The sequence below is a fragment of the Dermacentor variabilis genome, chromosome 11 (genome assembly GCF_050947875.1).
Source record: "Dermacentor variabilis isolate Ectoservices chromosome 11, ASM5094787v1, whole genome shotgun sequence".
Lineage (NCBI taxonomy): Eukaryota > Metazoa > Arthropoda > Arachnida > Ixodida > Ixodidae > Dermacentor > Dermacentor variabilis.
In genome coordinates, this window is record NC_134578.1 from 70,679,779 (window position 1) to 70,808,976 (window position 129,198).

At 45.2% G+C, this 129,198-nt stretch overlaps 3 protein-coding genes across 6 annotated transcripts; 2 read left to right on the plus strand and 1 right to left on the minus strand.

The window, feature by feature from the left end:
- Positions 1 to 26,010: 26,010 nt before the first annotated feature.
- Nadsyn (NAD synthetase) lies at positions 26,011 to 62,924 on the plus strand. 4 transcript variants are annotated; one of them, XM_075673679.1, is made up of 19 exons: positions 26,011 to 26,142; positions 35,830 to 35,920; positions 36,018 to 36,078; positions 36,289 to 36,405; positions 38,949 to 39,002; positions 39,137 to 39,278; positions 39,473 to 39,561; positions 41,316 to 41,433; positions 42,139 to 42,270; positions 45,882 to 45,956; positions 48,200 to 48,324; positions 49,460 to 49,611; positions 50,738 to 50,906; positions 52,819 to 53,061; positions 53,992 to 54,123; positions 54,220 to 54,289; positions 55,036 to 55,164; positions 58,728 to 58,904; positions 61,943 to 62,924. In XM_075673679.1, the coding sequence occupies exons 2-19, from the start codon at positions 35,836 to 35,838 to the stop codon at positions 62,249 to 62,251; spliced, it is 2,379 nt and encodes a 792-aa protein (XP_075529794.1). In that variant the 5' UTR covers positions 26,011 to 26,142; positions 35,830 to 35,835; the 3' UTR covers positions 62,252 to 62,924. The 4 variants fall into 4 exon arrangements, with proteins under 4 accessions (XP_075529794.1, XP_075529791.1, XP_075529795.1 ...); XM_075673676.1 differs by lacking the exon at positions 26,011 to 26,142 and adding an exon at positions 35,082 to 35,237; XM_075673680.1 differs by lacking the exon at positions 26,011 to 26,142 and adding an exon at positions 35,359 to 35,393.
- An 11,420-nt stretch (positions 62,925 to 74,344) lies between these two features.
- Positions 74,345 to 100,550, minus strand: LOC142563137 (putative lipid scramblase CLPTM1). The gene is made up of 13 exons (XM_075673683.1): positions 100,325 to 100,550; positions 97,869 to 98,099; positions 94,723 to 94,881; positions 93,843 to 93,960; positions 90,997 to 91,082; positions 90,031 to 90,148; positions 87,489 to 87,591; positions 85,252 to 85,484; positions 83,213 to 83,388; positions 81,931 to 82,041; positions 80,911 to 81,046; positions 78,375 to 78,542; positions 74,345 to 76,103 (listed from the first exon to the last, which is right to left on the minus strand). Exons 1-13 carry the CDS (start codon positions 100,397 to 100,399, stop codon positions 75,907 to 75,909), a joined length of 1,911 nt encoding a protein of 636 aa, XP_075529798.1. The 5' UTR covers positions 100,400 to 100,550; the 3' UTR covers positions 74,345 to 75,906.
- Positions 100,551 to 100,729: 179 nt separating this feature from the next.
- Positions 100,730 to 109,580, plus strand: LOC142563136 (cytochrome c oxidase subunit 7A2-like, mitochondrial). The gene is made up of 3 exons (XM_075673682.1): positions 100,730 to 100,883; positions 101,390 to 101,500; positions 109,362 to 109,580. Exons 1-3 carry the CDS (start codon positions 100,869 to 100,871, stop codon positions 109,500 to 109,502), a joined length of 267 nt encoding a protein of 88 aa, XP_075529797.1. The 5' UTR covers positions 100,730 to 100,868; the 3' UTR covers positions 109,503 to 109,580.
- Positions 109,581 to 129,198: the final 19,618 nt, after the last annotated feature.

A 129,198-nucleotide genomic window follows, 5' to 3' on the forward strand; every position in this document is an offset into this window, starting at 1 on the left:
CATTTTGTGTTGCAACTAGATTACTTTATTCAGTGCGTAGCCTTCAAGATAAATGACGCCAGGGGTCATACCACTACCTCTCGGAGGCCAGTAACTGAGAAGCAGCAACTGATGAGGCTGGTAGGCAAAGTGGAGTAGCGGCCTTGAGTGTTCGTTAGGCAGAAAGCTAAAGAAGTCCCGGGCCAGCGCCTATGTCCAGAAACGTAGAACACCTCCACTGCGAGCTGATAGACCAAAAAGCGGAGGGAAATGCAATGTTTTTAAAGAGGATCTTTCTTTGCCACTTCCTTCGGTTTTCCCGCTGCTGTTGCTGCTGGGTGCTGGCTGCTTCCTTGCCAAGTAGCTGTTGCCGAATGCATGGGTCGCACTAAAAGCAATGTCCAGGTACTAGTCCTGGTGCACCCTACTCCTAGTCCCGGTGCAACCAAATTAGGAAGACCCACTAAACTGCAACAAAGACACTCCCTCACCAGTACAAGAATTGGCCTCCCTAGTGCAGTATTCGACCATTACCTTCCTTGTGACTCTTGCAATTAACCCGTGGCCCTCAGTCCCCAGCGGCTGAGGAGCACCTCACCAAGGTGTTGGTCAGACCTGCGACGTGGCAAAGGGTACTAAGAATCCCTGAATCCCTATAAGCCACGGCTGAAAACTGAGCCTGGCAACGTTTAACACGTGACCCCTCTCGAGTGAGGCTAAACTAGCAGGCCTCTTTGAGGAATTATCAGACATTGGCCTGAATATTAATGATCTTAGTGAGGTTAGAACTCGTAAGGCTTATACAGTGCTTCACGTCCACATCTTGTGCTGCAGAAGCCTTCCAAATATGAGAAAATACGGAATAGGATTTCTAATACATATAGACATAACGGTCAACATTGATTAATTCTACAGCATTAATTAGAGGATAGCAGTCATCGTAATAAAGCTAAATAGGAGATATAGACTAATGTTAGTCCAAGCCTAGGCTCCAAACTCCGGTGATAATGAAGAAAAACAACAGTTTTGAGAAGATCTTGAATTAGCAATGACAAAGTTGCAAATTCAGTATACTGTAGTCACGGGCTACTTCAATGCAAAAGTGAGAAAAAGTGAGTTGCGGAATAAGTTATTGGACACCACGACATCGATTCAAGGAATAATAGAGGAGATATGCTGGCAGATTTCGCGGAAAGAAATAGACTCCACGTAATTAATACCTTCTTCGGGAAGCACTGTCACAGGAAGTGGACCTGTAAGAGCCCTGATAGAGAAGCAAGAAATGGAATAGATTTCATACTTTCTGCCGACGCCAGCCTAGTGCAGGATACAGAAGTGTTAGGTGGGGTAAAGGGCAGTGATCATAGGTTAGTGAGGTCTATAGTTTATCTCAATATGAAGACAGAAAGAGCAAGAATAGTCAAGAAGAAACCGGCCAACCTAGACGCAGTAAGGGAAAAAGCAGAAGAATCCAGACGGGTACATAGAAATATGCAGTCTCAGAATAGCAAGATAGAGATGACATAGGGGTAACGAACGAAACCCTAACTAGGCTGGCTTCAGAAGCAACAATTGAAGTGGAAGTAAACGCATCAAGGCACCCAATAGGTAAGCTCTCCCAATCAACGAAGAACCTAACACAGGAACGTCAAAGAAAGAAAGTGTCCAACTAGAGATCAGAGAGATTTGGCGGAATTGTCAAAAGTGAACAAGGAGAAAATAGGGACTCAAAATTACAACGTAAGAAAGACTGAGGAACCAGTAAAACATGGACGCAGCATGAGATCAGTGAGAAGAAAACTTGGCATAGGAAAAGCCAAGATGTATGCACTGAAAAATAACCAGGGTACTATCATCAGCAATTTCAAAGATATAGTAAAAGCAGCGGAAGAATTCTACACTAACCTGTACAATACCCAGAGCAGTAACGACGTCTTCATTCGAAGTAATGATGAACAGGTTACAGAGGCTCCTTTTATAACTGGTGATTAAATTAGAAGGGCCTTGTAAGTCATGAAACGAGGAAAAGTGGCAGGAGAAGATGGAATAACAGTCAATATATACCAAGATGGAGGAGGTATAGTTGGAAAGCTTGCGGCTATTTGTACGAAATGTCTCAGGGCTTCAAGGGTTCCAGAGAACTGGAAGAATGCCAACATTATATTAATCCACAACATGGAAGACGTTTAATAATTGAAAAATTATAGGCTCATGAGCTTACTTTCAGTAATGTATAAATTATTCTCCAAGATAATTTCCCATATAATATGGGCAACACTTCAGTCAACCAAGAGAACAGGCAAGCTTCAGGAAGAGCTATTCTACGATGTATCACGCCCATGGCATCAATCATGTAATTGAGAAATCAGTGGAACCCAATCGACCTCTATATATGGCTTCAATAGATTATTGAAAGGCATTTGACTCAGTAGAGATACCAGCAGCCATGGAGGCATTGCGTAATTAAGGAGTACAGGGGAAATATGTGAATATTTATTTATTTATTTATTTATTTATTTATTTATTTATTTATTTATTTATTTATTTATTTATTCAAAATTCCTTACAGGCCCGAAGAATGGGCATTGGGTAAGGGAAACGAAAATTTTACACAGTATAAAGAGCTAACAATTATACAAAATTATACAATGCTTTGTTAATAATAATACAACGAAGAGTCAAGTTTACACAAACTCTAAAATTCGAAGATACAAAGAAAAAAAGCATACAGGAAGCAACGCAGGCAAGAAGTTTGTTTTTTTTTTTTTAAATAAGAAATGAATGTTTATGTCGTTTATCTTCCAAACATCTACAAAAATTCCGCAGCTACCTTGCGTCTCCACAAGAAAAGCAGAAAAACCTATCAAGCAAGGTGTCCGGCAAGAAGACAAAATCCCTCCAATGTTATTCGCTGCATACTTAGAAGAAGTATTTAATCTATTAGACTGCGAAGCACTAGGAGGGAGGATCAGCGGTGACTATCTCGACAACCTTCGCTTTGCAGATGACATTTTCCTGATCAGCAACACTGCAGATGAATTGCAACGAAAGATTGAGGACCTCAACCGAGTAAATGTAATACTATGGTAGCAGATAAATGTGCGGGAGTCAAAATAATGTTCACTAGCGTGGGAAGGCAACAAGAATTCATGATCGCCAGTCAGCCACTAGGGACTGTGCTGGAGCACGTTTATCTAGGTCAGTTACTCGCAGGGGACCCTGATCATGAGAATCCTAACTTTCGAGTTCACCTGCCCCCTGGACTCTCCCGTCGCGAAACAACTTTACGGTGTCGCATGTGGTTGGGCGTCGCATTTACAAATTCCTATTCATTCCTGATAGGAATGCCCAACAATGCGGCGTGCAATTTGTGCGGGTGCGATGAGACTCTAGCGCACCTTCTGTGTCATTGCCCATCCTTTGACACTCAACGACGTACTTTACAAGCGAAACCCAACCTGCTAGGCAACAGAGCGCTCTGAGAAGAAAAGATCCTTGGACCATGGCCTACGAGTTCTTGCATGCAAAAGGCCACAAAAGCCCTTCTGCGTCTCTTGCAGGAAGGACCCGGGATTATATGAGCGCTTGCGACAGTGAAGATTCCTCTGCGACTGACTGCGAATGACTGACTATAATTTTTTTTCTCTCCTTATTTGTTGTTTCCTTTTCCCCTCCCCAAGTGTAGGGTAGCCAACCGGGCATGTCCTTGGTTGACCTCCAAAAATTTCTCTCTTCGTTTCTCTCTCTCTCTAACGAAGAATAAAAATGGGTTAGAGTGCATATGGCCAGCATTACCAAATCCTGACTGGGAGCTTAGCGTTGTCGTCGAAAGGAAAAGTACAGAATTATTGCATTCTACCGGTACTAACATGTGTGGCACAGATTTGGAGGCTAACAAAAAAGCTTTAGAGCAAGTTAGGGTTCGCGCAAAGAACGAAGGAACGAAAAGTATCATTCGCAACGTTAGGAAATAGGGAGAGAGCGGTGTGGATCAGGCAGAAAGCGGGGAGAGCCGGTATGCTAGTTGATACTAAGAGAGAAAAAATGGAGCTGAGCAGGCTATGTAACGCGTAGGGCAGATAGCCGGATTGCCATTCGTGTGACACGGCTTTCAAGTTTTACACCACCCTCCAAAGCCAGCTTGGCTCGCGAGCAAAATCTGCTGCGAAAAAGACACGGGCGGAAAAAATCTTATCTGACTTTTCAGAGGCCGAGAGCAGCAGCCAGAGCTTCAGGCAAGCGGTTGCTATGGCAACGTTGAAGTTTGCAGTACCAGTGCCAGTTTTCCTTCGCGAAAAAACAGCACGTGACTTCGGCCACTCTTTCTCCAACACGTCCGTGCTGGCCAGGGCCTCTCCTACGCTTTCGTTCCTCCGTGGAGTACTTAAACTGCAAAGAGACGTCGCCCGATGGAACCGCCATTGCTCCGGTAGAGCTGTTGGAACAGGTGGAATCATTTATGTAAATGTGCATGCGGTCAAAATAGGGCTCGTTTAGCAGAATCGGAGACAACTGCTTCAGGATTATCGGTGACAAGGCCTCGTTCTTAACAATCCCAGAAAGTGAGACGCACATGTTACCTTGTTGGAGACATTTGAATGCCGATGTTGGGCATTTCGCAAGCTTGAAGCTAGATAGAATAATGTCACGGTGTCTTGTCACATTGTCACGGAATGTAGTGTGTGGTTTTCGCGCCTGCAAGCCTGCCAAAAGGTTGGATGGTAGCCGTGAAAAGTTTAGAATGGGTGCTCTTAGCGTATCAACAAAAATATGAGTGGTGATCGGATGCTCCTGTGCAATGACAAACGTTGCAGCTGTCGAAGTACATTTCGGGAGGCCAAGGCATGTTCAAAGTGCTTGGGATTGTACCCTCTATGGGGACAGCAGAATAGTTTTGCATGTGTTGGACAAGACAGGAAGACTATCGCAGAAATCCAAGACAAAGTGTCGTGTATAGCAACAACGTCGAGCGCACAGCTGGTCTGGACAATTTGCCAACTACGAATTTAAACAAATTTTTGATACAAGTGAGCTTTTAATGCGTTAGCATTAGGATTGTCAAAGTAGAAAAAGGTTATGTGCGGGAAGTGCGGGAAGCTGGACACGTGGTAAACGTAGAGCAGGGTAGGGAGAGGTTACAAAAGCGTGTCTATATGTATATGTATATAGTCACAATCATTTTGTTGGCTTATGCTTTCTGCTAATAAAAAACGGCTTCCTAAGCTTGCTTTGTTGTAGTCCATATATATATATATATATATATATATATATATATATTGGCTCCTCGAATAGTCAGGACGTGTGTCGAAGGAGCTCCTGAACAACACTTTGCAACGTGGTGAAAGCGGTTTAAATCCTAAATCCAGGACCTCGAAACGTGTAACGTAATGCTAACGCATTTCTCTCGCATTTACTGGTAAATCACCACAGAATTTTCTTTTCCAAGTAGGATACATGGGAACTCCAGGTGACATCGCGATCTGTAATAAGGCCTAAGAACCTGTGACTCTTCTTATACGCAATTCACAGGCTGTCGATTCACAGCGGATAGAAAGACATCCGTTTCCGCGTAAATGCGACTAGTGATTTTCTTTTTTTTTTTTAATGTGAGACCTTGTCGTCGAATATCTAGGGCTGAATTCGCAATTCCTTTTTGATCGTAAGTTCATTTGACTATCCACTCAACTTAGTTTATCGCCAACATTCTGTCTTTCTTGTCCTGTCTTGACTTCTCTGTTCGGTTGTCGCGTTCTTGCGCTGCGAAATAACTACATGTCATCTCTATGTTTTCACTCCGCTTACAACGGATTTCAGAGGCGGGTCGAATTACTTACAACGTGGCACGCCTAAGCTGCAAACAATCGCGAAGCAGCTATTCTGCGGCGCTCATGTGTACCACGCGATTCGCCGCCACTACGCCACGTCCGTGCTCATCCACGGACCGAATCAGCAATCGCAACACTCCGTCGTACTAATCCAGCTCAAGCCAGCCCTAAAAATTCACTTCCGGCATAACGAAAAGGGTGTAAACACAATATAGAATGGCATTTCGAGGTAACGTCACAGTCTATGGGGCGAAGCTATCGCTACGGAGAGCCGAACGCGGCGGAGAGGTCAACGATCCCACTGGCGTTTGCTTTTCCTCTTCCGGTGAACGGATCGCCATCCGGTGAAGCCATTCGCGCTGCTTTAAAGTGGCTTAATGGGAAAATATATCCGCACAAGGTTTGTTTCATGTTTTTATTTAGGTACATGTAAGGAAATGTTCGCGCCGGCATCTGAGGAGTGGCGTCATGTCTTTACTATTGGGAGTAGGCGTGACGGAGGGGGAGGGGGACAGGAGAAATTATGGGGGTCATTCGAACCCAGCACCGCATTTCTCTTTTATTTTTTTTTTACAGCCGCACCCTCCCTCGGCTATTGCGCTGCTCAGACGTACAACAAAGCGAGAAACACCGTGAAAACAACAGCTTCGTTGAAAAAGACGTTTCTCTTCTAGAGCTGGTTAGAGTACTCGTTAGAGTTAGAGTAACGGTTAGAGTTAGAGTACTCTCTTCTATGTTTATAGCGCTAGCCCTTTAGTGGGAGACCGGCGCGACGAGGGTTGTACGTACAGTCGGCCACAAAAGTTGTCGAGGCACGTGATCTTTGCGATAAAATGTTTATTATTGCGGAGCCCGCGCACACATCCTCGCTTTCAATTCCTCAGTTTTTAGTGGCGTTTGCGGCCAGTGATTCATTGTATTCGAAGCGTCATTGACGTAACAGAGCAGAAATTCACAATTGTCACGGAAACTGTGTCCCGTAAAATTTTGTGAACGACGGTCATTCATGCATGGCGCCCTTGAGTGGTCGCGAAAGATGGGTTAGAGGAAGAATGTTGCTCAGAAGGTCAGGTCGCGAGTGTCATTTCCCATGAAACACCGACCTTACGTACGCACCTATATTCAAAGATCAAGTTACGGGAAGTCTGTTCGCCGATATCTTAACATCGGACGGGCCAACAAAACTCTGACTGCTCTCACAAAAGTTTCTACCGAGCTTTATTAGAAGTTCCATTGTTTCTTTTTCTTCAAATGCTGCATTGTGTGTAAATTGAATTTCTTATGGGATTTTCTTTCAGAGTTTCATAAACAGATTGGTCAACCGTGCCTTAATTGAAAATATATTTTTGTTTGTCGACTGAAAGTTTTTGGAATCAGTCAAAATAACTTGTAGGCTAGCCTCACTCTAAAGAAAAGTGACCTTAGCTCAATTCCGGGAGAAACGGCGATGTCCCGTATGTTCGACATTACTTAGTATAATTTTAATAGCGTCGTTAAAAGCGGAGAAGAAAAAAACTTAGCAGCATTTATTGAGGTTCACATCATGAGTTGACCCCGGGACACAATGGCCCTGGGTTACACAATATAACTTTTAACACACAAGCACATCTTAAACAAAGAACAGGTCAAGCCGTGCGCAAGCTGATACGCATGTCTCGTTAGCATACAAGCATTGATTGCGCTAAAATCTTTCAACCTACTTATTAGTCATGGTGTTCCGGCTTACAATTTAGAGCCAGTGGGGGCTCTCTGTTCTACGCAGTTAAACGGTAAATCTCGGGAACATGCTCGTAAGTTCATAGTAATCTAAGAGGCTAATTCAACCAGCACACAATTCTGTCAAAATAAAATCTGATTATGATAAATACCTTTTGATTATCGACTTGTGATTTTCACACTGTGAGCTGGCTCAATAACTGGTCCCTCAAATGTGTATAGACTGTGAGGCAATTGACATTTCTCCCATAGACAAATAAATGTGTAGCGAGTGTTAGTCACTTGACGCTTTCTTAAGTTTTGACAATCAAATTCGTATCGAGTGTGAGTCTATTTGCTGTTTCTTAACTATGGCCTATGAAATCTCTGCCAAGCTTACTCATTAGGACTTGACGTTGAAATGATTTTATTCAGACTAACATGGAATTGATGCACAGTCTATTGAAACCCAAGGTACACTTTTGTAAGGGTGCTGCGTCCGTCGCACTCCAGAAACAATCGCTCGCGTACTTTGCGTCTGCCCTTATTATGCGACTGAGCTAAAGACACCCAAAGTCACATTAGATCGCCTGGACTCCTGCCCCTTGACGGAGACATTTTGCGCGCACGGATACATGTTGACTTTACCAAACGCTCCATAAAATCACTTTATCTGATTTTATGGTCATGTTTTTTTTTTGTGATGTTATGGTGTTCCAGGGCCCCTTTAAGCTTAGCGCCTACACGGGACTCTTGGGCTTTGGAGGCCGTTCCATGGTGGTTTGTGTGTGTTTGACAGACGGTAAGTCCCTGCAGCGAGGGCAGGTTCGTCAGGCCAAAATCGCTCATCATTCGCGCGCACAGTCGCACGCTCCTCTCGTGCCACCGCCAAGCATAGCTCTCTGAGACGACTGGCGCGTGCATCACGTGTCGCGTAGCACGTGATGAGATCACGTGCGCTACGGGGAGCACGTGCTCTCGACGGACGAATGATAGTCAATATTTGAGCCTCTGCCTTTCGCGTCGCGTTCCTCCCTGAATGCACCTCTCCCCGCGGTCCTTCTCTCGACGAGCATCAAACATCGTCTTCGTCCTCGTGACGTCACTGCATCGACGCTTCACAGCGTGCATTCGCATGAACTTCTGTTTGCATTTTGGCATATTGCTCGTCAATGGCAGGCTGTGTGATTGTCAACGTTACTTGACCATGAAGTTTTGACGTGTGTTGGTGCAAGAACCTAAATATTTCAAGTGTTGCGTGGGACGACTACAAAGGAACTTCTATGCATGACAATTAGTTCTCTAGAACTCGATTACCCGCTTCACGAAATATTCGCTTCACATGGATTCCAACGTGTACGCTGAATCATAATTTTTTTGGCTTCTGTGTTACATCCTACAGATTGTAGGTGGCTTAGCGACTATGGTGTCGCGCTGCTAAGCAAGACGTCGCGGGATCAAATCCCGGTCGCGGCGACCGCATTTCGGTGGGGACGAAATGCAAAAACGCCCGTGTCCCGTATTGGGGGCACGTTAGAAGATCCCCTGGTGGCCAAAATTAATCCGGAGTCCCCCACTACGAGGTGTCTCATAATCAAATTATGGTCTTGGCATATAAAACCCCAGAATTCAAGACTGTAGGCCGCTTCATGCGGGATAGACACAAAAATAAACATTGACATTATTGCAGACACGTTACAATAACGCTTGGCACATTTGTTATACCGATCCATTCTGTTACCATTCTTGGGGGAAAAGGGAGAACGATTGACCTTATCCATTTTCGCAAAGTACGATGACAAGAAATTCGGTCTGCGCGCTCGGGCGAACGTTTCCGGGACGTTTCCCGGAAGTATGGGTGGCGAATCCACCGCCTCGCCGCCGCAGCAGAGGGCTCATAATACCGTCAGCACCCAGCGGAACCGTACACCGGTCGTAAAAATGATCTTGCCCGCCTGCGTAATTGTTGTGGGGCCTGTTTTCAACGTTTTCGTGATCCAACGCGACCCGCACGTAAGTAGTACTTTTTTTTTTTTGCTTAGTTTTGCTATTCATAGAAGTATGCTCATATACGCAGGCTGCGCAATGCCTTCCAAGGTACCAGTAGAATTTATTTAGACAGAAGGTCAAAACATGCCTTTTGCAAAAACCTAGACTATTCAATTTGCAAACATAACTGCACTGTATACAGTGTGCATAACCGACTGGAGCCCGCATTTTGTAACGGTTCATTTCATTTTTCATCATATCCGCTTTCGTCATTGGCTCAAGAGCCCAACCGGTGGTGCTGGTGTAGCAACAAACATTAGCTAACATTGCAGAATCAGAGAGAGCGAAAGAGAAGCGAAATAAAATGGAATAATCTAGAAAGCTGTCATGGTATTACCGCAAATCACTGTACTTATGTTACCTGGCATTACCAAGCATTCCCTTTTATTACCATATGGCCCTGATGGTAATATAGATAGTTTAGCAATCTAATACCTAATGAAAGCATTCACTTTCTCTTTTAGGTAGCAGCTCACAGCGAGTGTGTTCCACAGTCCGGTAAGGTTGTTCATTACTTGCTAGAGTTCATTTCAAGAAGTATAGGCTATTCAGGCATACGCATTTTTGTTTAGCTTTGTACAACACTGATGAAGTTGGATTTATTGGTTAAATTACAGATGCAGTTCGATTCCCCTACAGAGGCACTGCTGGTTTCTTTGTAAGCAGATATCCTGGGCTGTAATTTCTAGTTCGGCGTAAACAAGATCATTTAAAACTCATTCACCCGTCATTAATATCTAAGACACCACATCTTACTGTGTCTTAATTGTAGAGAAAACGAATATTAATCCGAACCATAGCGTCACTTGCCGAGTCACGCGCCATTTTCGCATACGACTAAATGTCCTTATTAAGATTCGGTCCTAACATTTTTCTGTACAAAGTCAGGGGCGCTGTAATGCAAAGCTACTACAAACTGTTTCTATACCATTTGTGCACTAATGATTCAGCACTCCATGATCGGTGAAACGTTTTTCGGGCCATCCCCACTTCGCCTGTCTGTCACGCGACGTTACGAAAACCGCGACAACTCCCCGTCTGCTATGATCTGTAGTACATACTGTTTATGCAGATTAGTTCCAACAAAAGAAAAATAATTATTTTCTATTCTACACTTTTTGCCATAACTCTCCGCTATCTAAAAGTTCATGGACGGCGCCCGTTTCGCCTGTCTGTCAGCCGACCTCACAAAACCGCAAAAACTCACAACGTCAAAGTGACGTGTATGCATTAAGGATTCATTATTGTGCCGAAGAAAACTGGCTTTCTCTTTTCTTGTGAGGCGGGGTTTGGGTAGCCGGAATCTGTCTGGTTCGAAAAGAAATTAAATAGGGCTGCCCGCCGATCGCTCTGGCACTGGCTACTCAGAGCTGCCGGGCAAAGTGGATTTATTTCCGTATAATGAAAAAAAAATCCGGGGGCACCTGAGCACTTCTTACGAGTTGTGAATATTAAACCTATAATGTCCAATTGAAAGCCTCTGAGCAGTTCTTCGAGTTCACTCCTCGCGGGCAAGCGAGCGTGCCGAGACGCTCGGCCAACCAGTGGATCAGACACTCGGCTTCTGAGCGTACGGTGGTAGGATCGAAACTCACTACCACCAACCTGTTTCATTTCGAATTTATTCTGTTTCATACGACCCGCCGTGGTTGCTCAGTGGCTATGGTGTTGGGCTGCTGTGCACGAGGTCGCGGTATCTAATCCCGACCACAGCGGCCGCATTTCGATGGAGGCGAAAACACCCGTGTACTTCGATTTAGGTGCACGTTGAAGAACCCCAGGTGGTCAAAATTTCGGAAGTCCTCCACTACGGCGTGCCTCATAATCAGAAAGTGCTTTTGGCACGTAAAACCCCATAATTTTTTTACACTAATTGCTTTATAGCGATTACCGAGGCGAAGTTGGAACGCAGCCGAGAGCCTGCGCGGACAAGGAGCGTGTGGATAACAGAGGCTTCCGAAACCGAGGATGACGTGGCGTCGCGGCGATGCTCTCTCCCCTCTCGCAACGCCTGGCACGCCAGCGTGGCGGCAGGCGCACCCTTTCGCCCGCTCTGCTGCGTCGAGGCGCGCACGTGACCTGGCGTCACAGCCAATGGGAATTTAGGTGCCGTTTTGCTGGTGCAGACGCCGGCTCTTGCGCTGAAGTGAAGGTGGGCTTTTGCTTATTGCCTCTGCGACAGCAGTGCTTTCAAATTGGGTTTTAAATATCGACATTGCTCGTTGGCTGACGTGGTGCTGGACGTGGTGAAGGCAACGGTGTAGCTTTTGCTTCCTGCTACTAGCAAGCGGCCGCGTCACGCTATTTACCGGAACATTGAGCACCGGCATAGGACAGCGTTAAGAAATATTACTGAAGTCAAGCAAAACAAAGCAAAAGGGAAGCCGCGGCTGCTCGCTAGTATCAGCCAACGGCTACGCCGTGGCTCTGTCACTTTTCCGCGATTGCCAAATCAGCCAACGCGTAGTGTCGATTTTTTTAAGTCCCCCTTTCAGAGCGCTGCGCTCGGGCCACCCGTCATTTCCAAATTTTTTTCTCGCATTTTGCGCTACATCAATGAAACGGGGAAAAAAATGGTAAATTTGGGGAGATGGAAACTGTTTAATGTAATGTTTTCAAATGTGATGCAGGAATTTACGTTCAAGCTTGTGCAACTATACAAGTAATTATACATTTAGGAAGTTGATTTCGACTAATTACCCGATTACTGGTGACAGGAAAATTCACCACCGTGCGCAAGGTGAGTGCTAATAAAACATCGGGGCACCATCGTCGTATCACGTAGCCCATTTCTTTTTTTTTTTCAGAGCTTGATCCGGCGTGTCCACGAAGAGTATTTCGTTAATATTGGTCGGTGCTGTTAGCCTCTATTACCCGCCGTGGTTGCTCAGTGGCTATGGTGTCGGGCTGCTGAGCACGAGGTCGCGGGATCGAATCCCGGCCACGGCGGCCGCATTTCGATGGGGGCGAAATGCGAAAACACCCGTGTGCTTAGATTTAGGTGCACGTTAAGGAACCCCAGGTGGTCAAAATTTCCGGAGTCCTCCACTACGGCGTGCCTCATAATGAGAAAGTGGTTTTGGCACGTAAAACCCCAAATATTATTATTATTAGCCTCTATTTCAGGAGCTCAGTGATGGGCATCCATTCAAATATTACAGTTCAATGTGCCAATATAACCTTGACGTTTGATATCGGAAGAGCCAGCGTAATAGTTTGAGAAACGTACCTGTGGTGAATCTTCACTTGCACATCGCATTGATTGCGCTCTAGGCGTGACACACGCGCGTCAGCAGAACCTGACAAATGTTAGGGTTCATGAAGTAAACTTTGTGAAACTTTAAAGGCGGAACGCGTTCAAATTCTTAACGATTCCTTCTAAAAAAAATGCTATCCGCTGAATTAAAGTGATAACAAGTTTGTACAGCTGTAATGTGAAAATCAAGAATACAAAAATACGCGAGACTGACAGACATACCGCTGTGTTTCTTTAAACTCTGCAATTGTCCGATGTATATAATGCGTGCTACGCCGTTTTGATACCTCCAAACTGATTTAAGCAAAGGATACTTGGCTTAGTTCAGCAAAACAATTGCTACTAAATAATGGCAGTATTATTATAATTAAGAGTCGATCAAATACCATTTTGTTCGTTTTTTTGTACAAAACTGCTCCTTATGGCCAGAAATAAATGTTATCATGTTCTAATTACCCTTAACGTAGAACCATGCTTGGGCGTTGCAAATTTAATTCGCACTTCGTCCTGCCGTTTCGCTCTTTGCACCCTTCCATGTTCAGGTAAGGTACACATCTGCCGATGAACTTTGGGTGTGTTCCTGTAGTCTGTAGCCTATGATGGCTACAGAGAGCGTTATTGGGGGACCAATATCCTGACCCCTCTGAAATCTCGTCACAGCCCTTCCCGAGGTGGCCAACCTGACGCTGATATCGGCACAGAACAGATCCTTCACGGTGGCCTGGGAGCGGCCCGAAGCTAACTTCGACTACTACCGAATCGAGGTAACCGGCAGTAGCAGCGCCAGTAATGCCACCGTCGGACCGGATCTCGTCGGCTCCTGTGCAAATGGATCCATCCTCGACGCAAACCAGACGCGATTCACCTGCGATCACGTTGAGGACTGCACCGAGGTCACCTTCAGAATACGTACCCACACAAGGGAGCCTCCTGAGCGGACATCTTTGGGAGTAGCTCTCGAGGACATCGTCATCCCCTGTGAAGGTGACCTTTATTTTCTTTTTGTCTAATCAACGCTTGTCCTAAATCTTTCATTTAGCAGTAATAGCCACCATTTTACTACCCTTTTTCTTTGCTTTATGGTCGTCTTCGTTATTTTAGAGAAGTGCTCACTGTTCTCAAGGGTTATTTCTTCTTTTTCTATGCAACAGTGACTTTGGTCTTTCTTGCATTTGAATGTGAAGGTGGCTATAGGAAGCCGCTCAAGAAACAAATTATAGAAATATTTGATTTCTGAACCACACTATAGGTTACCGCAAAAGGTTGCGGCTTCTGAATGGTACAATTAGGAAAAATTAAAGTAGTTACCAGTAAATTTGCAAGCATACAAAGGGTCCCGATTATCATGCACCGAGATTTAATAGAACAACGATCATTCTGCGCGAATAAGACTTCGTGCATATTGTTTAGAGCAATGTCGAGAAACCGCCAGCATTGTTTAGTTCGTCACATGCAATTCTTTTAGAGTAATTATCTTGCTTTTTATTTGTTACAACATCAAGACGTTAATTAGGCGGTTGTAGAGAATGGTAAGACTTGTCAAAATGTGGTAATTCAAGCAATGTACAGTGCTCACCCGGAAGCCGTGGCTGCCGGCTCTTTCTTGAGCCACCGCGGTGGCCACTGGGCATACCGAGTTTAGGCATTTTTTTATGATTATTAAATGAAAGCGAGAGACCTGTGATGCATTGTGACTGCGTTTTGACTCCCCCCCCCCCCTCTATCTCCTCAGCCGTCAACACAAAGAGCCAGCCGCCCGCCATGCGGTCCGCTTGTGTCGCGTTCAATCACTGAGCGCTGTATACACATAGCGTACATTTGTTTGTTTTTGGCAAATAGAGAAAGCCCGCAAAATAGGAAACATACCATATGACTGCGCCTCCGTAGGCACGGAATGGCGGAGCAATTAATCTGTCCCAGCGCCGGAAGCTGTCCCAGCGCGAACAGTTCACGGCGATTACTGTGTGTCAAGGTCAAGGAAACGCGCTGTCCTGAACGGCTAGCCTGAGATGAAGAGCATCAGTTACACTTCAGGCTGTTTTATGGTGCTGCTATTCCGCGCGCGCGGAATAGAAGTTACGTTCTACTTTGAGGCGAGAGCCTTAAGTGGCTCGTTTCGCAATGGCCTTGACAAAAATGCGGCGTCTAGTCGAGTGGTAAAAAAAAGAAAAGCCACGTGACCTTCTCCAAGCGATCGACGGGTGGAGATGGGAACGAGCGACGCGCGAAGACATAAAAAACGGTGTCGTGTCGCTGGCGTCATGTGGCGGCGGCGGAGGTTGTGGGGGCGGAATCGGTTGGGAAGCGAGAGAGACGGCAATGGAGGACACTCGCTCGAGCCCTAGTGGATCGCGTGGTTGGCATCGGAAGTACGCTACGGCGGAGAGACGACGTGCGAAGCGGCGGAGGCAAGGCGTTCGACCGCGAGTGCTGCTTTGCGCTGCCGAGAGGATGCAACGTAACTGTGTTCGGCTTGCGTTACACATGTGTAACGCTTACTGGCGACAAGCATGCTTCACCTTTAGATGGTGCATTAAGCGCACGCATGTGTCGTTCGACCTAAAGCTCCGCACATGTACTTCACTCTGCGGCTCGTTATGTCTTGGAAGAAATCTGACTCCTCCTATGGTATAACTTAATGCATTACAAAGGGTGCAGCAGGCTTTTGCCTTCACGTGTTGCAGGAGTGTAGGATGCTGCTGAACTTCTTTCACACTTCACCATAAACGTAAGCACATATTGTGCACCTTGATGGAAAATCTTTATTTCTACCTCTCTCACGAATCACCACAAGCCCCTAATTGGCACGGGAAGTTAAAACACTCCCCCATTCCCCTCCCCATGTGTAGGGTAGCAAACTAGGCTCAGTCTCGTTGGGCGGTTGTGTTGAACATCGCACGTCGATTAACTGCTTGGACTTCGACACAACGGAACAGACACTGTAATGCGTCGTAGTGAAGGCCAGCGTATGGTGCAGCGGTCACGTTCTCACAGGCAGTCCTGCCCAGGCGGAGGTCATGGCGCCCCTTTTTGGTGAGGCTGTGCAGCGTTGTTACTTCCCCGAATTTTTCGCTATTCGTAGGGAACATTAGAGTTGTTTAGCGACCAAAGTGGACTTTTGTTTCATAGCGGATTTCTAGGGAACTACGAACAACCTCCGCAAATTTCAAACAAATTCTAGGAACAGTCCGAAGGATCGTAGCGGATCTTTGGAGCCAGTGTTCAGCAAACTCCCGCTGAGAACGAAATCCAGACTTTCTTTTTAAGTGGCCGCATTTCTAATTGGGGATGCTGCGAATAAACACCTTCTCGCACTACTCATCGGCACATTTTATTCGCTAACTTGCTAAAGTTCTTTCGAAATGTTTTCGGAAAGCACAGGCACTCGACATCCGCAAATCAGCTCCCACAAAAGTGCGTTGGAGCACCGTTGCTTGCTCTATGTCGTCATGGCCATTGAAATCTCGTCGCAGCCCTTCCCGATGTGGCCAACCTGAGACTGATATCGGCACAGAACAAATCCTTCACGGTGGCCTGGGAGTGGCCCGGGGCTGACTTCGACTACTACCGAGTCGAGGTAACTGGCAGCAGCAGAGCCAGTAATGCCAGTGTCGGACCCGATCTCCTCGGCTCCTGTGCAAATGGCTCCATCCTCGATGCAAACCGAACGCGATTCACCTGCAATCACGTTGAGGAGTGCACCGAGGTCACCTTCAGAATACGTGCCCACGCAAGGGGACCTCCTGAACGGGCATCTTCGGGAGTAGCCCTCGAGGACATCGTCATCCCCTGGCAAGGTGACCTTTTTTTTTTTTTTGTCTAATCAAGGCTTGTCCGAAATCTTTCATTTAGCAGTAATAGCCGCCTTATTACTACCCTTTTTCTTTGCTTTATGGTCGTATTCGTTATTTTAGAGAAGACCTCACTGTTGTCAAGGGTTATTTCTTCTATTTCTATGCAGCAGTAACTTTGTTCTTTCTTGTATCTGAATGTGAAGGTGGCTAGAAAGCCGATGAAGAAACAAATTATAGAAACATTTGCTTGCTGGACCACACTATAGGTTACCGCGAAAGGTGCGGCTTCTGAATGGTACAATTAGGAACAATTGAGATAGTCACAAATAAATGTGTAAGCATAGAAAGGGTCACGATTATCATGCACTGAGTTTTAACAGAAAACTGATCCTTCTACACGAAAAAAGACCTAGTGCATATTGTTTAACGCCTTGTTGAGAAACCGCCAGCAATGTTTAGTTCTTGACATCTAATTATTTCAGAGTAAGTATCTAGCTTTTTATTTGTTTCATTGTGAAGATGTCAATCAGGCGGTTGTCGAAAATCGTAAGACATGTCAAAATGTGGTACTTCAAGCAATGCGCAGTACTCAGCAATTGAAATGCGACACCCAGAAGCTGTGGCTGCCGACCCTTTTCTGCGCCGCCGGTGGCCACTGGGCATATACGGAGTTGATGCATCTTTTTTTTTTATCATTATTAAATGAAAGCGAGAGACCTTGTGTTGCACTGCGACTGCACTTTGACTTCCCGCCTCTCCCCAGCCATCGTCACAAAGCGCCGGCCTCCATGCAGTCAGCGGGTGTCGCGTTCAATCACCGTGCGCTGTATACACATAGCGCGTTTGTTTTAGGCAAATAGAGAAAGCCCGCAAAATAGGAAACGTACCATATGACCGCGCACCCGTGGGCACGGAATAGCGGCGCCATTAATCTGTCCCAGTGCCGGAAGAAAGCTGCCCATCGCTTACTGGGCCGAGCGGCGGCGATGAAAGCACGCATGCTCTTTCCACGACGCGCGAACAGTTCACGCCTGTTACTGTGTGTCAAGGTCAAGGAAATGCGCTGCCCTGAACGGCGAGCGTGAGATTAACAGCTTCCTTCCCCGCTCATGCTGTTTGGTGGTGCTGCTATTCCGTGCGCGCGGAATAGCAGTCACATTGTATATTAAGGCGACAGCCTTAAGTGGCTCGTTTGGCGATGGCCTTGACAAAAACGCGGCGTCTAGTCGAGTGGTCCAAAAAAAAAGAAAATCACGTGACCTTCTCCGAGCGAGCGACGGGTGGAGAGGGGAACGAGCGAGGCGCGCAGGCATAAAAACAGGCGTTGCGTCGCTGACGTCATCTGGCGGCGGCGGCGGCGGTTGCGGTGACTGAGTCGATTGCGAAGCGAGAGAGACGGCAGTGGAGGACGCTCACTCGAGGCCTAGCGGATTGCGTGGTTGGCCTCGGAAGTACGCTACGGAGGAGAAACGAGGTGCGACGTGCGAAGCGGCGGTGGCAAGGCGTTCGACCGCGCGTGCTGCTTTGCCCTGCCGAAAGGATGCAACGTAACTGTGTTCGGCTTGCGTTACACATGTGTAACGCTCACTGGCGGCGAGCATGCTGTACCTTTAGATAGTACATTAGGCGCTCGCATGTGTCGTTGAGGAGTTCGACCTAAAGCGCCGCATATGTACTTCATACTGCGGCTCGTTATGTGTTGCAAGAAGTCTGACTCCTCCTATCGTGTAGCTTAATGCATTACAAAGTGGGCAGCAGGCTTTTGCCTTCACGTGTTGCAGGAGTGTAGGATGCTGCCGAACTTCTGTCATACTTCACGATAAACGTAAGCACGTGATGGGCACGTTGATGGAAAATTTTTAATGCTACCTCTCTTACGATTCTCCGCAAGCCCCGAACTGACACTGGAAGTTAATATTGTCACGTGGTCGTGACGTCAAAGAACACAGTAGCAATACTGTGAAAGGCAAAACTAGCTTTTATTGGGCGAACCTGTGCCCACAAAACAGGCTACACTTAAAGCACAACGAGAGCGGCGAACACAGTCGGCGATCGTCGAAAATCTGATCAGCGGGTCAAGTGCGTCGGCTTTTATACAGCAGTCATCGAATCTTCCAGACTAATCGTTGGGACCCGCATGCCTTCCACAAAGTTCTACAACATTCGAGTCACGCGATGAAATCAGATAACACAAGGTTCGGCGACAACAGACAGCGGGTAGAAGCATCGATAACTTTCCAGAAACTTCGGATACATGCAGACGCGTCCCGCGCTGTGCGATAACATTTGTTAGGCGGCGAAGCGTGGTCGCCCGTTAAATATAAGTACACGTGTCAATATACTCCCCCCATCCCCCTACTCACGTGAAGGGCAGCAAACTAGGCTCAGTCTGGTTAAGCTCCGTGCCTTTCTTTCCTCGCTTCTCTCTCTCTAAAACAATTGAAAAGCTGGCTGATTAATTTTATTTGCTGCGTGCACCTGGTCAGGAAAATTTACTGGAGGTTTTTCGACAGGACTAAACACAATGCACTTGGTCGTATTCATGTAGAATAATTCATGTCTTTTCATTGTTTTATTTCTAATCACTACATGATAATTGAGACATCCTGTATATATGCCATTGAAACGTGTATTACTGAAAAAGGTTCTAAAACCCTCCTTCGTACATAACGTATAGAAGGAAGAAGAGTACATTCTGAGAGCATAGACCGGACGTAAAAAGAATTGTGCAGGAATCATACAAGTTGATCGTCAATGTAAGCAAATAGCCGAACGCTTCTAGAAAGCTATTAGTTTTAATAAAGTGATAATTTGATTGAGGGCGTATGTTTGTTGCAGTTTAGGACATTTACTTAGAGCTTCTTGTTGCATTGTGTCATTCCGTAGAAAACACTACTGTTAACTCGTACATAGATAGGGGTGCCGGAGCCCTCTCCCGCCGGCGCTACATGAAGGCGGCGTGGCTGCAGGAGGGGTAATGAATGGCGCAGTACAGTGGTGCAGTATGGGGCAGTTTGTTATAAGTGCAGCCCGCCGCGTACTATAGCATGAACAGTTCAAGATTAGGTGACCATGCACGTCTGTGGCGCCGCAGCAAGCGCAGGATCTACTGACGATCCACCTCTGTCGGTGCAACCATTTGGCCACCATGACAGACCATGTAGCTACATATTATACGTCATTATAACATCCATACACACCGGTGCCATAGGTGTGCTCGCTCATTAGCTGTGCGCGCGCACGCACTCGCGTCCGTTTTGTCAACGCATGTGATTTACGGCGCATGGGCGGAGTCACAGCTATACGCGGACGAGCGCTGGACAAGAGGTCCACCAGCGAGAACGATATCACACTGCGTTAAACAACGCGTTTGCCGCGCCTGTCCCGAGAGGGCGCTAAGACGCATGCCACACTATGGACCTTCATACGCACCTCTACGCACACTTCTTGAGCGTATGTGTGTAGGAAAGCTCCCTAAGTTGCATGTGTCCTGGTGAGCACTCATCGTCCTCGCATATGACGTCCCCATCTACGACGTCCGTGTCCAGGGCACCGACAGGTGTGTGTGCCCGTGTGTGTGTGTGTGTGTGTGTGTGTGTGTGTGTGTGTGTGTGTGTGTGTGTGTGTGTGTGTGTGTGTGTGTGTGTGTGTGTGTGTGTGTGTGTGCGTGCGTGCGTGCGTGCGTGCGTGCGTGCGTGCGTGCGTGCGTGCGTGCGTGCGTGCGTGCGTGCGTGCGTGCGTGCGTGCGTGCGGAACTTCCTTTACAAATGCGGTTGCTCAAGCTTTTTAACCGTAAACACCTAAAACACGCCTGATACTGCAGCGGGATCTTTGTTGTTGTTTTTGTTGCATGCTACAATCCCAGACTCCGCGAACAACCTGACCATACACCCGATAACACCGTCGCTGAGCCGACTACAATGGGAACCGCCTATAAACGTGTCCGACATCCTCCGTGAATACACGGTGAGGATATGTGACTGGTACGGGACGTGTGACGCCGAGCCGGACTTGGACGGCTGTGTTGAGTATGGCACGTTGAATAACTGGCTGGACTTCGAGACAACGGAACAGACACTGTACTGCGTCGTGGTGAAGGCCAGCGCGTGGTGCGGCGGTCACGTGCTCACAGGCAGTCCTGCCCAGGCGGAGGTCATGGCGCCCCTTTTTGGTGAGGCTGAGCAGGGTTGTTATTTCCCCGAATTTTTCGCTGTTCTTAGGGAACTATAGAGTTGTTTAGCGACCAAAGTGGACTTTTATTTGATAGCGGATTTCTAGGGGACTATGAACAACCTCCGCAAATTTCAAACAAATTCTAGGAAGAGTCCGAAGGATCGTAGCGGATCTTTGGAGCCAGTGTTCAGCAATCTCACGCTGAGAACGAAATGCAGACGTTCTTCTTAAGTGGCCGTATCTTTAATTGGGGATGCTGCGAAGAAACACCTTTTCGCAGCACTCAATCTGCACATTATATTCGCTAACTTGCTAAACTTCTTTTGAAACGTTTTCGGTAAGCACAGGCGCTCGGCATCCAAAATCAGCTCCCACAAAGGAGCGTTGCAGGACCGTGGCTTGCTCTATGTCGTCATGGCCATTGAAATCTCGTCACAGCCCTTCCCGATGTGGCCAACCTGAGACTGATATCGGCTCAGAACAGATCCTTCACGGTGGCCTGGAAACGGCCCGAGGTTAACTTCGACTACTACCAAGTCGAGGTCACCGACAGCAGCAGCGCCAGCAATGCCACTGTCGGGCCGGATGTCCTCGGCTCCTGTGTAAATGGCTCCATCGTCGGCGCTAACCGGGCGCGATTCACCTGCGATCACGTTGAGGACTGCACCGAGGTCACCTTCAGAATGCGTACCTACACAAGGGGACCTCCTGAGCGGACATCTTCGGGAGTTGTCCTCGAGGGCATCGTCATCCCCGGGCCAGGTGACCTTCTTTGTCTTATCGCGAGGCTTGTCCTAAATGTTTCATTTAGCAGTAATAGCCACCATTTTTAAAGCCTTCCTTCTCTGCTCTGCGGTCGTCGTTGCTATTTTTTTAGAAGTTTCACTGCTGTCAAGGGTTATTTCTTCTATTTCTATGCAGCCGCAGCAGCTTCGTGAGATTCATCTGTAATAAAAGAAATAATCCTCGTAGACTGTGACGCTTTCTCAAAGCAACTCGTGGCAAACGTCCAATTAGCGCCCCTGGCCATGTTGAGACGTAATAACAGGTGCGAGAGAGCGCACGTGCGAGTGTCAATTTCCTTCATGGCAAAGACGCAGGAGCGAAGTGAGCAAATTTTTTAGCACTTCATTAACCGCTTCGCGATAGCTTCACTTCCCATGGACCCCAAAATGTGCTTTAAATCTGCGTATTCTTCAATGGCATGCTACAGTCCCAGACTCCCCGAACAACCTGACCCTACTCCCGATATCATCGTCGCTGAGCCGACTACAATGGGAACCGCCTACAAACGTTCCCGGCGGCCTCGGTGATTACACGGTGAGGATATGCAACTGGTACTGGCCGTGTGACGCCGAGCCGGACGTGTCTGGTTGTGATGAACATCGCACGTCAGACACCTGGCTGGACTTCGAGACAACGGAAGGGAAACCGTACTGCGTTCTGGTGAGGGCCAGCGCATGGTGCTATGATCACGTGGTCATGGGCAGTCCAGCCCCGGCTGAGGTCATGGCGCCCTTTATCGGTGGGGCTCGGCAGTGAGGTGAGGGTCCGAATTTTTCCCTATTATTAACAAATTCTAGAATCGTCTAACGGCCAAAGCGCGTGTTTATCTGATAGCGGATTTCTAGACGACTGCGAACAAGCTATCCTTCGGTGAATTTCCAGCGAATTATCGGAACAATATCAATGACCCTAGTGGGTCTTTCTAGTCTCGTTTAGCAAACTCTCCGCAACAAAGGAATACCGACGTTGCTTCTGAGTGCCCATATTTTTCTATTTCGGATGTTACGATGAAGCACCGTTTCATACAACTCACCCTGCGCATTTTATTTGTTAAAGCGTTGAATTTCTTTTGCAATGCTTTTGGTAGGCACTCGCGCTCGATGCGCACAAGTCTCACACCGCAAGAACTTTTTGTTGAATTTTTCGGGACAGCCATTGTGGATGCGCAGAAAATATTTACCTGGTTCAGGCGGATTTGGAATGCTGCGTTTGTGGAATCTCTGCAAAAACAAATTAAAAAATTGAGACTCCGTTTTTTTTTTCCTTCGGGGCAATTACCAAGCTCCAAACGAGAAAAATGGCTCCAATATTTCAAAAGTAGCGTATCGGAAAACCTAGACCACGTGTGACAAAGTTGGACGAGTGGCTGAACTACGAGAGCAGACTTACATAAAAACTCTAGAGGCGTCACCAGTTTAAGAGATATACATGATAGGTGCCATGTCTTAGCATAACACCGCCACGGATTATATCTTCTATTATGTAAAATTCAGGTTATATAAAACAAATTTGCAGGAATAGCACAGCTCCTTCTGCAGGTATTGCTAGCAAGTGGTAGCATGTATATATCACATACCTTTGTTCTTTTTTTACATTCTTACCTTTAGTAGGTGCATTACCTATTCGTTAGACAGCTGTATGTCGGTTTCGCAGCGCAAGCGCCAGACCCGCCTAATTCCTTCTTTTTCTTTTCAAACATGAATGAGAACCGCTAAAGCTCATATCAAATCAATAGAAACATCCCTGTTTTAGAACAGAAAAAAAATCTTAAGCGAATGCATTCGCGAAGAATTAAGCAAGCTAAAAAGAAACAGATACTGCAGTCACGCTAGCTCTGACGTGCCTCAACGTGCTCGGATGTTTGAAAGCAACCTCCCTTCTTTTATGCAGGAACGAGGTAGCCAACACAATCACGCGGAACAGCAGCCCTGCCAACTGCGCAGTAAATTCTGCGCTCGCACTGATCTGCAACAGGGCAAGAGCTCCAGCCAATGTGTCCTGCTGCGCTGCATCAGTCGTCGTGGCTGAGATCCACGTCTATTTTTTGACGCCTTACCAGCTCGAACGCCATTCGCAAAAGCATTTTGACTGCACGCATTTAATTTCGCGGACACTACAGCTGACGTCTTTGTACTCGCCATCAAGATTTCTTTTCTTCGGTCATATTTAATAAAACTTAACCATTTCTGCTTTATCACTCGCGCTCAATCCAAGGCCCTATCTCCATAACGATAAGTTAACATTGTCCTCTCTGTTTTGTCTCCGGGCAGGGTTGTGACCATAGCACGCACTCTCATTGTACATACACAGTCGGTGGCGCCACTGAAAAAAATTACGGCAGGAACCCGCGGTGGGACTTGTCGCACGAGGTCGCGGGATCGAATCCCGGCCGCGGCGTCCGCATTCCAATGGGGTCGAAATGCAAAAATGCCCGTGTCCCGTCCATTTGCCGCATCGTAAAGATCCCCTCGCGGTCAAACTTAATCCGGATCCCCCCACTACGACGTTTTTCATAATCATATCGCGGTTTTGATATGCAAAACCCCCGAATTCAGGGCTCTGGAGTGAGGATCAGCGACAGATATCTCAACAACCTTCGACTTGTAGGTGACATTGTCGGGTTCACCAACACTGGGGATTGCAACAAATGATTAAGGACGTTAACCTAGAAAGTGTGAGAGCACAGTTGAACATTAGTATGCACACGACAAAGGTAATGTTCAATAGCCTGGAAAGGGAACAAGTATTCATTATCGCCAGTCAGCTTATTAAATATGTGCAAGAGTAGGTTCATATGTCAATTACCCCCAGGGAACCCTGATCATCAGGAGGAAATTTGCCGGTAAATAACATTTGGCTAGAGCGCATACGGCAGGCACTAACAAATTATGACTGGGCGCTTACCGCTATGTATAGCGTATAGCAATTGCATTCTACGACACTAAATTGTGAGCAGAAAAATGGAGGTTAACAAAGAAGCTTGAGAAGAAGTTAAAACTTTGCAGCGAGCGACGGAACGAGAAATGTTAGGCGTGACTTTAGTAGACAGGAAGACAGCGGTCTGGATGGCAGAACAAACACAGGTATATGACAGTCCAGTTGATAGTAAGAGAGAAAAATGAAGCTGGGACGGCCATGTAAGACGTAGGGCAGATATACCCGGTGGTCTATTAGAGTTACAGAATGAGTGCCGGGGAAAGAAAGCACAGGCTAGGAAGGTAGAAAATTGGGGGGTACGATGAAATTAGAAGTTCGCTGGCACTACTTGGAAAAAGTTGTCCTTGCACTTCGCTTCTTTGTTGTTATCGTTCTTTTTTTTACTGAAGTTACATTTGAGCTGTAATTAAGGGACACCGTATTGAGGGAATGGCTAATTTTGACCACATGTTTAACGCTGGATGAAACCTCAATGCAGGTGCATTTTCGCTTTTCAACCGCAAGGTATTACCACACACAGCGGGTAGTACAGTCATTAAAGTAGTTCTCAAAGCAATAACAAGGTGAATTGCGTTGGACGAGATGTTTGTAAAAATTTCCCATTGCCGAGGCAGTAGAAAAAAAGTATGATAAGGAGACAAAAAAGGGTAATTTGTCTAGCATGTGAAATATTTAGAAAATACATCTAACCGCTGATCATGTTCCTTCAAGCACTACTAGCCCCTGTCATAGCTTTGCTCAACTATACACGCCTTACTTTTGTGCATTCTTCGCGAAGGAACGCGAACAGTCCTCTTCGTAAAGAACCGGTGTTACGATGTACATTACCTTACCTACCAGACTATTCAGTAAGCGTAATGCAACAGTGCCGTAGCCAGGAGAGGGGCGCTAACCGGGCTTCAACCCCCCCCCCCCCCTAAACTTTTTCGGTCGGTGCCCTGCTGCCTTTTATGGCTTGCACATCTCCTATGAACAAAGGCGCATATCCTTTAAACGCCCGCCCCAGACAAGTACAGGATGGTACACGCCTCCAGGCATACCAAGGGCGCAAGGCAATAGTTGCATTATTATGCACCAAGCATAGCAAACTTAACGGAGAATAGTTGGTGCTCGGAATACGCATCGCTTGGCTGTTAGACGGTTATGCCATGCGAGGAAGCACACTTAGGAACACACCGCTTTTACTTGTCGAAAACGTCGATTTTGGTGATTCAAGAGTAGCGCAAAAATGACAACATTTCGAGGAACATTTCGAAAAAAAGGTAAGGTAGACTGGATAGGTGTGCAGGCGGAAAAAGAATCTTGGGGCGATGTTTCCTGTTTTTACGACAAAGGATGTCTATATAGCTGCCTGATAGCACCTTTCTTATCTGGTCTTATCAGCTGTTTCTGTGCAGCTCAAACGGGAGGAAGGCAAGTGGTGGGGCAGGGGGGGCTGCTATTGAGATGAAGCTAAAGAAGTGCCATGGTGCCTTTGATGTAACCTTAACAGTCAAGAGACTCGCGTTTCAACGCTATATACGACCTCGCCGTTCGGTGAAGCGAAAGAGGGCGTTCGACCAAACGTTTAAAAATCGCAACTCTGCCGCGTGTTTTACCGCGCAGAAGTCGGAGCCTACATACTCGACCGCGCCACTTTTTTTAAAAGGTAATGGAAATTTGAACTTTATTTCTTTTTTCTTTTGTGAAATTTCGCAGCAGTCTTTTTCAGCATTGATTTAGCTTTCCAGGAATCGGTGCACTCTGGTTGTCAACACGCGATGTGAAAAATGATTATTATCGTTGATTTCAAGAAACAATCGATTGGAGGCGACTTTTGTAAACTCCTTAAATGAGGGTTAAGGTGAGATCGTGTAAGTGAACTATTACGCTGCATCGCAATGGTTAAGTTGCACGAAAGTCGTCACACGTTTCTACAGCCTCACAAAAGAAGGAAAAGACATTTCTTAGAAAAAACGCCGCCTGACCCTTTGCGGTCCGACATTTAGTGGCTCTGGAAATTGGCGTTTTGCGTTGGCCCTACAGGCCACGTTAATAATCTCAATGGAATAATACCAAGTGAAGCAGTTTATTCGTGTTATTCACGCCCGTAGCAATGCATTCTGGGTGAACCTGCATCTGCTTGAGAAATAGATACGAGCCCAAATCTGCGTGAACTTTAAAAAAGAAAAGTTATGCATATCCCACGCACTGTGGGAATCGATGTGAGCAAAGCTTTCTGCGCCGGTTGCGCTGATTGAGGATAATTAGCGGTGATGTTGATGGCGAAAGCTTAACTTCTTCAACGTACAGTCTAACACGTAAGTGGTGAGTTGATGTTAAACTTTACCTTGCGCGCACCACTGCTGTTTGTCGAGCGCTAAAAACACACGGGACGTAGAAAAAAAAAACACGTCCTGTGTGTTTATAGCGCTCGAAGTTTTCATTATAATGCATTACCAACTAGCCCACCTATCCATCCTTTGTTGTGCGCCATATTTCACAACCTCTGAGAGGGTTCAGCACTTTCGTTACCTCACATGGCACGTCATATAGTGGCGGAACTATTAAACTTGAATTGGATTATGGGGCTGTACGTGCCAAAACCACACTCTGGTTATGAGACACGCCGTAGTGGCGGACTCCGGATTAATTTTGATACCGCGATGTTATTTAACGTGTCCCAAAATCAAAGTGCACGTGCGTTTTCTATTTCGCCTCCGTCGAAATGCGGCTGTCGCGGTCGGAATCAAACCCGCGACCTCTAGCAACACCATAGCCGCAAAGCTACCCCGGCGGGCACAGAAGTGTTGATTTGACGGTCGACCGCTTCTGTACTGCCACCTGGACACTGCGGTGCGCTTTAATTAATGCAGCTCTGCTTATGCACGCCCTGCGTAGTTTGTCCGCTTTATATATTTGCATGGCGTTTATTTTTCATAAATAGCAGGAACGTGCTGTACCGTACCTTGAACTTATATATATATAAGCTTATCCGGTTTCCGCGCAACCGCGGTCGTACAGTAGTAGGGTTTCCTTGCCTTCTCACGTCACCTCCCTCCCCCCCTTGTATGGAGAATTGTCTCTTCTTCTCCCTCCTCTCTGCAGTTCTATCTACGTCCCCTCTGGACTCGCACGTTATAAGAAAGGGAAGTACTGCAGTTTCTGCAATGCTTTTGAGAGGGGTCACGAATAATTACAGCTGTCAAGAGGTTAATGTGGCGATGCCCAGGAAGCTCCAGAGGGCAAGTGCACATACCACGCAGTGGGGTCCCAACGAGTTTCTCGCGTCGCCTTTCCTCTCTGGCTCACTCCTGTTATGTATACACAAGCTCTGAACGACCCCCCGACGCAGTGTGCCAGACAGCAGCAGCAGCAGCACCAGCAGCAGTGGGAAAGTCAAGGAAGAGCCAAAGAAAGTTTCGCTTTAAAAAATTATTCTGGGGTCTTGCGTACCGAAGCCGCAATCTGATTATGAGGCCCGCTGTAGTGGGAGACACTCCGGATTAATTTCGACCATTTGGGGTTCTTGAAGGCTCACCTAAATCCAAGCACACAATGTTTCTTTGCATTTCGCCCTCACTGAAGCATGACCGCCGCGGCCGGGATCGGAATCAGCGATCTGGACCTCAACAGCGCATCGCCATACGTGGCCCTAGCCACTGGGCTATCGCCCCCGGTGCAAGCACTGCCGCTTCTTGCCAAAATTATGCGCACGTGTAGAGGCGGATTTGCAATTTCCATCCGAAAAGCGGGGTAGGTAGAAAGAGTAGGTGTGATAAGCGTGGAGCATTTCCCTCGCCGGTCACTGTCGCCTTTCGCGCCGATACCGCCAGCGGCCCTAGGAGCGCTGCTGCTTGGGACACGGTAGATTTACTGCATATACTCCTTTTAAGGAGCCAGAGGTGCGCCAAGGCATGCTATATCTTGGGCTCCAAAGTTATGCGGGAAAGTCACCCCCCCTTGCGTATAGGAGCCGCGCTCACGGGGAAATGCCAGCAGTGCTTTTTTTTCACTTTCCTTTCAGTTTTTATTAAAGCGAGAGCCTTGAGAGCCTCGTTGCAATGACTCAAAACCGCAAAAAGCAGTATCTAGTCCAGTGAGATAAAACTATCATTATCAGAAATGGCTCACAACCCCCGTAAGCAAGCAAAGATTCAACGTCTCAATATGAATGAAGAAACGAAAGAAAGAAAGAACAAAGCAAGAAAGAAAAATATTACTTAGGTAGTGCATTGGGTGCTCCCATGTGTCGTTGAGGAGGTCGACCAACAGCGCCACACGTGTACTTCACAATGCGGCTCGTTATGTCTTGCAAGAATTCTGAGCCCATTTATGTGCCGCCGTCGGCGGCGAAAGAGGCCCGCGTTTCGACCAGGGAGAGAGAGAAAAAACAGACATGATCGGAGCGGCGAAGCGCCCGCTCGCCGGCCCCGCCCCACCGGGTCTACCACGTGGCCATGACGTTCACGCTACCGGCGCTGTCATTGGCTGCGGTCGTCCGACCGATGCGGCAGTCGCACGGCAATATTCAGCAAGTTGGTCGCGCACGCTGGCTGCGCGTCAGAGCATACGTCATGGCTTTTTGCGAACACGTGACCATTTTGTTTACATTCCCGTTTGTCCCGCCTCGTTGCTCTCTGGAACCGAACCTTCGACTGGTAGCTACAAAAAAGACTGCAAATAATTACCTGTTGCGCTCTGAAGTAAATGAAGTTTCGTGCCGTGATTACTGGGTCATTAACTACTTATTAAAGCAGAAAAAACCACGTGGATTTTTTTGTGTCAGTACTCCTTTAATGCACTACCACTTGTACAGCAGACTTTTGCCTTCATGTGACAGGAGTGTAACATGCTGACGAACATATTTATTTTGCGAGTACAAGTCGATATGTCACCTCATTATTATGAGCCTGGATTTCACACTTGCGCGCTTTATTATGTAATGCGGATGGTGGCCACGTCTCTAAGCCTTTCCAATATTTCTAAGCAAAGCGTCGAATGTAAAGATTATAGTTCTATATAAATCTTACCAGGCGTGCATGTGACCACGGCTCGCGACAGCTGAAAGACGTGAATGCGCTAATTCAAGAAGCAGCACTGTCGCGTCGAACACTCGTAATGTGTAAAGTAGGGAAGCTAAATACGATTAAAGTGAATCACACGAGGAGTTGCACGCATTCATACTTTGTTTGCATTGACCCCTGCAATACTACATGCTGATTCTAACGATGGCAGCATATCCTTGTCATGTTTTACACCGTCGCCGACAAATTTAGCCGTATTATGGGTCTTATATGTAACAGGCACAGGCTGGGTATCGGCGGTCCGAAAATAATTTTTTTTTGTCGAAACGACGTCCGATGCCGTACGCCGGCGTCGGATTTTCTGCGACATGGGGCTACGCGCATGCGCGGCTCCTACGCGCAGGGGGCATGGCTTTCCCGCATAACGTTGGAACCCAAGATGGCATACCTCAGCGCAACTCCCTGAAGGGAGCCTATACAGCAATTCTAGGGCACGGTAGGGTGCCTCGATGTCCTCCTCGCCCACCGCTTCGTGCTGGGTGGCGACAACCACGTCATATAATACAGCGTCCGCCATGTCAGAGCGCACGGTTAAAGCAGGGGAGTAAAAAGATTTTCGAGGGAAATAAAACCATTTGATGCGAAAGGAAAATTCAAGGGGCATCAAGTTATCCCTACCTAAATCGATGCGAATTCGCATTCATTCAGATCGTAGTGCTTTAAGGCATTGTGACCACGCGCTCAGACGTTACGCCACAACGCAAGGTCGTGGGTTCGACTCTAACAAAGGTCGATGGTCCGACTCCCAAAAAAGGTCGCTGGTTCAAGTGCCTTAGTTAACTCTACCTTAATTCACTATGCCTTAATTAACTTCGCCTTAATTAACACCAAATGTCGAGGGTTCGACTCCCACCAAATGTCATGGCCTCGAGCGCCCTAATTACCCACATCTTGATTAAGTGCGTCTTAATTAACTTCATGATCTTGAATTGTAGCGCGAAGTGACACGGACAGAGACTAGAAGCAGGCAGGACGAGCGCTTCACCTAATTACTTCACCTTAATTGACGCCAAAGGTCGTGGGCTCGACTTCCCGCAAAGTTCGTAAGTTCGAGTGCCTTAATTAACTATACCTTAATTAACCGTGCCTTCCTTAACTTCTCCTCAGTTAGCACCAAAGATTGTGGGCTCGACTCCCACCAAAGTTCGTGGGTTCTATAGTGCCTCAATTTGCGGCATCGCGCGCGTATGACGTCTGAAAAATCAAGCCAGATACGGTTCGGCGACGGAAATTTCGGTCGTAATTGCCCACTGGTTCGACAGCAGTCTTAATTCTTATAAGTCGGTTTTATCACAGAAAACGCACATGGTTTTATGAAGTATGTGGAACACGGGCGCCTTTCTTGCAATGAAGCATCTTGCGTGGGATAAACCCCTCCACCTATGTTTCCGTGTATGAAGGAGCTTGTGGGATTGCCCCGGTCAGCTCTAATTTGTCATTTTATGCAATGGACTCCACCCCTGCCGCAAGGCAACGCTAATCGGGTCCTGCAGACACTGAGGTATTTCGCCCGTGAAGCAGGAATCATCGGAAGGATAACTTTACCCCATTTACCATTTACCAAGCCCAAAACCCGACTTCTCTGTGACGTATTTCAGGCTTCCAAAATTGGTTCCGCCGCACACAACCAGCAAAAGCATAGCCTTTAAGATCCGCATTTTAAATTCAGATGGCGTCACCCTATGGGCGTGTGGATTTGGACACTACCTATTCGCCTTTTCCCCAAACAGTTAGGCCAGCGCGCCATCAACTTGCATAATAACCATTTGCGGTAAAAGCGTATGTTAGTTTTAATTGCTTTCCCTTGGAATATGTCCTGATCTTTAGCGAGTCGCGTGTACCTTCTTTCGACTTCGAATATGGAGAGCAAGCTTTGTGGTATCCCGAAATGAGCGGCGACGTCATTTTGCTCTCAGATCGAGACCTCTTGCGAGATATTAGCCTTGGTTTCGTCCTCAAGAGAGAGGCTGTAGTGTTTAATACTATCGCCTCTATCGAAACTCAGGTTTGCAACTTGCCCCACGAGACAGGGAGCGTTGACACTGTAGGCCTTGGCGACAGCACAAAAAGTGCACCCGACAAACCAAATCGGGCGCCGACGCAAGGCGCAGAATACGAAACTCTGGAAAATATCCAATATGCTATACTTTTTCTCCGCATCATTATTGCGATAGCGATTCAGGGCGCACTTCTACCGTTGCCGTCATGTTCCGTGTAAAGTCCAAGCGCGATAATACCGTCGCCGCGCGCCATACGCTGCATGTGCGAGTGATAGCGTACGAGGGTAGCCGACGATGGCGGCCCAATCGGGGAAGGGAGGAGAACGGGGTGAAAGCGCGCCGTCTCCGGTCGCGCGAGGCACCGGGGAGGAGGGTGAGAGCGGCGGGGCGGTGGTGTTCTCCGGCTGCAACTGCTTATGTGGCAGCTGCGCGCGGATGCGCGGCCGTATCTTGAGAGCGATCTGCGTTAGGGGCAGAGTCTAGGTGCGCAGACGGCTCAGCGCTCCGTTTGCGTTCAAGCGATAGACAGCACGAAGGTCGCTTCGCTCGCTGATGCTGTCGCGCTTGCTCACGCCAGCGTTTCGACAGCGAGTGTCCGCGGTCATCGAGTGTGATGTGTTCATGTTTGCCGGTGCTTGCCGACACCATCCTTGTTAATCTAGCTAGCAAGCGAACGCTTAAAGTTTATACTAGGGTTGTTCATATATCGATGAATGATTGTTCGATTAATCGATTAAATTTTTCCCGCAAAGCGATTAGTATTCATCGATGTACACCTTCCATTTAATCGATTAGACCTGTTGGATTAATCATTTTCGAGAGTTTCATAGAAGTGGAAACCGTACTGGAATGGCGGGGCACTAGCGACTGTCCACTGCTTTTCCCAGTCCCGAGTGATGCCAAGCCCAGTGCTTGCCCAATCTTCCCCCACACCGCACACGCCACCACGCCGCCCGAAGCCAGAGGCATACGAGTACCATAACAACGGTGTCGTTGATCCTCGTACCATTCCTAGTCCACTAGAGACGAAGCACAGCGTGCACTCCGGTTTGGAGTATGTATTTGACATAGCGATGGAGTTCTTGTCGATTCCCGCAAATCTATAGCGTCCGATCATATATTCTCGCACGTTGGTTGTGTGGTCATTCAAAGAAGGTGTCGGTTTCACTCAAACATCCCAGCCAATTGACATTCCTTCGCTCTGCAGGAAAGAGCATGTGTATTTAAAATCCTAAACCAGTGATTTCCTTTTCCCCAGTGCATATTGCAATTTCTTGCATATTTCAGTTGGACTTCGCCTTTCAGTTTTTGCCATTTTCTTTTTTCTTGTTTAACTGCGCTGTGCAGGGGTTCACTAGTACCATGTATCTTATTTAATTCCACACGAAGTGCCATTTTATAACATATAATGTTTATCTTTTCAAAAGCCATTATTGCCAAATATATTTAGTGTTTAACAAGTCAAAGGTTATCCTGTATCAAACTTTTATGCACTTGTGTTTCAAACTCGGATCCACCTCTCAAACATTAAAATAGGGTCTTACAAAAGTAGATAACGGTGTTTCAACCTTTTTATAGGTGTCCGGCAAAATTTTCTTTTAGTCAATTAATGGATGAAAAGCCCTGCATCGAAAGCGATTAATCGAAAAAGGGGAAAATGATGAATGAGTAATTATTAATCGATTTAAAAGATAAATCGACCATCCCTAGTTTGTGCAACCAATAAAAGTGCTATCCTTACTCCGTATGGCTGTCTGCTAATTTGCTATCGCAATCAATGCTTCGCCTTCCTGGCGAAGCTGGGACTTTTTCTAAAAGATCTTCGTAAACATCTCTGTACATGCACACATAGGATATATATAATAAGGTGCCTTGGAAACTGCGCATATTAGAAACTTGTGTTCAAAAACATTGCACACTTTATTCAACATATCGGTCGGAGAGCAATATGAGAATTCAAATTCTAATCTGGCACTTTAATTCTAATGTCGGTTCCCGACATACCCTCCGCGTAGACAAAGCTCTAGTATCAACTGACACTGATTGCAGCTTTTGAATGCTTCTGAATAGGTGGCCTTAACAAATATTGATGCAGTAAACTGCGTGTCGGCTTTTGAACAATGAATACTACGTACTTGACCTTGATATCGACCAACTCCATGTTTGGCCCGTAGTACTGAAAATGGTGTGCTGTGGATCGTCAAAGTGATGACCTCTTCAGAGGAAATAGTTACATTATCAATCCTAAAATCCGATGCAACATTGCAAAGATTTCTTTTTTCCCCTTTCGTCCAACATTGCGGCCGAAAATTACCCGAAAAAGGGAAAATTCCCTGCACGGAACGCGTAAGGTCCCTAGATAAAACAAGTGAAAACTTGTGAAGATTTGTTTTATCTAGGGACCGTAAGAACGCGCCCATACGTGTGTCCCCTAGTGCCTCTGATCGGCAGAATTCGCCAACTTAGGGCCTCCGAAAATCTGGCAGCGACCTCCTGCAAAGCGCTAGCTCTAAATCTTACTGCGCGCTCTGAACAGACAACGAAGTCTCGGGCCAATACTCTTGGTTTCAAGCTTATACATATGAAGCAAGAGAAGAGGTTAAATAGTCGACCTAATTCCAGACAGCTGTCCTTGAGAAATTCTAGAAAGGCTACACCAGTTTTTCTTTTTGTTTGTTTGATTTCTTTTGAGAGAAAGCTTCAGCTCGGGTGCTCCTATCTAAATGCATGTAAAAGGAGAATTCGTTTTTCTCGACAACCACTGCACGAAACTTGACGAGGTTTGTTGTATTTAAAAGAAAAACTTAAAATCTAGTGACTGTTGCTTTTGAATTCTTGATTTAGGTCGTCATTTTTTATTAAAAATTGGCTAACATTGAAAATGTTTAGAAAACGAAACTATCACGTTTACAACTCTAACTCTGCAATGAAAAATGATGTCACCTGTCTATGAATTGCATCTAATAGTGCATCTAAAGCGGACAAAACTGATATGTTACACGTGAATCTACAAAAATTAGTAATAAGAAAACACCAGCTTTTGCAGAACCCTTAATTGTTCACAACGTAACAAATTCACGTAAGATATGAAATGACAATCAAATTTGTCTGCTTTCAATGATCTAATGGGTGCCGTTTACAGAACCGCGATATCTATTTTTGATGCGGAGTTATCAATTTGTAAACTTCGTGCTTCTATAAATTTTTCAGCTTTCAAATTTTCGAAAATCTTTCTAACTACCTTCAGGCCATAAATCAAAATTCCGCTTCTAAGAGGCACTAGAATTTAACTTTATCTCTCAAATGCAACAAATATAATTAAAATCTATCCAGGGGTTATCTCAGAAAAACGTTTTTGCCTTTTACATGTATTTGAATAGGCCGCGTCGGAGTTGGGCCCGAGGCCCTAGCTAAAGCTTCCTCACACAGCCAGCCCAACTATAATATATAGACTGATCTAGCCCACCTTTCTGCCATACTAAATCTTAGGTACCGTGGCGCCATCCATAGGAACCAACGCGAAGCAAAGCGGGAACCTTGCTTTAATGGAGGCGTGCCGTCGCCGCGTTACCTGCCGCTTCGTACTACTTTGCGTGCCTCGAAAGTAAACTTTCCCGCTAGCAATACCGGCTTCGCGCCTCGTGCATCGTTGATCAGGGTCCTCTGCTGCGCATTCGGTGAGTCGCGCACGCACTTCATATTCAATTCGTCGCGCTATGAGGCCTTTTATTTTGCATGCGGCGACGCACGAGTTGGCGACAGCTGTTTTCGTTTTGTCAGAAAGAAAGAAGGACGCTTTCGCGGGCGCCGCTACTGTTTGAACAAGTGGCGCGGTACTGGCTTTTTTCTTCCATCCTCTGGCTTCTTCTTGTACAATCGCGAGCGAGCGCGAGCTTTTTGTCCATGTGACGGCCTATGGAAACTCGCAGTTACGGCTGCCCGTGAACAGAGTCATTACGTGCTAGTGAGATACGTTGAAGGCCGCGTCAAGGATTTTTCGAAACCAATGCTGTGCAACCTTGACTTGCGCGGAATGCATGAGCTGACTCAGTGCCCAACGCGTGCCGTCCAAACAGCACGAGCAACAAGTAGTAGTAGTTTCTAAAGGAACTCGTGAACTGCTGATTACTCTAACATTGCGGTAGCATATATCTGTATTTTCGCTTTCTGCCTTTTTAAAAAAGTTCGCGTGGATCGCGAAGTCAAGCTTTGTTGTTTTCTTATAAACGTGTTCTGATCGCCTAAATTTGACGATTGTTTTGTTCGTAGGTCGCAATGGGACGAAAAGTGACTCTCGCTGTGTGCACGCTTAACCAGTGGGCTCTGGATTTTGATGGAAACTACAAGCGAATTCTCAAAAGTGAATACACCTTTCAGTCGCACGCATCATTCACGTCCTTTTGCTAACTCAGCAGTGCCTTTTTCTTAATTCTTTGAACTTTTCTTCTTTAATTAAGGTATCAAAGAGGCAAAAGCAAGGGGTGCATCCTTTCGAGCAGGCCCTGAACTGGAAGTAACGTAGGTATTCTTTTTTTTTTTCTGTCGTTTGTTGCGTAGTGCTCAGGTGCACTTGGCACTGTCACGCCTCTTTAAAGATATTGCAAGCTACCGTGTAATGACTAGAGAAATACAGACAGTTTAAGTTAGATTGTATGTCACAGAAATGTCAGGCATTTACACTTTTACATTTTTTTATGGATGAATTCATTGACATGTTCACCATTTCAGGGGATATGGATGTGCCGACCACTTCTATGAAAGTGACACTCTTCTCCACTCTTGGGAAGTCCTTGCGTCTCTGCTCCGTGATCCGACATGCGAGGGGATTATGGTCGACATTGGCATGTAAGTTGGTCAACTTTTGCCTCCTCCTTCAACCATCTTCTACATCCTGTCCTCCATATTGTCACAATGTAGAGACAGTCAAGAGGTAGAAGTACTACCAGAAATGTTACCAGCGCCGTGAACATGTGGACGCCTGTAGGAAGTTGAAATAGTAGAAGCAGCTTTATACTGCGATATGGGCACAGGGAGAGTCATTCAATTACCTACTATAGAAACCAGTACGGTAACTTATATTTCAAATGCTTCATTGATGTGCATAAAGCCGACTTTGTTATGGTTATTAACTATTTCAGTTATAATTAAGACTATCTAATGTATAGGTTTGCTTTTCACTGCGCCAACTCGGCGTTTTGCCTCTGCCAGGATGTGCTTCAAAAGGTCAGGTGGCTGTTTTACCACTGTTAAGGTCATATTGAGGGTTAGTAAAGGCACCAATTCTAATTAGCCCTCGATTGTAACGAGGACTCATTGTCCAGATCTTTCAAGGTAAAAATCGAAAATACAGTGGTCTCAATTGCAAAATCTCTGCGTCATTTTCACGAGGATGATCTGAACTGTCTGCCCGACGTCAACGGCAAGCTATGGGTTGTGCTGCTCTCTGCACAGTGATCTACAGTGCCCGACGTTGCCTGGTTGTGGCAACACACATAGCTCAATGATTCGCTTCTTCAGCAGTGGTTCGTACCTTGCGAAGAGGCGCCATAAAGTGCACTGAAGAGCAAATACAGCTATTGAGGCTATGCAGTGCACGTGTCGCATCCCTTGACCCATGGCACGATACAATGATGTTAATAATGATGATGACGTATTGGTCTCCCCTTTGATATGAGGTGGTGGCAGTCATCTAGCCTGCTTGGATTAACCAGGTCCAGCTACATGAAACATGCAATTGCTACATGCAACCTCTACATGTCGGAACACCTGGTGGAATACAATGCAACTGCAATGCAATGCTGGCACGTATCGACGCTACGCGACATGCATGTCACATCGCCCGACAAGTGGCGCGATTCGATGCTGCTGCTGATGGTTTATTGGCATCCCCTTTAAAATGTGGCGATGACAAACAGTCACCTACACTGCTTGATGATGATGAAAAACTTTATTTATCCCTCTTTAAATGGAAGGGGCAATGGAATAGAGGGTGGGGGGAGAAACTACTTGAAGTAGGCCTCCTTTATCCTCTCAGCCCACTCCAGGATGGCCTTCTGGAAATCAGGCCTCGAGCTGCGCACGGCAGCCTCCCACTACTCCTCACTAGATATTAATTGCTTGAGGAAAGGGGGAAGGGGGTGCTTAGGGCACCCCCACATGATGTGGTTTAAGTCTGCTTTGGGAGAGACGCACAGTTTGCAAGAGGCAGAAAGGTAAATGGAGGGATGAATGTGGTGGAGGAGGTAAGGGGACGGAAAGGTGCGAATCTGCAGCTGTCGCCACAGAACTTCACACTTGCGCGGGGATTTGCCCATGAGCGACGGAAAGCGAAGTCTCATAAGTGGATACATCTTTCAGTTGCATGCATCATTCACGTCCTTTTGCTAGTTCAAGCAGGGTGCTGTCCCCTTTTCTTTCTACCCTGCTTGATCTAATCAGGTGTGCTATACGTGTTTTTCATTCTAGCATTTGCATACATCTTAATCTTCTCTTTCCTCAAGAGAATCCATCCATTTCTTGGCTGATCCCCCATAGTGGGTAGGAGCCACATGCTTGATAGGAAATGCAAACGACCTTGTACCACTACCTATGTAACTTCTACATGACGTGCCACCTGGTGTAATAATGTGCACCTGCGATGCAAAGTGTGCACGTGTCGACGCTGCGCAGCACACATCTCACATCGCGTGACAAGTGGCACAATACAATGCTAACGAAGATTATGATTATGATGATTTATTGGCATCCCCTTTGAAACGGGCCGGTGACAAACGGTGACCTAGCCTGCTTGATTTAATCAGCTATGCCATGTATGTTTTTAATGTATGTCTGACGGAGGCTTGTCACTTTTTTATTCCTCGAGACAATCCAACCATTTCTTGGTCAAGCCTCCATAGGGGGTTTCGTGATAGCTGCGACGGACACAGGCGGCCACAGCGGACAAAATCACCAACCAAAATGTCTATTGGAATGAGCCCATAACAGCTTACGCTGTAAAAAGAAAAAAGAACCTTAAACTCTGAGGTAACCGGAGGTGCAATTTGAACAACTATAGATCGTGTCCAGTGGGGACAAACTTTCAGCACTCACAAACTTCCAAAACCTGTAGTACAGCAAAGCATGACAATGGAAGGTGGGATGCAAGATCTGAGGAGGGGGCTGAATTTGGACACTGCCTATTGCAGTTTTGGTTTCATACTTGATTCTTGTGCCTGTATTCTTGTGCCTGTGCCTGTGCCTGTGCCTGCGTCTTATTTTAGTGAATTTTGTTGAAAAATATGTGCTCATTAGAATCAAGTAAGTATGGTACTTCTTGCTTTTAGGACAATGCCAAATCATGAACAGGAACTAAAAATATATATTTATCTCTGTCTTCCCTTTCTTTGCAGGCCTGTTATGCACAGAAACGTCACTTACAACTGCAGAGTCATTTTCTTAAACAAGTGAGTTTTCTGAGGCATCATATGTGACGCATTTTGTCATATGAACCTGAAATAATGCGTACGTCGTACTTTGCACTAGCAGGTACTTGTTATTGCTGTGATGCTTTGCTAGCCAAAGTTTCCGAATTCTGCAGGAAAATTCTGCTGATTCGCCCCAAGCTCATGATGTGCGATGACGGCTGCTACCGCGAGTCGCGCTGGTTCACACCGTGGCAGAAGCCTCATCGCGTTGAGGAATTTTTCCTGCCTCGCATGATCTCCGAAATAACTGACCAGGTTTGTTTTCACTCCTCACATGCCTGTTTCTCAAAAAGGAAAAATTTCTTGCTTTTAGTTCTGTTCCTCGCAACATTGCTGAAACATAGTCATGTGTGACCACAAATGGCATTGGTCTCTGAGAAATGCGTTAACACACCAGCTGCAGTGATTGGTGACCTTCATTATGTTGGTTATGTTCTCAAATCTTGCAGAAAGTGGTGCCAATCGGAGACGCCCTCATCTCAACGAAGGATACGTGTATTGGATTTGAAATTTGTGAAGAGCTCTGGAATCCCCTGAGGTACTCAACTACAAACACATCTTAATGTTTAATTCCTATAGACCTCCTTGTCGGCACCATGGCAGCAGTGTGCTTGTGACTTCCAGAAGCTCTTGGTCGTAGGTGTTCGGCACTTAAGTTTTGCTGCGAAAAAGATTGCTTTTAAATGCGTAAGCATTTCTATGGTTACCCAACCAGAAAACTGTCTGTCCGTCCCCCCCTCCTTCGCTTGCGATTGCTTTCAAGGTAGAGCCAGCCAGCTCGGGAAAAAGACGACGACGAACGCACGAGCAACGGCACAGGCATGTTCTCTGTGACCGAGTGACGGATGCAATCAGGCGTGCACTTAGTGAGCCGGAACTGTGGAGCAGCTGTCGCTTTGGATCGGAACTTTATCTGCGCACCTGGAGCTGCCACCTGCAATAGTTTGCTGGCCTCATCAATTCACATTGTGCCGCCTTCCGCAGCAGTTCATGTCGCTGCAGTGCTGAGTGTGAGCACTGAACGCCGCATCGTTACTACGAAATGCTTACACATCGTTCAGATAACTCCCGAGGAGATACTACGTATATTTTTGTCTGGTAGTCGGCAATGAGTATATCTGCTTAATGTGTCCAACTACAGTCAACTCCCGTACCCTTGAACATTTGGTCGAATCAACAAATGCTGGCAAAATGAACATATTCAGATCTTTGTTTATTGTTATAAGAAGTCTGTAATGGCTTTTTGTTTTTTTTGGTTGAAGCATCACTCAATCAGCATGTAGCAGAGAGCACCATCATGTTTAAGAACTGCCAAGAGCATTGGATAGAAAAGAAATTTTCTGAAAGTTCTAAAAATAACAGTAAAAGTAAAGTAAAACAGCTTCATGCCTAGGGAAGCAGCAGCCCCATCTACTAAATTTCGTGTGTTTTCAAGCCTTTAATAACCGTTGCACACACGTTGAGGGTCGGTAGGAATCCAGTTAACCAAAACAGCTTTGCTTTTAAGTTCGAACTAAACAAGTTTTCTTTCCATAGCGATGCATAGTTGCTTTTTGGGACTTTCCCGTGCATTTGCATTAACCGAAAAGACATATTAACTGTGGTCAACATAATGGGAATCGATTGTATTAGAAATACACTTTCTACCTTCAGCTCATGTATGCAGCATTTATTATACATTTTGAAATAATATCTTTTTCTTTACAAAACTAGAATGTAACTGGGAAGCGAAATTGTCAGCAGCGAGTGAGTCCTGCTTATAGGAAAGCTATTGCAACTTGGTATTCTGATCATCACTTGCTAAATGTAGCACCGTGTTCAGGAAATGAAACCGTAACTCTCTTGGAACCCGTGTGTGCAAATATAAGAAGGGTCTGTCATTGGCAGATGTGTAAGCAGTAATATTTGCTGTTGTCATAACATTGTCATAGTTGTCATATTGTTGTCATAGCGCAGAACCCTGACAGGCACCTGCAGCAAGAAAACCTGAAGTCATAGAAACTTGTTGCAAAATTGCCTGCAACGCTGCTAGACTTTCAATACTGTGCAGTGTGCATTTGAGCAAAGCAAATTGATTAAAAGTAACTTCGTTATCAAATTTAACTTGCATTACTACCAAAATGTCCTTTAGGATGTTATCAATACACAAACTCCTGCAGTCGTGTGCAGACGGACAGCATTAAAGCATATGCTATTAAAAGCAGGCAGGCCAATTACTTTGTTGATGCCCATGGTGCTTATCAGTCTCTTAATAAGAAGGAAAACGTGTTTGTTTTGTTCAAATGACATCAGCTCCCACATAATGGCGTCGCTGGATGGTGCTGAGATCATAGTCAATGGAAGTGGATCTTATCATGAGCTGCGAAAGAACTATGTTGCGTGTGACAGAATCAAGTCAGCTACAGCGAAGGTGAGCGTTTTATTCCTTGATTATAGACTCTAGATTATATTCACAACTGTGAATTGTGTTCAAGGGCTGCAACAAACGCTTCTTCAATGCAGTCCACTTACAACACCAATATTTTACTATGATAAACTGTAATAACTTCTTCTGAACAGATAGTCTTGAAAGAAATATATGCCACTAACTACACAATGTAAACAGGCATTAAAGAAACAGTCTACCATTGCCGCTAAAAGTTTCATTTGGCAACTTTTAGCGGCAATTTGGCAAAAGCTCTACTGGCAAAAAAGAATTTTTTATCCCTGTTGTCACAAGGTAAATTTCATACACACTGTGTTACTGGATTACATACATCTCTTGATACTTTGCACCTTGTTATCACATCCTGTATTGCACACCACATATTTTATTTACATGCTAGCCCTTTAGCTATTGTTCTTACTTATTCTATTTATGAACCATTTAATGAAGCTACGATAGTTTTCACATTGTATTGAACATTTCTTTTTTTCTAGGTAACGACAGAATGTGCTGCACCCTCAATCATACTTTTGTACTGAACCCCACACTACTGTAATGACTCCAAACAGTTTATGCATATCTACATTACGATATTTGAATCAAAATTAATTAGAATTTGAAGGTGCCAGCAGCTTTTGCCGTGTTTACTACTAAAGCTACGATTGGGTTGTGTCACCTTTCGTCTGGCAGTGCGGCGGCATCTACATGTTCTCCAACCTGAGAGGCTGCGATGGCGAACGTGTCTACTACCAGGGTTGCTCCAGCATTGCCATCAACGGCGAGTTTGCTGCCATAGCCAAGCAGTTTGCCCTGGAAGAAGTCGTAAGCATTTATCTACGAACCTACTTCGTTTTTGTGAAACTCAATGCCACCATTTGACCGCTAGCTGTCAGTAGCGTGAATAACAGTGTGGGTTTAGGCTTGCTAGCTCTTGAGTGGACAAAAATGAGGCAGTTTGGGGGGCCGACGGGGGGGGGGGGGGGGGCTGGTGATGGCTGACCTTGTCAGTGCTAAGAGTCTCCAGCCTGTATGCACAACTTCCTCGCAATTTCGTTTTTTAGTCCTACCACGTCGCGACTTTCAACAACAGAGTTGCGGTAGTTGCCTGGGCAACACAGCTACCAATACAGATGTATGCACTTAGATCCTAGTTTCCAACTTTTGTAAGTTATACCACAAAAAAATGTATTATGCAGATTTTCTGGCGTGAATATTAGCCATGGTGATGCCCAGGCTATGCGGGAGAACTGTGGCTTTGCAAATGTAAATATGGGTAAGCACCTATGGTGCGGAGAGCATTTGTTTTTACTCCAGTGAAGTGCAAATTTTGGCTGGTTGGCACATGTTGCATAAAGAAACTAGTTACAGTGCAAGACAGAGGGCATAAAAAGGAGACAGACAAAGGGCTGACTATCAACCAACCAGTTGATACTCAGTGCTTGATCCGTTTCCTTATGTCCTGTGTTACTCGTATTTTGTATTTTTACTCATTGCAGCAAGCACGCGTGTATCCTTTTTTACTGCATTCTTTAGGCTCTCAAAGCAATGGTTTCCAGGTTGGGGAGCATGCAATACCTTCCTCATGCTTGATAATTGTGTTCGATCAGTTTTTCTGTGCCCAAGCATGTCTAGTCGTGTGCGCCTGGAACTGGAATTCAAGTCGTCACGTGCTCTGTGCAGTACCTGTACAGTAATGTACAGTGTTGTGCAATATTGTACGGTAATGAATTTGCACAGGCTGGGTTTCAAAAGTGAGAGGGTACAACTGTTAGTAAAGCTTCTGCTGATGTTTGGTCTGAAGTTGAATTTGGTGCTCTTGTGCGAGCGAAAACTCCGGACAACTTGAAGCATCGTTTGTAAAAAGTTGTACATACACTGTTAAAATGCTGATGCATAAAATCACCCTACCGAGAGAAAAAATAGAGATGCACTTATATTAGCCGAATATAATAGTCAACACCACATACACTCCTGAGCGTGTGCCAATATCTGAACCATCGTTAAAATAATGTGAACATTATATTGGAAAATTATACAACCGGACAGAAGCTTCTCTGTCTTCACTGCTGCTGTCATTTAAAAGTTATGTTGCTTAGCCTACCAAAAGACTGTTTTTTTTTTTTTTTGGAAGTGCTAGGACTGCTGGAGGCAAGTTTCAGTGATATTGCTTGACAAAGTTTTATTTTTCCTGACTCCCCAATGTGCAGAAAGGTGTCAGATCTGACCAATAATTAAAATTCAGTCGTCGTTTCATACTGTACACGGTGTTACTCATGGAAGTATTCCAGCGGCAGTGGTTTATAATGTGTCGAAGAGCTGTCAATCAAATTGATCAATTTCTTTGGGCCCAGTAACGAAATAGTTAAACAATAGGTGCGGACAATGCAGAGACAGAATTTTTAACAATTACCTTTGGGTGTGCTAGGTGAATTCAGCACTGCCTTTGTTTGAATTTTCTTTTAGTTCATCAGAATGAAATAAATGTGATATGCATTATCACATTTATGTCATCATTCAAGATGTGTTTATGATATCAGAGTGTCAGCCTATCAGAACGCATGTGTGTGATCTGATTACTGTAGCATGTTCCAGAAGTCGAGCGGTTATCTTACGCTTATCTAAAACGTACGATGACGCACCTGTATTGCAGGACAGCATCATAACCATGAGCACACCTCACACGAATGCATCAATAGGAAAGCATGTATCATGTTTAACCTGACAAAATGTCTGTAGCGATATTTACAGCCAAGAAACACACTGCAACACTTTCATAGGTATGCTCATATTTTCTGCAATCCTTCTATGTGTCTGGTAAGAATGGCTTATTTAGCCGGTGCCTGCCTGGTCTACCATGCTAGACTTTGATGTTGTAGCATTACATGTGACATCACTTCATTGCAATATTCAGGTCACTTCACTTGTACTGCACTGTTCTTTTTTTTTTTTAACTGCACGAAGATGTACTTATGAGTAGTTGCAGTTCTTTGATCTCTTGAGTCACAACACAGTGAGTCAGTTACTAAGACATGCATGCTGCTAGGCGTAAGGTTTTGGGTTCAATTCCCTCCTGTGGTGTCTATATTGTTGTGAGGCGGGAATGCAAAATGCTCGTGTTGGGGTGTGTGCAGGGTAAAGAACCCTAGGTGGCCAAGCTAAATGCAAAGCCCTAAGAGGTTAATTACTAAAGGAGAAAGTGAAGACCCCAGCTTCACTTTCTTGATTTCGTGCCAAAACTCCAGTGTTCATATATCAGTCTGACATATGTTTCAGTATATGTCATTGTAGCACAGTAATTGTTCTTGATTGGGACTCTTGAACTTGTTTTTGTTGAATTATTTTTCTTGTGATTTTCTTCATTCACCTGTAAATGACTGCTGTCCGTATTTGATAGCGTTTATGTATATTACTGGTTTTGTGTGCCATTCTATTGAACTGTCTGTGCTTTGCCCATGTTACTGTGTGTACTTTATTTACTTACTACCCAATCCTTCCCTCAAGAGGGCCTTTGGAGGTACTTTAAATAAAGAAAAACATGTAGGCCCAACGCAGTGTTGGAATCCTAAATGACACAAAACTTGTTTTGGTAGCCAGTGCATGGCACGAGCACAGCCTCATTGCCCGCAGCTGTCAGCCATCAGCTGTCGCGAGAGTGAATGTGATGCATGATCCTTGTCAAGGATAGACTATTGACAAGGGGGTGTATACACAGAGAAGTACAGCATCTGTCTAAGTACATTTAAAGTGCCTTGTGTCCCACTGACACATCCTTTCTGAGGGATTTGCCTACAATGGGAGCACATGTCCAATTGCACATACCCACTTGAAACATGCTAAGTTTCGTCTTCGTCTCTTTTCGAATGCAATGTAGCCCATCCTTGCCGACACAAGAATTTAGAAAAAAATTAACTGTATCCTCCGAGTCTGCAGTTGAGCTGCTGTAATGAAGTGTGCCGTCTCCTATACTTCTTTGTTGTTGTTCTCAGTCCCACTCTTCTCTGAAGTGCCTCCCAGGCCTGAGAATATGTGAATAAATGAGTAAATAAATGAATGAATAAATAAATAAATAAATAAATAAATAAATAAATAAATAAATAAATAAATAAATAAATAAATTGACTTTGCCCAAGCAGACACCACAAAAATTCATGACATTGCAGCGAGCTGGTGCGCAACCTTTAAGGTAGTGTCGCTACCTGTCTGTTGTTCTTGCATCTTTTTTTGGCATTAAGAATGTGTGTGTTGCAGAAGTGTAATTTACTAGTATAGCTTAAGTAATTTTTCTTTTAGTGTTCCTTTGAATGGCAGAATGGCATTACGTTAATTGGAAGCTGAAAGCATTAATTCATTTCAACTAAGGTAGAATTAATTCATTTGTAGTAAAGTAAGATTAAACACAAAGCCTTTTTTTTTTGTGTGTGTTTATTTTACAGGAAGTCACAACTGCTACATTAGACCTGGAGGACGTCAGAGCCTACAAAGTAAAGAACAGAAGTCGAACGTTGAAAGTGAGTGCTTTGTCACGGTTGAAACAATGAATTGTGAAAATTTGTTAACTGCTCCTGTTGCAAGCCTTTTATTTGCAGGTGATTCCAGTGCTAGCAAGCTGATATGTTGAATGTTCCTTACCACTTTTTATTTTAACATAGCCTTTGGCGATCACACCCTTCGTGGCAGAACTTTGCTGTCAGCACTCAAAGGCGAGCTGCAACAAAATTTTTGACCACATAAAGAGCCTAGTTCCAGATAGTGTACTTTACGTTTGAAATGTGAATGGGGGAATGCATTGTGAAAACCTTGCAAAAATGTACATTTTTAATAATATCGAAACGAAAATAAGTTATGCAGATCCCGAGCACTATAGGGATTGGCCTGCGCGAAGCTACTTTTCCTTTATTGTGTGCCTGTGCATGCATGCAATGAACGCCATTGTTTCTCCAGGAACCATTTGCAAATATAGTACACACAACAAAGTTGGACACATTTTCACTGGGAAACAGCTCACTCAACGAAAACTTCTGGTGCTCCAGCACTGCAGACATGTCCGACGAAAAACAATATAACGCACATTGCACTCCCAAGTCAGCCTGCACAGGTTCAATTGTTTTACAGTAATTGCTTTCACCCGCAGAGGCAGAGTCTAGTTTGGGATGGCTTGGAACGTGCGTTCCAAGCCATTCTTCCATTCCACTTTGCCATTCCACTTTGCGTTTTTGAGCGTAAAGCTTGTCACGCACACTGGTGCTTATCGCCGCCACCTGACACTGCTCCACTTCACCCTTAAAGGGTTTATGAGCCAACGTGCACTGGAATTTTGAATCCCACATTGCTGCGGAATGAAGATGTTCCAGTTCCGCTCAATGCTTCTGTCTCTCTCGTGTGCACTCCGTGCACACTTACGCCCCTGGCTCTTTGATTTACCCTTGGCGTGCAATGTGCTTTGTCGCCCCAGGCCACCTCAGTTGGCAATAGCTCTGGGACCAGCTTCTATTATCTCCAGGACTTACCTTTTTTTTTTATTATTGCTGGTGTAATCTACACCCACAAATATATTAGGCAAGATACAGACCCAGCAGAAGCCATGCAATACCTTAGGTGGTCAGGCCAAGAAAGATTTACTTTAAGAATTAGTCAATTACCGGACCTGCATTTTTGCCAAGATTGCTTCTATAGTGTACAATTATCATTCATAACCACTTTAGCCAAAACAAAATTTTGTCACAGTTGACCTTTTAAGGAGCACTCTCTCACTATTGAAGGGTGTGGAATGCGTCTGGTAGGACACCTCCTCCAAAATAGTTTCCAGATAAAAGCTTTTGGATGTGCCTTGTATTGTTTTCAACAACCACCACGGTGCTGCTGTCACAGCCTCTCCTTTTAATATATTTTACTGCGCTTGAATTTGAGCTCTGCAACTGTGCTTAAGTGAACATATAGTCCACCATGCTTCACCAGTCTCACCGCCAACCTTGTTTACTGACATGACGTCAAAATTCTGTGGCGCGACCCTATGTCATACCGTCCATCTCACTGGTATTGTTCTTTGCCACCAGGTAGTGTCACCACCCCATCACTGTTTAGACCGATTTCTCCACATTTTTATTGCCCGAGGGATTGGTTAGCTATTATTGTCAGAGAAATCCATCAAGTTGCCATCTTGTTTGCTCGCATGTAAAAATCAGAAAAAAAGGGGTGAGGGTTTGGAAAAGTTGAAAGAAAGATCGGGGAAAGAAAGTCGAATTGTGGGCTCTCAGCTTCGTATACAGGAATAATATTTGGCTCATTATAGTATTACTTAGCGACTGCACCAGTTTTCTTACCATGTTCAAAAAATGCTGCAGGGCCCTTTAACTCACTGTGTTAGCTCACAATGTTTCTATGGCAATTGGGACTATACCAGTGTTTGTTACGCGTGCAAAAAAACAGCATACATGCTTGGCCCACTAGGTATATAACTGAAAAAATTTGACAACACAAGAAATATTCAAACATCAGAAGTCTCAAAGCAAAAGAAAAATTTTTTTGGTGGAATGAAATTTCTACCCATTCAACTTCGCAACTTTCAGTGTTGTAGCGTGATAAATAAAAAGCAGAATAAACTTGGGTTGCTGCTAAGTTGTGCACTTTCTTTTAGTGCATGACTTATTGTCATTTAATATATCACGCTATTGCCATGATCATTTTAGAAAACACTGCAGGTTTTAGTCTCACGAATCACACTCGGAGTGAGCATCCTTGACAATCATTTCAGGGAGCAGAATCGGAAGGCTACCCACGCGTTGTGGTCGACTACGCACTCTCCAGCACTGCCGACATGTCCGTTCCACCAAGTCCAATAATCAGCTGGGTCTTCCCAACACCAGAGGAAGAGATCGCGTAAGTAACCAAGACATGATTATAACTGCTTACGCTAGAGGTAACTGCTCAAGTCATTTGCCCACTTTCTTGTTGAAAGCAAACCGGGATCTCATGCTGGAATTGAACCTTTAGCAGAAAGAAATAGAGCGGAATACCTCCCACATTTTGCTACTGGAAATTGCTATGTGTAGCCATGTCTTAACCCAGGCATCGAATTCCGTACATTGCTGGCAAAGTTGCCGCTCCTGTCAAGTGAATAGGAGTGAAAACTGGAAGAAAGGCTTACCTGTTGTCCATCGCTGACCCTCCTGTGCATGAAACCAGTTTAATGGAGCGATGACTGAAAAAACAGTGGCCCACACAGCAGGAGCTTTTTTTTCTTTACCGAGACACACAACAAGCGCTCATTCCTGGTTGAGTATCAGTATGCACAGGTTTTACTGCACTGCGTGGAATTGGTGAGATGGAGTGTAAGCTTTGACTGGCGTTGGAAGGTGCACTTAGACAAAGTTTCAAAGTTGTAGCGAGTGGGTCATTCAGCTCATCTGTACATATGGTTGCTGTCCACCAAATAATGATGGCAAATGAGGGTTGGAACACATTTTGGATTCATTTTAAAAATTCATGCCAATAGGTGACATTTAAGCGCAGTACTTTTGCAGCATGTACGCCAATGCAGCATATAAGCATCCCATGACATGTTTTGCACAGCGCTTTCCTTGTGCTTATCATGTAGCCAGGTTGCTGGCATTGCCAATAGAAGTGCAACAGGTTGGGCTAGTTTATGTTTGTGTTCGCTTGTCGTTATCACATCTATCTGTGTCCTGTATCTTCCATTTGCATTGTACCTTATCACCATGGAAATTCACCAGTAGCCCATTCGTCACAACGCTTGTCCTCGTCGTGTCTATCTTTGTCCTGCGTCTTTGCATTTGTATTGTACTCGAGCACTATTGCCAATAGAGGTGACAGTTGGGAGAGTTGGAGTCCATTCATAATTGTGAAACGGCACAACAGACGGCAAATAAAGAGTAAGGAATTGCACAGGACAACAGCTATCCTCTGTAACCCTTAGGCTTTTCTCTTCAGCTGTTGTCAGTTGCGCTGTTTCACCACCATGGCATTGCCAAGCTCACTGTGGCTTGATGTGCAGCTTAGGACCTGCCTGCTGGCTGTGGGACTACCTGCGACGCAGTGGGCAGGGCGGGTTCTTTGTCCCGCTGAGCGGTGGCATCGACAGCGCCAGCGTCGCGACAATCGTGTTTTCCATGTGTCGCCTCGTCTGTGCGGCCGTGAAGAATGGCGGTAAGTTAATCCGAACTCTCGCAAATGGACATACCTCACTGTATTTACCCGATTCTATGGCATGCCTTCTTTCCCAATGAAATGGGCATGAACATTTCCTGCATGTTGCGATCTGATATGAGACATAACCACCCTTCACACGGTTGGCAACCACCTACCGTCGGATCCAGCATTGTCGCCATTATCGTCGCAAGATGGCAACAGCGGAAGTTTTCATGATGGTGACAGCGCTCGACTTTCATTATGAAAAGTCGCATGAAAGAAAAGTTATTTTTTGCACACTGAGCTAATGGAAACAGAGCCACATCGTACCTTTCTAGTGTTCCCGAAGACTTGTGTGTATTGCAGGATTAGCTGGTAAAGTGGTTAATCAAAGCGCAGGCCCCCGTACTGTTTTCAGTTGTGGCATAGTCATTAAAAGATATGCAAAATATCGGACACATGAAGTTGCATAAAGCACAACATGCGTTGGCCCATAGACACCGATAAAGGGCTGTGTGACGGGAACAACTGTGGCGAATAAGCGTAAATAAGTTTCCATTCTGTGAAGGTAAATTCTGTGGGTTTCACACTTTTCTGACAACAAAAATCAATGGCATGCTACTTTTTACATGGTATAAAATTGGCAAATCGGTTCTGTGGAAGTCCACAAGGTGGAGGAAAGTACATGAAAGAGAAATGTTGGGATCCACTCGAAATGTAGCACAAACTTATAAAAAAGGAGACCCATCCTGTACCAGGAAGAATTTTTCTTCAACCGCAAGGCTTTTCTTCTGAGAAAGCCGTATGGTGTTTTTTTTTTTTCTTTTTTTTAACTTCGTGCTACATTTCAGGTTGATGACAATTTTTCCTTTTCACATATAAAACTGAGTGCGCATAATGTATCGGTGCAATTATTTCTCTTAGTTTGAACTCTAAAAGGTAAAAGCTAACCGCAAGTTGTATTCGGGAGTGAATTAGAATCGGGTATATTATGTGGTAATTTGGTGACAATCCCATCATTCACAGTATGTGTTATCCTGTCTATGACGCACTACTTGTTGACAGTTTAGCTAATGTGTATCCGTTACCAGTTTCGTCATTATTCTGGCATCCTCTGCAAACTGCCCTGCTCTCTTTCTCCCAGACCCAGACGTGTTGAGGGACGCCAGGCGCATCGTTGGCGACCCCGAATATGTGCCAAGGGAGCCGCGAGAACTCTGCAACCGAGTCCTTGTCACGTGCTACATGGGCACAGAGAACTCGTCGCGCGAGACGCGAGCACTCTCCAAGGACCTGGCCAACCAGATCGGAAGGTGATGAGATGGTGTATCTACTCCCGAGAAACACGTTTGCGAGGTTACAGTGGCAGAAAAGAACTGCATTGTGTTCGTTCCAAAAAAAAAAATGAACCTTTAAATCAACTCGGAAGGTTGCATTAAGGTGGATAAAGCAACACTTGGATGATTATACAGTACTTGTAGGAGTACTGACCAATCGCAGGTCAGTACTTCTGACCTGCACTACAATAAACAATGTGACACACACATTAAACTTTTTTTTTTTTTTTTCACCACGCCTGCAGCTACAACCAATCATCTTTGAGCTGTTAGAACCCTTAAATTAAGCTGTTCGCACTTCAATGTCCGGACCACCCTTTTTCTATACCTACCAACTCTCCTGAATTTTTCGTAATGTTTACGAACTTGGGCTCGTTCTACTATTTTAATGCTTCGAACTTTATGAAAAATAAATTCAGTACACAAAAAGGTTTTAAAGCTGACAAAAGGCGGGGCAGCACCAGATTGCAAAAAAAATGCATACAATAAAGAAATCGTGATGGCACCTGTGCTGCCCTCCTGTAGCAGTGTAAGACACCATATACCAGAGGGGTACCCACTTCGAGCAAGTTATTTAGTGAAGTCTCTGAACAAGGTGAAATCAGCAGAAGCAGAGTCACTGATAAAGTCACTGATCTGGAAACAATGTTGTCAGTATCTGCTGTTCCAAGTTTGCCATGTGTTACGTACTACAGGCCTAAGCCGGCATGTACAAGATGAACCTCAGACCAATATCGCAGGCAGCAAAAGAGCACCGTTTATTTACAGCTTGGAAATATATGTAAGAGAATGGAGAGGGGAAGGAAGAGAGACAGAGAGACAATGGACGCATGTGCCGAGAGGCGTCATTTGGACCAGACTTGTTAGCTGGAGCACTGTGTCTAAAGTCAAATAATTAAGGTGAAAGCCTTATATGTCTCAATAGTCAGTCGACCCTCAGCGAAAACGCATCGACAACACAAAAGGTGCAAAAATGCTACAAACCCTCAACCTTTGGTGGGAGTCAAAACCACAACCTTTGTTGTTAATGACAGCTACGAACCCTCGACCTTTGGTGGGAGTCGAACCCATGACCTTTGGTGTTATTAAAGGCGGTGTTAATTCAGGCACAGTTAATTAAGATATAGTTAAGGCACTCGAACCCACGACCCTTGGTCAGAGTCGAGCCCTCGGCCTTTGGTGAAAGTCAAAGCCTAGACCTTTGGTGAGAGTCGAACCTACCACTATTGTGGTAATTAAGGTGAAGTTGATGAAGGCATATGCAATTAAGATAGAGTTAAGACATGCAAACGCACGACCTTTGGTGTTAATAAAGGTGAATTAGGGCATAGTTAATTAAGATAGGGCAAATTAATGCACTCAGACCCACGACTTTGAATGGGAGTCGAACCCTGGATCTTTGCAGTTAAGAGGGATTACTAAGCAAATTAAGAGGATAAGTAAGTGAATTAAGAGAATGAGTAAGCAAATTAAGAGGGATGACTAAGCGAATTAAGGGGGATATGTATGTCATGTGTCCCTCTTTAATGTCTTGAATGCATCGGCACTTGGGCTTTCGCCTGAAGTCATCTGAGGGATAACATAAGAGACCCTGTGAATTTTTGTTAATAATGTGTGTATGTATCCAACAACAAGTGTGTGCTCAGAGCAAACCTAAATGCATGTTATCCTCCCCTCCCCAACCCTTCTTGTTGTGCGTGGTGCGATGAATTCTAAAGTTCATTGGTTGGCAGACAATTTTTTTATGGTCCTAACTGCCAAAATATGGTGGCCATTGAAGTCTCTAGAATGCAGTTCAAGCATAGGTCCTGCCATACACTTTGCTGTGAAGTGTTGTTACAACATACCCCACTGAGTTTCATTTTATGTTTCTCCCTTTCTGCTGCAGCTATCACATGACAGTAGCCATCGACGCAGCTGTGACGGCCGTTGTTGCGATCTTTTCTACGCTGACGGGTCGCATTCCCAAATTTCGTGTCATGGGCGGCGGCTCACGAGAAGATCTGGCCCTGCAGAATGTCCAGGCCAGGCTACGAATGGTCCTGGCTTACTTGTTTGCGCAGCTCATTCTTTGGGCTCGAGACCGACCTGGTGGTCTATTGGTTCTTGCGACTGGCAACGTTGACGAAGGGTATGTTGCCTTTGCGGTTTACATGTGCCCACTCGAACATTATGGAAGGAAAAAAAAAATATTTATTCAAAATGCTACAGGGGCTACACAATCATTCGAAGCACAGAAGTGCTGAATTGACATTAAAAATAGAGGGAGAGCTACCTGCTGTATGTTAAAATGTCGCATTTCAATTTGCACATCATGAGAAATTGCTCCTTGAAAATGTATGCGAAGTTCTCGCTCATATTGCTCAAGACTATGTACAAACATGCTGCAATTCAACCTTATAGGGAGCCCTTAGGTTTGTTTTTAAACTGTCGTAAGTTTAATTCGTTCACTACCAAAGCCAACATATCGCCATCTTAGCACAAAGCATTCAAAAAGAAATGTGAAAGGTGGTAAAACGCTGGCCTGTAAAAAGTTATCAGTTTACAAAATCACTTCAGTTTCTCGCCAAGCTGCTTTTACAGAAAAACTGTTGGGGAGAATTCTACAACGGTTCTCGTGCAGCAGGGGCGGTGAAGGCCAGCGGCAGTGGAGGCCAATGGGCGGCTGTCACTCGAAGAACACCCAGAATCACAGCCTGCACCAGAGCACCAAAGTGGACGTATGACCTGGGTGTCGGTGCAAACGTGCAGTCTGGTTAGCAAAGCCTTGGATAGATTTCGTTCAGTGGCAAAGCAGACCTTTAGGACTTCTGAAGGGTGTGAAAACTCTCTTCTGCAGGTTCACTGTTTCTGATTTACGAGCTGCTCGGATTGGCGTACCTCTGCAATGTTCTTTTTTTATATACAGACAAGAAATGAGTATGCACTCCCATTTGTAGACCCGGTTGCCGAGACCACTGCATCCAGTTGATGGCAACATTGGCATAACACAGCAGCTTTGTCCGATCACTTATGCTTACAGATATTCAGCTCGCCAAACCTGTCATGTGCTTTCACGCAGGCTTCGAGGCTACCTGACCAAGTACGATTGTTCAAGCGGGGACATCAACCCAATAGGAGGCATCAGCAAAGTTGACCTGAAGCGGTTCCTGAAATATGCCTGCGAAACTTTTAAGTTGTCTGCGCTCAACGAGTGAGTAGTTTGCTATGTTGCACGCTCACCTGAAGCACTTGGCACGTGATGTACATGCAAATGAGGACATGTTGCCACCGTTTCAAATTGTCTCAGCATACTCAAGGCCACACCGACTGCGGAGTTGACGCCACTGAAAGACGGGCACACCGTACAAAGTGATGAGGTGCGTTTGATCGTTAATTCATTGTCTTGGCCTTGGCTTTGAATACTGATTAACTGAGTTTGGATTCAGCCTGCTGTGGGAATCGCTGTGGTTTACAACCATTAAGTGCTGAATGGAAGGCTGCATGACATGCAATTGGTGTAGGCTGAATGGCCAAGGAGTTGGTGTAGCACAACGTTAATTGCATAAACAAATATGTTACAATGTAGAGGCTGAAATTCCAATGCAACCCACTAAATAGCCAGCATAAATTTCACACAGGTATAGTACAAAATAAGAAAAAGTAAGAAAAGGGGATGTATTATAACTTCTCTGTATAAATAGTGCAAAATTTAATTTGTTAGAAAAATGATTACACATTGTTTTTTTCCATTTCTTTTACCATTCTGCTTATTGTCTGTAGAAATTGCTGATAGATTCTTTATTATTATTGTTTCTCCTGTGTAGTGTCCTTATTTTTTGCTTTTTGTCATAGTTGCTTGAGCAGTAGGCCTAAACATCTCTATCTTTGTAAGTGTGGCATTTTTTCTAATGTGCTTATTCAAATAATATGCGTAACGATACTCTCTTTATGCAGTACTTACTTTCAGAATCAGGAAAGCATTTAGTATTCAATTTGATATTCAAAGCTTGCCTTTTCCTAACATCGTTATTCAGCTCATTTAGAAAATTTTACACTTTGGTACGCCTCTAATTGAGGCAGCATTTTGGGTTCAGTCAATTATTGGCATGTGTGATCTACGCAGGCTGACATGGGGATGACATACGAGGAACTTAGCACGTATGGACGGCTGAGGAAACAGCTGGCCTGCGGGCCATACTCGATGTTCAGCAAATTGGTTCACCAGTGGCAGAACAAGTGGACGCCGTTTCAGGTAAGCAGCGCTTGATTCTTTAAAGGAATTCTGGCATATCATTTTAGACTTTTTTTTTGCCACATTTTTTGCCTCAAGCTCAAAGGTTTGGGAGCAGTTTCCTTCTTGCTTTTGCTACTGTCCCCACGGGTGCTCTCCCTTCCTCGCCGCATACTTCTCTAGAAAATGCAGAGACACTACTTTGGTACCGTATGTCACGTTGACTCTCTTGTTTGAAAACACCATTCGCTTCTGCTTACCGGGACTTCCTACTTTCCGGCTGCATGCTGTTACCACCGCACGCGCAGTACAGAACACACTACACGAGGTGAAATCAGTTGATGGTACCCAGCCTGCAAGTGAGATAATGGGAAAGAACACGATTGCTGGCAGACATATTGGAACTGATCTCCTTCATATATATGGACCAATCAGCAGCTTTTACTTTGGTGGCATCACATGCGTGAGCCTGTTAGGGTCACGACACGGAAAGACCGGAAAAGCCCAGAGATGAGCAACGTGAATGCATTTCGAATTATCAGAAGTGGTTTAAGGGCCCCTTAAATGAAGGTCCTTGACCTTGAAATGCTATGAAAAACACAGACAAGCCTCAGCACTCTGTAATCAAGTTACTGTAATAACTTTTCTACGAAGCAGTTTCGTTATCGTTTCCCAGGATATGTACGTGTCGTGAAGTCATGACACATAAGGTAGTCACATCGGAGAAGGACATCGTGATGTTTTGGCGCTCGCTCTGGTTCACTCGATTGTCTGCTATGCTGATACTCGTGCTGCCTGGTATAGCAGCAAGACAACCAAATGAAATTGGAACATCTACGGAACTAGTGGCAATCAGAGAGGCCGTTCAATATATTTCGCGACAGCCTCCTCAAATATGGACAGTCTTCAGCGACGCAAAATCGGCTCTTCAACTACTTAGAGTGGTGTTGAAAGAAAGCGCTTACAGAGCGTTGGCTCTTCAAACTGCCGAGCTCTACACTTTAGCACAAGAAAACGGCCACCACATCACATTTCAGTGGATTCCCAGTCACTGTGGTATACAGGGCAACGAACTGGCCGACGCCGAAGCGAAGAAAGCGCTCGAAGAACGAGAGTCACTGCTTTCAATTCCTTTTTCAAGAGCGTACGCCAACTGTCTCCTCTCCAGTGTCATCCGAAAATTGACAGCACAGCACTGGGACAATCCGGATAATCGCCACAGACGACTCCAGAGATTGGACCCTGCCATGACTTTTAGGCTACCACCGAAACTTCAACGAAGCTGTGCCAGTCTTCTGCACAGACTAAGGCTGGGGGTAGCGTTTACGCGCGGATACGTGCATCTCATGCGACGCACCGAGTCTCCACACTGTGAGGTGTGCAATGTGACTGAGACTATAGGTCATGTGCTTTGTGACTGCCCTAAGTACGTGGAAGAGCGTGAAAGGTTGGACAACGACCTTACATGTCTCGACGGCGCACCGTTGTCGGAGGACGTTATTTTAGGCCCTTGGCCAGATCCTCAATCGAGTTTCAAGGCCATTCAGGCATTACTGAACTTTTTAAAAACAACGGGCTTGGATTGCAGACTTTGAGCATGCCAAATTGCTTGCGATATGTTCTACTCCTTCCTTCTATCGTCATCTTCACCCATCATGCACCTCTTCCCTCTTTCTTTCCCTCTTCCCCTTCCCCCAATGCCGAGTAGCTGGCTAGAGGAATATACCTCAGGCCGACCTCTCAGCATTTCATATCATTAAACTTCTCTCTCTCTCTGGAGCAACTGTTTTTTTAACGTTATAACTGGAAAACTATAAAAGTAATTAGTAAGTATTCTTAATTAGCCAACTGGACATTGCAATTTGTCGTGCGAATGACATCTGGATCTTCAGGTAATCCACCTCAACTGCTCAATTTGCAGTATTTCTTTTAGGGGATCTCTAAGGAATTTGTTCAGACTAAAACACAAAAACACTATGTAAGTGTTGTGTGTTGCTCCAGCAAACCAGCCTATATGTATTAACACTACACCGACCAACAATGTAGTACTAGTGAGCACACCTCTGTTCTTTGTAATAAAACGATAAATCATGATATAAAATTTGCGCCTATCATGTCAGCTCATAAGTATCTCTAATGCACACAGACCTCAATGGAATACCGCATAATATTCAGCGGCTTGTTTGATTTTGTGAAATTTCCTATATTTGGGCTATTCCAATCTTGGGCCGTCAAGTATGTGCCATTGTGACACAGGAGGCATAGAATCCTCTTAAAGAGGCGCCAAAGCACTTTTTGAACATAGTAACACAACATGCAGGATCTTTCGTAGAGGTTGCTGTGAACATGCGAGCCTAACATTACTGCAGTGCATGCAGCATGGAATTTACAATCTCCTGTCAAACACGGGGGAAAATTGTTTATTCTCGCTTCCGCAAGCTCGCCATGTAGCATCAACGAAAGCAGCTGGACCCACCAACGGTATTGGCTGACTTCGTGATCAGGAGAGCCTTCTCAGTGATATGCACTCGCTAATTTTAAAAAATGAAAAATATATCTGTCTGCATTCTCGAAAAGACGGAGAAATCATTTCATGTATGCACTGCACGTAACTACATCTGCTGCATGTGGCCTCCGTGATAGCAGCAGCGTGGTGTGTAGCGTAGCATCTACCACTGCCGCCACGGAATGCTGCGATATGTCCCTTCACCACCACTACGCTCCACTTTTGGGAGGGGCTTTGCCCTCTTGGCTTCTCCGCTGTACAGCTTCCAGCGTGCTAGTGGAGATTAAAAGAGAGAGAGCCTGATATCGGTGTGATAACTCCACTTATAGTTGAAAAATTCGAAAAATTTTTGCAGCATGTCATCTATGAAGCATCTTTTAACAGCGAGGCCATTCTATGATTAGTTAGAAAAGTGTCTCAGGGCCCCTTTAAATGCATTTATGTGTATGTTGTACTTCTCTGTGCATGAACGTGTCAACACCATTCTCTCAGCAAACATCATACATCGCCTTCATTTTTATGCCATCACTGTGTCACCTCACTCTGTGCATCTGAATAACTTGGTGCTGGTGTTCTGGCATGGCTTGTGAACAGTGTAGTGTATAAACATAAACATTACATGATGTTAAAGTTCTGACCTGTGCTGCGCATAAACATAAACATTGCATGGCGTTAAAGTTGTGGCCCGTGCTGTGCATAAACATAAACGTTAAATATGGCAAAACAGTTCTGTGGAAGCTTGCAGGGTGGAGGAAAGCGCATGAAAGGGAAAAATTGACACGCGCCCAAATTGTAGCGTGAAACTACAAAGGAAACCCTACAGGTTTTTCAGAAAGAGAAATATGGCTTTCTGAGAAACCCGTGTGGGTTTCCTTTGTAGTTTCACGCTAAAATTCGGGTGAATGCCAATTTTTCCCTTTCACCAAACATAAATGTTGCCTAAGATTACATGTTACATGAGATGAAAATAAAGACAACTGTGTATATTGCATTTAGCTGCATAGCATTTAATTAATGACTTTATGTAGACTTCAGCGTGTGCATTGTATCTGCATAATTTTTTGTTCTGACACTGAAGGTTGCAGAAAAAGTGAAGCATTTCTTCAGAACCTACTCCATCAACCGTCACAAGATGACTGTGATCACACCATCATACCATGCTGAGTCATACAGCCCGGACGACAACCGCTTCGACCTTCGGCCATTCCTCTACAACCCTCTGTGGATGTGGCAGTTCACCCAGATTGACGCTCAGGTGAGCGTAGCCATTTTCATTTACAAGTGAGAGAATAATTCCTCCTATGCTTTCCTTGTCTGTTGGCTTCATATGGTCGTTATTCCAACATACCATCAGTTATCTGTTGTACGCTGTCACATTTCTTGCTCATCAGCAGCTGTCCATCTGAATATCAAATGGAACAGCATTGACTCTCTCCTTTCATCCATAAGCAGGGGTCGGCGGGCTCGTTAAACTGCCAATGCAGCATTTGTTCCCCAGCCCTCCTTAAGTAAAAATTATGAAATAAAGTCGATTCAATTCAAGTTTGAGAACTTGTAGGCCTAGAACAGGAACATTTTGTCATAGCTAGTCGAACAAGTCGAAGTGAATCTGCATACAAAACAAAATGTTGCAAACTGGCTGATAAATTATTTACGATTAAACCTCGATATAACGAAGTAGGTAAAATTGGCAATTTGCTTCGTTATATGCAAATTTTGTTGTATTGAAATTCAACCTTTTATGCAAGAAAGTACAGTCGCCGATCAATTTTGCCTACATGGCAAGGTGCCACAAAATTTTCCGAACTATCGGGCAATCAAAGAAAGCAAATTTGAACGAAAAAACTTATTTTGATTAATTTGGGAGTCGGTGACGAATGATACAGTTTCACGCCACGTCGACCATATTTTCACATCGCGATACGAATTAAGCGAAGCCAGCCACGCAGTCGCGTGCACTCCGCCCCCGCGGCTGATAGCGTCGCTATCACTGGAACGATGCTATCATGAAAAGCGCCAGCAGCGGGGAACGAATGCTTCGTCTGCCTCTCTGGTCTGCCTCTCACTCTTAACGGGTCACCGAAATTCGAGGTTACGCAATCTTCAATACTAAACACGCGGGAAGACAGCTTACACGATGCCACGCTGTCTCAGCACGCCCACTCTTTGCGCATGCAGCAGATTACCTCTAAAGGAGGGTGCGCGGCTACATGTGCGCTCAGCCGTGGTTACAGCCAGGTGCATCCACGTTCCAGACGGCTGCCAGAAATCGCAACACAGACCAACTTATCCCCACCCCCCACCCCACCCCTTGTGCATGCTTGATCACGTTACCGCGAGCTCACTCCCTTACTCCTCTTTCCCTTTGCTCGCGTTGGGAGGCGGCACTCACGCGTGAAACCACCATCTTTCTTTCTCACCCTCACACACTTTCACTTGCACCTAAAACACAAAGTGCACAGGGTGCAATAGGATCTTATTGCACTTGGACTTTACATGGAACAGGTCGCTCTTGTCGCGCTGCGCGCCATTTGAGGTGCGTTCTCAAGCAGCACCTTGTAATTCAGTCATTTCACCATCTGCGTCTGCGAAAGTTTGCATTTATTGGCTCGGCATCGCTTTGCTGCCGAAGCGAAATTTCGTTATATTGAAATTGCATACAAATACATTTCATTATATTGAAGTCCTAATTACATGGTGTTTATGGACAAAAGTTTATGAAAAGTAAATGCTTTGTTATACCTAGAATTTAGTTATTTTGAGGTTTAACTGATATTGCTTCTCAAAAGTAATATTAACAACCACACACATATAAGTGCAGCATTGTTTTTGCTGAACAGGAACATTTTGTCATTGCTAGTCGAGAGAACCGACGTGAATCTGCATCCAAAGTAAAATGTTGCGAAAACTGGCTGATAATTTATTAATGTTGCTTCTCAAAAGTAATATTAAGAACAAAACACATATAAGCACAGCATTCCGTATACACTAGAACCTCTTTCATACATTCTTGTAAAGAAATGCGAGAAAGGTATTAACTGGAACTTACGATTTGATGGTGCTAAAATATTTGGTAAACACTACTATATAGCTGACATGTACATAATATGAAACATTGCACATAATCGTTGCAGCACGAGAAGCCGAAGCATGTGGCGCTGACAGCGTTCAAGCGGCCGGAGACACACATTGTCATTTTTGTGGCTTCCTCAAGCTTACAGTTGTGCTCATTGAATTAAAAAAATTTTTTTTTATTTGGTATTAATACAACTACTCACAGCGTCCAAATTGGACCACGAGTCCACAACTCTCTCAGGTAGTGCATTTTTTTCGCTGGATGTTTTGACGCTGCCACTTGGCAAAAATTGTTCCCGCATGAAACACCAACGCACATCGAGCTGGCGGGGGCCTGAGCGACCCGAGACACGCTGTGTTGTTTCCCTATTGCACTGTGTTTTGAGACGGTGGCGGGAAACCAAGATGAAAGTGGGTTGACAGACGACACCGGAATACAATGCCACCAGAGTGAAACATGATGCTTGCTTCGCACTGCCTGCAGCAGGGAACTGTGGCACGTTTGGGTTATCAACTATTAAAAGCGTGCAGTACACTTCCAATGGCACTATGCCACATATTCTGTGAAACAGATAGATGAAGATGCTTACAACAATAGGGCTGTGATCGCTGTGATTGCAATGTGTGAAGACCCCCTAGGAGATTTGCTGGCATCGGAAGAGGAAGCTGAGTACATGCTAAATTTGACACAGGCAGGTGAGCACTGCTAGGAAGCTGCCATGGCGGGCACTTACGCTGTCGATCACACGTGCTTCATGCCTTTCCTTTTTCACATGTCATCTAACGGCCAAAGAAATGTATCATACAATCGCAGTGCGCTGAAGTTCTGGACATTGGTTCCAAAAGATTGCATTCTCTGGGAACGTATTAACTAGTAAAAAAGAAGCCCAACTGTATTGGGTAATTTATTGTCTTCTCAATAATGAACTTTGGCAGCAGGAAATTGTGTGAAACGAGGCCATATCAATGAAGTTCTGCAATACTGTTTTCGTTTCACATTTTGTTGCACAGGTATGCTTTTGAACCACAATGACGCCAGATTGCTCTGGGCACGAAGCACATTAGGCAAAACTCTACTCTTAAAATTTAACTTACCATTCCTTGCATACAGCAATCCTCACATGCAAGAAAGTTATTGGGGCACCATGCAATGGCCCCTGCTTTAAATCCCGCTAACGTTATGCCTTTCATTTTGTCACTGTGTATTTTGCAATATAGGTCAAAAATCTCGAGCTCCTCAAAGATGCCCTCTCTACGGGCACGAGCGGCACCAACATCACCTGGAAGAGCAGCGCTGGCACCTGTCAGGGGTTTGGCGAGAAACCCAGGGACACGAGAGGGGGCCAGCAACGAGCGCCCGAAAACAAGATGGCGGACACACCATCGGGAGACCTCGGTATTTTTGTCTCCGGCGGCGGTTATCGACAGCCAGCCCTCGAAGTGTGCAACACATCGATGAACCTGCCCAAGTGCTTTGCAGAGCCTTTGGACTGTGGTGAAGTCAGGTCTAGGATATGGCTGCTGTGATTTTGATAGGCATAGGCTATGGCTTTGAGCGCTACTTTCTTCTCTGTGCGTGCGACTTCGTTCAGTCGGCGAGTTTTGCACGACTGACGCAGATCAGTGTTAAGAAAGGAAAGGAAAGGGATCTAGCGGAATATGCCGCAGGCCTGAAGCCTTCACCTGAAATTTTATAGATTGTTCCATGTGTAGAGATTGTTCCATGTGTAGACACTGTTTCACAGAAAATGTCAGAGAAGTGGACATTCTGTAGCCCACATGTCAGCACATAGAGACAAGTATAATGACATATCTTGTCGGTCATTCCAGAGAAGCTACCTGGACCCTTGATTGAGGGCTTAAGTCCCGACTGGGTTTCAGACATTTAAATGTGCAAGAGGAAAACATGCTGCTCCTTATTTTCGCCACAGCAAAGTGTACTGCATGGTTGAACTTTTAGTTTTAGTTTTACTGCTACAAATTGTCCTGTGGAATACACATTAAGAAAATATCACCCTTATTAATTTTAACAAGACATCGATCAGGGTGCATGAAAAAGTTGAAAAATGCAACACCGCTGCTGCATTGCTTACCTCTAGCAGAAGCAATGAGTTCTTTGCCAATGCCTGTGTTCTTGTAGTCATGGAATGTGTATGCCTGTAGGCTTAACTGTGTCACTAAAACTTCAGTTGAGAGTTCAGTCCTGTGGTAAGTTTCTATGCTACACTCTTTCTTCCTTCTTTTTTTTTCTTCCTTACTCCCTGCTTTGCATCTTTCACTCATGAAGTAGTATTAGGCACACTCATATTTTCGTAGTGAGTTTTTATTTGCAAGACTGTGAGTGTCTTGTCAAGCCTCTGGTATTGTATTTTGTTTTCCTTTTTACCCCTAGTGTGCAAATGACATGCCTAGTGCAAAAGTGTTTTTTTTGTGTGTGTGTGTGTGATTGGATGTGTGTGTGTGTGTAAAACTCACACTGTTATGTGAAGTGGATGCAGAATTGCAAATGGTTTCAGTGCAGAGTGCCTAAGTAGTTGAGGCTCATTGTAGAGGTGCTGAAGTGTGTAGACAAGACACAAATTATGAAGATGAGGGCATAAAACCAAACACCAGTTGCACTGTGTAATCCACTATGCACCTTTGTCTTCATGTTTCGTGGCTTGCTTGCACTATTTCGCACTTTTAAGATGCTACCAAGGAGCAATAGCTTTAGCCATGATGACATGAATCCCAAGGCACTATGTCACGTGGTGTACAGAGAGATTCCGAAATGACAGCACTTTCTGTTAATTAAATACTTATTGTTCAAGGCAGCAAAGTGTAGGTATTGCTGCCTTTCTCTCTGAAGGAACAAAAGAAATATATATAGCGGGTTCATTTACAAAAAATCACTCAAACAAGAAAGATATTACAGAACCAGACGGGACGGCACGTGCATTACTCTGTGATCTAGTAACCAATTGCTTCCGTAAAAATTTTTATTTTAGCTTTTTTTTTTCTGAGTGAACCCCACCTTGTTTTTCTGGTTGCTGTTCAGGGAGCAATGCTTACACTTGCCTTTAACCATTCGTTTGATCTTTGGTAGTACTGCCTTTTCTCGCCTCCTTTGGGTATGCCAGCTGTACTGACGATTTTGTTCGCATAAGGTTACTCTGCGTCCGTTTCTGAACAAATTGTCCTCACCCTTAGTTCTGGACTATGCCTCAAAGCGCCCGCAAGGTAGATGCTAGTGTTTTGCAAATAGTCGTCGGTTGTTGGTGCCATTTATTCTACTGCAACCTTAGTAAACTCGGGTGACATATTTGTGACATTCTACAACGAAGGATGTAAGGGAGTCGCTGTGTGTTACTCAGATGGAACCCACTTGTAAAAGTCGCAACAGGGTGCGGCAGAGAAGTTGTAATGAAGTTGTCTGGCAAATGTTGCGTTGCTCAGACGGCAAATATAATGGCTCTCCTGGTTAAACCACTGACTTGCCCACATTCACTTTTTCAACGAGGCAGAACCAGGCAAGCGTGTTTCATTTAACATGCACTTGAGTGCAGTACTACTTACCTGTTTAGTGTATACTTTCGTTTCATATACTGTACCTGTTTCATGGATACTACTCCTGCATCCAAAGTAGGGGAAGCAAGTTCCTCTGGTGCCCGATTTATTTGCGCCGGCAGATGGCGCTCGCATCGTAACACGCTCACCATCGCTCGCCGTAGCTGCGCTGCTACCACATCAACTCCCACCACCGCACACATGTCATGTGGGGAAGCGGAATGTCAGGGAATGCAATAGTGACTGTAGCGTTCCCAGAACTCACAAACAGCTTTTTCTGGCTATGCCAAAACTCTGCGGGGGAAGCTTCTACGTATGTATTACTACGCCGAGAGTAGCCTGGGCAAGTTCGCAACAGTTTCATTTTCTCTGACATTGTGTAGTTTGTTTACGAAGGCAGTTAAAATTTAACCAGTGGAACCACTGCACGCCAGTTGCCTTGTCTGTGCCCAACAGACATTTGTTGAGTTTGTTGTGTGTCTTTGAGGCAAGTTGAGTGGTGGCCAAGCACAAGAGAAATGGTCGCTAGAATAAATGGACACTACTTTTGCTTTTGGAACTTGCGTGAAATGTGCAGTGATCTTGCAGGTGCTGAAACTCATAAGAGCAATCTAAAATTTTTTTTAAATGTTAATCTTGGCAGTATTATGTCTATTTTCAGGTTTCAAGCCACTGCAATTAAAGCAATTATGTGTTCTATTTGCGTGTAAGAAATTTCAAGCAAAATTATGGGGCTATTTTCAGCAACATTGTGACGCACTTTCCTAGCTTTGCTGTCATGGCCACATGTAGCTTTCTGCGAGTTTAACAAAATGATGAATATGCATTGCCTGTAGTATTAGCACATCAAACAAAGGTTCTTTTTTTTTCATTGAAATGAGCAGTGGTAGTACCTGTTGCTTGGAGAATGAAACTGCTACTCTGTTGCCTCTGCTTTAGGCGCTTTGCCTTATGAGGATATGTGGTAGCATCTTTCTTCCCAGTGCTTCACATTTGCACATTTTGTCAAAAACAGATTGGGCGCACACATCATATGTGCTGATGCCAGGCAAGGAATTTATTGCAATAGGAATGGCTGTGTCATCTGTCCCAAGAAGGCAAAACGCCTGTTGCGGAGAATACAGAATGCAGACTGGTTTTGCTTTCCCGTCATATCACACATAACCCCACTTTTATTCATCTGGCAATTCCACTCGTGGCATGAATTGTTCATTTCTTCTGTACAAAATGTCGTGGCAAACCATGCACGATGTCCTTAAATAAAATGCTCAGCTGTACGTGTGTGCAAAGCTTGAGTGCAACAAACCGGCACTTTGGCTGGGAGAGCCACTTGTATTTGTGCCCCTCGGCAACGCAACATTAATGACACGAGTTTAAGCTGCCTTCTTGAAACTCCTCTGAGAAGATGCATTTAGCTCCTTACTATGAAACATTAATACTCTTGGTACTGGTAAAGCTTGTGCCATGGTGTTCGTTCTTCCTTTTTTTTTTTTTTTTTTGAAGTTTATGTTTCCTGGGGCCCTTGCACACAGGTGGCTTCAACACTACATATGCAGCTATGTGCGAACAGACGTCAAAAACAACTTGTGCTGCTGTGTACAGGGTGTGCCCTCATTTGAAGGAAGCCTGTTCACTTAGTAGTAACGACAGTGAGTGGACAGCAGAAGTGTTTTAATCCCAGTGCTATTTTAACGAGAACAAGGTAGCCAAAGTGCATTGGTGGTATCCTAAGTTAGCCAAATGCATTAAAGCAATAGTGAAATGCTTTGAAGGAAACGAACGAAAATATAAAAACAGGCCCTGTTTCAGTAGCTTCAGTAGCTTGTCTGGCACTCTCAAGCTCAGGAAAGTGATTTGTTCTCTCTCTACCTATCCATGTGTATTTCACTCACTTACTCCCTTTGTTTTTATTGAAATAGAGTCAGAAAGGCTTAATCACCATGAGCGGCTACTCCTTTTCGCTGAAGGACATGTAGAGTGTGAGGGCCAACAGAAGGAGTCCGTCTCAGTATTCAGAACTTTGGAGCTGCGAAATTTTTACGGAAGTTCTGGTACGCAACCCGACAAGGAGTTCAATGGCTTTGAAGCTTTTTGACGACTGCACGTGACACACTCATAAGATTAGTGTCACCTTCACGATAAGCCTAATGATCTTACACAAGAAGTTAGGGGTTGCCAGATTTGTCCTCAGGCCACGCGTCTTTTTTAAAAGCCTTATTCTTTATTTCGTTTGATTGCTTTGTAGGCAAGAGAGTCACGTTACAGTACCTGGTATAAAAAGATATTGCAAAGCAAATGTGTCGCATAAGTTTATGCATGCCTTGAAAATGCATTATTTTTCACATTTTGTACTTCTTTTTTTAAGCGCCTCATGCTATTCTTAGCCCTCCAGCATTTTGGGTGTTATCATTTTAATGTTGTAAAAATGTCACAAGTTGCATTAGGTTGTACAGTATTAGCAGCAAAACGTTACATTTCGGTTTATAGCTACATAGACATCATCACGCCGTATTTCACAAGCTATCCTACATAAGGAGCCAGTGTGTTCATAAGAACCAATCATGTCGAAATCTCTGGAGGTTTCTGGGTTTATATCTGCTTAGCGAGAACATTTTTGCTAGCTAGTTTTAAGATTTTTGTTGACAATATTGACTGCACAAGTAAACAGAATCCATACAAGGGTTTCACTTGTTCTGTCCACGATTCCTTGTCTTGTTTGCATTTACTTACGCAGTCAGACAATTATTCGCTTAATAAATGCTGCTGGTAAATAACTGCTCTTCTTGAGAAGCAAGTCATTGCTACTTTTTCTGAGGGGAGACAATTTGCCTTGTGGTTCCTGAAAGCACTTCTTGCTAGCAGTGCCCACAAAACCTTCAGGTGTTGAAGAAAATGGATAAACCTTGCAAATCTTCCACTCTTAAACGTGTTAAGTTAAATTTTCAGGGCTCATGGATGACGAGTCCACTTTATTGGTTGCATATTGCACACCCCTGAATATTGTGGAATGGATGCATATGGATCGATTCCTGTTGATATTAGAATAATGCAAAGTTGTATTCAGCAACAGCATAAATCACTGTTCCTGTAAAGGTGACGCTCGAAACATGGTTTCCATGACGTTACTTCTGGCACCTTCAGTGTGGCTTGCTAGGTTGCGTTTCGTTGTTCTGATGGAGCCATTGCAGGAGGGTGCGATGTGGACACCGCCTGTTCACAAAACCTCTCCTATGCTATGTACCCAGTTGTAGACCTAGCAAGTTACACTGCAGAAGCCATGCAGGCAGTGAGGTCGTAGAAACTCTCGCGCCACACTTTTCACAGTGCAATTGTTCTTGATCTGTGACACCTTCTCCATAGTAGTTAATTCATATTCGTTACAGCATGTGAAGGCAAGGTTAGGTCAGAGCACATATTATTTGCCCAGTTTTATGCTTCCCGTGTGCGATGTGCGACGTTTTGGTCACAAGCGCAAGCGGTGATGTGTGGCTGCCGGTCGTCAGAACTTGTCACTGTCCTCGTTCACTGTTAAATAAGTTCAGATCTGCAATGCCTTCCGTATAATAGTGATGTATTGTGCGACATAAAGTTTGAGAACTAACGCTCGATCAAATGGCATGACATATATCTATATCTTTCTTTCATGTCCGACGCACTACCTTTTGATAGCAAATATGTTTCATAATTGTTTGATGTTTCGGTGTCCACACAGGATGAGCACTCATCCTGCCTTCTTCAACTGTGTTCGTCTTAATTTGCACCCCTCGTTTAATAGCCACCAACTAGCCCAACAAGAAGTACACCTACGATTCCTTTTAGTACAGACGCAGATTGCTGACACATTCGCACTTTGCTCCTGGCAGTTTGCTGAGTATCAGCGTCCTCCTTCTCTTCACATTGTAGGAGCTCTTTACTGCTGAATGGATGCTAAATTGTCCACTTTCATAAGAAGAGAAATGTTCTTACAGACGCAAGGCATATGCCACACCATCTGCAAATGCAATGTGTCATGTACCAACAATGATAAACCTCGGCAAAAAAATTTCGCCTAGTGTGTTCTTTGGAAGGTCGCTGACGATTTTGACGAGGTGTGCACTAGAGAGTGTGTAGTCTCACATAGCCTTGTGGTATTGCAGTGTAGTACTTTTACAGTCTTTGCACACTGTCCACCAATCTTGTGTGTCCAAGTTCACTGTTGGCCATGTGAATGGCATTCTCTGTGCTGTCGGATTCGCCGATTCAGCAAGGCTGCCGGCTCGGGCCGCCGATAGGGGCGAGCGTGAAATGCAGAATGTTTTGCAAGTGACAGAGCAAGGTATATGTGACTGTGCTGGTCAAGCTGCTGAGTTGTACATGTTGACGTTTCCCACAATAGTGGTGCTTCATGGTGCGTTTCCTTTTGATACCATGTCTGGATGCAGGGCCTGCCTGTGTTCATGTAGAACAAGTCGGGAATGAGCATCATCTGTGGCAACGTGGGACACAGAAAAATGAACTGCCTCGGTTAACAGAATGGAGGCAGCATCTGTCACACATGTGGTTGTCAACAGTACATGCTGCATTTTACTGTAAAAAAATTGCCAGGGAGTGCCACCTGTTCCTTTCCCCCAAAAAAACCTGAACTTTCTCTACGACACTGACGCACGCAATGGATAGTTTTGACTTATTATGGGTAAAACATGGAAAGGAAGAAGGGGGCAAGTACTTCGTTCAGACGTGGTGTTAAGCAAACTGTGCCTTGAAATGTTGTCAAAGTTTAAGCATGAATGAACAAGCGGCTTGTCTGGAAGAGTCATTTATACCGGGTTTCCTTATTAATGCAACATGTTTTGCATTTGCATTTTCTTTAAAGTGTTATCTCGTGCTATTTGTTATTTGTGTTGAATTCAATCATTGGTGGCAAAGCCAGACACATTACTTAATGCCCATTCAGCAGTGTCGCATACTGCAGGCCCTTTCAAACAGGAGTTTCAGTTGCAAAATGTGCACCCGTGGCAGCAGACTACTGCAAATCGCCATCTACTGCTGTGCTTTGAATTGCTTCCAGAAAGTATAACATTAATTAACATGCTTTCATTGAAAATTAATTTTGCAGCACTCAGCATGATGAAACGTTTATCAGGGACCTGTGCTTAACATGATATGCATGCGAAATGCTGACGTGCAGTGTATTAACGAAGTTGACAAATCCTTGTGGACACGGTTGCCTCAGTGTAACAGCATTGAGACGTGCCCGCCGGTTCGACCGAAATGAAAAATTCAGACAGCATCGAGTATCCCAGAAGAGCTCTTTGTCGAATCGTGCAACTGGGCGACAAAAGAAAAAGAACCTCCAGAGGAAACCGACTCATTTAAAGAGCGTGTGATACTCAATGGTACAACGAACCTCAGTGAATGTCTTCAGCTTTTCAGTGGTAATAAAAGTAAAGTGTTGAAGATGTGGTGAAAGAACATTTCGGCTGCAGGAGTAGTTTGTGTCGACCTGCACATTGCTGCTTCAGCGCAGCAGCTAAGGCACTAAGGGCCTTTTTTGATGTCTTGTTTGTTGTGGCTGAAGCTGAATAAAGCCATTTTCTTGTTGAAAGCAATGTCCTCATGATTTACATGTACTAACCTATGCCTTGGGTGACGCACACCGGTTATAAAGACCAGGCACGATGATGTAGTTCTAGTCTAGGGTAGTTGCTGGAGGAAGCTTTCAATAAATGTTTCGCCCCTATTCCAGCCTAATCTACACCTTTTATCAAAAGTATGTGGGCCAGGGGTTCTTCAAAAAAAAATAAAAAACCAGATTTCTTGGAAACTTGGACTGGCAACTTGAAACTGACGAATCCACTGCTGTGTTTGCAATACCAAGTCTGCACTGTAATGCTCAGATTCAGGTTACAAGCAAGCCACCAATCAAATTGGAATTTTTCATAGAACCTGTGGTCTGCATAATTTTGATCATATGTGTACACCCAGCCACAAAATATTGCGGACCATGAAATCTGAGAAAAAGCTCAATAACTCTGCAGCCTCACAACGCAGCCTGGTATCTGCATTTTGGACCTTGACTAGAATGTGCTAGCAACATTGTCATATACAGTTTTACTGGCTACTGCTACAGGCTGTTCAGGAATTGAACGTTTTCTGAGATTCCGTAGTCCGCAAACTTTTGTGGCTGGGTGTACATGCTTTTAAGGAGGCCCTAAAGGCAAATGTCGAGTCATTCTAGAATGTTGCAGGTTTTGTGCAAAGTTACATAGCTTCATTGACCTTTGGATAATGGCTTGGCACCATTTGATGCTAATGTAAACATGCTGGTAGAGAATACAAACATTGAGTCAGTGTAGAATAATAGAGCACCTTCCTAGAAACTTCACATCTTTCAATTAGTTGCTGAGGAAATTGCACATGGGTAGGCAGAGATTATAATTGTCCACAACAAATGGGGTCGCTTTTGTAGGTACCCTAAACTGCACCCTAAATCTCTAGAGGCCATCAAAGCATGTGGTATCGCCTAGAGGAGTATGGCCTGTAGGTGCTACCACATGCTTTGATGTAAATGGTTGCTCATAGATGGCACCGCACTCAAGTAGTAGGATGCCTTGATGTAGGCACCACGTGGTATCAAGGTACTTTTCAAGTAGTGTTGAAAGCACGTCAAGAGGAAGCATCATTCACCTAGGACACCTTGTTAAGCTTCAGGCAACACCTCTCAACGTAGAATGTACTCTTGCTACTGAAAAAAAAGCCTCCTTGATCAACTTACCAATCGAAGCAAGTTTGTTTTTGTTTTTGCAGACGTTTTTGTGATCATCCAAAATTGCAGTACATTTTGTTTCAGTTGCCGATCTTCTTTTTATGTGCTTTCTTAAGGTATTGTGAAATTTGAGAAAGAATTCTTTAAAAATGCATTAGATCATTTCTGGACTTGTTTGAATGAACACAACAGCCATGCATATGCCTCCAATTTGGTGTACGAAACCATTCATTTTGACCAGCACTCTACGAAGTAAACCGATATATCGAAGACCGCTAAAAAATAATGCCTTACAATGTGGTCAGGAAACTAAGGCATCTCTGCATTCATCAATATTGCTGCAAACAAAATAATTCAGCCCCTCGGTTCCCCTGATTCTTTTTACTAATCTAAAGAGGCTGATATTTCTGTTCCAAGGAGGAAGAGGAGGAATAGGGGTTTGCTGCAGGCGGACCTAGCTTTGCAAAAGTTGTCGGCAACTGCTCTGCCCGAACACCACCCGTCAACCATGATATTGTCTAAAACACTTCGCAGTACAACTAACCCCAGGTTCCAAAAACAAGGTAACTCGGTGCCCAATACGTTGTGCCTTTTCCAAACCACAATGACCCACACAGCTCATCGCTCACCCTGCAATCGCAGAGGAACTTTAGGAGGAACCAAAGCACCTCTCCCTTAAATATCCGATGTCCTTGCGAGAACAAACTATCACTTGAATTTGACTTGGGCTTTACTGCTAAATTTTTAATGGTGCCAGATGTGTTTACAAATTTCGCTTCTCCAAATGGTGAGTGGGGCACCCCATCATTTCAGTTTAGATTGAAGGCATAAAGCTCCTCAAACTTACTCGGAAAGATTGTTTCATCACGCTCGATGTCCAAAAGCAACACTGGCACTATAGGATGGTAGAAGGCTGCAGATTAATTTTGACCACCTGCGTTTTTTTTTTATCAATGTACAGTTAAATCGACGTACACTAACATTTTCGGAATTCCACCTCCATCAAAGTATGGCTGCATTATTCAGGGGAAAATGTGGAACCAGTGTTTATGCAGGTTTTTGCTAAGAAACTTCACCAGAGGAACGATCTGAAGTACAAGCACTGGCTTGTTTTGGCTAATGGATTTGCATAAGTGCCCTTTCCAACTATGCAACTGTCGCATCTCATAGCTCAAGTGTTGCACATCATGTTTTCGGTATAGACGTTGATTGCGTGAAGGCTCACACATGCCATAGACTAACGGCGTATAAGCAAACGCTCACACTCGCTTGCCATTATTTTCTTTCAGGTTTCGCACTCGCATTCATACTCGCATTTACTCACACCTTTCATCACTAACTCACACTCGTGCTTTTGAAACGAGTGTGAAATGAGCACATTTACAAGCATGCCGACCTATGGCGCACACTCCACAGCACCTTGCACAATTGCAAATTTGTCACTGCGAGCTCCGTTCTGTCTGCCCGCACCCGACAGTCGCCACGAATGGCAGCGCCATCACACCATTGCAAAGAGCATTGCACGATGCACCCAGAAAATTGTGCAAATTGGTAGCACCAGCATTAAGCTGTCAAGCTGTGACAAATTTCTCACTGCAGCAAACTGAAGCAACTAGAACTTGCGAAGCCAGCGATCAAAGCCCAATTCATGGTACAAGGCACGATGCAACAGCTAACAATCCCATGTTCCGCATCATTATCCTGGCTGGTATAATGCAAGGATTTGGGGTGTGTGAATATTCGAAACTTTCAAATAACAAATAGAATAATCTCCTATTCAATCCGGTCTTCGAATCAAATAGTCACTATTTATATATGCGAATATGTTTTGACTACTTTTATAATATTTTGAAACGCCAACTGCACCAAATTAAACTAAAATTAAAGCAAAAGTACAGTAAATTTTCACCCCTGCGGGCATAGTATAACAAAATCTTGAGAACTTCCACAGCCACACGCAGGCTATCTGGATTTGGTAGCCACACTTTACAGTCCCCCCTATACAGTGATCATTTTCACTCTCTGAAGAGCTCTTTGCATGCAAAGAAACTACTTGTTTACTCCTAATGCTCCATCTGTGCTTTTCATGAACGCCTCATAACGTACTGTATGACAGAAAATTGCCAACTTTAAAAACATTGGAATGTGAACATCATTTTATAGTAAATGTGATAATGGCTCTTTGTTATTCAAAAAGCCATCCAATTCGATTCACTCCTGGCATTATTCGATTTGACTCGGTCTCAAAAAATCACCATGTGTTCGCACAACCCTAGCAAAGATTCCATTAGCTTCAGTCCATTCCTTTTCTAATCATCCACCACTCGCGATTGGCCAATCATTGTGACGACAAAGGTGTAGTAGCGCTTGAACCACTGACAAAGCATGAAAAGGAAAAGAATTGGAATACAGTTGATGCATTGTTCCTGCCAGAGCTGCAACACGAATTTCCTTTCCAGTAATTACGTATGAAACTACGATTTAAACCATTCTCGTGTGCGGCTGCACAGTGTTTTTTTCACAATCACCTTAACACGTAAAAGTGGTGCTAAGGAGCTTTTGGAAGCTTGAGAATGCTGGGAAATATTGGCCTGAGAACACCTCTTTCGAGGAGCCAGGACACATTAAAAGAAGTGCCCAACTGCCAATGTTCTATCTGTGAAAATTGTTTAGGCTTTATGAAAACGTCGCGCAAGACACCATTTTCGCCATATTGTGTAAGCATTTGTTATTAACACATTTCATCGGATTAGCTGGTGGGACATTTCAAGTTCATGCATTCGCATGTTGCAAATGGATGACGACAGAGGCATCTTATCCTATTCTTGTTTGGCCCTGTCTGTTCATGCTTTATGTGCTTGCATTTGTTATTAAACTGCATGCATTTTCATTGGGTGTACAGTTATGTCCAATGTGAACAATACCAACCGCAAGTTAGTAAATTTGTATGAAAGGCAATGCCTGTCACTTAATGTGTACATCATTTTCTATTTTCTTACTTTTTCCTTATTTACTTGTTACATTACGTGTGGGTAACTGGCGCAAGTGTAAGCATCATTAGCCAGATTTCTCAGGAGTTTAATTAGGTTTACGCATGCAATCATGACCTTGTTTTAGGCTAAGTATTTCTCAAGGCAAGTCAAACTTTCCGTACCCTGGCATTCCCATGGCATTAGGGCACCCTTTAAAGAAAAGCACAAATGGCAGCAACAGACATCCCTCTAGGTATCAATGTAAGAAACTACATGGGTGGCTTCATTTCAGGCACTCGGAGATTTTGCAGCTAACACAGGACAAATGACCAAAGAAAGAAACACTCCACAACGCAGTAACCTGTGGCATGGGGGGCTTGTTTTAATTATGCTGTCGTCGCAACTGTAAACATGGGTATACAAAAGATGCAGCAAAAGCAAAAATAACAAAAAAAGACTCCCAACCAGGTTTAACACAAAAACCAGGTTCTCCAAGTGTACAAAGAGCCAGCGTCTTTTCTTTTTTTGGATTTTCCTTTTTTTTTTTCTCTTTTTTTACACTACATACAATGGATCCTATGTACAGAAGAAAAAAAAAATGTTAAACCTGCACTTCAGAAAGCACAGGGCACGTCCTCGGAACGAAATGCACCGTGCTGACAAGAGAGAACAGCGTGTTAAACATATCTTCACTCTGTGAACATTTATTTTAATACTTTTTTGTTTTCCTTAATAGGGACATTCAAACACGACAAGCAGGCTTCCCCCACAATGCGCCACGTCGTACGAAAAATGCCATTTGCTAACCACCATGACACTCAACATGTCGAACATGCCTGGGGTGTTTAGAACACTAGGGAATCCCGCTTGCAATGTTTTGAATGTCCTCTATTTAGCTGCTTCTTAAGAAAAGCACAAATGACGTTTAAGACATTCGTATGGGTAGCTTCACTGGGCCATACGAGCACTCACAGGTGCCTAGATATCTCTCTGTTCTGCTGTGCGAAAAATTTCACTTTCACACACGCGGTGACCATATGAAAAGAATTTTTTTTTGTGCGTGTGCCAGTTCGCACAAATGCAAATGTTTATGGTGCTCTGCAAATTCACAATAAATGCCACGACCACTGAAAAAAAAAAGTTAAATTTGAGCCAACTAGCACAGAATGTGAGATGACAACATCTTAACGACAGACTGGCAGCAAATAATTTAACGTCATCTATGTGTAACATGCTTTTGTTTCTTTCGTCAAAAAAAGAATGAAAGAATCGGAGAAGGTATTGTTCATCACATGATGCACTCTCAGCCAGAAAAGCGCTCCTACCACATCTCTAGGACGTCTAAACTATGGCCATCAAATGGCTTTAGTGTTCAACTCCAAAATAAGCCCATCAGCAAAAACAAAAAATGAAAAGGTCAACAAAAACAATGAACTAGCTAAAAACAATAAACCTGCTTTCATTTTCATTAAAACAAAAAAAAACTGTACACTCATATAACAAGGCACAAAAGCAAGGGATTAAAAAAAAAAATCTTTACATCACAGTTCTGTGCAGAAAGGTGTTTTTTTTTTTCTGATGACACGAGGCACAGTCTTTAAGTTCACAGTGCACAACTAGCTTTGTTTTATATCACCACTGCACTTCCTGTTCCTCTTTCTCTTTTCAGTCTCTATTTTTTTTTTTTTTGTGTCTGTTACTTAACATTCACAAGATGAGGCTCCTCTGGACCCGTCTGCCACCGCTCTTGCCAAAGAAGCTGTCCTCTCAGCTCACAACTTGTTTTTTTTTTTGGCAAATGAACACACTTTACATAAACAAGGAGTCACGCCCGCAAGGAGAGCGAGAGACATGACCGAGACGCGACCAAACACAGAGACAACTAGGGCACGGTGACAGGTGATTGATGTGGTGGGAGATCACTCGTTCTTCTTGAGGTCGCCTGGCTTTTCTGACGTGGAGGGGTCTCCTCCGTCGGACGACGGAAGTGCCCCGTTGGGCTGCTCCGAACCAGACGCCGCAGAATCGTCGACTGCACTCGTCCCAAACTCGTTGACTCTCGTCGGATCCACACGGTAGATCCAGCGCTGGTACAGGAATATTAGGAAAACAATGTCTGCAACAAGATGAGAAAAAAAGGCACGCAAGAGCGATTAGATTTAGATTAGATAGATAGATACATTAGATAGAACAAGATTTGATTAGATTAGATTAGATTAGCGCAGGTCAGGCTGGGCCGCCTGACCTGTGCTGCTTGAACAGCATGATGTCATGTGATCAAGCGCATTTCCCTTCCTTTTCACGTATGATGCTTCTTTGCCGTCACCACACATTGTGGATGTGCCTTGGTGAAGGTCATTACCATCATCATCATCAGCCTATTTTTATGTCCAGTGCAGCACGAAGGCTTCTCACAGTGATCTCCAATTACCCCTGTTTTGTGCTAGCCAACTCCAACTTTCCGCCTGCAAATTTCCTGATTTCAACGCCCCACCTAATTTTCTGCCATCGTTGACTGCGTTTCCTCTCCCTTGGCACGCATTCTTCAAATCACATCATTTACCATATCATATCGTAACACAAATTAAGTGAATCCAAAGTACAAGGGTCAGGTGTGCACCTAATGTACACTACTATGCCTTTCCCAAGTAATCAACAAACACGCCCAGCAACAAGTAGCTTCGTATCACTACTTGTTGCTGGGCCAGCTGGTTCATGCTTATTATGGTGGAAAATACATGAAAACATGTGAAGAAATGACCAGACAGGAAACATTATGAATAAAATGTATTTTAGAGGGTAATTTCCCCTCGCACCTTTTAATGTTTGTGATGCACTTCGTCTGCCAGCAAAACTTAAATATAATTTTCCAGAGGAGTTTTTGCTCTACATTGCAAGTACAGTAGAACTTTGTTGATAAAATGCAGTTTTGTAAGAATTCCCGGCACCAACGTTTGCAGTAGAGAACACAAAAGCTAAGGCAATACAGTTAGCTTCTTTTTATCAGTGAATGCATTCCCAGAAAACACCACGACCTTACGGCACCAACCCTCACTACCTCGGTAAAGTGCAACTGCACGATTAGTTTTCCAGCCACTAAATCCCATGTTAACAAGAAAAGGCACAAGGCACACTCAACTGAGGCACCCACTACGGCAGCTTCCTCACAATACTCGCACGTCCATGTCACAAGAAAATGCCGGTACACATCATATATATATATATATATATATATATATATATATATATATATATATATATATATATATATATATATATATAGAGAGAGAGAGAGAGAGAGAGAGAGAGAGAGAGAGAGAGAGAGAAACTTTATTAGAGTGGAAAAGATTCAAAGGAAAGGTGGTCGAAGTCCCTCAGTCCAGGGCCCCACTGACCTCTGCCGCCTGCCCGACCTGGCTAATTCAGGACTTTTGTCTTGCCAGGTCGGAGTGGGCAACCTGTGCGTCCCACTGCTCGACTGCGTTACTGTTGTTTGGATTATGAGAATGCTTAGTACGCACCCGATTACATGTATTAGGGTGGGTAGGCCGCTGCACCAAGGGCAGTTGGCCCTATAGCGAGTGGGATACATCGCGTTTAGCAATTTTAGATGGGGGAATTCCCTGGCCTGTATTTTGCATTCCCTTTCGGTACCAGCAAATCTCCTCATGGGTCGTCGCACGCCGGATTCACAGCTAGCGCCGCCAACCCTCTTGAGATAAGCATCCTCGCCTATCTGTTTCATGGCTCGTGCTGTTGCGTGCTGCTGCAAGCGTACTGCATGCATTTAATAGGGGCAAACCAAATACGCCGTCATTCCATTCTGCAGGTGGCGCAAAGTGAGTGTCATGTTTCGCTCTTGTGGCACCGTAATCCAGCTGTCGCCCCCCAGCTCGATTTCGTTTCGCTTTCCCTCTGCCCTCCAAAATGACAAAGCGCCTCTTGGGTCGCTCGAGCCGCACCAGCGCGAGGCACGCTGGCATGTCATGCTGCAACAATTGTTGCCAAGCGAGCAGGTCAAAACTGCCAAAAATGTCCCGCCGGAAGAAGCTGCTGACTCAGGACTAATTGGAGGAGCGCAAACGTAAACTTGCCGAAGCCCCACCAGCTTGGCGCGTGTCGGCGCCTCGCGCGGCAACAACCCACGCAACAGTTTGAATTATGTAGACGTCAGTTACAGTTGCGTCTGCCAAATTTTTTAAAGCGACTTTAGATTGTATGTTATTTTGGTGCATTTATTCCTAAAACGAATGAATGGGGTTCCAATGTAGAAATACTGCAGAAGTGTGCACTGCATTTCGGGTAATAATTCTGTACCACACGTCTCTAATTGCGCACTCCACAATTACGAGTAAATCATGAGCCAAAATAGAAGTCCGAGACTCACCATCTCTGAAGCAGCCAAGCCTATACATGGTGGGCATCTTGATGACAAAAGCGAATATGTCGTCGATGAAGGTGTTGAGAAACTTGTACGTCAGCATACGCCAGGGCAGGTGTGCCACAGACTTGAGCTTGTAGTTGATGAACAACTGTGGTGTCATCATGATGAAGCCTGCACAAACAGAAACAATAAAATCGAGGCAAGTTGGCATTGATGTGACCCTAATTACAGCTATCACGGAGCACGCTAAGAGAGTTTAGGCCCCTTACACGTCAACAAATGCGCCATAAATTGGAGCGAGTTCGGCGACTAGCTGTTAGGTTCATCTTTAATGAATAACCCCACTGTCATTCCACGACTGAACTATGCAGATTCGCAAACCTTCCCTTCCTGCTTTAGAATTATGGACAATGTTTGGCCAATTAAAACTCCTGTTTCTCACTATTCATAATGAAATTAAAATTAACAGGTCAGACTTCTTCCAGCTTTCCGAGAACGAACACTTATATAGCTTTTCTTTCTGCTAGCATAATCAGAGAATGGAACATGCTTCCCAATTATTAGGTTAGTTCCTTTTCAGTAGTAGTTTTCTGAATGAATTAGACTCATTTGCTTACTCAGGTAAGGAGTGCTTTGAGCAAATTATTCTTTACAAGAAGCCGTGCTTTCACAGACTGTTTTTCTTGTTACAATCATTGATGCCAACTGTGTGAGGCATTATGTGTAATCAATGCAACGCTTTGTTAACCATGAAAGATGCACGCGAAATCATTCGCAACTGTTATGACCTGTATTTTCACCCCGGTAAAAGCCCTCAAGTGAGGCTAAAAGTATCAATAAACAAACAAACAAATACATCACAGTATGTCTCAGGCAAAAGCACGGCAAAAGGACACAAAACAGTACTTCACAGTTAACAGATTCAATCAAAAATAAGCGCTGTCACGTGTCCCTTCATCATACCCTCGACTCGGTCACACTGCCGTGACAACTATGCACAGCATAAAGCACGCTAGTTATCGCCATTATTATTGTCTTCGTCCACAGTGAAAAATGTACAGGATTTCGAGAGCGGCTTGATGGTTTAATGCTCAACGTACACGTTGCAAAAGACACACAAGGCAAAGCTATTCTTACACAGGTGAGCACACTGCATAGAACATACCAGACGCTCCATTCCACATGCTGTGTGTGTCCTCTCACTGACAAAGAATGCTAGAACACAATAGAAAACGTACCACCTGTGGAGGACACTAGGAAATTGCTAACATCATGACATCGACATCTGTACACAACTAAGAGGCTATAGCAGACGCGTCAGCCAATGCCCCCGACACGAGTGTCAATTTGTTGCCCTGCGCTTAAAGGATGAAAACAATTTTTTTTGTAAATGCATATGTCAAATGCAAATTTCAACATCCTAGTTGGCAACGAGCACGGCAGCTAATGAGCATCCCAAATTAGTGGGGTTGGTGGTATGTGTGGAGTTGACCCTTATGTAGAGTCTATTTGTCCCAAGACACATGTGGTAACATGCGTCTACATTTCATGCGCATTCAGTAGACAATAAAGGCTGTGCTTTGCACTGAGCAGCTTTTGGCATCTGCAATCTTGCACAGCAGCCGATGGACACAGCAGCAAGGAAGGAAATTGCATGTCTCGTGCCCGCATGCACAACCTAACATTTGCCGTCCCGGTGACACAATTTCATTATTGTTGCGGCAGGCGCATGCTGTAGATCGAAACACATCTAGTGCCGCAGCAACTTGCTCTAGCAGTTTATTGGAGTTGCAATGAGCACTCATTCAACAGCTCACGTGCGCCAATCAGCTGATTGAACACGCTTAAAGGGACCATGACACCAAATTTTCACGCTTGAATTGTGCATTGCATGTTAAATATTATACGTCCCACATCTGGGCGAAATCTGGGCACATTTGATGCAGTAAAAAACTAGCCTTAAATTTTTTTTTTAATATCGCATTTGAACCATAATGGCAACTGTCTGGCAACACTAACGAGGGATCAAATGAAGTTTATTCTGTCGTCATGCTTGCTACATGTAAGCTTGTTGATAATGGCAGTGGCATTCAATAAAGTGTACAGTGAGCAGTTACGTTGTACGCATACCTGAGATGACATTGCACATTGTCGCCAAATGTTACTGAGGACCTGAAGCATGCACAAATTTTTCGTTGCGTTATTTGCAGACTTGTCGACCAATCAAGGGTTTAGGTGGCATCTTAGGCAAAGCCACCTTTTGTTGGCAACTTCTTTCTCAGTCCTTAAAGATTGTCAGAATTGTGAACAATGCAATGGGGGCGTTCTAGCAGTCTTGGTAGTGCTGACTGTGCTGACTTGTGCAGTTTCTATTTCTGCACTGCTGTGGGTGACTGTCATAGGGCTGGCGCATATTTGTAAATCACAGCTGTCCAGGAATATCTGCTGCTGACGGTGGTGTGCCTAATTTTCCACAGCTTTCATCTTAGCCACTGAGCCACAGCACCTCGCAGATGATGGCGCAACGAGCCGCACTCACCGAAGGTAAGCAGGAAGCCGTACATGGCGCCCAGCACCCAGGAGTACCAGCTCTTGTGCTCGAGGTACATGAGGGAGTAGACGCAGTAGGCCGCCAACAGGGGAAACAGCGCCCAAGACAGGTACTTGAACGCCACCTGTGGTGGGCAAGTCACGGGTTCAACGGGTGTAACCCAGGGGGGAGGAATAAACAACGAAATCTCCTATCAAATTAAATTTGAATGTTTGAGAAGCACAACCTCCAAGTATCAAACTGAATACTGAATATTTTCTAATTTCTAAACAAGGTGAAATAAAAAGGCTGCATGGAATCCACCTGGTTAAAAAAAAGAAAAGCTTATTTACATCATTTGGGAAGAAAGCGGACAATTCATGCATCCATGAATGGAGACTTTTCACGGAAATTTGGGCGTTATGCAGTTATTGCCACAGGTTATATGTGCAGTCTTTCTTTTTCTTTACAGGGTGTTGTAATTGGGGGGGCAGCTTAACCTGCGAAAAAATATGTACATTCGTTCATTTCGAATACTGAAATTCGCGCGTAAGCGAATAGCGAATAGCATAATATTCAATCGAACATTCCAAAAAGTTTGAATAATCACACAAGCCTAGCACACAGGCATCCATCTTAAATTTGACCTGTTTTCGCACCATGCAGCGGTTTGACACTTTACAGGCACAATTGTCAGCACAAGGTCTACACATTGCACTTGTCTCTTTGCAATCTTCAAACCTAGTGAGGGGCCCTTTAATAGAAACATCGTACAGAGAAGGGCATGCCCAAGCCGCAGTGTTGCATGAAATCTTCATTAATGTGGATGAAAGAAGAAAACACAGGTAGTGTGCGACGTAAGCAATACTTGCACCAAACTCAGCAGCTACTTTTCTGGCAAGTATCATACAAGATGAATATGTTTGCTTCCACTATTCTACCTCATTACAACAAATTTCAACTGTAAACAACACTGCTGCTTTCAGACTTGGAATGTGCATTTGCAGCACCCACGGTAACAATACTGACCATGTCATACTCTCGTGTTGAGGATTCCACGTAGGTGCACTTGTCGGTCATGCGAATCCGCGGAAACATTCCAAAAAGCTTGTTTTCTCTGTCCACTGTAATGTTCACCACCTGCAAACAAGTTTGTTGCAATGAAAACATTGCAAAGCACATTTTAAAAAGAAAGGGGGACTGGCGCCACCACCTGGATTAATCGCTTTCAGAAATGCCATTTTCAGCTTAAACTTGCCAATGCACATTAATGCTGGGGCAGAAATAGTAAAAGATGCATGCAACAAACACAGCGCTGACTTCCAAATGAAACATTTATTTAAACGTTAACATATTACATAGACAAAAGAACATTGAGCAAGGTTGTTTGATCTATGATTCTGTTTTTTCCACAGTTTGCCTATCTTTTTTTTTTGTCAGTACATACAGTAGACCGCCACTACAACAAAATAGTCTATATAACAACGTACTCCACATGTCCCGAGCAAATTATATCTTTTATATGTATTGTTAACACTCCTACAATGATGCACTATTACAACAAAATCACCTGTACAACGAAGGAACTTAGAAATTTCCAATGGCTGATTTGTTACTTTACAACAGATGGATGTAGTGGTATCAAACCTGCAATCCGCAGCCATCATTGAGCTGCGACGCACATAGGGAATGACAACAATGACTATGTGGAAGGGCTTGTATTCCACACTAGCTAATATAGCCCTCCCCACCCCCAATTTCCCCCATAAACGTACGCACATAATATGCTCAAACCTGGCAACCTTCAACATTGTCGACACCGTCCAGAACTGGAAGGAGGCAAAGGACAAGGAAGGCAGCAGTGATAGTGATCCACACCCCAACTAAGTATTTTCAGAAGGGAGGCGATAAGAGTACTCATTGCTTTCAAGGTGCAGCTTGCATGGCTCCGTAGTGGAGGACTCCAGATTAATTTTGAACACCTCGGGTTACTTAGCGTTTCGCCGCCATTAAAGTGCAGCTGCCACAGGTGGAAACAAACCTGTGACCTCGAACTCAGCAGCGTGACACCATAGTCACCGTATTACTGCGGTGGGTCGTGAAAAGAAAATTAGCAACGTCGTTGGGCTAAGTATCGTGTGAATTCGGGTTTTCTTCTGCTGGACATGCTTAGCTTGCTCTGTTGGTAGCAATACGACGTCCCATGCCCTTTATTACAAAGTCGTTAGACAGTATTTTGTTAATTTTTCAATAAACATCAGTTAGAAGATAGCACTGCGTTTGTTGTGCATGTGGTCAACGTCGTGCCCACCTTGTGTATCTTCCAGATGTCTATGAGCAGGCCGACAAACACCGAGAGCCGCACGAGGGTGTTGGTGTCGTTGTCCAGGATGTAGAGGAGCACCACAGTCGACTGGAACACGTTGAAGAACACCGAACGCACCGACAGGCCTTCCAGGCTCTTGCGGTTGCGCCAGAACTGGATGTCTGCATGAGGAAATGTGCGAGAAAGTCAAGACAATGCGAGTTGCAAAAAACAACCGAAGTGTGAAGTCCTACAGCTCACCAATTCCACTGTGCTATCACCACAGTGGCCAGTTCAGCTCTTTTAGTACTCAGTGTCTAACAAAAGTGATTAAAACTAAAGCGGAAGTGCATGTGCGTCTTGCATGCAAATGATGCAAACGTACTACGGCCAACTAGTAACACACACCTAGCACGCTTTAAGCATGTTCTGAAAAATACAGCATTAATTATTAACATGTAGGGCCACTAGGCAAAACCTTGCTGCCACCATCAGCAGCAGTTGATTCTCCTCCTGGCTTCGACCTAAATATCAGGTTACCTTAACAATAAGGTTACCATAGCAACATGTTAATCACATTCGCGGGTTCGATCCTGGGCATGACGGTCACATCCCGATGAGGATGATATGCAAAAACGCTCGTGCACCGTGCATCGTGTGTACCATAGAGAACCCCGAGGTAGTCGAAATTAATCCAGAGCACCTCACTGCGGTATGCCTCATGACAGATTGCGATTTTGGCACATAAAGCCCCAGAATTAAAAAAGGAAATGCTAGTGACAGTGACATGCTATAACAACAATACATTCGGTGACCCCCATGGCTCTGCTTTGGTTGTGCTTTAGAATTTGTTTCTTGCAGGTTTATTAAGTGCACACACAGCACTTGTCTTGTGCCTACTTCCTTGTCCTATCTAAGGTGTGCGCTTGTTCAACATGCATGTGTAAACTAATTAGCTCAAGAACAAGTTCTATTAGATTTGTTCCTTCTTTTGTTCAATGCTGTAACAGGCACCGAACTACAATTTCCTGATACCTTCTTTGCTCAAACATTTCTCTTACTCTCTCCCAAATTTAGAGAAATTTCTTGCAATCAATCAAACGGTTCCCTTTTCGTCGAAATACAGTTGAAACTCGTTAATAGGTTTTGAAAAAAAAAAAGGCGTGAGAAAGAAAGACATAAAATGCGGAATAATGTATGACCTAAAATCTCAAAAAAATTTTGCAGGTTCAACTACAGTAGACATCAATCCGAAGCATTGAGTGAATCATTGCAGCACGAGACAAGACGCTGAGGCCTGCTGATCTGGCAAGGTTGAAGCGGCGGGTGATGCACTTCCGTCTGTTTTCTATTGTGCAGTGTTTAAGGACAGCGACAGGAAACAAATGAAAGCGAGCTGGTGGGCCACACCGAAATACGATGCCGCCAGAGTGTACCTACATGATGGAACTAGTCTGCATTTTCCGTGCTGGAAGGCGCATCACGTGACGACATGTCATTGATTGCTGTTGACAGCACCTTGTCCATGATGCGCATAGACAGAAAATGCCAAACTATTTCTCACATCCAGTTTCTGGCAGTGAAACAATGTGGATTTAGCCTAAAATGCTTTCCATGTCGGGCAAGAAGTGCTGCATTTTTACCAACAAGACCATTTTTGAGGTAACCAATACTCACGATTGTCCAAGTGGGAAAAAACAACCAAGGCAGCTAACCATCCATTTTTCGCAACCTCCGTCTTGGCGCTAACTCTCAAACCAGTCCATTGCAAGCATTCGCGGAAAGTGTGGAGTAGAGAGTAACAACATCTTTTCGACTTTGTCACCGGCTCGCCTCGTCCGCTGTCTTGATGTTATTCTCAGCTGGACGGACCATGGAATCGCAGTTGTCTGCGGAGCTGTCTGTCTTAGGACACACCATAAAGAACTCGAGGCACTCAAAACTTATGAAGTGCGTTCCACTACAGCGTCTCCCATAGCCCCAGTGCTGCATTCAGGACATTAAAGCCGATGAATCAATTGCAATCAACTTAAGCTGCCACTCACCGCTCTTGAAGGCCAGGAACTCAAACACGCTGTGCAGCAGCGAGACGACGACAGTGACGGCCAGAAGGTAGGGCGAGGTCTCAAGGAAGGCCTCCTTGAGAGAGTCCTTGTCCTCCTCCGACTCCTCCATCAGGTCCTGGCCGAAGAAGGAAAGCGACCGCATGCCCTGCGCCACATAGAGCTGCCACCGGAACATGCTCAGTGGCTGGAAGGTCAGCTGAAGATCAAGCCACCTGCACACAGAGGACAGTGAAGCCTGCAGCGTGAGAGGACAAAGGTGCGGTGTCCTTCGATCCCATATTTTAAAGCATACATGCTGATACCGGCGAAAAAAATTGTGACCGGGTTCATTGCGAAAAGAACGCAAGCCTGATGCCTCAAACCGGCCAGCAAAGGATCTCCTGCCAAATTTGATCACCCGGTGGCAGCTTGTAGTGCCAATACACAGCACAAGAACAAATTACAAATTTACAACTTACAAATTACAAAGCTAAATTACAAACACATGCTTTGCACTGTCGTTAACACACAACTGTGCAATTGGTGTGATCCCATGGGGGTGGCAGATTGACTTGCTGGCTGCAGGTCAGCCATGCCAAGACGCATACTTGCATCCAGAATGTGGCATTTCAAGCAAGTATTTGGCATTTTTACTGCCAAAAGACACAGCAAAAGAAAAGTTAATCTTTAGGCTATATTCTGGGGTTTCATGTGCCAAAACCACAATCTGATTGCGAGGCACACCGTAGTGGGCGACTCTGTATTAATTCTGACCCCCAGAGATTTATCTTAAACATGGACTTTAATCGAAGTACAAAACCATTTTTATATTTCATCCTCATCGAAATATGGCCGCCACAACCGGAGTCGAACCCACGACCTCAAGCTTAGCAGCGCAAAGGCCAAGCCACTAAGCTACTGTGTTAGATCACACGCACACACAAAGAGATACAGCAGAACCTTGTTGATACGGGCTCGTTAGTTATGGTTTCTTGGCGCCAACGCTCGCAATCGAGAACATAAACAATGACCCAATATTGCAAAAATTTTACACTGCTTCTTTACTGGCTCATGCGTTCCTGGAAAACACAATCTTTCACCACCAACGTTCTGTGCACTGCCAAACTGCGATTATATGATATGTTGCCCGGCCTCTAGACACCATGTAAGCAAAAAACGAAAGCGCAAGGCGGGCACAACCGGGAACAGTAGCCACCCGCCGCAGCAGCTTCCCCGCAATACTCATCTGCCCATCTCGCGAAAACGCTGGCAAGCACTCAGTACCACCTACTAGGTCTTCGCAGGTCGCATTCACAGCTAACGCCACCAACCTTCCAGCGGCAAGCATCTTTGCCCATCTGTTAACACAGCGTATGAGGCGTACAGCGCTGTTGGAAGAGTACGGCACAGTTTTATTAGTCAATAACCCAAACACATTGCCATTCCTTGCTGCAGGTGGCGTGATGTGAGCTTCATGCGCCGGTCTGGTGGCATCGTATTCTGGCGTCATCCGCCAGCTCGATCTTGTTTCAGTTTCTTGTCGCCATCTTAAAACCCTAAGCAACGAGGAAAATGACAGCGTGCGTCACAGGTAGCTGAGGCACCACCATCTCGACTTGTGTCGGAGTCTTGTGCTGCAACAATCTGATCCTTAGTGGACACACTAATACTTCCCGCCAATACACCCCACTCGAAGAAGCTGCTGACCCAGGTAAATTTCGAGGAGCGCAATCTCAAGCTTGCAGAAGCCATAACAATGACAAAGCGCATCTTGGGTAGCATGGGTCCCACCAGCTTGGCGCACGTCGGCATCTCATGCTCCAACGATTTGCACAGCGCTTCGCAATACGTAGATGTCAACTGGAATCGAGCGTCACACTTTTCAGCAACTTCAGATCAAACGCTTTCCCAGTTGGTGCGTCTTTTCTCGCGCTTTTCTTTTTCCAATGCGTGTGAACAAGGTTCTACTGTATTCACTTTCCTGCAATTAGTATTTTCTCAGATCATGCATTTCCGTTTTATAGCACCAGAATAATCCCTGAAATAAATCATGGCCAGCCAAATTTTAAATTTACTTTTGTTATTTCTAATAAGTTCAGCTGTAATGGCATTCCAGCCTCATATTTCTGAACTAGCAGGTAATAGCAACACATTTCGCACATGTGAACACTCCAACATGCTACATTTCTAGCCTGAGGCTTCTTGCTTTTATCAGCTTTGAAATCTCTGGAACTCACTCTGTGGTGTCGTTGATGGCCTGGTAGTCTCGAACAAGGTTCCAGTAGTCATTCAGATACACAATGGGGTAATACTTTCCCGTGGTAGGTTCAAACTCTACATCTGAAAGTAGATAAAGTTCGCAGCTAAGCATTACTTTTTCTTTAGTACTGTTGGAAGTACCGTGTCATACTGTAAAATACCAACTGAATCATTTACTGTCATGACTAGTACACGAGACTACCAAATGTAACCGCGTTGTTGCGATACAGTGAAATCACGAAGTAATGTCACCCCTATGGTCATTGAACTCTCTACTGTCTTCCACCAAAATTGCACTCGTAATTCACTAGAATAAATTTCACTAGCACGAACTTTCTCTCAGACGCTACGCTGACTTTCCGCTCTCATTATTGTACCTAATGACCCAAATTTTCATTTACAGGCATAGGCATACAGTCGAACCCACTTATAACAATATGCCACGAAAATTCCACTGTTATAACCGATATTTGTTATAACCGGGTTGCATGAAAAAAATCTAAATAGGAGGATGGCAGAGCTGATGTGAGAAAACTATATAGGTTGGGAGGCCAGTGCCCCTACCCACTACCTTCCTCAGCTCGGCTGCCGAGTGTTTTTACTCGTTTAACTGCTTCCTGGGCGCTCCAATCACGTGTAACAAGCCGCGGCTGTCAGCGTTAAAGAATGGCACTGCTATAACAACTGCAAAGAGGTGTCACGGGTGGCAAGTGGTATGCGAGCACCGCCTTGCTTTGGTGGCCCCAAAAGGGGCCTTTTAAATATTGCAAGAAGGTTGCCGCGGCAGCCTGTCAGCTTGAGAAATCCAGAAGAAACGCTGAGGAAAGATCGCCACAGGCACCTCTCCATGTACTTCCCACTGGCTTGCATGAGAAAAGCCTATGTCCGTCAGCCATGCATGCTTTACACGAAGCTTGCTGACATCCTTCTCCAATGCATACAGGTGCTCGACATAGTGCAGCAGAAGGTTCCTCACAAAAACGAAGCCCCGGAGGGACTGAATCGTCTGCAGGACCTCCTGTAAGGACAACATTGAGGCAGCCTGCCCTACCGCGTAATCGCTGCCGTCGTCACCGTCGCTATGCGATGCAAGCACGTTCGTGACGATCATCTCATCAGTTAGAAGCAATTAGTTTCCAAATCTATAGCCGTGCGCTTTTTTTTCACCGGCAACGTCGTGCATTGCCGATGATCAGCGGGCGGATCAGCCATCTTCTCTTTCGGCGGCGAGTCAAGCGAAACCGACACACCGCGTGGCCAGGAACCACTTCGACGCAACCAACAAAGACGAACACGAGCGATTAAGCTGTTCACAGAACTGCGCTGAACGAGGAGCCAGCGATCAAAATGCGAGCAATCTGCTTGCGGCGCAGTTGGCGTGGTCCATTCGTGTTTCGAAGGGTGGGGCGAGGTAGAGCTATGGGCGCAGCCCATTCGTGTTCAGAGGGGTGGAAGGGCGACGGGAGAGAGCCGCACGGAGATGGCTGGAAAATGAGCGTGCGGCAGCTGTTGGAGCAGCGGTCCATCATGCAGCTGCTTGAATTTCTCGTTTTGTTTTTTTTTCTTTTCAAGGATTTCGCATTTCACTACCTTTCGGCTCAGACACCCAGCAGCCAGACTGACTGATAATGCAGCATCTGGGCATTGTAGTAAGCAGGTTATTTCACCATGGAAAACATACAAAAGTTGACGGTGCAGCAGCTTCTCATTGTTATAACCAATATATTGTTAAAACCGGTATGGTTATAAGTTGGTTCAACTGTACTATGACATGTTCAGACTTTCATGCAACAGCACACTTGAAGCTGAAAACTTCGTTAAACTGACGATTTCATTAAACGCAGGTTTTCATTGTTTCCACAGTCCAAGAAATGTTGCAAGGACACTTTTGGTCACTAGAACATGAATAACTTACGAATAAACGTCTGTATGACAAAGACCAAGCGATACCTTCCTGATTGGCTGTCATTCTGTATGTTGTGAGCATAATGCAGTATATAGTGCCTGAGCTGCACAGAAAATCGTTGATCTATGCAACTCTTTCTGGTGGTAAGCAAGTTTTCTCCAGCCAATGCATTTCAAAGTAATAGGAAAAGTAAGAAGCGCAAATTAAATCAAGTGCTGGAAAAAGAGCTCAATCTTCATAAAATTGGCTGGGTGAGTTACAACACATTCATGTCTCACGCGATTGGCCTAGACCAATCGCGTGAGATCTCCGATCGCGTCCCAAATATCCCCAATGCTGTCCATATAATAATTACGCCATATTTTGTGACATAAAAGTATTAGGCTTAACTTTACAATGAAATTACAACATGTGTGCCTATATCCTTTTTCCATGGGTGATGCTCATTTTTTGGTCACACGTGCGAATTGAAAGAAGTCCCTCTAGCCTTCGTATTATTGCCTGCTATGTTTACAGAGTACAAATTTTATGCAGACATGTCCCAATTCGCCTAACTTGCGATTCCACTGCATGTCGAGCGCATTACCATCATCGGGCAGACGGATTCAACTCACACTGATCGACGGGCATCGGCACTTGGCCCTGTGTCCACGGGGTGTGGTCGTCTATGATGTTTATGGTCAGGTTTGGGTGCCAGTGGGACAAGATTTCTTCTTTCATGGCCTCAGCTTTCTGCGCAGACAGAGGTGAGGACATCAAGAAAGCACCAGAGATGGCGAACAAGTAAACACAGGAGCATAAAGGCGCTGATGACAGTACCACAGTGTCTACACGAAGTAGGGAGCTTTGTGGTACTAACACCAGTCATGATTACTGGAACATTGAAATCAAGACACCCAGGCACATTCAGGGGCCCAACAAGTGCAGGGTGGAGACACAATTGCTCAAAACGCAAATGATTATGTACATAAAGACTGGCTCGTCAGATGAGAAAGAAGCATCACACAGGCGTGCTTTGCAGGCCTGTGTGCTTTGGGCTTTGTTGTCCTTCGTTAAAAAAAAAAAATTGAGAGAGCAACGTAGACAAGGAACTGCCATCCACGACTCTATTTTTTTGTTTTCGCGGTTGCTTTAAAAATGGTAAATAATGCCTTCCAATGAGGATTCGCAAACATTCGCCGCAGAAATATCCCAGACTTTGTCTGCTAGATAATAAAAACTGCAATTTCTACACGGTTTTTCCTCGTAAAAAAGAACACCTGATTCAAACCCCCATAATTTAAAAAAAAAAAATTGATAAAATCTGGAAACAAAGGACCCTGCGTATAAAGGCCAATGCAACGTTGCGTGGTTAACTGCTTGCTCCAGAGCAATAACAAATAAATGTTGTGTGGCAGCAACATCCGTTTTAAATGTGCCTGGCTTTTCCTTTGCAGGTGCGGCCCAAATAAAACCCCACAGTCCAGACTGTTTTTTATGTGCTGCCACTGCCCTGAAATGCTTTTTTTTTTTTTTTTGTCTTCAGCACACTTACCACATGCTGAAAGACTGCATTGAGACGGTGTAAGTTCGGCACGCACCTCTATCATTTCTGGTGTCGCAGCCGTCTCACCAGTGAGCAAGTTTTGGGTGCGCTTGTACCGCAACTTCTTGTACTTGTTTAACTCTAGGAACAAAAGAGAACAGGAAAAAACAATGGATGAGCACGCAGTCCGGAAAAAGGAAAAAAAAGCACATCACAGTATGGCATGCCTGCCGACCTGTAAACGTTAAAATCTGTGAAATCCCACGGACACAATACCAATAAGTCACACATCGCTTTTTGATCGCAGCGGCTTTTTCCGCAACTCCGATGTTGCCGACATCGCCTGCTTTAGGAATTTTTCTGTATGAACTTGCTTGAAGCAAGTACCCCCATTGCATAAGGCTATCAACACTAGGTTCAGAGACTGAAAAGCAAAATGCTTTCATAAAAAAAAAATATTTTTTTACAAATATTAATGCAACATCAGTAAAAATCATAAAACAAGCCCACATTTGTGAACAGTACGAAAAATTCAGGAGGCTTTGCAGGCAGGGCACAGGATTATGCATCCGCATGGTAGAGGGTAGAAAATTTATGGAGTGCCAGCAGTCTTGGCGGAAAACCCAAACTTTTCCGAGCTGAAGGAGGTCCCAATTAGGCATGTGCTAACATGTAGTGGTAAATCTTGAAACTGAATCGAATATTGAATACTTCTGAATGGCGAAGAGCCATTGTCACAATTCATATAAAATTATGTTTACATTCTAGTATTCGTTAACATTAGCAAGGTTCAGGCATCACACTGTACGTTATGAAGCGTTGTTTCTTAAAAGCACAAATGAAGCATTAGGAACAAGTAAGCAGTTTGTTTGCATACAAAGGACTCTTTGGAAAGTGCAAATTATTGCAGCAGAACCGGTGATGTCTGGCTCCCCGAGTGACGTAGCCTGCTCCACCGCGCGAATTCTCGTTTTGTGCCTATACTATGCCCACGGGGATGACAGGCGTCGTACATTTGCTCCAATTCCATGTTTGATTGTGCACAGTTGAGGTTTTGAAATATTCGACAACTATCCAAAAAAAAAGAACATATTCGCTTTTACGAACAGGGACTATTTGATTCATTAGTCAAAAGTTTAGAATGTTCACACACCCCAGCCCCAATACATGACCCATGGGCTAAAATTTACATCACTCGAATCGCCTCACTAACCTTTGACCCTTCACTCAGTGCACAACCAAGTACAGCCTATGCAGAGTACTGTACAATGTACAGCGTTGCATCAATAAGAAATTCGCACATACACAACTTTTCCACATAAATTGCTCAATTTTTCAACTAAAATTTCACACAGGTGTGACGTTTCAAGCTGCACTTTCATAACATAATGTTTGGGAAGAGTTACTGTCTGTTTTGTGCAGGAGAAATCAGGCGATCCTAACATCTGTGCCGATGCCAGATGAAAAATGTAGCTTTCCTCAGTGGCGAGAACAAAGGAACCACCTGACGCTACGAAACCAAGACCCCTCTAAACTACGTTTCGCCCGCTTGCGGAACCCTAAAACGCCACGTGTGGAAACACCAAGTCTGCAAGAAGACAAACCCGGTGATGCTGACATCTCCAGTTCAGCACCGCATGCGTGGAGACACCCAGTTAAAAGAATTGAGTGTCATCCACACCGTCTTGTGGGACGTGTACCAGAACAGGACGCTTTTTCGCATTCTTGAAGCGGCACGGCGACCTTCTCTTTGCCGACAATGAACGGCAGCAGTTTGCGCAAGTCAGCCACACTTGCAGCGAGCAAAGCTGAGACACACACCTTGCCGATTTTTTCCTCCGTGGCATCTACTGCCTTTCAAATTTGTCTATTTGACAGCACCTGCCAAAACCTCTGCCATTTCATCGACACTGAATATTTCCGATGACGCAAGAAGTGATCACAGCCCCATTACCAGGCGCACTTGCCGGGGCGAGGTGCAGCAGTGAACGGGAGTTTGGTAAGTGCGTAAAACAGCACTATACTCCTGCATGGAATTTCTAACAGGACGTGGCGACTGTTCTACGTAGCCAGTAATTCCATACGTCCTTGCTCATATATTTGGGATCATCTGTATAAGTGCAGAAGAAGCCAGTTGTTTAGCCAGGGCAACCAATTACACAAGGCTGCCTTGTTTCTGCCATAGTTGGTATGTGGTCCAACGCTTGATGCAAGTTTGAAGTCACTGGACCAGTCTCACTTCTGAATGTTAACTGTTGCAGTTAAGATAGAGAGCAAGCTAATAGAAAAACCAAACTGAACTCGCTACCTGAAGTGGGAGGGAGGCTGAGTACGAACAGGAAGAACAAGTTATGAAAGTGGACCTGAGCCATTTTACCAAGCAGCACGGTTTCTCTGATGTGTTTTTTGCTTGCTTGTCTTTCTTTTTCCCTATACCTTGCCAAATACGTAGTTTGCTGTGTGAGTACAATAGGGCAATGACAATTGTTAAGAGTAATTTAAAATTTGTGATGAAAATTAATTCACACAAAATGAATTCACATGACACAGTGTTTACTACCCATATGGAGCTAGGTATAACCTCCCATGTGACCCCATTTTAAATTAACATTAATAACTGCTGGCTCCAATACTGATTTTCTAATGCCTAGGCAAGTAGATGAAATTACTCTTATGAACCAACAATTTTCAACTTAATATTGTCAGACAAAGGATGTCAAATTAGGTAGAAATAATGCAAACAACAAAAAATTCATTTTACAGCCTCTGTTTAAGTATATTGGTTAAACTTGGCGAGCCACAAGCAACAAATAATAGCCTTCAAGTATGGTTATTTAAGCACCAAAACAAGCCATTAATTGCGTTCACTTGGACGCAAAGTTTGTAGATCTGTACACTTACGCTTTTTGCGATAGACTGTATGCATCTGGGAGTAGTCCTTCCCTGCCTTGGGATCGGGTGAGTAGCCATTTAGCACAAAGAATACGTGGAGAAAGATCGTACCGTTGTTTTTCACCCTCTGAAATGCAGATAAAATAAAGTTAGGCCTCCTTTCACCTACCTCTTGTCGAATAACAGCTATGTGAGAGGGTAGCCTCACCTCAAAACTGAATAAAGAAAGCCCCATGACAGCATAAACATGACAGGAAGCAAACTGAATTGAGTCAAATTTTATGTTTCGTTGAATACAAATATTTCAAAGCAAATTAATTATGTATAAAATTATCTTAACCATTCCTTTATCTGGGACACCAATATATTATGTAGAGCATTTCGGCAGTGAACATCTCAAGCTTCTGCCAGTCATGGGATCTTTGTTAAACAGACTTGAACTTCATTGCCATCCAGCTTCAGTCCCGCAAGTGTGACATGCGCCCTCTTCCGGCTATCCACATGGAGAGTTAGAATTGAGCAACCTGCCACAAGCAATTCTTTGAAAATCTCACGAAAAGAAAAAGCGTCATCCATACGACAGTAGCATAAAGCCGCAAAAAAAAGAAAGTTGATTTGGGGTTTCTCAGGAAGGAAGCATTGCAGTTGACTAAAATTTCAACCTGGTCCTGTGAATGACAATTTTCCATTTCACAAATTTTCCTGCGCCTTGAGGGCTTTTGTGGAACTGGTTTGTCATATTCTTTGAAAGTCTCTTGGAAGAAAGCAAGAAAGAAAGAAAGAAAGAAAGAATAAATGGTGTAACACCAGAACGCAGTGAGAACTGTAGACATGAGGCCGCGTCTAGAATTGTAGAAAAATAAGTGAAATTAAAATGCAGGTAACTTGCCTCTGACGGCCTAAATCTCGTGTCCTTGGTGTAAATGGAGTCCCCGTTGGGTCCTCCATGCCAGTCGCCATAAACGATGCCTGGCTCTTTCCACACTAGGGCTTCTGGGTCATCAAACCGGTTAAAGGTTGAGTCCTCCGCGATGTACACATACATGTCCTGCAATCAAGCAGTTTGGGGAGGAATAGACAAAAACGAAACTATAAGTTCCAAGCTGCACACTCTAAAATATAGCCACGGGTTATAAAAGCTGCTCATGCAACGCTTGTCCAACACCCAGCACTGTGAGAGTTAATAACGGAAAAAAAAAAAAAAAAAAAAAAAAGAAACACTGACCAAAGCACTGTCCACATGGCACTGTTTTGTGTCCACAAAATAAGTGAAAAAAGCTGTAATCATCATGGGAGGTTGCATCAATATCACCAATAGCAAATCACACTCATTCAGCCCGATGTTGCGCTGCTCCCACTGCTAATGACAAGTGCGTGTCGGCATTGAGAGAAAGCTGCCCCAAAGAGCATCTTTTTTTAATTTTGATGTTAATTCCAAGCAAAAACCAACCAAGTAATACGTTTCCAGAATCAGAGTGATGAAAAAAATTGTGAGTACAGAAAAAAATTTGGGAAGCCGTACATTTTTCCGGCATTTGGGGGTTAAAGGATTAATTGCATGCAAGTTTACAGAAAGTTATATTCCGGGTAGCCCCTTTACCCTCCAAGGGTTCTAAGTAGAATACGGTTATAAGTTTATAACAAACTGGCTTATGCACTAAAATTAGCTTACTATATGAGGTAATCCAACACAAACTGGTCTATGATGAGCTTAAGCTTTTGAGATGTGTTCGTTACACAGTTGAACCCACTTCAATGCTAGTTTTAACAGTATATGGGATGTAACAATGAGAAGTTGTGGCCCAGTGACCTTTTTGTGCGTGTCCTGTGGTAAAATAAACCGCTTACTACAAAGTTCCCGCGCCGCATAATTGGTTATAACAATTAAACCTGGCTACTGGGTGTCTACGCCAAAAGGCAAAGGAATGCAAAATCCTCGAAACGAAAAAAGAGAAAGAAAAAAGAAAGAAACGCAAGCCACTGCACTCTCTCTTGTGTGCCACACACACCATGCACCTTCGTTGCGTCGCCAGCATGGTCAAATGCATGCACCGTCATTTATTCTCACAATGGCTGAGAAGCTGTACAAACGGCACACGTGGACAGTACCTATCGACAGATTTGCCCCTAGCGAAATGTTTCCCTGGGGATTCGCCCCTAGGGAAACATGCGGGGGGGAAATTCTGACTCTCAGAAAAAGAGTATATCACGATTACAACACACACAGACAAAAAAGAACGGAAGTGATGCATAAAAGTGGATGCGGCTTTATTCATCGTTACTGCGCACTGGCATCACAAAATAAAGTGCAAGGACAACTGCTGACGTCTTAAGTCACTGTCGGTGAGAACAGCATTGTCCTTAATAACACCCTCCAAGGTTATTTGATTAACAGCACTCCTGAAAAGTCCAGGACACAATCAAACATGGCAAACCCTTTCACGGATTGCGCGGTTGACTGCTGGCTTGACACACGTGCCTACCGTCTTGCTCACGCCTGCAATTGTAATACGCTGCAACCACACTGGCGCAGCGCTAACAGCGTTCTAAATCGAACGAAGAAAGACGGGGCAAAATGCACCGTGGCAACTTCCAGCTCGCCGCTCTTGCTGAAGGCAAAGTGACGGTGGGAACAGAGGGCACCGCAAGTGAGTGAGACTAAAACAAAAGCAGTGCATTATGTTTGTTTCACAATTGTTTCACGAACTCAAATACATACAACACAAGGCGTGACTGCAGCCAGAAATTTTGGGGCAAAGATAGAAAAGAAACTCGTCTTATATTCATGCTAATATGATATTTAATATAAAGCACTATGCATTCATCGCGAGCGAGTTTAGCAGCATAACAATCGTGCGGCCCCTTCAGTCGCACTTTCCTCTGCAACCAAGTCCTCTTTTGGCACAACATAAACCTCATGCGCAATCTGGAATAATTCAATGTGTGCCTCTACTGTTCACATTATAAGGAAGCCGCTTAATGGGAAGTTGGAATGGCATCAAAAACGTGGTCAGAACACTTGAAAATACCTTGAAATCCTTAAAATCACAGTGCTGCACTAATGCAGAAGTGACCACTCAAAAAAAAAGAAAGGAAGTTCCAGCTTTCTGTTTATTTAGCAATATGCCACCATTTTCCCACCAAACTAATGACGATACAGTCTTTAAAAGGCACTTTATCAGTCGTAACAGATTTACTCTTGCCATTGAGGGGCCCAAAAACTAAAATTAAGGGGCCCCCATTAATTTATCGCTTCGTCATTTCATTTATTCAGCACAAGTAATTTCCCCTATGTTGTCCTTGGTGTCAGTGTCTGTTGGCTTCTTATGCTACGACTAATTAAGGGGCCTTGAAACACTTTTCTACCTAACCACTGAATGGCCTCCCTATTAAAGGACATTGTGTCACGAATGTCATGCTGCAAACATTTTAAGAACACTTCTGCTACAGGTGCAGTTATCGCACTGGCTTTCTCTCTCTTTTCGTACTCGCTAGCAGGCTGGAAGCTAGATGGCGGAGAAGCCAAGCAGGCAATATCCTGCCCGAAGGTGGAGTGTTGAGGCAGCAATAAGACTCGTTGCGGCACCTCATGGTGGCCACACACAGCAGACACAACTACGCGCGATTGTCCTCTGTAGACCTGGAGTGCAAAGACTTAAATTATTTTTCTGTCTTTCTGAGATCCCAGGCCATATATATGTGTTTCATATATTTAATTAAAAATTTGCAGTTATTCATTAGTGAGAATGCTCTTGCGATGCCGAAATCAGCCAATAGCATTGGTGGGTCCAGCTGCCTTATGGTAACGCTACACAATTTCATTGAGGAAGCGAGAGCAAGCAATTTTTCGCTGTTTTGACACAGTACTGTACATTTCCTGCTGCATGCAGTGCAGTAATATTTGGCTCACATGTTCACAGCAGCCTCTACGATAGATCAGCAGCGTTTCCTTACTATGTTCAAAAACCGTTTCGGGGCCCCTCTAAACTAATTTCACACGGATATATTTGGCTAGATTTATCCGAGAGCTCTCACCATGACCGTTCCATTTGGGTAGAGATTAGATGATGCAGGCGTAACTCCCTGAGGGCCGCTCCCGCCGGCTGCATTCTGATTGGCTGGCTGGCCACGAAACCAGCTGGTCATGAAGTATATGATGGCCGCACGAAACAGCAGGCCCTTGAAGACTGACCAATAGGAGAAGGCTGGCTGCTGCTGCGGTGCCTGCTCAATGTTCTCCTGGTTTTCATTGTTGTTTGCTGGGACCTGCAGAAGACAGAAATGTGATACAGCATTTATCAAACGAGAGAAAATGTAACACCGAATCATTTTAACTCTACGTCATGGGCTATGCATTACGTGATCATCCGTCGCCAACAAAACGACAAACTCTTTCCCCGACAAGTGAGGGACATGCAAGCTGCTTTAGCACCAACATCCGGTTATGGTGTCAATGGCACACCTACGAAGACTACAAATAATTTTTGAACCCCTAGATAGGCTTCTTTGACATGCGGCCAAGTCCAAGTTCATGAGTGTTCTTGGATTATATCCCCATCCAAATGTGGCTTCCACACCCAGGTTCGATGCTTCAATCTTTGCAATGCATGGTCTGACCTATTCTCTTCAAGCCTGCAGAAATGTTTCGCACTACAGTCTAAGAGGTGGCACTTCAGGAGGGGTGCAGCGCCCCAACCCCTCACTATGATTCCCCCGCATGCTACAAACAGTGTTAAATTTTGTTATATGCAAACTGTACTCCATTTTGCATTCTTATCCACATCTTCTTATCTGTGATCGGTCACATAACAATAAAATGGCACCCAGAAACTTTTGTGCCAACTTTTACCACTGCAATTAACAATGCCTCACGACGCGAGATTTAACATTTTTATATGATAGACCTAAATTTGGTGCCAGAACAGAGAATAATACAGTAACTTGATTTTGCCTGGAGTGGCTAAAAACCCTGAAATGTTGTGTAAATGGCACACTAAGAGTAAGTTAGCTAAGACTGGGCTCAATTACAGCAGTGCTGCCATAGGGAGTCGCAAGCCAGCTTTTCTGTGCTTCACTACCAAAGTACCTACCTGTTCATTTTTATGGTAACTTTGTTCAGCAGAGCAGATCTTTCATAATAATTGCCCACCACCTTGGAAAAGGACACTAACAGAAGCCAAGCACCTGTGCTGCTTTCCACATTCCTACTTTCCACACAAATATTTCCAGTTTCCAAATGATGTGTGCTTGCCGAAAGCAAGGTTTCCATCTCGTGTGAGCTCCGGCCTTAACTCCTATGGTCGCATTGTGACGGACATGTGACCACAGAAGCTACGAAACTGACATCCACAGGGCTTTCCCATATCTACAGGACTTTCGCAGTGATGGTAAACTCTCCATAGAGTACACCACTTGAAAGATGCGGCCTTGAACAGTGGCGCGTGAGGAAACGGCAACGTGCCAGCACTATGCGTCCCGCTCTTCGTGACGTCACAGCCATTGCCCCATGTTTTTTTTTTTTTTTTTTTTTTCCTGGCGCAGCGCTTTGAGCGAACACCTGCGGCGCAGACTGTAGCACGGTCATGTGCTACACAACTTCACTTTATTATACTATTTTTTAACTGTTTAAACGTGCCGACTCACCGTGTATGGTTGGGCGCAACGAACTACCGCTCACAGACAACGATAATCAATGAGAATGAGACCGAGTACGAAGGTCACGAAGTTACCACGCGTTTTTATCTCTGCAGGTCATTTTTCTTTTTATGATGCCCATACAGACTGCGCACCTTACAGCTCTAGCCGTACACTAATGGCACGTCACTCCTGGGAAGTAAAACGAAATATCTCGAAAAATAAAAAAAATAAAACGGAGTCAAGCAGTGCGTGCACGGATATTTCTAAAGGCCTTGACTTAAGCTCGTAACATTGCGACGACTGCGTGTTCAAGCGAGTTATACTTATAGCGGCCAAGTTATACTTCACGCTCCTTGAAATAATAGACATTATTGCAAGCGTAGGTCCTTTTTTCTTTTTTCCCTTTTATGACTAATGAATGGGCCAGTACCACTTGCACTTTTGAAACCATCCCATGGGGCATGCCCCGTCTCACGTTTACTCAACACCAGGTACAGCGTGCTCCACTGTATAAACGCAGGAAATGAAACACCTGCCGAACAGAATTGGAGCGAGCACTTGATTATTGCCTGCAGAAGCGGAATTTCCCTCGGCCGATTCCGCTCCAGCACTACGGCAAAGTCAGACGGCACAGTAGAGTTCAGAGAACAGCGCTGGTTTTGGAAACACCGTGCAATTCATTCTCGCTACAAACGGGCCCGGTATCCGCGCAATGCGACGTGCACAGATCACAGGAAATCGAAAGTTGACCGACACGGCGAACCGCCGCGGATTAAAAGACAGAAGAAAAAAAAACACACACTACATGAGGAGGGGGCGAAAGGGAGACCGGAGTCGTAAGAGGAGTCGCTCACCTCATCTTGCGCTTGGTTCGAAACTTGACCATTGCTTGAGCGTACAAGCGCTGTGGAATTCACTGTTTCGGTCATCGCATAGGCGGACTTGTGGCCGAGGCGGCGGGGCTCGCTCTGATCGCCGCTGGGTATATTCACAATCAGTTGCGACGACGCGAATGATGGAAACCCCCAGCCGCAGCGATTCGCGATGAGCGAGCGAGAGAGCGACGATCGACCCTCGCCCAATGTGTTTGGACGCCTTTTGACATTGCGCTAAATGCCGAAAAAAAACCGAAGGATTTTCTTTCCGTAAACCTCCCAAAAGAATTCAACAAGCCCCCACGGCTGAGGTACACGACTAATTTTGTTCCCTAAAATTTAATAGTTTTTTTGGTCTGCGTCTGTGTCGCTTCCTTTCTTGGTTTTCGTTCTTTGTGTCTAGCTTGCCTGCCGTTGGTGTCGCGTCAGTTCTCCCGGTTTTCTCCGCTTCGAGGGCACCGAGGACGTTCTCCCTGAGGACAAATTGTGCTGTAAATCGTTCCTTCAAAGTACCACAGCTGCCATGAACGTCGCCCGCGTAAGTATCAAGTGTCTACAACGACCAATAGCATCTCGTACTTGATAAATAAGTTGTGCTTTCCATACTGAGCGCATCGTTGTGACCAACCACCGCATTGCGTAGAATCGGACATGTTGCCTTCGTAGTAGCCGGTCGTGCTGTTCATTTCTGGCATTTGTTTTCTATTTTGCGTCCTCATGCGAACTACTTACTCGCAATTGTACTTCCCCCTGTAATGGACTCAAGCAGGCTTTTTCAGTAGTTTCTCACGCCCTTTCGTATCCACTCTCTCCGCCATTGTAGGCGGTGGTGGCCGCTTTCGGTCTCTGTGAAGGCAGTTTCTCTAGCTCATTGGATTGAAGCCGTGTGATCTCGTGCCAGCTGTGTCGTATGGTGATAGTACGGCTTGATGAACGTTGGAGACGTGAAGGAACGTCAACTTCGCGCGCGCAGTATCTTTTCATTGCGTGGATTCAGTGCAGATGTTTCCTACGAATCTTTTCACGTGAATGTTTCTTTTACAGACCCTGACGACTGTTGCCCGACGGGCCCCTCAGTTGAAGACGACGGCGGTAGCCCCCGCTAGGAAGTACAGGACACTGGCCCAAATCAAGGAGCTACAGAAGCAGTTTTGTGTTAGTTTTATTCATCCATTCCAGAACCGTAGAATTCGTCTAGAGTGCATTGCAGTAACGGGAGAACACCAATTTTTCATAAAAAAATGTCCGTAAAAAGTATTAACCAATATGAAAACAGTACATGTCTTGGTGCACCGGTGTACATCAATGGGCGCCAATTTATTACTAACGAAGTTGCCAATTTAGCAGATACGGTACTTTGACAATCAGTTTCAGGCAATTGCATAGTTGTGTGTTAAGTCTGCGAGCACATAATGCCAAAACAGTGCGGGTAGATGAGATGAAAGAGTAGTTCAGGTAAACATGTCAACAGGAATGAAGACTAGACAAAGAACTCGCACCTAACTTGATCCAGTGCAAAGAAAAAAAAAGGAAGCTTTGTAAGCACAACAGCTATTAAGCATACAAGTTTTCACGATGACAAGCACAAATTAAGGACTGCTGATAAAATGTGTCAAATTTATGTAACTTTATTCCAAGGTAGTGGACTTTTCAGTGCGAGAAAAGCAAGGTGGTAGGTCGTTTCTTTGTAGATATTCTAGCAGGTCATCATAATCATACTTATATTTATTGCGCTGTCGGTCATGTTGCATTTTTGTGTTAAAAGGACAAAGTCTCTAAAGCTACGTAAGACATACATGGGGGCGATCCATTTTGTCTTGAAGATATGGCAGATCCATCAGGAGAAGGCTCTTCCACAACCACATTCCGCAAAGCTTCGCACTACCTCCAGTGTACAGTGGTTATAATGCATACAGAGCTGCTTATCATGCATGCGTACCTTCCCGTCATCAAATGTGCTAGGTGAAATCCTGCGCAAACAAGTGGGAGAATCTACTTGCCATCGCACACTTTGGCAGGAGTCAGGACTCGCACACAAAATCCACTATACGCAAGGTTAATCAGTGCCTGGGACATAAGGCTTCATGCAGACAACATGCACAATGTCATTGCAGGGTTGAGCCGATGGGGATCAAGACAACGGAGCGATTTTGTACGTTATGACAGCCACTTGGTGGCATACTTTTCAGAAAGCCCGATGGCTTGTTGCAGACCAGAGGAGGACAAGGGACCCAGGGGCAAATTGGGTAGTCCTGTGATGGCTATTGTACTCAAATTTCTGGCAGATCTGCGACTCACAAAATCGAGCGTGGGTAACTTGGCTTACATGGTCGGCGCGGGCGATAGCCCCTCAAGCATACTTGTTAGGGAGGCATGCAGAGGAAAACACCGTGTCCAAGGTCAACGTAGCATTCCGGCCAAATAAGATATATATATATATGTACACATACATACATACATACATACATACATACATACATATATACATACATACATACATGGGGATGAGAAGCACAGCTTTGCAGTTATTTTCGATGTGTTTTCCCATCATTTTTGGTCAGTGGACCGACCTTCTTCACGGGCTTCAGAAGGTCGATCCACTGACCGATACTGTTGGGCAAATAAACCAAAAATAGCCGCGAAGTTGTGCTTCTTATCCTTCTAAATGCGTAGATGTTTTCATGTAAAAGGCATCAATTCAGTAATGCTAACCCCAGCATTCTGGAACATCCCTTGACTCAATTCACATCGGATGAAGACAGTGCAGTTCGATGTAATGAATTATCCGATAAAACAAAGTAAATCTAAAATATTGCTACGGAACAGCCGCCACAGTGAGGCTGCACTGAGGAGGAAGAAGACGACGTGGGCCCGCTTGATACAGCGTCGCCATTTTGGCCTTCCGTTAGCTTCCCTGTAAATAAATTGTATATAGTATTGGGCTCCAGCTACACGTAACATTAATTTGGTGGAGGTGGACGTTCCCCGTACCCGTCATGGAGCTTCGCAGCGGTCGCAACGGCGACAGTGCAACTTCGGCTCCTGCTGGCGGCACTTCGTCTACGCAACCGTCTCCGCCTGCAGCCCCAACCTACGTCGCCATTTCCCCACCTCGAGATCCTGGTGTTTTCACTGGAGTCGGCAGTCCTGATGTTGACGACCGGCTCCGCTTATACGAACGTGTCAATGCCAGTCACAGGTGGGATCCGACTATTATGCTTGCCAATGTTCCTTTCTACCTCGACGGAGCTCCACTTGCATGCTTCCAGACTCACGAAGAGGAGATCTCGAGCTAAGATCTCTTTAAAGAGAAGCTCCGCGACCTTTTTGGCAATCCGTTCGGTCGCCAAGTCAATGCCAAGAAAGCCCTTGCCACACGTGTACAGACGTCGACCGAGTCCTACGTGTCATACATTCTCGACGTCTTGGCCCTTTGTGCCTAGGCTGACCCGACCATGTCTGAGGACAATAAGGTTAATCACGACCTCAAAGGCATTGCTGACAATGCCTTCAATTTACTGCTGTTTACGAATGTCACCAGCATCGATGCGATCCTCAAGGAGTGCCGCCGGGTATCCCAGCACATCACGCGACTTCCCAACACAGCTGCGTCATCCTGTGACGACCTCTTCCAGCAGCCGTCACGATGTGACAACTTGACCCGCATCATTCGTCGTGAGGTCGAAGCGGCACAACCGGCGGCCCCTTCATTCCCGTCACCTGATCATTCTCCGGTCACAATCTCCTAGATCCAGGCCATCGCCCATCAAGAATTGTCCAACGTTGGCCTGCAATCCATTCGTTCCATACGCTCGGAAGCTCTTTCTCCCCGCACGTCCCCACCGCGCTCTTCTTACTCCTCTTACGGACAGCGCAACCCCTCCGAATGGCGAACAGTGGATGACAGGCCGATCTGTTTTAATTGCCGACGCATTGGACATGTCGCTCGCCACTGCTGCAGCCGCTGGACTTCTCCGATGCGCTATTCTCCTGATTACCACCCTCGCCCCTCTAGCGCGTCCTATTCATTCGCCCCTTCTATGCCCGCTCCATCATCTGACCCTGCGACACCTCTGACACGACCCCGCTACTCCCGCTCTCCTTCTCCCTCCCGTCGTCAATCTCGTTTGCCCCCGTCATGCCGTGCTCCTTCACCGACCTACTCGCTGCACTCCCGATCGGAAAACTAGACAGTGCAGCTTCTGGAGGTGAAGCTGCAAAGGTGACATTGGCACGAAATCTTCGCTTCACCTTACCCACGAACAAGAATCTTTTGGACGTTCTCGTCGACAATGTTCCTGCGTGTGCGTTGATTGACACTGGGGCGCATGTGTCCATTATGAGTGCTGCTCTTCGCCGTCCGCTCAAGAAAGTTCTGACGCCCGCCCCGAACCGATTTGTACAAGTCGCCGACGGAGGGACTGTCGCTATTGCTGGCATGTGCTCTGCGCGACTCACCATTGCTGAGAGACAAACCGTCGTTCTCTTCACCGTCATCGAGCATTGCCCTCACGACCTCATTCTCGGTCTGGATTTCCTTGCCAATCATTCGGCCCTCATTGACTGTTCGACCGGCTCACTTCGCCTTGACTTGCCTCTTCTTGCCTACCCCGTGGACCCGTCTCCAAGCCATTTGAGCTGCATGGATTTTATTCGCCTACCGCCTCAACCTGTGACACACGTCGACTTGTTGTCCTCACCAGCTGTACCTGACAGTAATTACGTGGTCGCACCAATTCCGGCAGTTATACTTACACATGGTGTTACCGTGCCACACGCTGTGCTGACAATTACTGGCACCTGCACCTGCCTTCCCCTTGTCAATTTCGAGCTAACTGCGCAAGTTCTGCCTCAGGGGATTTAATTGGCTATAATTAGCGCTTTGCAGGATGAGATCGAGCCATTCACAGTGGAAGATCGTCGCAGCTCAGCCCATACCGTGACGTCATCACACGGTACTGACGTCGACATTGAGAAGATGGTTTCCTCTGACCTTACACCTGTTCAAGCTGAAGCCCTTTGCCACGTTCTTGACGGCTATCGCGACATTTTTTACTTTGACAATCGACCCTTAGGTCAAACGTCCGCCGTGACCCATTGCATAAACACTGGCGATGCGAACCCTATTCACTGACGTCCATATCGTGTTTCTGCGTCCGAACGAGCTGTTATCCAACAGGAAGTCAAAAAGATGCTTGCAAAGGACATTATTGAGCCTTCCTGTAGTCCCTGGGCTTCTCCCGTCATACTTGTCAAAAAGAAGGATGGCACGTGGCGTTCTTGTGTAGTTTATCGCCTCCTGAACAAAATCGCAAAAAAGGACGTGTACCCTTTGCCACGTATTGATGACGCTCTAGACTGCTTGTACGGTACCACCTATGTTTCTTCTATCGACTTACGGTCCGGCTACTGGCAGATATCCGTCGACGACCTGGACCGAGAGAATACTGCATTTATTACCCCTGATGGCCTTTATCAGTTCAAGGTTGTGCCTTTCGGTCTCTGTAACGGGCCCGCCACCTTCGAACGAATGGACTCTTTGCTTCAGGGGTTCAAGTGGTCCACCTGTTTGTGCTATCTGGATGACATCATCGTTTATTCGCCCACATTTGACACGCATCTAGACCGTCTTTCAGCGATTCTTGACTTGTTTCGCCGCGCCGGTCTCCAGTTGAACTCGTCAAAATGTCACTTCGCTCGCCGCCAAATCACCGTCCTTGGACACCACGTGGACGGCAGAGGCGTGTGACCTGATCCGGACAAAATTCGTGCCGTTACGAACTTTCCTGTATGCCAAGGACGTTCGTAGTTTCGTAGGGCTGTGCTCATATTTCCGACGCTTTGTGAAGGATTTTGCAACTATTGGATGTCCCCTTATTGACCTCCTGAAGAAAGACGCCCTATATTCTTGGGGACCTGACCATGCCGCATCTTTTTCGCAGCTCACTACTCTCCTTACCACGCCTCCAATTCTGGCCCACTTTGACCCGTCTGCCTCAACGGAAGTTCGAACTGATGCCAGTGGTCACGGCATAGGAGCAGTGTTAGCACAACGCCAGCGTGGACATGACCGCGTTATAGCCTATGCCAGCCGACTTCTATCGCCCGCCGAGCGCAATTATTCAATCACAGAGCGCGAGTGCCTTGCTCTTGTGTGGGCTGTTGCGAAGTTTCGTCCATATTTGTACGGACGCCCGTTCTGTGTCATCACTGATCACCACGCGCTCTGCTGGCTATCCTCACTCAAGGACCCCATGGGACGACTCGCTCGCTGGGCATTACGCCTGCAAGGATATACCTTCTCCGTGGTATATAAGACGGGACGCTTGCACCAGGATGCCAATTGTTTGTCCCGCTACCCCGTCGACGAACCGGCTGATGCGGACGCCATCGCTTGCATTTTCTCTGTCTCCCTGTTGCTTGAAATCGGCAACGAGAAACGCCGCGATCCTTCATTACGAGCCCTCATCAACCATCTGGAGTCAATGCCTGGCGACGCCTCTCCCCGGATGTTTCTCCTTAAGGAGGGGACATTATACCGCCGCAATCTCGATCCACACGGCCTTGACCTTCTGCTCGTAATTCCGTCACACCTGCGTTTGACTGTCCTCCAACAACTTCACGACGCTCCCTTGGCTGGACACTAGGGCGTCTCGCGCACATACGACCGTGTACGCCGTCGATTCTTTTGGCCGGGTCTCGCCCGCTCTGTGCGGTGCTACGTTGCCGCTTGCGAGTCCTGTCAGCGCCGGAAGAAGCCCTCCACACCTTGTGGAGATGCGCGACTCTCGCGCATCCCCTGATATGTTTTTCCCACATGGCGCATCTCCTGTAATTCGGCTTCGCCGCGTGGCCTGCATGATGCCCGCGGTGGTCAATGTGGTTGGGGCGCAGTGCGAGAGATGGCGCGAGTGTTCCGCTGCTAACGCCGCCTCACGGCAGGGTTACTCGGGCGCCAAGAGACAAGGCGCTTCCTCATGGATTCGGGACAGCAAGCAGTCGGGACGTGCCGTGCCGCGTGTGCGCCGACCCATGCTTCTGCGAGACCGTCTCGCGTGGCCGCCTTGGAACGTGCCACCGTTCGCGTGACCGTACGCGCGAACGACCAGGCGTTGGGATCCAGCATGGGGCGAACATATTTGCTCGCTATCCGGTCGCAGTGAGTCAGACTTCTAGATTTGTCGCGCACCCATCGGCATGTTTTGTAGATAGCAACTCGGCTAGCAGGCATTGATGTATGAAAGGTGCAATAAATGCCCTTGTGATTGTTTGCTCTACTGTGTTGTCATTCCTTTGTCCCAAGAGCACGGAGGAGAATCCCACAACCTCCAGCTGGATGTCTCCAGCCGATCGACATCCCACCGGAACCCTTTTTCCGTGTTGGTCTAGACCTTCTTGGACCATTTCCTCTCTCGGGCTCCGGAAATAAATGGGTCGCCGTTGCTACTGATTATGCGACGCGGTACGCAATCACCAGAGCCCTTCCGACAAGTTGTGCTACTGATGTTGCTGACTTTCTGCTCTATGACATCATTTTAGTGCATGGTGCTCCGTGCCAATTACTCACTGACCGTGGCCACAGCTTTCTGTCGGCAGTCGTCGAGGACATCCTCCGCTCCTGCTCGACAAAGCACAAGTTCAGCACGTCCTACCACCCACAGACCAACGGCCTCACGGAGCACCTCAACCGGACCATCACCGACATGCTTTCAAAGTACGTTGCGACCGACCACCACGACTGGGATCTTCACTTACCATATGTGACGTTCGCGTATAATTCACGTCATGACACCGCCGGCTATTCACCATTCTATCTCCTATATGGCCGAGAACCCGCGTTGCCCTTGGACACTTTGTTGCCCTCGGCCACACGTTCAACCACTGAATATGCCCGCGACGCGATCGCGCACGCCGACCACGCGCACCAGCTCGCCCGCACCCGTCTCGAGGCCTCACAGGAGCATCAGAGACGCCTCTATGATTGCCACCATCGCGACGTTCACTTTACTCCGGGTTCTCTGGTGCTTCTCTGGTCACCCATTCAACGTGTGGGCCTTTCAGAAAAGCTGCTGTCACGCTACACTGGCCCAACTGTGTGGTGCGGCAAGTGACCGATGTCACGTATGAAGTTATCCCTGCCGACCTGTCAGCGTCATCATCGGCTGCAAGTGACATTGTTCACGTGGCGAGACTAAAGCGATACCAGACACCTTTCACCGCGGATGTGTAGATTAAGCACCGGGACGGCGCTTCTACCGCCGGGGGTGATGCTACGGAACAGCCGCCACAGTGAGGCTGCACTGAGGAGGAAGAAGACGACGTGGGCCCGCTTGATATAGCGTCGCCATTTTGGCCTTCTGTTAGCTTCCCTGTAAATAAATTGTATATAGTATTGGGCTCCATCTACACGTAACAATATTTCTCACTGATATCAGTGTAACGTAGGTGTGTAATGAACATATGCCTCTGACAAATATTGCATATAATGCAAGTATTTCTGTGCCTGATTCAACCGAACAAGGTTCAACTGTACATACAGCATTGCCACTCAATTGAACTGGTAATTGAACATCACTGGCACTCCACTGCAATTTCTGAACGAAGCTTTTGTAACCAGGTGCATTGAAAGGAATGTGAATTTTTCTAGTTCTATTGTTACGCACCATGGTAGATTACGGGCTGTGGCGTCATGCTGCAGAGCTCGATATTGCGGATTTCATTGCGGCAACCGCATTCTGGGGGGAGTGTAATGCAAAAATGTATGGGTGCCGTGCATTATGTGCACGTTAAAAGAACCCCAAATGGTCAACATTAATGCACAATGTCCCCCCCCCCCCCCCCCCCATGGTGTACAAATTTTTTTTGTTCAAGTTGTTTAAGTAGATAGTTCATCCTAGTTGCTCAAATAGGCAAGGAGCATTATTGCCGTACTTTGAGGTAAGGGGCAACACTGCTGGACGGTGTTAATTGAAACTAAAAATTCCTCCCCCCTCTTTTTTTTTTTTTTTTATTGCAGGCTGACGACGGTGTGCCAGTCTACCTGAAGAGGGGCAAAGCCGATGTGCTCTTGTATCAGTTCACTTTGGTGATGACCGCTGCCACTCTTGGGATGTGTCTCTTTAACACATATCGCCTGATTTACAGGAATGCAAAGTGAGGCTGGGGATGTTCCTTGGCGTTCTTGAAGAGTGGTAATTTTTAGGCCAAATAAAATTCTATCCATCCTATAGAAAGACGGCCGTCTCTTCACGCACCTTTGTGGCTTGGTGTCTGACATGCTGCTGAGCACCAAGCCCCCCCCCCCAAGTCAATTCCTAGCCGGATTTCGATGAGGGCGGAATGCAAGAATTGTGTAACATGCTTTGGGCGAACACTAAAGAACACCATGTGGCTAAAATTAATCCAGAGCCCTCTACCATGACATCCCTTGTAACCTAGTGTGCAGTTTTAGCATGTTGAAGCCCATATGTTAATTTGGTGCATGTCCCTTCACAGTAGTCAATTTTTCTTATTTTTCCCCAACGTAGAGCAAGGAGGTGTTAAATGTTCTGGAGTGGGAATTGAGACCAGGCTGTTTCACCTTTGGAACGGGGTCCATGGGGGCATGAGAAAACTATGGGTTACAGTAAAGAAAAAGTTTTCCTCGCGCTGTCCCACAAGTTTATAGAGACTGACAATCGATTTTCAAGCATTCTCCTTTGGCGTGATAGAATGCCTACCATCTGAATCATCTGTACCTGCAGTTCATCTAGAAAATGTCTAGAAATTTTTTTATATTTCTATCGCAAAATCTCTTACTGTGCATGGATGCTGGCAACAGTGATATCGATGGTGACAGAAGCTGATTAATTCGAGACTCGTGCATATTAGGTGGCAGAATAGCTGTTTTATCAAATGCCAAGACTGCGGTTTAAAAACACCTGCAACAACTAGGTTGCGATGCGTGGGATGAAAGGCAATAGAGGTCTATGCAATAATTACTAGAGGGAACTCTGGCACTAGTGTATACGGGAGCTGCTGGTTGAACCAGCAAAGGAATTATGGGAAGTACGTGGACTTTCATAAGCTTCGTCCTTCTGGCTTAAAACGGCTTCTTGGCTATGTAAACTCATCATATTCAACAATGTACTGCGTACTAAATAATTCAGTAATTATTAAAATTGTCCGACAGTAGGATTTGAACACGGGACCTCTAGCACAGAATCCCGATGTTGGAACTGTTACACAACGAACGCACACATCGGCAACTGATATGAAACGCCGTTGTGAATTTATCCCAGGCAAGCCATTGCCTTCAGACACTTGCTGGTTTCGATTTGGTCACCTTGACAAGTTCAGTTTTTGCAGTTAGTAGCGATTATTTGTGTTCGAAGGGTCTCCTGAGATAGAGTATAGATTGCTCTGCAATTTACAACACTGAAGGCTTATCAAGCCTTATAAACAAAGCCACAAGAATGTCTGAATCCACAAGCATGAATATCGGACGGATACATGTTATGGTGGCTAGAGGGATGTGTGACAGACGAGAGTGGAGTGCTGCACAAAGTTGCGATGAAAGATGGTGGCCCCGGTAGATGGCACTGGATGTGCAACAGGTGCCAACGGCACCAGCGCCCGCTGATATTGCATAGGGCTGCATGTGGTTACTTTCACCTTGCTTCCAATAATTGCATGCCGTGCCCGTGTTGTGGAATGACCGGACATGAACTAGTCATTTTGTTGATAAGCATGCGTTAGAAATTTTAAATGGCACTAAACATAAACAAAAACTACTGGTACGCAAAAAACTGGTGTGTGGTGCTTAATTTCTTATAACTAAATGTTTCTCAGCATCGATCAGTTTTAACACGGTTCACCGTTAGTCCGTTTACGTGAGCGCAAAGTAAAACTGTGTTTAGAGTGTCTTTTGTCTCCTTCAGTGAGGTTTGTTTGACTAAGTATTCTCTTTTTACCAAGTAATGGTTCAAGTGTAGTGTGTTTATTTTTTTGCTCTCATTGTTTCTCTCTCACACAAAGTTTTGTTCAGTGTGAAGCGCTCAAGGCAATTAGATTTAATTTTCTATTTATGTCCCTTTTCCTTGGAGACCTTATATTTTACTGCAGGAAAGGCGATGCTTAGCCAAAGGATGCACTGAACATCTTAATTTATAATTTTTTTAGCTCTCTCCTTTATACTGTATCCTTTAATTTATATGTACACTCAGTACATTTTAAGGAAGTTGAAAAATATGTTTTTTCATCACACATTTCCCTTCGCGTGTGTTTTCACCACATTCAGAGGAGGTCTGATTACCTGCACCTTCTCAACTTCAGATGCTTTTTTGGCTCCCTTTGGGAACTCCCGTCTTTGTTTAAAGACTTTGTAAAGCAGTGCATGCATATGAGTAGATAAAACCTCTAATTTTGCAGTCCTTTGCTGTGGGCATCGCAGTCAACTCAATCCAGCTGACGTCAGCATACACAGACTAGATGGATGTGGGTAAAAGCGACAGTGCTTTCCGCTGCAGTGGCGAAACAAATGTGACCCATGCACGGCAAAGATTTGTCACCTACTTGCCGCTTCCCAAGTGTCCACGTAATTGCATCAGGAAGTGCACAAAATACGGTGCACATATGAGCTGTATAGACATGACAGCTGTGCATTATAATTTGACGATATGAGAAAATATAATTTCTTCACGGTGAAGCTGAAACGCAAAGCTTCTGCGAGTGCAACTGTAGTTATGTGTAGGACTGAAAAAGTGCAGATGCAATAGCTTTGGGACGTTCTAGGTAGGATAACCGCGAAAATGGTCACCCGTCGGATGGTTTACTTGTCTCCGATACGGTACTCGGATATCGGGGCATGATCTGAATGTAACATATGTAGACGAAGTTATTTCACTTGGATATTTTGCTTTGCTTCTGGAATAAAGAACTGAACTTTTTTTTTTTCGTGTTTAAAGCAAGCTGATCTAGGCAGATCCGCTTGCTAAGCACTCGTAGCCGTATTTGATTCATTTATGGAGTTTAACGTCCCAAAGCAGTGTATCGGGCCACAAGGGACGCCGCAGTAAAGTGCTCCAGAATAATTTTGACCACCTGGAGTTCTTTATTGTGGTGCACCTCAATAAAAGTACACGAGAGGTCTTGCTTTTCATCCCCATCGAAATCGGGCCTTCATGGCTAGAAATCGAACTTGTGACGTGGTGCTCTATAGCACGGTCCATGGCCTCCGCAATCAGCTCCGGCAGCTGATCACGGAGGCCACGGCACGGTCACAGCGCCATCATGGTCAGTGATATATACGTACTTTGATTACGATACAGCAGACTTCTGTTAATTCGACTTTCGGGACTGCAAGGTTTGGTCGAAAGGTCTCGTTCAATGTATACCTGTTCCTAAAGAAAAATCATTCTGCAGAGCATCTACAGTTATAAGCAATCCCTTTCAAACTGACATAAAAGGAAATTAAGGCGCATCTAACTCTAACAAACACCCGACATGACTGAGTGCCACATATGGTGGCAGGGCATGTAATATTTCACAAACAATGTCCAGTGGCTGGATGGGACGTTTCTTTTCTAAATTAACCTCGGACAAAACGTTCTTGGCTGCATTTCACGTTGGCTGACATTTTGTTCTCTTAACGCTACAAGCCATCCGTAATGGGCTCTAGAACTTTCCTCTACTCATTAACATGTTTCAATGATTATACTTCGCCACGAAAACTAAAGCTATTGTTCAGTTTTTGGTACCGAGGCTGCCAAACTCGCATGGATGGCAAAAAAAGAAATGGTAGAATGAAGCTTCGGTAGACATCTTTCATTGGAGCAAGTCAGCCATTTAACAAATGACCAACCAGCCAGCTTTGCTGAAACTCCTTGCAACATTTAGTTTTGGATGTCCTGTGATCACCAGACGGCCCATTGTACGGCCGCTTTCAGGAAACCGAGGGAATGTCCGTCTTTGCAACGGTCTTAGTAGCCGGCTACCACAAGTGCAGCCAAAGCTGGCCTTACGTTTGCGCAGGGTGCTCACATTTTGAAACTATGCAAAATAGTGTGCATGAACGTTTAGGCATGTCGGGACGACTTGAATTCAATAGGCTAGTGCAGGCACGTACCCAGAGGGGGGCCCGGGCACCCCCCCCCTTTGACATCAAGCGGCGTAGCTCCCCACCACTCCTCACACATTCCTAAAGCGCTGCCAAATCAATGTTGAGACTTGAAAGCTATTCAGAAGTAAACATTTTGCTGACTCTTTCACTCCTTTTGGATGGCGGTCGTTATCGGCATCTCTTGGGGTGTGAAAGCCAGTTTTCTCGTACATTCGGTGCCCGCCCGATCAGCATGAGATGCATTCAGTTGTCACCATCTATTCAACGGTCATGCGCATCGCTTTTGCTTCATTAGTTCAACCTTCCTTGTTTAGACTGATCCAGGGGGACCAGGAAACAGATTCAGTTCTTAGTCAGCTGGTCTATATGCTCGTAGAATAAGTTGCAGCTGGAGAAAATGCCAGTTGCGCTTAACTTTTCGTTTTGCTTCATTATTTCCTCGAGTGCTCGCCACGACGCTGGCAGATACCCAGAACCATATACCCGCGATAAGGGTTAAGTAAGATGGAAAACAAAATAATGTGAAACAGTGTCCATCATCAAACCCTGCAATAACCCTTAAACCTATAAGCAATATAACATGTTGCCCGTTACCTCGTCTGGTTTTTCCCTAATTGTACAGCACTTTTCGTGCAAAATTGGCAACTGTTAACAAGAGTCACAAGGAGTTGAGAAATTAAGCTATTTACTAAGGAAGAGAGCCAAGGCAACAGGCAGACAGGAAGGAAAAGCAAAAATGAACAAATTTAACCGTTGTTTGTGAAAATATTTGTGGATCAACATCTTTTTATTTAAAAAGAAAGCGAAAACGCCGCCGGAAGTGGAGAACAATTCCGTGTGTTTTGAATGACGCTTCTGCAGTTATCAAACCGCCTGACGTAGCCACTTCTATGCTGTGCTTATGTGGGTGTTTTTCTAACCTTTCGCAGTGGGCGCAGTACGTCTAGAACCCCAGCGTCCTGCGCTCTACGCAGTTGTAAGGGACTGGCAGCCACACATCGTTGTGCAACTTCCCAAATAACAATTCAAATTGGTTTCGGCACTTGGTAGAGCAGTAAACGAGGGATTCAAAGAACTGTGATTGTTTGCCAAATGTATATTACTCTATAATTCTTCCACAGCTAATTCAAGGAACGCTGCTATAGTCGGATACAACTTGAGTCTTTAGTGAAGCCCCGCTCACGCTGCTTCGCTTCAACTATTTATTGCCAAGTTTCACTTCATTTGGCAGTGAAGTTTCATGAGTAAAATGGGTTCAGCAGTGAAATGACCTGAACTGCAGACTTTTGCGGTACAGTTCTGAAGACTTTTGAAGAGTGAAATTCTCAGACTCCACACACTTTGTCCATGTATGTTGCACACCTCATTGCTTTTGCTGATGAAAAAACTTTTCAAGAACAGCGGACGCTCCGGATTGCGTATTTACAATTTTTAGTAGGTACAGCGGGGCATGGCACTTGCAGAGACGCTGGACGTGTGCGAGTAAGACCGAGTGCGTGAGAGGAAATGTGGGGACTTTTGCTCCTTGAATATATGACTCTGCCTAGGCACTACGGAGGAGTTTTGTAGTGCATGTTGTATGTGTTTGTCCCTAGACGTGCCGGCAGAAGTCGCGGGACGTGGTAGTGCTAAACTTAGCGTAGCAAGTTGGCAGTGTAAGAGTTGGGGTCGGGCATGAAATAAGTGGTAGCTGGCCCATGCTGTCGTCCGACTCATCCACGCTAAGGACGTGTTGTGAAGGGAGGGACTTGTTCTCACCGAGAACGAGGAATATGGGATTTATTTACGAAATCTATATGAAGGGTGGAGAATGTTACATTTCATCAGTCAAGCATGACTGAAAAAGAAAGAAAGCACACTGAAGAGCTGACAACGGCTGCTTAAAAACACTCTGTCCTCACTAGATCCCTAGGTGAGGGAAAACTGCCGTTCAACCTTCGTCCTCATAGTAGACCTGCCTTTGGGGGGGAGGGTTCACACTCACTTCTGCACTTTGGTTTCACTGAACACACTGAGGTGATAGGGCTCTTGTAGACGGGTTGATACACTTGACCCAAACAGGCGCCTCTTGATTTCCGCACTGACCCTGCAGCTAGCCGTTGCGTCTGTCCATTGACTGTGTCGACCTCTGAGGCCCGTGAGAAAGCACCGCAAGACACACCTTTCCAGGAGCTCTTGCTCCAAGCAAACCGTGAAGGCGACTGCAAATTGACTAATACTCAGTCCGCCGAACGTGGTTAGACATGCCCACGCCGTTGGGCTGTCGAGGAGGCACATTGTTGTCTTTACAAAGCGAGTCGTCGCAGTGGGCTGAGAAGGGTTCGGAGGTCGCTTCTCCGAAGATCGCCAGCCCCCACAGGCCGATCGCAACAGCAGCTGGACGTAATCATGTTGATTCAACCCTATTTTTTTTACTAGTTGAAGCAGCGTGTCATTATTTCGCATTACTGGCGGTGCCTTCAGGACACCAAAGCGGCAACGGGGACATCAAAGCTTGAACCCGTACTGGTCGGTGGGTTGGGGCTCGCCGAGGCCTGCGCGTGCCAGGGGTGTATAAGACTAGCTGACCGCTATCGTGGGCGGCCAGTTTTTTAAGCGAACACCCCCTGGCGAAATACAAAATAAAACAATGTTGTAGACCACACCAAAAATTTTCCACGTTTCGCATTTCCATAAAGTACATTTCCTTTTTTCCTTGGGACTCTTAGTTCTTCCCACAATATGGGAAAGTTGCCATGACTTTGCACAACTACACGGGGGTGTGCGAATATTTGGAACTTCCGAATCACAGTTCGAACATAGCTTTATTTCGCTATTCATAAATGCAAATATTTTTCTTTCCTTATTTATTTACTTATTTATTTCATAGTTCACCTAAAAGCCCTTGAAGGGGTATTACATGAGCGGAGGAGATACGAAAAGATGAAGGGAGCTCTAGGTATATAAAATTATGCAATAAAATTTAATACACAAATAAATCAGTGGGACAAATGAGTTGGCAAATCATGAGAAGTACATATGAAGGGGGTAGGGCAACACTGCAACACATTACACTCTAAAATGTTTACACCCTTTGGGGTGTATATTTGCCCCACAACACTTTTGAGCAAAATTGCACCCTTTTGCCACAACAATAATCTGTCTTGTCCGCATTTCCTTTCTCTAACGTGGCGAGCCCAGTACTTCCCAGTAACGTACGGCATGCGCGTTATCAGCATGACATAGCATTCCTGACAGGAAAGTAGCAGGCGCGGCGTTTTCAAGAAAGAAAACGCAAGTAAGGCAGATGACGATTATTGTTATGTAGCAGAGATACACCCCAAAGGGTTAACTTTGCCTACACTCTAAAAAAAAGTTTACACCCTTTGGAATGTATATTTGCTACACAGCGATAATCGTCATCTGCCTTGCCCGCATTTCCATTCTTGAAAACGCTGCGCTCGTTACTTTCCTGTCGAGAATGCCCTCTTGTGCTGATAACGTGCATGCCGTTCGTTACTGGAAAGTACCAGGCTCGCAGCGTTAGAGAAAGAAAATGCGGACAAGATGACGTTTGTCGTTGTGTGGCAAGATACAACCCAAAGGGTGTAATTTTGTTTTAGAGTGAATAATCCTCATCTCTTGCCCGCATTTCCTTTCTCGAAAACGCTGCGCTCGTTACTTTCCTGTGGAGAATGTTCTGTCGTGCTGATAACACGCACGCCGTTCTTGACATGCATGGAGGAAGGAAACTGAGGAGAGGCCCTACCCCCTCTGCGCGCTAGGAGAAAAGTGTGGAGGAAATGACGTAGTAGGTTCTCCTCTTTTTTTGCTGATTTTTTACTTCTTTGCCGTGGCGGCCACGCCTTTCGGGCCACAATGGCGGCTCTGTTTTGGTTCTGTGCGCTCACACGTGTTGCTCCGTAGGTTTCATACCGTGGCAAAGGCGCCGTGCGGGCAGGTTCGCGTCGGTCTCCGTGTTTTGTTGCGCTGCGTTAGCTGGACCGTGCTCTCCTGGATTTTGCTGTGGCCAGGTGTGGCACGAGGAACTAAAGTTCGTGAAATGAACGCGCATGCAACGCTGTACGCAATGTTCCACAGCACGGCAATGGCAACGGACGAAGGAATATCCGCGGGAAATATTGCCCTCTTTGGCGGAATCATGCTAACGTGCTAACGATTGTTTAGTATTTCTGCGGAGCGCGCGCGCGTCGGAGCACAACGGTTGCGCGCAGCGCGGCGTGGTTTCGCGAAAAATGTAAACAAGAGAGGAGAGCTGGCCCGATAGGCGGAGCAACGCCATAAGCAACGCTATAATTACTACTGTATATGCTACCAAAAGTAGCAGAGTTGCGCGTCTGTTTTATCACGCCGCTAGCGCCTCTATTGGCAGAGCGTCGTCACGTGGTAGTCAAGCAACCGTGCATTGCGGAGAAGCAGATGCTCGGGCCAATTATTGTATTTCACGACGCCGCCGCTGCAGCCAACTGGATTGACACAAGTTATCGCCAGTCAAATTCAAAGCGAATCCGGCCGATCTTGGCGTTCGCTGTTCGCGTGCGGGCTAGCTGCGGAGAGCTGGCTATGTAGTTATGTCAGTGTAGCTATGTCAATCCTGTGAGAGAAAAACTTTCACTACACTCCCACAGAAGGTTACCTTTGGAATCCCTGCAGTCAAAAGGCACCTAATGAAGTGGCACTTGCAAGTGTGGCTGATATTCAGTGCCTGCTAGTAGTAGGTGGGTACGTTTCTACAGCAAGTCTAATATGGCCGGGGTACCAGTGTCGAAATACTAATGGTTGGTAATTGATTCACCAGTAATATTTTAGACTGCCTACACGTTGAGAGCTTTGGCACATAAGCAGGTATCCGTAATGCAAAACCCAGTACCCATTACCCAGTGTTCAGTGCAGCGCCGGATTATGGGCCCAGTGCCGCGCGCAGATGCTGGGGCGCTGGGCAGACGCGGCGTACTCGGAGGCGCTGGGCACTGGTCCGAAAAACAGCTCTAGCGCGTTGAATACGTGGTGCCTGAACACCGCATATGTTTGTTTTTTTTTGAATACGGAAAGCAACGGAGAGCGTTTTGGTCCAATAAACAAAGAAAAAGAAGGTCCGACGACGCTTCGATCGTTGGACCTACAGATCCCAAGCCCGGTACTTTACCACTACGCCACGCCAGGAGGCGAGCACGAGTGGATAAGTTGCCATGTCAAGGATCGAGAAACAGTTTTAGTTTCACAGACATGTCTCGCTCAGTCATGGTAGATGCGCTATCGCCCAGCAACTAAAACTCACGCCTGTACCACAAAGAAAATTTTGCTGTCCGTAGTCAGTAGCATGCTCGGAAGTGCCACAACATCGATTTTCACTTGCGAAAACACAGTCCTAGATGAACCGCCGACCCGGGAAACTGTATGGGCTGTTACTACTGATTTGGATAGCTGTTTCTTGCTCTTCACGCGAAGCATATGCAACGTTTTCTTAGTTCAGTGATGCCTTTCAGTCGACACGTGTGTTTAGTCATATATCTTCGTCAGAGAAACGCAGGCTAGTGCCGGGAACCTTCGGCGACAGCACATATATACCTGTGTTTATGACGCGTCACATCGGCGCTTATCGCTACTTGTGCTGGCACTGTAAACATGAAAAAATGGTATATTTAAGAACACCGATGCGAAAGCTGAAATATAGAGTGATTTATCCTTGTTAGACTTCTTGATTCCTGAGCCTAGGCGCGCCGAGAGCGTGCAGACGGACTCGGCGGATACGCTAGGTGGGGACCGATCTCGGCGCCTTTTTCTTGACGATCTTATGCAGTCAGCTGTTTCGATGCGCTTTGTTTGCGATTAGGCGGAAAAGCAGTCCAAAAGCGATGCAAAACCGCGCACGGTCGATCGACGATATGGTAGGCATGCCGCCTGCAAAAACGGAGTGCTGCTTCGCCGCATAGATTTGGTTGCTTCCCAGGCAAGATGGCGGACCTACGCGCAACTCTGCTACGTTTGGTAGCATATACAGTAACCCTAAGCAACGCCAACTTCCGGTTTCACTTTAGCTTCACAGAGAGTGACGTCAGGGCTCCTCCTGAGTTTCCTTCCTCCATGGTGACATGGAAGTACCGGGCTCGCAGTGTTAAAGAAAGGAAATGCGGGCAATACAGATGACGATTATCGTTGTGTGGAAAATATATACCCCAAAGGGTGCAACTGTTTTTAGAGATAATCGTCATCTGTCTTGCCCGCATTTCGTTTCATTAACGCTGCGAGCCCGGTACTCCTGTTTTTACACTCGTAAGCAAAATTACACCCTTTTGCCACACAACGATAATCGTCGTCTGTTTTGTCCGCATTTCCTTTCTTTAACGCGGCGAGCCCGGTACTTCCCAGTAACGAACGGCACGCGCGTTATCAGCATGACATAGCATTCCCGACAGGAAAGTAGCGGTCGCGGCGTTTTCAAGAAAGGAAACGCAAGCAAGGCAGATGACGATTATCGTTGTGTGGCAGATGTACAGCCCAAAGGGTGTACTTTAACACTCTTAAAACGATTGCACCCTTCGGGGTGTATATTTGTCCCACAAGAACACTCTAAGAAAGGTTTGCACCCTTTGTGGTGTATATCTGCCACACAACAATAATCGTCATCTGCCTTGATGCGTTTCCTTTCTTGAAAACGCCGCGCCCGCTACTTTCAGCTGCGCAACCATAAGGAATTGCACGGTAGCGGAGGGGTAGAGGTCGCCTTAGCGCTTGCAGCAACCGAAGGCTACCGAAGTAACAGATCACTAACCATATTAACAGACTCCAAAGCTGCGTGCAGGCATTACATGCAGGGGAGAGTCTGTAAAGAGGCCCTGCGAATCCTCCTCGGAGTAGGAACCCTCGGAAATAAAGTGAAACACAAGATTTTCTGGATACCGGCCCATACCGGGATATAAGGGAACGTGAGAGCAGACAGTCTAGTTCGCGAGATCACATACCGAGCTGGACAGATAGAGCCTCTCGAGAACCCTACAACGGTGGAGCCGACGTGTGCGGAAATATTAAACTACCATAGAGGGCAGAGAATCAAATATCTTCCGCCACACAAACTACTTACACAACAGGAAGCAGCCGACTGGAGAAGGCTACAAACCGGAACTTTCTATAATCTACACATACTAAGTAAAATGTACCCGACACAATACAGAAACTCCTGCCCATGGTGCGGAGAAATACCAACCCTTTACCACATAACATCGGAATGTAAGCATAACTACACATTCCATAAACATAAAAACCCGAGTGCGGAGCAATGGGAGGGCCTGCTCACCAGCAGCGAGTTCACCGCCCAAAGGGCAATGGTGCAGCACGCGTGCGAAGTGGCCAGGGTCAGTGGAGCCCTGGAACAGGGGCACACCCGTGCTGAAGAGCCAGGCAGCAAGCGCAAGACGGCTCATCGCTAAAACCCTCGATAGAATCAATAAAGTTTCTCTCTCTCTCTCCTGTCGGGAATGCTATGTCATGCTGATAACGCGCATGCCGTTCGTTACTGCAAAGTACCGGGCTCGCAGCGTTAAAGAAAGGAAACGCATCAACGCAGATGACGATTATTCTTGTGTGGCAGATATACACGCCAAAGGGTGCAAACTTTTTTTATAGTGAATAATCGTCATCTGCCTTGCTTACGTTTCCTTGAAAACTCGGCGCTCGCTACTTTCCTGTCGAGAATGCAGAGTCACCCTGATAACGCGCATGCCGTTAGTGACAGGGAAGTACCGGGCTCGCAGCGTTAAAAAAGGAAACGCGGGCAAGACAGATGACGATTATTGTTGTGGGACCAGATACGCCCCAAAGGGTGTTAACTTTTTAAAGAGTGTAGAGTGTATACTCTTAAGAAGTTTGCACCCTTTGGGTTGTATATTTGCCACACAACGATAATCGTCATCTGTCTTGCCCGCATTTCCTTTCTTTAACGCTGCGAGCCCGGTACTTCCAAATCCCAAACGGCACGCGCGTTATCAGCATGACAGAGCATTCTCGACAGGAAAGTATCGAGCGCAGCGTTTTCAATAAAGGAAACGCGAACGAGGCAGACGACGATTATTGTTGTGTGGCAGATATACACCCCAAAGGGCGTAAACATTTATAGATTGCACTCTTATGCTAAGTTGCACCCTTTGGGGTGTATCTGGCACGCAACAATACACTCTTAGAAAAATTTGACCCTTATTTTGGGGCTTATCTTGTCCCACAACAATAATAGTCATCTGTCTTGCCCGCGTTTCCTTTCTTTAACGCTGCGAGCCCGGTACTTCCCAGTCACGAACGGCATGCGTGTTATCGGTGCACTCTTAGGCAAAGTTACACCCTTTGGGCTGTATCTCTGCCACACACCGATAATCGTCATCTGCCTTGCTTGCGTTTCCTTTCTTGAAAACGCCGCGCCCCCTACCTTCCTGTCGGGAACGCTATATCACACTGATAACTGCCATGTCTTTCGCAAGCTTGTGACCTCCATCAGATTTTGTTAATTGGAAATTGTTATAGTCAGACGACTAAATGTTTTCACCTAAACTGCCAGTCTGCTAGAAATAAAAAAGATGAACTTGAGTTTTTCTTTGAAAGCCTCAGATTTCAGTTTGATATCATAATGCTCTCTGAGACGTGGTATGACCAACACTCTACCCTATGGTGCCTTCTGAGCTATCAGTGTTTTACTAGGTCCAGAACCACTTCGCTTGGAGGTGGTGTTAGCATGCTTGTGCAAGGTAGTCTTTCAGTAAATTTCATTGATGAATTCTGCCTCTTGACGGAAGACTGGTGCAGTACTTGGCCACAACCTCAAACCCCGGCCCTCAGTCCCCAGTAGCTGCGAAGCAACTAGTTGACTACGGCGGCGGTCAGACCTGCGAAGCAGCAGAGGGTGCTAAGAATACCTGGCTCCGGACAGGCCGCCATTAGAATGTGAACCTGGCAATGTTTAATGCTAGAACGTTATCTAGTGAGGCGAGTCTAGCAGTGCTATTGGAGAAATTAGAGGGTAATAAATGGGATATAATAGGGCTCAGTGAGGTTAGGAGGACAAAGGAAGCATATACAGTGCTGAAAAGCGGGCACGTACTGTGCTACCGGGCCTTAGCGGAGAGACGAGAACTAGGAGTCGGATTCCTGATTAATAAGGAAATAGCTGGTAACATACAAGAACTCTATAGCATCAACGAGAGGGTGGCAGGTCTTGTGAAACTTAAGAGGTACAAATTCAGGGTAGTACGGGTCTACGCCCCTACATCCAGTCATGATGACCAGGAAGTCGAAAGCCTTTATGAAGACGTGGAATCGGCGATGGGTAAAGTCAAAACAAAATACACTATACTGATGGGCGACCTCAATGCCAGGGTAGGCAAAAAGCATACTGGAGACAAGTCAGTGGGGGAATATGGCATAGGCTCTAGGAATAGCAGGGGAGAGTTATTAGTAGAGTGTGCGGAACAGAATAATATGCGGATAATGAATACCTTCTTCCGCAAGCGGGATAGCCGAAAGTGGACGTGGAGCAGCCAGAACGGTGAGACTAGAAATGAAATAGACCTCATACTCTGCGCTAACCTTGGCATCGTACAAGATGTGGACGTGCTCAGCAAGGTGCGCTGCAGTGACCATAGAATGGTAAGAACTCGAATTAGCCTAGACCTGAGGAGGGAACGGAAGAAACTGGTACATAAGAAGCCGATCAATGAGTTAGCGCTAAGAGGGAAAATAGAGGTATTCGGCTTTAACTTAGGAAGAGGACCTTAGTGTTGAAGCAATGAACGACAATCTTGTGGGCATCATTAAGGAGTGTGCAATAGAAGTCGGTGGTAACTCCGTTAGACAGGATATCAGTAAGCTATCGCAGGAGATGAAAGATCTGATCAAGAAACGAAAATGTATGAAAGCCTCTAACCCTACAGCTACAATAGAACTTGCAGAACTTTCAAAGTTAATCAACAAGCGTAAGACAGCTGACATAAGGAAGTATAATATGGATAGAATTGGACATGCTCTCAGGAACGGAGGAAGCCTAAAAGCAGTGAAGAAGAAACTAGGAATTGGCAAGAATCAGATGTATGCGTTAAGAGACAAAGCCAGAAATATCATTACTAATATGGAGGAGATAGTTCAAGTGGCTGAGCAGTTCTATAGAAATTTATACAGTACCAGTGGCCCCCACGACGATAATGGAAGAGAGGACAGTCTAGAGGAATTCGAAATCCCACAGGTCGCGCAGAAGTAAAGAAAGCCTTGGGAGCTATGCAAAGGGGGAAGGCAGCTGGGGAGGATCAGGTAACAGCAGATTTGTTGAAGGATGGTGGGCAGATTGTTCTAGAGAAATTAGCCACCCTGTATACGCAATGCCTCATGACCTCGAGCGTACCGGAATCTTGGAAAAACGCAAACATAATCCTAATCCATAAGAAAGGGGACGCCAAGGACTTGAAAAATTATAGACCGATCAGCTTACTGTCAGTTACCTACAAACTATTTACTAAGGTAATCGCAAATAGAATCAGGAACACCTTAGACTTCTGTCAAGCAAAGGACCAGGCAGGATTCCGTAAAGGCTACTCAACAATAGACCATATTCACACTATCAATCAGGTGATAGAGAAATGTGCGGAATATAACCAACCCTTATATATAGGTTTCATTAATTACGAGAAAGCGTTTGATTCTGTCGAAACCTCAGCAGTCATGGAGGCATTACGGAATCAGGGTGTAGACGAGCCGTATGTAAAAATACTGAAACATATCTATAGCGGCTCCACAGCCACCATAATCCTCCATAAAGAAAGCAACAAAATTCCAATAAAGAAAGGCGGCAGGCAGGGAGATACGATCTCTCCAATGCTATTCAGAGCGTGCTTATAGGAGGTATTCAGAGACCTGGATTGGGAAGAATTGGCGATAAGAGTTAATGGAGAATACCTTAGTAACTTGCGATTCGCTGATGATACTGCCTTGCTTAGTAACTCAGGGGACCAATTGCAATGCATGCTCACTGACCTGGAGAGGCAAAGCAGAAGGGTGGGTCAAAAAATTAATCTGCTGAAAACTAAAGAAATGTTTAACAGTCTCGGAAGAGGACAGCAATTTACAATAGGCAGCGAGGCACCGGTGGTAAGGGAGTACATCTACTTAGGGCAGGTATGAACGGCGGATACGGATCATGAGACGGAAATAATCAGAAGAATAAGAGTGGGCTGGGGTGCGTTTGGCAGGCATTCTCAGATCATGAACAGCAGGTTGTCATTATCCCTCAAGAGAAAAGTGTATAATAGCTGTGTCTTACCAGTACTCACCTACGGGGCAGAAACCTGGAGGCTTAAGGAAAGGGTTCTACTTAAATTGAGGACGACGCAACGAGCTATGGAAAGAAGAATGATAGGTGTAACGTTAAGGGATAAGAAAAGAGCAGATTGGGTGAGGGAACAAACGCCAGTTAATGACATCTTAGTTGAAATCAAGAAAAAGAAATGGGCATGGGCAGGACATGTAATGAGGAGGGAAGATAACCGATGGTCATTAAGGGTTACAGAGTGGATCCCAAGGGAAGGGAAACGTAGCAGGGGGCGGCAGAAAGTTAGGTGGGGGGATGAGATTAAGAAGTTTGCAGGGACGACATGGCCACAATTAGTACATGACCGGGGTTGTTGGAGAAGTATGGGAGAGGCCTTTGCCCTGCAGTGGGCGTAACCCGGCTGATGATGATGATGATGACCGTCCACCCAATGGGAATGTCGAGCGATTCTTGTCGTTTCTGGAGAAATTATGTTCATATGCACATGATCTACAATGTACAGTTGTTTTCGGTGGCGATTTCAACATTGACGTGTTGACTGATACCGCAGAGAGTCGTGACTTTTTGCTTTTGTTGCAGGCATATGACTGTCATAATAATATTTCGATTCCAACCAGGGTCACAGCTAACACATCTACCTGTATTGACCTTTTTTTTGACAAACTTCCCCAATCTGACATAAAAGCCGGTGTTTTCACGTATAGTTTAAGCGACCACATGCCCATCTTCCTAAGTCTCCTCCGTAATAATAAAAGAGAAAACAAATGTAACTTCACTTATCAACCAATTACAATTTGCACCAGCTTGCAGAGTTCCGAAATGAAATACGGCTGATTAACTGGGGGGATGTTTTTGCTGCGGATAATGCAGATGCTGTCTATGAAACATTCTTGCACACTTTTCGGGCTTGCTACAAAAAAACATTTTCCACTTCGTACCAAACCTTCGCGTTCTTCGAAAATCCGCAAACCCTGCATCACGACAGAATTGCTGCGTAAAATCAAGGTTAAAATAACATTATATAATAAGTTCATTAAAACACGGAATCCACATGACCTGCAGGTTTTTAAATCATTTCGGACCCAATTAACAAATGAGCTGCGTCGCGCTAAAGACCGCTATCATCTCGATACTTTCAATCCTGCTGGAATGACAGCCGGAAATTGTGGAAGCGGGCCAACGTTTTGTTGAATCGTGTACCTGATTATCAGCCTCCAACAGGTATTTTGGAAAATGGCAATGTAGTTCCAGGCGTGTTTTTGCCTGACACGTTTAACAATTACTTTACCAGCGTTGCAAGTGCACCTATCAACAGGAATGCTAGTCGTTACTTATCCGTTTATTGCTACGATTCAGTTTTTCTTTTTTTTTTGCATCCAACGAACGTATCTGAAATAATATGCAAGTTCAGTGAACTCAATAACAGCAGCGTTTGTGATGTCAATGATATTCAGATCAAACCTGTGAAATACGTCCTAGATTTAATTGCGCCTGTATTAATACACGTCTACAATGTCTGCCTTTCCTCCGGTGTATTCCCACGTCAGATGCAAACTGCAAAAGTCTTAGCTTTATTCAAGAAAGGAGATAAGAAATTGTTGACAAATTATAGACCAATTTCTATTCTCCCCGTATTTTCACAGGGTTTAGAACAAATTATTTTTCAATGCATTTCTGACTTCCTCGAAAGCAAAAAATTTTTTAACCGATTGTCAGTTTGCCTTTCGTAAAGATGGGTCTACTCAACTTGCCCTGTTTCAGCAAAAAGAATTCATTTTAGATAATTTTGCTTACTCTAGGCATTTTTAGACTTTAGCAAGGCCTTTGATTGTATTAACCACGAGCTTCTGTTACATAAAATGAATCGCTATGGTATTCGTGGCATCGCTTTAGGCATGATTAGGTCATATCTGTGTCACAGATGCCAATTTGTGCAAATTAATAACATTTCATCCCAAGTGAAACCAGTCTATATTGGCGTTCCGCAGGGTAGTATTTTAGGCCCTCTTCTCTTTAATATCTTTATTAATGATATTGTTAATGTAGATTTCCATACCAAGTTTATTTTATATGCTGATGATGCAACCGCGTTGTTTTCTTCAAGTAATGCTGTAACACTGCTTACAGTTGCGAATTGTGTGCTTAAAAAATTATATACTTGGTCTGTCGAAAATGGCTTGAAAATCAACACAGGAAAAACTAAAGCAATTTTGTTTCATGGCAAGAATAAGAATGCTCTCCTGAAGGATGACATTAAACTTGGCTTTCAAGAATCATGCTCGTGAATTCCATTAAAACCTTAGGTCTTTTTTTTTTATCATGACATGTCTTGGAACTGTCATACTGATTTTTTAACAAACAAGCTTTCTCAAGTTTCAGGTCTTCTTTTCACTATTAAACAGATTCCACAGAAGGTAAAACTTCTGCTCTATAACTCTTTTTTTTTTTTGCCAGCTAAATTACGGCTTCCTGGTTTGGGACACAACATCTGCCACTAATATTAATCGTATTTTTCATCTGCAAAAGAGAACTATTCGTGCTGTGTGCAAAGTACCATTTGACTTTCCAACTAATTCATTATTTAAAGACCTAAAGATACTTAAAGCTCCTGATCTCTTCAATTTTCGCTTAGCGTTAACATATGGTAAGAAGTGCCAGAAAAACATTAACCCCGCCAGGTCAACTTGACACGAAATAGAAGCTATTATGCTACAATATTTCCGGAATATTGGTTTGTGCCATACCCAGGTACCAACTATGCGAAATTAAAGCTTTCATACACTTTACCGCAATTATGTTTTTTCTTGCAGTTTTTCTTCTTGAAAACGCCGCGCCCGCTACTTTCCTGTCGGGAATGCTACGTCATGCTGATAACGCGCATGCCGTTCGTTACTGGGTAGTACCGGGCTCGCCGCGTCAAAAAAAGGAAATGCGGCCAAGACAGATGACGATTATCGTTGTGTGACAAATATACACCCCAAAGGGTGCAACTGTTTTTAGAGTGTACACTCTCAGAAAAATTTACACCCTTTCGGGCTTATCTTAATTGTCCCACAACGATAATCGTCATCTGTATTGCCCGCATTTCCTTTCTTTAACGCTGCGAGCCCGGTACTTCCCAGTCACGAACGGCATGCGCGTTATCAGCATGACATAGCATTCCCGACAGGAAAGTAGCGAGCGCCGAGTTTTCAAGAAAGGAAACGCAAGCAAAGCAGATGACGGTTATCGTTCTGAGACAAATATACACCCCAAAGGGTGCAACCGTTTTAAGAGCGTAAGAGTGATAGAAACAAACAAACAGGAACAGGATGTACATCAGTCGAGTCCTGCTAGTTTTCGCACGGAACGGCCGAATTTTGATGCGTGAAAAAAATATTTAAAAGAAGAACTACTGAAAGACCTTCAGAAATATTTTATGCCGCTCTGTGCGGCAAAACAAATCAATTTGAATTATTAAAGCATGCATGAAGCCACTTTCGGTGCGTATTTCCTGCCCCGCCGGTTACCCCGAGGAGTCGTCGCTTGCGTGTAGCTAACGAATGAACGCGAGAGCCATTCCAAGCGTCCATTCAAAAATGGACGCTTGTCGCCGTTCCGCGCCACATCGCTCACATGGGTTTTAAACCTTAATAGAGAGTTTTAGTTTAGGGGACGCAAGCGGCTTGCGTACGTAATAACTAGGGGCGACGGTACTGCGCATGCTCAGGCTCCTACGTCTGCGCATGCGCAGTACCGGCGCGCCTAGTTTGTGCGTGCGCAAGCCATTTGCGTCCCCTAAACTGTAGTGTTTCGTTTGAGGAGGCCTAGCGAGCGGTTGCCTGATACTAGCATAAGTCTAGATGGCATGGCGCCATGTTAGATAGGGCAGTAAACGAACACCAATGCATAGGCGTATCCTTCGGAGGGGTATACGCCCCCCCCCCCCCCCCCCGCTTTTGAAAGCGAGCACTGGTACTTTCGGCTGCATGCTGGAAAGTCCATTAAAACTACAGTTGAAGCTAACTTTTCTTTCTTAAGTAGAGCGACCACATAAGTAATGCTTTTCTTTACTATGCATATCCCTGCTTGGACTACGACGATTGTCTTTTGTGCCTTCAGGGGATACCTGCGGCTAACGCCTGGCGCTGGGCAGTTCCAGCCCTAACAATTCTGTCAGCTTGCACAACTTGCATCATGCCCAGTTTTTTTTTTTTTTTTTTGAGGGGGAGGGGGGACCGCTATTTCCGTATTCGAAACACAATCAGCTTGTTACATTTGATCTGCGGGTGAGGTGCGGATAAAGTATTATATAATCAGCCGCGCCCAACAACGAAATCGTCGGATTATAAAATGCTGGAACTATTTAATATCTCTCCGTTGCTGCATTGCACTCTCGGTATCTTATCATGATCAGAAATCTAACGAAGCATCTTACAGGCATAACTGTCGAATTTCATCGTGTAACCACCA

Coding starts and splice junctions, on each gene's coding strand:
- Nadsyn (XM_075673679.1), top strand. CDS start 35,836: ATGGGACGAAAAGTGACTCTCGCTGTGTGCACGCTTAACCAGTGGGCT. Junction 45,957..48,199: donor ACAGAAGTCGAACGTTGAAA/GTGAGTGCTTTG, acceptor CAATCATTTCAG/GGAGCAGAATCGGAAGGCTA. Junction 58,905..61,942: donor TCACCCAGATTGACGCTCAG/GTGAGCGTAGCC, acceptor TTTGCAATATAG/GTCAAAAATCTCGAGCTCCT.
- LOC142563137 (XM_075673683.1), bottom strand. CDS start 100,399: ATGACCGAAACAGTGAATTCCACAGCGCTTGTACGCTCAAGCAATGGT. Junction 98,100..100,324: donor CGAACCAAGCGCAAGATGAG/GTGAGCGACTCC, acceptor TGTCTTCTGCAG/GTCCCAGCAAACAACAATGA. Junction 93,961..94,722: donor CGAGATTTAGGCCGTCAGAG/GCAAGTTACCTG, acceptor TCTGCATTTCAG/AGGGTGAAAAACAACGGTAC.
- LOC142563136 (XM_075673682.1), top strand. Junction 101,501..109,361: donor AGCTACAGAAGCAGTTTTGT/GTTAGTTTTATT, acceptor TTTTTATTGCAG/GCTGACGACGGTGTGCCAGT.